The sequence below is a fragment of the Anolis sagrei genome, chromosome 2 (assembly GCF_037176765.1).
Source record: "Anolis sagrei isolate rAnoSag1 chromosome 2, rAnoSag1.mat, whole genome shotgun sequence".
NCBI lineage: Eukaryota > Metazoa > Chordata > Lepidosauria > Squamata > Dactyloidae > Anolis > Anolis sagrei.
Window position 1 is genome coordinate 207,042,099 of NC_090022.1, and position 117,122 is coordinate 207,159,220.

The 117,122-nt window shown below is 40.9% G+C and overlaps 2 protein-coding genes across 5 annotated transcripts; one reads left to right on the forward strand and one right to left on the reverse strand.

The window, feature by feature from the left end:
* Positions 1-18,214: 18,214 nt before the first annotated feature.
* On the forward strand, positions 18,215-83,870 carry KIAA1958 (KIAA1958 ortholog). 2 transcript variants are annotated; one of them, XM_060762491.2, is made up of 5 exons: positions 18,215-18,666; positions 37,202-37,313; positions 42,831-44,019; positions 76,092-76,264; positions 81,442-83,870. In XM_060762491.2, the coding sequence occupies exons 3-5, from the start codon at positions 42,855-42,857 to the stop codon at positions 82,246-82,248; spliced, it is 2,145 nt and encodes a 714-aa protein (XP_060618474.2). In that variant the 5' UTR covers positions 18,215-18,666; positions 37,202-37,313; positions 42,831-42,854; the 3' UTR covers positions 82,249-83,870. The 2 variants fall into 2 exon arrangements, with proteins under 2 accessions (XP_060618474.2, XP_060618473.2); XM_060762490.2 differs by lacking the exons at positions 76,092-76,264; positions 81,442-83,870 and adding an exon at positions 65,402-70,401.
* An 11,480-nt stretch (positions 83,871-95,350) lies between these two features.
* On the reverse strand, positions 95,351-108,943 carry INIP (INTS3 and NABP interacting protein). Of its 3 annotated transcripts, none has more exons than XM_060762488.2 (6): positions 108,778-108,940; positions 105,934-106,018; positions 100,064-100,166; positions 96,542-96,601; positions 95,936-96,026; positions 95,351-95,598 (listed from the first exon to the last, which is right to left on the reverse strand). In XM_060762488.2, exons 2-6 carry the CDS (start codon positions 105,956-105,958, stop codon positions 95,503-95,505), a joined length of 375 nt encoding a protein of 124 aa, XP_060618471.1. In that variant the 5' UTR covers positions 105,959-106,018; positions 108,778-108,940; the 3' UTR covers positions 95,351-95,502. The 3 variants fall into 3 exon arrangements, with proteins under 3 accessions (XP_060618471.1, XP_060618472.1, XP_067320461.1); XM_067464360.1 differs by having other exon boundaries at positions 95,503-95,598; positions 96,519-96,601; positions 108,778-108,943; XM_060762489.2 differs by lacking the exon at positions 96,542-96,601 and having other exon boundaries at positions 108,778-108,939.
* Positions 108,944-117,122: the final 8,179 nt, after the last annotated feature.

The following is a 117,122-nucleotide window of genomic DNA, read 5'->3' on the forward strand; positions in this document are numbered from 1 at the left end:
TATTTTTTGTTGGTCATGAAGGGTCTGTGTGTCAAGTTTGGTCCAGATCTATTGTCATTTGGGCTCACAGTGCTCTCTGGATATAGGTGAACTACAACTCCCCCAAATCAAAGTCGATCCCCCCCCCCCCCCGCAAACTCCTTCGGTATTTTCTGTTATTCATGGGGGTTTTGTGTACCAAACTTGGTCCTGATCCATCATTGGTGGCGGTCACAGTGGTCTCTGGAAGTGGGAGTCAATAGGAAATCTGCTGCAAACATACTTGCCCGCATACATACATATAGGTAAAGTAAAGGTAAAGGTTTTCCCCGACATTAAATCCAGTTGTGTCCAACTCTGGGGGTTGGTGTTCTTCTCCATTTCCAAGCCAAAGGGCCAGCGTTGTCTGTAGACACCTCTAAGATAATTGGCCGGCATGACTACCTTCCCACCGGAGCGGTACCTATTGATCTACTCACATTTGCATGTTTTCGAACTGTTAGGTTGGCAGGAGCTGGGGCTAACAGTGGGAGCTTACCCCGCTCCCTGGATCTGAACCTGCGACCTTTTAGCCAACAAGCTCAGCAGTGGTTTAACCTACTGTGTCACTGGGGCTCCATACATATGTATATTATATATTACTAGCTGTACCCGCCACACATTGCTGTGGCCAACCTTCTCACCATCTTTCTTTCTTTTCCCTCCCTCCCTCCCTCCCTCCCTTTTTTCCTTTCCTTCTCTCCTTCCTTTCTTCCTTCTCTACCTCTTTCCTTCCTTCCTCTCCCTTTTTCTTTCTCTCCTTTCTTCCTTCTCTACCTATTCTTGGACTGAAACTCCCAGCAGTCCTCCTGATTGATCTATCTACTTACTATCTATCGCTATCCAATCTATTTATCTTATCTATCTGGAGCATTGCTGGGAGTTGCAATCCAGGAATAGGAAATAGGAAATATGTATGGACTGGGATGCTCTCAAAGAAATCCAAGGAGAAAACTTGCAGCTTGGAAGCAGTGCATTTGGATCTTCCTCCTCTCCTAAAGGGCCTGGTCTAGGGGATGCTGGGAGCTGTCATTTTTGCACATGTGCTGTATCATCATTTAGCTTTTTTTGGGGAGAGAAGGGAGGGTTAAATCCTTTCCACTATATTTTGGGAAGGGTTTATGAGTGATAGTCACTCGTTGGTCTGTTAGGGGTGTAGTGTTCAAATTTTGTGCCAGTTCGTCCAGTGCTTTTTGAGTTATATTAATACCACAAGCGAACATTACATTTTTATTTATATAGACTAGCCGTCCCCTGCCACGCGTTGCTGTGGTCAAGTCTGTGTATATGTGTGTTTGCACATATGTGTGTGGTTTTGTGCATGTGTTGTAATGAATTTTTTTCTGTTGGCTTTTTAAGTCTCTTCTGCTTTGTTTTTCAGTGTTTTTATGAGTGATAGCCACTCGTAGGCCTGTATTGTTTCCAAATTTGGTGTCAATTTGTCCAGTGGTTTTTGAGTTATGTTAATCCCACAAACAAACATTACATTTTTATTTATATCGATTATATAGATAATTTCTATATAATATCTATATATTATATAGATAGGTGTCTCATTTGTACCCAGAATAAACTATAACAGATTGTTATTTTTATTCTGGTTCAGTGCTCATAGTTTGGTGTCCTGAAAATTAGGACTAATGTAGAGATTAATGCCATTTTAGAACAAGTTTCCAAGCTCTGGCTCAGATTCCACATGGCATTAAACATATGTACTTTCCAGGATTCAAACTCAGAAGGGTTCAGAAGAGCATCTAAATCCTTTTTTTTTTCTATGCTGGTTTTAAGCTTCCAGATTTACCTACTCAGCTGCTTTTAGCCACATACAATAAATATATGCAATGGGACAATAAATCTACTGTTACTCTTCTACATTTTGTGAGAAGGTATAGAGATAATTCACCGTTATGCCAAGCAAAACAGCACATAGCAACCAAGGTTAACTTCGGAAATACAGATTTACTGCAGGCTGAAGACTATTTTTGTGTCAAAAAATTGCAAGCAGAACAAAATTCTTCATTGACTTTGTCATATCAGTGAGATCACTAGTAACCCAACCTAAACTGTGCTGCTTTGCTCTTTAATTTATATGTGCAGTGTGACTACCATGGGGGATATCTCCTGAAATAATGGATCATAGTGAACCTTATATTTTGGCCATATTTGGGCTAGAAGCACTGGAGGACTTAGCCCCTTCTGCACTGCCATATAATTGAGATTATCAAAGTAGATAATCCACATTATCTGCTTTGAACTGGATTATATGTGTCTACACTGCCTTATGTTTAAAAGCAATGCTTTTGGGTTTGCAAAGATTAGCCGTTTACAAGGAATGTTGCCCGGGGGACGCCTGACTGTATTTACTTCGTGTTTGAGGAGGCTCTTTCAGTGTCCCTCTTAAGCAACCGTGAAGCCAACAGGAAATTGAAAATAACCTGGGAAGGTCACGAGCTTGAACATTGTTTCCATCCTAAATATCTCGGTGTCACCTTAGATTGAACACTAGCATATAGGAAACACTGCTTGAACACAAGCGCAAAGAAGCTGCACGCAATAACATCCTGCGGAAACTTACTGGCAGCACATGGGGTGCAGACCCAAAATTAATAAGAACATCAGCCCTAGCCTTGTCTTATGCAACTGTCGAGTATGCCTGCCCATGCAAAACAGGTGAACATAGCATTGAACGAAACATGCAGAATAATCACAGGATGTCTTAAACCTACACCTGTTGATAAACTCTACAAGCTAGCTTGTATTGTGTCCCCCCCCCCCCCGATGTGCGATGGGAAGTTGCTGCTAACTGTGACAGAAATAAGGTTGAACACTGTGAAAACCACCCACTACATGGCTACCAGCCTCCTCCCAGTAGACTCAAATCAAGGAAAAGCTTTATGAGAACTACCACTCCGCTTGGCATCCCCTCAGCAACAACAAGGGTATCCCTCTGGGCAGCTAAACCAGTAAATCCCAACTGGATGCCCCCCCCCCGTGAGGGTCTTCCTCCAGGGACAAACCAAGAATGGGCAACTTGGAAGTCCCTGAACAGACTCAGAAGTGGAGTTGGCAGATCAAAAGACAACCTGGCAAAATGGCACTACTTAAAAAAATCCCCCACCTTGTGTGACTGCGGAGCAGATCAGACAACTCTACATCTGTATGCTTGCCCCCTATGCTCTGCCTCGTGTACAGAGGAAGAATTGTTGGAGGCCACAGACAATGCCATTGCTGTTGCCCGTTTTTGGTCAAAAGATATTTAGCTGCTGGCGCTCGTTAACTTTTATCAGTTTTATACTAATTTATGCAATGCTTTTAATACGAAATAAATAAACATATATAAATAAACTTTTAATACGAAATAAATAAACACTGACATATAATCCAGGCCAAAGCAAATAATCTGGGATTTTATATGGCAGTGTAGATGGGGGCTTAGGGGCTCACAAACATTTCTGCAGAAGGATATTGTTTTGGAACATTGGTACATGAAACCATGGATATTGAATCTATGTATAACAGGGTCATACAGTATTTGTTTACCACCCTCTCTTTAAAGGTGACATACAAGAAAATCAACTTAAAAAGTGAGAAGAAAGTGATTTTAAAGGGTAAAAACATTTAAAATGAGATAATTTTTCCTTTGGGAATATCCCAACAGCATGATTTTTCCCATCTTGAGAGATATTTGAAATGTGTATCTGTGTGCATGTGTGTGAAACTAACAATGCGATTTCATGTCAGAGGGGGCTTGGATATGTCATTAATAGCAACCAGCAACCAATCTTCCTCCTCTTTATTTCAATCATGGATTGAACCCACTCTCCATAACTTTATTGTCTCATTCAGCTGCATGACGCAGTGGTGCAATTGATTCAATCCTTGTGCCGACTGAACTGTTGACTTGATTCCTGAAGGTCAGTGGTTCGAATCCACGGAAAAGGGTGAGTTCCCGTCTGTCTGTTAGCCCCAGCTTCTCATGCAGTGACATGAGCGAAACCTCCCACACAATGGTAATACATCCGGCGTCCCCTGGGCAACATCCTTGCAGACAGCCAATTTTCTCACACCAGAAGCAACTTGCAGTATATTCTCAATTTGCTTCTGACACAATAAAAAAGCTGCATGCTTAGACTTGGCCTGTTTTTACTCCACTTGCTATTTCCATTCATGACATGTTGGTCACTAAAATCTGATTCAAGGACTTGTTTCCTTCCCCGCTTTTCTTACAGCTGTGTACTTCAACCCGGTGACTAATTCACCCGAAGCGTTAGTGGATTAGATGGTGAGGAGCATTTCAATTAGCGAGGGACCTCTTCTATTGATTAATCTTTGAATTAAGGACACATTCAGAGGGTGTTCTAATTTATAACAGCATCGTGGAATGACCATCTTTAATAGCTGTTTCTTTTAATAACAACTGGCTAGTTTCATTTATAAATAGGCTTTTTTTATACAACACAGTATCTCAAAGATACCTATGGTAAAGATTTTGGTAACCCGTATTACATAAATGCAATTGGCCTGGTAAAATTAGATAGCTAACAATGCAACGTATGTAAGTCATGGGAGGGTTTCATCCCATGCCCTTGTTCCCTAGCTACAATTTGCACTATTGCATTCCCTTTTCTTGTTTACAGCCTGGCCATGTCTTATGATAGTTGGCACCATAAGTTTTGGGCATTGTTCTGAGTGTTCTGAGTTTAAAATTGTTGTTTTATATGCTATATGTTTTACTTTATTGTATTGTATTGTGTGTTTATCTTAGGGTGGTACCTATTGATCTACTCACATTTGCATGTTTTCAAGCTGCTAGGTTGGCAGGAGCTGGGCTAACAGTGGGAGTTCACCCCGCTCCCCGGGTTCAAACTGTCGACCTTTCAGTCAACAAGTTCAGCAGCTCAATGGTTTAACCTGCTGCACCACCAGGGCCCCCTCATGTATATGATAATCATGTATATTTGCACACTGATTCAGGTCCTGGAACCAAACCCCAATGGATTTCAAGACCCCACTATAATCTTTCCGTTTGGATTTTTGGTAAGGATTATTACCAGGCAATTTATGTGAAGCACTCTGAACACATAAAGCACATTATTTTGGCTGATCATTGTTTTCATTATCAGGAGATCCCTCATGATAAAGTCAATAATGATGAGAAAGTTCTCTGAAAACGCATGCCTTTTTATTACAGATCTTCTTCTATAGTGTACAGCCCCAGGACAATATTTGAAAGTACATTCTTTCATTCACTATTACATCATAGTGGGCAATGCCTCCCATTCTTCTTGTGAAATAAAAGAAAACTTGACTCAAAGAGTCTTTGCAACAGGCAAGAAGGTCCATGACAGAAATGCAGCAAGGATACTAGGCTTTGTATTTATTTTCTCCCTTGGTTTTTATCTTACACAGACAGGTTATAAATGTGCATTTGTGAAAGCTGACAGTTTATGTACAAATAAAGCTGCGAAGTAGTTCTGTTTAAAGGGATTATCTGAGCTCCAAACAGAAGCAGCGTTCCCATGAATAAGCCTTTTGTAAGTTATGCATGTGATGTTTATGTCCTCTCAACATTGCATGTTTGCCAAAATGAATAGCAGTGACCTTTTTTTTGTGCGCAGCAATGTATGTTTAGACTCCCACTGTAGCTTTTTTGTGGTTGTATTTCCCCTGTTGGAGTCCAGCAATTTCCATGAAACCCACAAGACAAAATGCAGCCTTGGTTTTTTTGCATTTCGCCTTCAGCTGGATTGAACTGGCTCCCCTCTTTCCTGCTTAATGTTAAATCTGATTATAATAGAAAACAGCACGTACCAATGTGAATTTATATTAGGGTCAGTACGGAGGTGCAGAGAAAAGAAGAAAGGACCTATCGGAAGTACTGGTATTACTCCTAGAAACCTTCTGAGTGGGTTGTTTTGTTTGCCCCTATCCATTGTGTCGCTAGTAACCTTGCAGTTTCTATACTATCAGTTTGGGCCTGATATGAATCCTTGAAATAGATCTCGCCGTGCAGGAAACAGAGACAAAGAAAGAGAGTTGCAACTGAAAAATTAATCCTTCGTGGGCCAAATATTAACACCATGGTTGAGGAGATAAGGGAGGGACAAGGTGTCTAAATGCCTTGCATGGCCCAAATTGGAATATAGTCACACGTAAAAGCAGACAGGACACAACAGAGTTGTTGCCAAATGGGATCGAAACAGCAGGACTGATCTAGAATCGAAATGCAAGTTGAAATGGGCGAGAACCTGTCCTGGGAATATTTGCAATACAAAGATAGGTAAGTGCTCATACCTTTTAGTGACTATGACAATGATCATTTTAAAGTACTTGATTAAGTCATTGGTGGCTTTGATTTTCCAATCTGATTTGCAAATATTCTAACAAATCCAAACCAGGGTGATCATGAAAAAAAGTGTTCCAAATACAAATTGGGAATACAAATTAGTACTTTCATAGATCTGACATTTCATCAAGGCTAAATGAAACTCTGCCATACCTGTAATGAAAGACAAAAATTTTACAGTAAAATGTTGGATCTGCACCTTTGTCACACATGTTTCTCGAATTGCTATTTCTGTTATTTCCCATTTTGAAAATTCATCTTCTCCCCGGTGGCAAAGCAGGTTAAGCCACTGAGCTGTTGAACTTGCTGACTGAAAGGTTGGCGGTTTGAATCCGGGGAGAAGAGTGAGTTCCTGTTGTTAGCCCCAGCTTCTGCCAACCTAGCAGTTAAAAACATGCAAATGTAAGTAGATCAATAGGTACCGCTTCTGTGGGGAGGTAACGGCACTCCATGCAGTCATGCTGGTAACATGACCTTGGAGGTATCTACGGATGATGCCAGCTCTTTGGCTTAGAAATGGAGATAAGCACCACCCCCTAGAGTCGGACATGAGTAAACTTCATGTCAGGGGGAACCTTTTACCTTTATCTTTATACCTTTAGGGGGTGCACATGGATATCCATGTTTTTTGGAAATTAAACACTCACAGCAACATTTTTTCCTCATACAATAAATCGCATGGGCCCAAATTCTTCTATACAATTAGGATGTCATAAGGAAGAGGGTGCAGGCTTGTTTTCTGCTGCCCTGCAGACTAGGACACAGAGCAATGGGTTCAAATTATGAGAAAGGAGATTCAACCTGAACATTAGGAATAACTGCCTAACTGTGAGAGCTGTTGAGCAATGGAACTCTCTGCCTCTGAGTGCGGTGGAGGCTCCTTCTTTGGAAGCTTTTAAACAGAGGCTGGATAGCCATCTGAAGGGGGAGTTTTGTATTTTTCCTGCATGGCAGGGGGTTGGATTAGATGGCGCATGTGGTCTCATCCAACTCTATAATTCTAAGAACTATTATTATCCTTTTATACAATGGATATCCTTTTATGGATATCTATATGTGGAGTTTGTTTCCAAAAGGTACCAAATCCAAAATAATTAAATAATGTGTTATAGGTGACAGTATATTGTTGGTGAGGAATAGAATATTATGAACAGATCAAAACAATCCAAATAAATCAAATCACTTTGGTGTAAAATTGGTTCAGATAGAGTTGGTAATTAATAATAATAATAATAATAATAATAATAATAATTTATTTATATTCTGCTCTATCTCCCCGAGAGGATTCAGGGCAGATTACAGATCACTTATACGGCAAACATTCAATGGCGTTATACAATTAACAAGGACAGGCAATATATAAACAAAGGTATAGGCTTTCCCCATCTTTTTCCATCTCCAGCATCTGGAAGCTGTGCTTGACTCCAGTAATGGGATGGTACTGTTTTCAATCTGCTAGGTGAGCAGAAGCTGGGCTGACAGTAGGAGCTCACCCCAACCCAGGCTTGAACTGCCAACTTATTGATTGGCAAGATTTCCTACAGCTGGTGGTTTAACCCATTGTGCTAAAGCTCGGCCTTTTGGAAAGAAGCTCCACATGTGTGTGTGTATGTGTGTCTGTCTCTGTCTACGCACATAGAGAGAGAGATTCATACACACACTGAGAAATACTAAAGCCTGATCTTCTATTTTATAGGGCCAGGTTGGCACAAAGTACCTTTATTCTTGTTCTCACTGAAAGAAAACAAGTTTTCGTAATGCCTTAAAAAAAAAAAGAAAGAAACCATGAGCCAGGGAATTGCTCAATAAACTCTGAAATTAATTTGTTAGTCATATTTATTTCTCACAACGGTATACAAAAGCCCAGTGTTTGATTTAGTGCTTGTGAAATTTGTCATTTTTTTTCACTCTGCATAATTGCATGATTCATTGATTTCTCATCTGAGCGCCTTTTCATCTTTTGCTGCCGAAAGGGAAAAAATAACTTTCAAAGTTATTTAGCACAAAGTAATCACATAATAAAGGGTCTAGCATAATGAGAACATATTCAGCCAAACAATTAATATTCAAACCCCTCCTCCACTTTAAATAATGGGTAGAGCTCTGCAGGAGTCCATTGCTAACACTAGGTGTCACTGCCAACTCATTCCAATTACTTTCCATGGGGCTAGTCATTTTGAAACCTCTAGAGAGCAATTGCTATATTGATTTATTAGGGGGAAAACACTTCAACTGAAGTGGCCAACCAAATTAACCCTTTGGGTTGAAGTATAAGGAAAATAATTATAATAAAAATCAATTCCCATCTAACTAACTCTCTGATTGTGCAATAACATGCTTGGTGTATGGGATTAACACACTCAAAATGATAACTTTTTAAATCGGAAAGTATCATGATTTTATTCAAAAACTAGAAGGGAAATATGAACAGAATAGCCAAAGGGGGTTTTCACCTGAATGCACATGTATGGATCGACACACGTACACACACTCTTACACACGTATACATATGTCAAATGCCTTTGAAAGGTCAGTGAATGCCATGTACTATTGTGCAGTGAAGATTATGTCCACTGTTCCTCTGGAGGGGCGAAAGCCGTTCTGGGATTCTGGGAGGGTGTCTTCTGAGACAGATAGAACGATTCTTGCAAGGATTTTCCCAGCAGAGGTTAGAAGGGAGATACCTCGATAGTTTCCCCAGTCTGTTCTTTCCACTTTTTTGAAAAGGGTGGTGATGGTGGCATCCTTGAAGTCTGCTGGGATTTTCTCTGTCACCCACAATTTTTTAATGAACTGGTGGAGTTGTTGTGTCAGCTCAGGTTCAACCCCTTTAAAGATTTCAGCAGGGATCCCATCAGGTCCGCTGGCTTTGTTATTTTTTTGTTGGCTGATAGCATTGCTGACTTCCTCTGAACTTGGCAGTGCTGCAAGCTAATCCCTGGTTTGTTGTTGCAGGATTTGTGAAATAACCTCTTTGGCGACGTTGGAGCTTCATTACAGGAGGTTGTGATAGTGCTCTTTCCATTGTAGTTCAATTGATTTTTTTGTCCTTCAGAAGTTTGGTTCCATCTGATGAGTGTAGAGGGTGTATGCCATTATTTTTTGGTCCATAGATGACCTTTGTGGCTTTAAACAATCACTGAGCATCACAGATATCTACAAAGTGTTGGATTTAGAACTGGGAAGCCCTGGCTCTTGAGCGCTCTAACGAGAGGTCAACTGTGACCAGTAGTGCTGTAGAATTTGAAGAGCCATGACTGAAGGGTGAAAGGGAGAAACGTGCCAAGAGGGAGGTGCATCAAGCCAACCCTGACCGGGACTGCCTGCTGTCTGGAAACCGATGTCCTTACTATGGAAAAACATGCGGGTCAAGAATAGGGCTGCACAGTCATCTATGTATCCACCACCAAGACACTGCACTTAGAAGGCCATCATACTCAGACAACAAGGGATTGCCTAAGTAAGTACATAGAGGAATGCCTAGTTTGTTTTGCAACTGAGTGATACTTTATAAACGGATTATGACCTGACAGTATGATAAATTCTTTTGATCTATGCCCCTAAAAGAGGTGGCAGATTTTCTTTTATACCGGTAATATCGCCATACTAAAGTTACAAAGCATTTTGACACTTGAAGGAGCTGGGGGTGGTGACGGCCGACAGGGAGCTCTGGCGTGGGCTGGTCCATGAGGTCACGAAGAGTCGGAGACGACTGAACGAATGAACAACATTTTGACACTACAAAGTATAAGTTGCCTGTCAATTTATGGCAACCTCATGGACTTTATAGGGTTTTCTTACACAAAGCAGATTTATACCTTTCTCTATATCATTCAGTTCTGGGGGGGGGGGGGGGGGGAGGGGGGGGAGGGGTGCAATAAAATTAGTTTGACCAATTTAATCAACATAGAACCATTATGCTGATTAAAAATGACTGGAAAAAACAATAATCAATAAACAATAATCAAATGATTGCAAAAACAAGAACTGCGAGAAGTAAATGAAACAAACAAAACAATGTAACAATGTAACTACTTAAGTCAACTTTAAAATATAATGTGTGTGCAGCTCTGGTATGGTCAGGACTCAATAGTATTAATTTGAAATAGGCTATGTTTCCAGCTGATGCTGAAATGACATTTTCACAGGGAATCCGCTCTGTACCTGAGGTACCTTCTCTCATGATTTCCCACAGTGTGTGATGCAGGGTGCATCTACATGTCGAATTGATGCAGTTTGACTCCACTTGAATTGCCATGGCTCAATGCTAGGAAATCATGGAAATTGTGTTTGGTGAGGCACCGACACTCTTTGGCAAAGAAAGCTAAACACCCCAGTGGCGGAATGGGTTAAACCCTTGTGCCAGCAGGACTGAAGACCAACAGGTCTGAGGTTCAAATCTGGGGGGGGGGGGGGGGGGGGGACATGGATGAGCTCCCTCTGTCAGCTCCAGCTCCCCATTGCAGGGACATGAGAGAAGCCTCCCACAAGGATGGTTAAACACCAAAACATTCGGGCGTCCCCTGGGCAACATCTTTGCAGATGGCCAATTCTCTCACACGAGAAGCAACTTGCAGTTTCTCAAGTCACTCCTGACATGGAAAAAAAACCGCTGTAAAACTGAAGCTAACATTATCCCATAGCACTGAGCCAAGACAGTTAAAGCGGTGTCAAACTGCACTCATTCTGAAGTTTAGATGCAATTACCTGGAACTGGACACTTTGCTTCAACTCTCTCTTTTCCTTCAATTAATGAGAAATGAGCTAAAATTAATATCGATGTCACCGATGCTCATGACCACTGAAAAAAACATTGCAAAACAACAGCACAAAAGCATTCCTGATGTGATTATATATTTGAATGCGTCACAGTTTGTGTGTGTGAGAGGGGGGGAGAGGATGCTTTACTGATGCAAGTATGTGCATTGGTAACACAATGGTACAAAAAAAAAAAAAAAAAACCACGATGCAGATTCAATGAAGGGGGGAAAGCTGGGGCAAACATTGCAAGAATGCATAATGCTACAGTTGCCGAAATACAACGCCAGCAGAATGATAAGAACCTGAGGGTTTGCCCCAGAGTTCTTATAGTATTGGTTGCCATTGTGTTTTCATGTGGCAGCAAATTATTGCTTTTGTATCCCCCTCCCCGCAAAAAAATCTGTTTCATTCTTGTAGATTAGCATTATGATGAGAAAGGCCTTTATATGGGGATTTGTTTTGTTTTGCTTTAAGTCTTCCAAATGCTCCACATATAATATATAGGCTCCGTCATAATTCACACTCACAGTTATATTCGTGAATTCAGGTTTAGTCAACCTAGCACAACAACAGAAACACACAAAAAATCCTAAAGTGTGGCATGAAAAATAGACTTTGGTTAAGTGAACAAGGGAGAATGATTGATCAAATCAATGACAAATTAACAAAGCCATTTCTTCAAAAGTCTTGAATATTAAAAGAAGTCACACAATTGCATTGTTGTTGTTGTTGTTGTTGTTGTTATTCACTACTACTATTATATTTTACTTGTACATAACAACACAGCAACACATGCACATTAAGTCCAAGAGTTTGGGGGATTCATTTCGGAATATCGCGCTCTTCCCAAGGGCCTGGGATATTAGAGATATTATTATTGGGTTGCTGTGAGTTTTCCAGGGCCATGTTTCAGAAGCATTCTCTCCTGAAGTTTCACCCACATCTATGGCAGGCATCCTCAGAGGTTGTGAGGCCTGTTGGAAACTAAGCAAGTGAGGTTTATATATCTGTGGAATGTCCAGGGTGGGATTAAGAATTGTTGTCTGTTGGAGGCAAGTGTGAATGTTGCAGTTGGTCACCTTGATTAGCATTGAATGGCCTTGATGCTTCAAAGCCTGGCAGGTTGGATTCTATCCTAACACTGGCCCTTTTTACACTGCCATATAATCCAGTTCAAAGCAGATAATCTGGATTTTATATGGCAGTGTCAAAGGGTCCTGGAACGAAAAACCCCAGCACTTCAGGACAGTTGATTTCCCCTTATACGAGAATGAACAAAATGGACAGTGTCCTTTGATTTCATGGAAAGAAAATGAGAACCTTGAAACATTTCCAATCACAAAACAGTTAATAAAGTGCTAAGAAAATGACATAATTGTAATTACATAATGGTATTTATCCCAAAATACTAATCACATAGGAACATCCAGTAATATCAAAAGGGCGTTAATAACATCTCTCCTAGAGAAAGAACAGCTTAATTTGTCACAATCTGCTTGATGCATGGGTTGGCCCTTAAATAAGATTCTGAAAAAACACAAAGCCATTTTGTGACAATACTGTTGTCGGCATACATGTGTGTGAGCCTTCAAACACATGGATTTCATTGGGTTTTCTTAAGAGATGAACACTTAGAAGCAGTTTTGCCAGTTCCTTTCTCAGAAATGTAGCCTATAGTATAGCCATAGGCAAACTTCAGCCCTCCAGGTGTTTTGGACTTCAACTCCCACAATTCCTAACAGCCTCAGGCCCTTTCCTTTTCCTCCTCACGTCGAGGAGCCTGTTGTCCATGGACACCTTCCTGATCGAATTTTCTGGTGTACCTTTTACCTCCTAGCCAAGGCAGTACTTATTTATCTACTCACATTGCTAGGTAAGCAGAAGCTAGGGCTGATGGCGGGAGCTCACCCCACTCCGCGGCTTGAACTACCAACCTACAGGTTGGCAGCTGGCGGTTTAACCCACTGTGGTATTTGCTGAGTCTGCATCCATGGATTTAACCACCCAATGCTTAAAATAATTCCAGCTGAACCTAAACGAAAGGGAGTAGCAGACTCAACATCTGAAAAGTCAACAGTGGCCCATCCCTGGTGTAAGGCCAGGTACATTTGGGTTTTCAGGCTGTTACAATCAATCTTTTTGTACTTGCTAATAAATCAGCACTTTAAACAAAATCCTTAAAATTAAATCAATGACACATTATAACATGGAGGGAGGCCCACATACCCATCTATTTTGTGATGGTGTGTTGTATGTTTTTGATGGTATTTTATGGTGATGTTTTGACTTTGGATTAGCAGTTCAACCAGAGTGTTAGTAGTTTGAAGCTGTGAGTTGGGGGTGAGTTCCTGCCTGTCAGCCCTAGCTTCTGCCTATCTAGCAGTTCGAAAGCATGTGATGTGAGTAGATCAATAGGTACCGCCTTAGCGGGAAGGTAAAAGGGTGCCCCATGCAGACATGCCAGCAACACAATTGGAAAAGTCTATCAACAACAGGCTCCTCGACATGTGAAAATGGAACAAAAGTACCTCCCCATGGCAAGAGTTGAGCACCACCTCCAGATGCTGGAAATGGAAGGGTGCCTTCACCTTTGTCTGTGTATGTGTATCGTTATTTACTTTATACTTCTGAGACAGAATACTGCTGTTTTATCTACAGCAATTGCTGTATTTTATTGTTTTTACTGGGCATACTGTAAATTTATGATTTTGTGTTGTTTACCGTCTAGTCATATGTTTTCCTTTGCACTTGCTGTATTTTGCATGTCTCACCTTGAGTGTTTTGTGAGCCATCCCAAGTCCCACTGGGAGATGGTGCCAGGATATAAATAAAAAGTATTATTATTATTATTATTATTACTGGGTAAAAGGCATTGAATGTTTGCCTTATACGTGTAAAACTGTAATCTGCTCTGAGTCCCTCTGGGGAGATAAAGTGGAATATAAATAAAGTGTATTATTATTATTATTATTATTATTATTATTATTATTTGAAACACAACAAAATGAGTCCACAGCAGACACTCTGCTGGCTGTTGTATTGGATCACACGTCGGACATTTCCCAAGTGTCTAGGACTGTGTGATGTTTTGGCGAATATTAATAATAATAATAATAATTATTATTATTATTATTATTATCTGGGTGTGGACTCAGATAACCCAGTTCAAAGCAAATATTGTGGGATTTTCTGCCTTTACATTCTGGAATACAGGGCTGTGTGGAAGCCCCCCCCCCCCCCCCCCCCCGGGGCCTCACAAAACTATAAATCCCAGGATCCAATTCCACTGAGCCTTGACAGTTCAAGTGGGGCCAAACTGCTTTAATTCTACAATGTAGATGCGTCCAGTGATCCCTCTGCAACCTCCAGTGGTACCAGCAAGCAGCAGTACTGCTTCAGAATCAGTATTTCCTTCTCCTCCACAACCAAAAATAAATCAGATCTCTCCCTCCCTCTTTTCTACTTCCCAAAGAGTAATAATAACAATAAGAGCCTCCCAATTCTCTCCCCACCCCCTTTAATAAGGGAGATCTCATTCCTTGGCTGCTTGGCTGGGCGACTCCTTTGTGCACAGAGGAAGGGATCCAAATTTAGACTTTTTCAACGAAGCATAAAGTACAAGCTGGGCCAAAAATCACAAAGGCATCTAATGGTTTAATAACTTTTTGAATTTCATATATACAGTATATACAGTATACACACACACATACTGTATATGATGGTATTTTGTTGTAAATTAAAATAAATAAAAGGGTTATTAAATATTATACCCCTTTGTGACTTTTGGCCCACCCTGCTTTAAACTATCCAGAATAAAGCAGATTTGTAATGCTCTGGGGGTGCATTGAAACTGTAGAATTAATGTAGTTTGACACTACTTTCACAGTCATTGCTCAGTGCTATGAAATCTAAGGCCCCATCTACACTGCCATGTAAAATCCAGATTATCTGCTTTGAACTGGATTATATGGCAGTGTAGACTAATATAATCCAGTTCAAATCAAATAATGTGGATCATCGGATTTGATAATCTGGATTTTATGGGAATGTAGACAGGGTCTGAGCTTCTTGTAGTTTTGCAAGGTTTTTAGCTTTTCCAGCCAAAGAATGCTGGTCCCTCGCCAAATTACAACTCCCAGGATTCCCTAGCACTGAGCCATGATGGTTAAAGTGTTATCAAACTGCATTAATTCTACAGTGTAGTTGCATCCTGAGGCATCTGCCTTTGAATCCACATCCATAATACATTGATGGTGTGCATCTTACTAGTTAATCCCATTTGATATATTGTCAAACTGTGAGTAAAGCCCAATGATTCAATGGTTGAGATTATTGAATCAATGGGATGTAGGCATACAATTTAAGCATATATATATATATATACACACACACACACACACACACATATACACACACATAGCCCCCCAGTGGTGCAGTGGGTTAAAGTGCTGAGCTGCTGAACTTGCTGACCAAAAGGTCACAGCTTCAAATCCAGGGAGCCGCGTGAGCTCCTGCTCTTAGCCCCAGCTTCTGCCAACCTAGCAGTTCAAAGACATGCAAATGTGAGTAAATCAATAGGCACTGCTCTGGCAGGAAGGTAATGGCGTGCCATGCAGTCATGCTGGCCACATGACCTTGGAGGTGTCTGTGGTTAGGGTTAGGGTTCTAACCCGGCTCTTTGGTTTAGAAATGGAGGTGAGCACCAACCCCCAGGGTTGGACATGACTAGACTTAATGTCAGGGAAAATCTTTACCTTTTACACATACATACATACATCACACATATTAGAATGAATCCAATGAAATATTCACCCAGGACACTACTAATATTTTGGGGCAGGTGTTTAGCCTTTCAATACTTTAGACCTCTGCACAATTCAAAGAAAAGTATTTATAGGGTGTCCCTGGTTTAAAATGAGAGGTCAACTGAGGGTAAGGATTCAGGTTTTTGTGTGTGGAAGGAATGAGGAGCCTCTCCTCTGAAACTTCTTCACCAAAGCTCAGTCTGACTTTAAGAAAATGGTGTAGTATAAACATCTCTAAAAATGGAATGCACCTTACAATCTCAGGTGTATATTATGTATTTTTGTTATTATTATTAACCTACTGCTGAGCAACCTACCTGGTAGATCAGCCAATTCTTTGTAAAGTTTTTACGAGGTGACAGTTTCCCCCACATGACCTTGGCTGTTGCCAAGTTTCTCTCTGAGGTAGCCAGGATTGGACAACTTCCTGTATTAGACTCAGGTTGAAACTTGCCTTGTATATACTTGCAGCGTTTTTACCCTTGTTCATATGCATCAAGCATTGCATTTGTTCTTTATTTTCTTTTTCTTTCTTTTTTAATTTTTATTTTTTGTAAAACCAATCAATAGGTTTATAATACAGCAGACATACAATATTAATTTCCCCCCATTAATCTCGTTATGCCAACTGTAAATTTCACTCTTTCACACTCGTTCTGCTTTTAAGTGGTCTTATCAGTTTATGAATCTGTTGTGCACTTTTTACTACTGAGCAAACTGGGTCTTTGGATCGTAAAAAAAAGATTGATCGATTCTATTTTTGTTGGTGGTACTGAAATTAGGGTGTGTCTGGGGACCCTCCCACTCAGCCATATAACCCAAGGCAGAAAATCCCACAATATCTGCTTTGAACTGGGTTATCTGAGTTCACAATGCCATATATTCCAGTTCAAAGCTCCACTGGTTGCTGGCCCGTTTCTGAACTAAATACAAAGTGCTGGTCATTACTTATAAAGCCCTGAGCCTTTCTCAAACTGGAGTTGGGACCCTGGAGGGGAGGTCGCGAAGGGGTGTCAGAGGGGTCTCCAGAGACCATCAGAAAACATAGTATTTTCTGTTGGTCATGGGGGTTCTGTTTGGGAAGTTTGGTCCAATTCTATTGTTGGTGGGGTTCAGAATGCTCTTTGATTGTAGGTGAACTATAAATCCCAGCAACTACAGTTCCCAAATATCAAGGTCTATTTTCCCCCCAGTGTTCACATTTGGGCATATTGACTATTCATGCCAAGTTTGGTCCAGATCCTTCATTGTTTGAGTCCACAGTGCTCTCTAGATGTAGGTGAACTACAACTCCAAAACTCAAAGTCAATACCCACCAAACCCTTCCAATATTTTCTGTCGGTCATGGAAGTTCTGTGTACCAAGGCTGGTTCAATTCCATTGTTGGTGGAATTCAGAATGTTTTTTGATTGTAGGTTAACTCTAAATCCCAGCAACTACAACTCCCAAATGACACAATCAATCCCTCCCCCCAAACCCCACCAGTATTCAAATTTGGGTGTATCGGATATTTGTGCCAAATTTGGTCCAGTGAATGAAAATGCATCCTCCGTATCAGATATTTACAATTCATAACAGTAGCAAAATGACAGTTATGAAGTAGCAACAAAAATAATGTTATGGTTGGGATGGGGTCACCACAACATGAGGAACTGTATTAAGGGTCCGTGGCATTAGGAAGGTTGAGAATCACTGCCCTAAATGGTTCGGGTTCCGGCTATTTGTCTAACCACATCTCCCTATACAGACCATCCCATGCACTGTGATCGACAGAGGAGGCTCTCCTCTCAGTCCCACCACTGTTACAAGCTCGGTTGGTGGGAACGAGAGAGGAGGCCTTCTCCGTGATTGCTCCCTGTCTCTGGAACTCCTTCCCTAAAGAAATAAAAATGGCCTCGCCTTTCTTTCCTTTAAGAAATGTCGAACATGACTAGACTTAATGTCAGGGGAAAACTTTCACCCTTTACCTTTTACCTGCCAAACAATCTGGGAGAAGGAAATAATCTGGGATCAGATCTTGGGATATAGTGCAGTGTAGATCCAGTCTATGCTGAAGGGGGCAAGATCCTGCCTGATGTTGGATGCTAAGCAGAGTCAGCCCTGGTGAGCCCTTGGATAGGAGACTGCTACAGAATCCCAAGTGGTGTAGATTACATTTTAGAGCCTCCTCTGAGCCTGCCTTGCCTGGAGAAAATCCTGCATGCAGTTCATGGGGTGGCCATACATGGGCAGGGGAGGTGGAGGCACACTCACACTCAATCAGATGTGTGTGTGGCTTCCTGTGCTGGATGGATGGCCAGGGTTTGGGTTTCCGGTGGCTGATGCTCTGCTCTCTTTCTCTTTCCCTGTGCTTGCCTCTCTCTGTCTCTCTATCACAGAGCCTTTAATATAATCTCAACCAGGGAAGGAGCAGGAGGGGGGAGCTTTCCAGCCCAGACACACACACACAGAGACATTGTTATTCAAGGAGGAGCAACACACACAGAAAGAGGGAGCCTCCAGGGCCAGGGGGTGCCTGACACTTTCCCTTTCCTCCTAGACACAACAACAGCACACTCCTCCTGGAGTAGCCTAAACAATCCCAGGCTCATCACCATCATCCCCTCGCCATCTAATATTACGCAGAGAGCACGGGCTCCTCCTCCTCCTCCTCCTCCTCCTCCCATCCCATAACACACACATTCAGACACACACACACACAGGGCGCCTGGCATTCCTATGGAAGGACACGTGCAGGTAGGTGGGCAGTGGACACGTTTGGGGGGCTTTTGTGGGTCAGATTTGGGGGGCAATGGGAGGGCATGTCGCTTCGGAAGGCAAGGGAGGAGGGGAGGAAGTAATGCGCTCTCTTATTTCCCCCTTGGCCTCATAAGATCTTGGATATTTGAGTGTCAAAGCCTCATCACACTAGAGAAAAAGAAATCTACTCAAAATCCGGTTTCTGACTCCTGCAAAATTCTGGGGTTTGTAGTTTAGGGAGGCTGTTAAAGGTTCCTCCCTAAACTACAAACCCCAGAATTTTGCAGGAGGAAGAAACCGGATTTTAAGTGGATTTTTTTTTCTCTCTAGTGTGATGAGCAACCCCTCTTTTATATTGGAAGAGGATGGGGAGAGAAGAGAGCAGAGGATCAAGCAGGTTGATGGGTCTATTATTGAATGGCAGGAGGCTACAGAGCGCCTCTGTGCCTCTCTCCAAAGGCAATGGGTTGCAAAGAAGATGCCAGAGATCTCAAACCCACACTTAAACATTGGGGAAGGCGGACTCCTTTGCGTCTATGCCTCTCTCCAAAGGCAATGGGGTTGCAAGGAAGATGCCAGAGACCCCAAACCCACACTTAAACATTGGGGAAGGGTGACTCCTTTGAGGCTTTGATGGATCTGAGTGGATCCCTTCTGCGTTAAGTTTATTAGAGCATGAAAAAAGGCAGCAAGCGCTGGATGGAGGCAAAGGGAAGGAGAGGCATCTTTGTATTGTCGAAAGCTTTCATGGCCAGAATCACTGGGTTGTTGTAGGGTTTTTTTGGGCTATATGGTCATGTTCTAGAGGCATCCTCTCCTGATGTTTCGCCTGCATCTATGGCAAGCATCCTCATTACCTCTGAGGATGCTTGCCATAGATGCACGCAAAATGTCAGGAGGGAATGCCTCTAGAACATGGCCATATAGCCTGAAAAACCCTACAACAACCCAGAGGCATCTTTGTTGTGATGGAGGAAAGAAAGGTGTGAGTTGGAAAAGGATAAAGTGATGGGCAACAATCCAGGGATCTATAGGGCAAGGAGGGAAGTCATAGCAAGGGCATCTAGGGTTGGAAAACAACTCTATCTGGAGGGCAGTGCATTGGATGCCTTTGGAGAGGTCTGGGGGTGTTTCTTGGAGAGTTGTTTGCCATTTGTAGGTGCCAATGTGGGGCATTGTTGCTCTGGCTCCAGATAGGTGGCACCAGCATCATTGTACAATTGTACTTAATGGGATTTGATTTCTGTTTGGATTTAATATGAAGGAGACTCACCGAAAGTACAAATGAAAATAATAATGATAATAATAATAAAAAACTTTATTTGTACCCCGCTACCATCTCCCCAAGCGACTCGGTGCGGCTTACATGAGGCCGAGCCCACAATACAACAATAAACAATAGCAACAGTAATACAAAACAATAAATAAACTCATAAGCAGAAAATAAGCAATAAACATTAACAATAACACGATGCATTTAAAAACCTATGGCTGGGCCAAATGTAATAATTTTTTTTTTAAAAAAAATAATGCTGGGCATGACAAGGTGACATAACTAGGATAGAAATTTTGGAGAGGGATAAAGTGTGCAGACAAACTTCGATCACTAGTAAAGTGCGTTTAGGGACATATTGCTGGGAAAAGATGATATTACAGTGGGGCCTTGAAATCTATTGGGATTTGGTTTCAGGACCTGAATCAGTGTGCAAATATACATGATTATCATATACATGAGGGTCCCTGATTAAACCGCTGAGCTGCTGAACTTGCTGACCGAAAGGTCACAGGTTCAAATATGGGGAAGCAGCGTCAGGTCCTGCTGTTAGCCCCAGTTTCTGCCAACCTAGCAGTTCGAGAACATGCAAATGTGAGTAGATCAGTAGGTACCGCTTCGGCAGTCATGCTGGCCACGTGACCTTGGAGGTGTCTATGGACAATGCTGGCACTTCAGCTTAGAAATGGAGATGAGCACCAACCCCCAGAGTCAGACACGACTGGACTTAATGTCAAAGGAAAACCTTGACCTTTAATATGAAGCGCCTCTCTGCCCTGGGTCTGATTCCCAGCTATAGGGTCACCCTGTCCATCTGCTAGGGACTGGACAGGATCAGTACTATTCTAAAGAGAGTATAAGCACGTGTTAGGAGGTCACACATCTGTATTTGCAGTTGAAAGACTCTGAGGAGACACACAGAGAGAACTTTTACCTTCACTATTTACTATTACTTTTTAAACTATTATTATTAGCTTGTCTCCTGCATATGCTATCAGCTGGAGACCCCTCCCCTCAGCATCAATTGCCTCGCTGGGCCAGAGTGAAGGCCGGGGGGGGGGGGGGCAGGGGACAGTTCCATCTTGTCTCCTTGCTATTCTAATAATATAATATAATATAATATAATATAATATAATATATTGTATATACATTTAATATTTATGATATTATAATGTAATGAATAATAATAATATATTGATAATTATATGATAATAATATGGTATGGTTCCACCTTGTCTCCTGTGCTATTCCAATAATATAAGATAATATATTGTATGTACATTTAATATTTATGATATTATAATGTAATGCAATATAATACTAATACTAATATGATATTGTAATTATATACTTATATTACATGTAATATTACTAATAATATTACAGTATAATTGGTATAGTACAATATAGCAGTGTTTAATGCTGATATTGTACTATGCTAATAGTATAGTGTATTGCATGTATATATACCTTGTAAGCCGCTCTGAGTCCCCTTCGGGGTGAGAAGGGCGGCATATAAATGTCGTAAATAAATAAATATTACTTCCAGTATGGCTGCTGGCATTTCATAGAATCATAGAGTTGGAAGAGACCTTGTGGGCCATCCAGTCCAACCCCCTGCCAAGAAGCAGGAAAATTGCATTCAAAGCACCTCCGACAGATGGCCATCCAGTCTCTGTTTAAAAGCCTCCAAAGAAGGAGCCTCCACCACAGACTTACAAAATTGTGTTGTTGAAGGCTTTCATGGCTGGAATCACTGGGTTGCTATGAGTTTTCCGGGCTGTATGGCTGTATTCCAGAAGCATTCTCTCCTGACGTTTCACCCACATCTATGAAAGGCAGCCATCCTCAGAGGTTGTGAGGTCTTTGGAAACGAGGCAAGTGGGGTTTATATATCTGTGGAATGTCCAAGGTGGGAGAAAGAACTCTTGTCTGTGGGAGGCAAACTTGAATGTTTAAATTAGCCACCTTGATTAGCATTGAATGTCCTTGCAGCTACTTCCTGCCTGGGAATTCTTTGTTGGGAGGTATTAACTGGCCCTGATTGTTTCCTGTCTGGAATTCCTCTTTTTTTGAGTGTTGCTCTTTATTTACTGACCTAATTTTAGAGTTTTTTAAAAATAGTAGTACCCAGATTTTGTTCATTTTCATGGTTTTCTCCTTTCTATTGAAAGGAAGCAGCCAGTCTTTGAAGCTGCATGGCCATTCCGTGGTAATCTAGGTCATCAATTGCAACATTCATACTTGCCTCTAACAGACGAGAGTTCTTTCTCCCACCCTGGACATTCCACAGATATATAAACCCCACTTGTCTAGTTTCCAACAGACCTCACAACCTCTGAGGATGCCTGCCAAAGATGTGGGCAAAACGTCAGGAGAGAATGCTTCTGGAACATGACCATACAACCAGGAAAACTCACAGCAACGCAATGATTCCAGCCATGAAAAAGCCTTTGACAACACCATTTTGTAACAGTTTGGAAGTTTTTCCTCCTGCGAGAGCATGGGATCCTTTCACCTAGTTAATTCCCTTTGTTTACATTTTGTAACAATGGAAGAATGAGAAGGAAGAGAAAAAGGAGGGACCTGCACACAAGGGCTTACATCTGGGAGCATATCCGTGCACCATTCTCTGCAGACCTATATATTCTGGCAAATATATAATTATCCATTTCTACACTGCCATATAATGCAGATTTTCAAAACAAATAATCCACTGTATCTGCTTTGAACTGGATTAGATTAGTATACACTGCCATATACTCCAATCTCGATTTTATATGGCAGTGTAGAAGGAACCTATGTCTCTTCTAAGAGAGAGAAAGTGGTATATAAATAAATATAACAGTAATAATAATAATGTGTTGTTGAAGGCTTTCGTGGCCGGAATCACTGGGTTGCTGTGAGCTTGCTAGGCTGTATGGCCATGTTCCAGAAGCATTCTCTTCTGATGTTTTACCCACATCTATGGCAGACATCCTTGTAGGTTGTGAGGTCTGCTGGAAGCTAGACAAGCGAGGTTTATATATCTGTGGAATATCCAGGGTGGGAGAAAGAACTCTTCTCTGCTTGAGGCAAGTGTGAATGTTGCAATTGGCCACATTGATTAGCACTGAATGGCTTTGCAGCTTCAAAGCCTGGCTGCTTCCTGCCTGTGGGAATCCTTTGTTGGGAGGTGTTAGCTGGCCCTGATCAGATCTGGGATCAGATCCTGTGATATAGAAGGGGCCCTAGTCTCCAGAGCCACCTTTCAACATTCAAATCCATCTTCCAGCTATAGGAGGAAACAATATTTGCCGTTGCCTTTCAATGCTAAATACCAATGCATCTTCTAGTTTGGAAAAAATGTGAGATCCAAGAGAACTCAAGCTTGCTGAAGTATCAGTTAAAAGAGGCTTGACTTCAAAAGCAGCACATTTATCTCCGGATACTGTCTCCATTTTCCCATTCTCTTTTTACTCTACCACTATCAAAACTTTCATAATATTGTAGTCTAAAAAGTAACAATTGCTGAATGTGTGTGATAGTCCACTCAGGTTCTCATGTCTTTTCCTGCAGTCATCCCCATAATTTCGTATTTTTTGGAGTCTGCTTATTCCAATCACATTCACTAACAACTAAGTCATTTTTCTTTTTTCCACACTTCCAGCAGCACTCACCATTCACTTATCTTTCGTGAAACAGTGGAGATTTTGGGTTGCTGTGAGTTTTCCGGGCTGTATAGCCATGTTCCAGAAGCATTTTCTTCTGAAGTTTCACCCATATCTATGGCGGGCATCCTCAGAGGTTGTGAGCTCTGTTGGAAACTAGGCAAGTGGGGATTATATATCTGTGGAATGTCCAAGGTGGGAAAAGGAACTCTTGTCTGCTTGAGGCAAGTGTGAATGTTGTAATTAGCCATCTTGATTAGCATTGAATGGCCTTGTAGCTTCAAAGCCTGGATGCTTCCTGTCTGGGGGAATCCTTTGTTGGGAGGTGTTATCTGTCTCTGATTTTTTCATGTCTGAAATTCCCCTGCTTTTTGAGTGTTGCTCTTTATTTACTGTCCTGATTCTAGAGTCTTTTTAAATACCATTGGCCAAATTTTGTTAATTTTCACAGTTTCCTCCTTTCTGTTGAAATTGTGCACATTTCAGTGGCTTCTCTGTGTAGTCTGACATGGTGGTTGTGAGAGTGGTCCAGCATTTCTGTGTTCTCAAATAATATACTGTGTCCAGGTTGGTTCATCAAGTGCTCTGATATGGCTGCCTTCTCTGGTTGAATTAGTGATTCTGGCCATGAAAGCCTTTGACAACACAATGGAAATGTTTACATGATAATCAATCAATCATAGGCTAAGACATGTGTGCAGGGCTCCCTGTCCAAAGGATTGGATTGTATGTATCAAAAATAAAGGGGCTGTCTTTTCCATGTGTATATATATATAGATATGTTGAGGACCCCACATTAGTTTTTTTGTAGGAAAAAAGTGGAAAATTGGTTCTTTTAGCACAGTGTTTCTCAACCTTCCTAATGCCGTGACCCCTTAATACAGTTCCTCATGTTGTGGTGACCCTCAACCATAAAATTATTTTCATTGCTAATTCACAACTGTGATTTTGCTGTTGCTATTATTCGTAATGTAAATATCTGATATGCAGGATGTATTTTCATTCACTGGACCAAAATTGGCACACATACCCGATACGCCCAAATGGGAGTCATAGTTGTTGGGATTTATAGTTCACCTACAATCAAAGAACATTGTGACCTCCACCATCAATGCAATTGAACCAAACTTGGCACACAGAAGTACCATAACCAACAGAAAATACCAGAAGGGTTTGGTGGGCGTTGACTTTGAATTTGGGAGTTGTAGTTCACCTACATCCAGAGAGCACTGTGAACTCAAACAGTGATGGATCTGGACTGAACTTGGCACAGATACTCAATACTTGGCATTTGGCAATTGTAGTTGCTGGGATGTATAGTTCACCTAAAATCAAAGTGCATTGTAAACACCACCAATGAGAGAATTGGACCAAAATTCTCACGCAGAATCCCCATAATGAACAGAAAATACTGTATTTTCTGATGATTTTTGGTGACCCCTCTGGCACCGCCTCGTGACCCCCCAAGGGTCCTGCCCCTTAGGTTGAGAAACACTGTTTTAGCACATTTGAAACTCACAGGTTTATGGTGGCATACATTTTTGAGCAAGATTTAGTAGCTCGGTTATTTAACCTACTGCGCCACCGGGGAGTGGTGTGAGCTCCCACTGTTTGCCCCAGCTTCTGCCAACCTAGCAGTTCGAAAACATACAAATGTGAGTAGATCAATAGGTACCGCTTCTGTGGGAAGGTAATGGCGCCCCATGAAGTCATGCCGGCCACATGTCCTTGGAGGGGACTAAGGATAATGCTGGTTCATCAGCTTAGAATTGGAAATGAGCACCAGCCCCCAGAGTTGGACGCGACTGGACATAATGTCAGGGGAAAACCTTTACCTTTACCTACATTTTTGAGGACTAAAGCTTCTGACAAAGTGAGCTATTGTCCATGGAAGTTTATGGACCACAATAAATACCTATGGAAGTTGCCATAAAACTTTGTTGTTCTTACCAGCTTTTATCATTACATTGAAGTTATTCCAGTAAATAGAAAAGGAGGAAGAATGAGAAGATGAGATGCCATCTTTCCACGCACATTTATTCTCATTTTAAATATTCAGCATAGTTATGAATGTTTTAATATGTGTCATTAAAAAAAAACCCTGAAAAAAGATGCCTCTTAATTACAACTTGGCACTAGTTGTGTTGATCCTCTTAGATGAAAACCCAGGATCCCATTTAATGTGCTTGTTTATGGGCTTTAAGCATGCTGTGTTGTACATATTTTACAGTGTTGTATTAAACTCGTAGACCCTTTTGAAGTATAATATAAAATAAGATAGCTTTCTGGATTGATTGGTTAGCCCAGATGCTTACGTCGTACTTGTGGCAGAGAGCCAAGATTTTGAAAAGTAGGCATGCAATAGGAATCATAGGAGGGAAAATGCTAAGCTTGGTTATGTTTTTCTGTCTTGTAAACACAGTGGCTAAAATGTTGGATTAAAACTCGAGAAGGAGCCTCCAGTGGTACAGTGGGTTAAACCACTGAACTGCTGAGCTTGTTGACTGAAAGGTTGTTGAGCTTGTTGACTGAATCTGGAGAGCAGTGTGAGCTTCTGCTGTCAGCCCAGCTTCTGCCAACCTAGCAGTTCGAAAACATGCAAATGTGAGTAGATCAATAGGTACTACTCTGGCAGGAAGGTAACGGCACTCCATGCAGTCATGCTGGCCACATGACCTTGGAGGTGTCTATGGACAATGCCGGCTCTTTGGCTTAGAAATGGAGATGAGCACCAATCCTCGGAGTGGGACACAACTGGACTTAATGTCAGGGGAAACCTTTACCTTGACCAGAAGCATTCTCTCCTGACATTTCACCCATATCTATGGTAGGCATCCTCAGAGGTTGTGAGACCTCACAACCTCTGAGGGTACCTACCGTAGATGTGGGTGAAACCTCAGGAGGGAATGATTCTGGAACATGACCATACAGCCTGGAAAACTCACAGCAACCCATCCTCTGAGGTTCACATGAAAGTCTTGGGGGCTTATTGTCTCTTAGCCAAACACAGTTGTGGGCATAAAATGGGTTGATGGGGTGGTTTACATCTTAAGAATATAAGAATATTATGAATATTATGAACGGGATAGGTTCAGAATGTTTGTTCTTAAGCTGAATTTGTAGGTAAGTCAGAGCAGGTACATTTCTTAAGTATGACTTTAGCCATATATATGCTTTGGATAGCACAGTGAAGGTTGTTTTTTGCAGTCTGTACCTCTGTTCAGATTTCACTTCACTTTCTGTCCCTGTGATAAATGGATTTTGAAAGATTTGCCTTGTTGTGGAAACAAGGACTGGTGCTAAAGCTTCAGGGGAGATACCTTGTCCCCATAATAACTCTTCCAGGAGTGAATTTCCTTTCTTGGGGAGAGATTTCTTTCACTTCCTGTTGTCTCACCCCCATTCTTAACTTTGAGTTAATTTGTAGTTCAGTCAGATGTTTGTAACTCAGATACTGCCTGTACATTGAAATACATATCAGAAAAACATATTTCTCTTTCCCTTCTTTCATTCTGCATAGGTAAAAGTAAAGGTTTCTCCTTGATATAGTATAATATAGTATAGTATTAACAGTGTGATATACTGGTGGTATATTATATGTATTGTGGTATAATAATATAAAAAGGTAAAGGTTTCTCCCTTACATCAAGTCTAGTTGAGTCTGACTCTGGGAGGTCAGACGCCATTTCTAAGCCAAAGAGTTGTCCATAGACACCTCCAAGGTCATATGGCTGGCATGACTGCATGGAGCACCATGACTTTCCCGCTGAAGCGGTAACTATTGATCTACACACATCTGCATGTTTTCAAACTAACTGCTAGGTTGGCAGAACTTGGGGCTAACAACGGGAGCTCACCTCATCTCTTAGACTTCAACTGCCGACCTTCCAGTCAGCAAGTTCTGCAGCTTAGCGGTTTAACCCGCTGTGCTACTGCGGCCCCAATCATTCTGCATACACCTGAAGATATCCACTATTTCTTGTAGCTGAGTTCATCATACCATATTATCAGAGAAGTCTGAGCAGTTCTCCTGGTACTAATAATATCTTGAAGTAAAGATATATTTGAAAGATAGAAGTCTTCTAATATCACTAATTTCAAACTTGGTCATGTTACAACGTATCTATAATAGTGAGGTCCATTTCCTACAAGATTAACAGCTACAGGATAGAAAAGATACATATTTTATTAGATCAATTAATCAATCTCAAAATGTGCTGAATTTAGACTTACACTGAATTCTTCATCAGGCAAAGAGAACGCTGCTGGCATCAAAGTCTGGCATTTTTCTCTTATATAATATACTTTATTTAATATCCTCCCCAAGGGGACTCAAGAGTGGATTACAGAATACATATATGGCAAATGTTCAGTGCCATTATATAATTAACAACAAAGACAGAGGTAAAGGCTTCTCCCTTTTCATCTCCAGCATCTGGAGGCTGTGCTCAATTTCCGGCCATGGGGAGGTGCTCTTGTTCCATTTTCCATGCCGAGGAGCCTGTTGTCTGTGGATGCCTTCCTGATCGAATTGTCGGCATGTTTGCATGGGCGCCTTTTACCTCCCTGTAAAGCGGTACCTATTGATCTACTCACATTATTGTTTTCAAACTGCTAGGTTTGAAGGACCGAGCTGTGGCACAGCTAGTTAGTAGCCAGCTGCATTAAATCACCACTGATTGAGAGGTCATGAATTCGAAGCCAGCCCAGATTGGAGTAAGCTCCTGACCATTAATAGTCTAGCTTGCTGTTGACCTATGCAGTCCAAAAGGCAGTTGGATCTGTCAAGTAGGAAATTTAGGTACTGTTTTATGCGGGGAGGCTAATTTAACTAATTTACAATGCCATAAAACCTTCCAGCGGTGTGCAAAAGAATGAGGAAGTACTCCATCAAAGGACCTGGTGTCACAAATGGACAGTGAAGTCGCAGCTCCCCCTGTGGCCAGAACCGAGCATACCCTCATGAAGTCAGAAAAGCTGGAATGTTAAATTGCCTCTGTGTCTGTCTATATATGTTGTGTATTTAAATGGCATTGAACGTTTGCCATGTATGTGTCCATTGTAATCCGCCCTGAGTCTCCTGTGGGGTGAGAGAAGGGCGGAATATAAATACTGTAAATAGATAAATCAATAGTTTGGCAGGAGCTAGGGCAACAGCAGGAGCTCACCCCAACCCATGGCTTTGAACTGCCAACCTTCCGCTCGGCAAGATTTTCTGTACTTGGCGGTTTAACTTGCTGTTCTACCATGGCCCGAACGGTATATCTCAGTTTCTGGATTCTTTCTCTGTTTAAAAAGACTCAATTCAAGCACAGCTAAAAAATGAGATTATATGACTCCTGTATTATTGGGAAGATTATATTCCTGGACGTCATATAGATATACAAAATGATGGATAATAGCAAACTCTATTGAAATAAAGGATGTCGTAAAGTTACACTGGAAGACTTAGAAAATGCCCAGTGGGGACTTATTTTGTTGAGCACAGATAAATTAATCTACCTCTCCCATGGATACTCTACTTCATTCCTAGTGGGAAGTACAAATTTAATGTAAATGTAAATAAATAAATCAACATGGTATATTACACATTAATTCCCACCTAAAATGTTCCAAGGATTGAGGCTGAGACACATTCTTTGTACCAGTTCAGAACATTTGCTAAATGTATTTCCAAATACAGTTTGTCACCTTCTCAATATGATGTATCCGGCAATGGTTTTAAATGGGACTGGGAGAATGATTTGACTTTGTTATTATTTCATATCTGGTTCTGATCAAATGTATTTTCTTAAGATTTGCTTTAAAATTCTTCTTGATGTTACTTTAATTGGATTCTTCAAAGGAAGGCGGCACTGAATTTTAATTGAGTAGAATGTGGAAAAGTTATAGTAATGTGTGATGCCTTGGTTTGTGTGTGGGTGTGGTCATGTGCATTAGTTACATAGTAAGTCTAAGGCAGGATTCAGTCTTTCTGAGTTGTTGCATGCATGTTGCGTAATTTGGATTTTTCTCAGTAGGAAGTTGTAGTGAATTGTAGCTTGCTTCCAGACAAATCCGTGTATCATAAATCCAAAATCCCGAGTTAGACCATGACGTTATTAATTTTAAAAAATGCTACAAAAGAGTATACATTTGTTTTAAGTCAATGTTTCCCAACCTTCCTAGTGCCAAGACCCCTTAATATAGTTCCTTATGTTGTGGTGCCCCCCAACCATAAAATTATTTTCATTGCTACTTCACAACTGTGATTTTGTTTTTGCTATGAATCATAATGTAAATATCTGATATGCAGGGTGTATTTTCATTCACTGGACCAAATTTGGCACAAATACCTGATATGCCCAGATGGGGTAGAGGGGGGATTGATTTTGTCATTTTGGAGTTGCAGTTGCTGGGATTTATAGTTCACCTACAATCAAAGAGCATTCTGAACTCCACCATCGATGGAGTTGAACCAAACTTGGCACACATGACCAACAGAAAATACTGGAAGGGTCTGGTGGGCATTGACTTTGAGTTTTGGAATTGTAGTTCACCTGTATCCAGAGAGCACTGTGGACTCAAACAATGATAGATCTGGACCAAACTTGTAACACATACTCAATATGCCCAAATGTGAACACTGGTGGAGTTTGGGGAAAATAGACCTTGACATATGGAAGTTGTAGTTGCTGCGATTTATAGTTCACATGCAATCAGAGAGTATTCGGAACCCCACCAATGATAGAATTGGCCTAAACTTCCCACACAGAATCCCCATGACCAACAGAAAATAATGTGTTTTCTGATTTTTTTTGTGACCCCTCAAACACCCCCTCTCGACCCCCCCCCCGGGTCCCGACCCCCAGGTTGAGAAACGCTGGTTTAAGTGCTCCTGAATTCTTCTCCTGAATTCTTCTTAAGTGCTCCTGATCTACTCACATTTGTATGTTTTCGAACTGCTAGGTTGTCAGAAGCTGTAAATAGATGTAAACATTTATCACTGTCACAGCTCTTTCCAGTTTACATTTCAGTTCTCATTAGCAACGTTTAATTACAGCCCAGCAAGCAGGCAGTTAATGATTTAGTCATTGCAGGCCTTAATCTTTTAGAATGGTGTCTCCAAAATTATTAACTCTTATTCATCCATCTTTCATTCAATTCCATTCACACCCAAACAAATCAAATCCACACTTTATCAAAGCTGCACATTATATTTCTTGTATCACCATCCCTTTCACACCTCCTTACAGAGCTGAAATATCAAGGAAAATGTGCCAGCCTTCTGCAAAGGAATTTTGCCGACATAGTGCTAAATTATGGGGTCCTTTTCAGCCACAGTTAAGCCTTTGGAAGCAGCGTTTTGTTGAAATCAGTGGAACTTTGGTTGAATTGTATCTGATGTTTTTCCTCTTTAGTGGAAGAATAAACGGGCCTTCTCTTTCCATTAAATACCTTTGAAGATGCCTAAAGATATTGCCCTAAATCCCGAAGCAGAAAATGAACTTGAGACAATCATTGTTTTTATCAAAATTCTGACCTTTGTTCTCAACTATTGGTATTTGTGGGTTAAAAAAAGCAATTGGCAGTCCTGAGCAAAGTCTTTTGTAAGACAGAAATTATAGTGTATCAGTGTTCTCGTATGTTTCCTTGGTAACAAATACACCACACAGATTCCATAATGAGGTTCTTAGTCTGCAGGCGACTATGTGTGTATTTCCTTGCTCAGCAACTGCCTCTTGAAATGAATATGAGGTCTTGTTTATACGACTGTTCAAACACACACTCTCAAAAACAAATTACCACTGAAATATGAAAATCTTCCACCTATGGGAATATACCTATTTCTTTATATACAGAGCGAGATATACATAAAAGCATCAGTGTAAATAATGTAAAATATTTATTCTGCTGGAGAGATCTTGTGTCAAAATGTATAAGATGTGTTGCTCTTTTCATCTTCATCTGTGTGTCCGAAGTATGCCGCATGATAAACTTATACATTCATTGGAATGGGTTGTTGTAGGTTTTTCGAGCTGTATGGCCATGTTCTAGAAGCATTCTCTCCTGACATTTTGCCTCCATCTATGGCAGGCATACTCAGAGGTTGTGAGGTCTGTTGGATTACTTGTTATAAGCTCTGCAATCTGATCTAATGCATGTTCACTCAGGAGCAAGATCTAGTGAGTTCAGTGGGGAATTGTTGATGTTGTGTGCCTTTAAATATGACCCATGGTGACTCTAAGGATAATCAGTCACTGGAATTTCTTGGCAAGATTTGTTTATAAGAGGTTTGCCATTGCCTTCCTCTGAGGCTGAGAGAGTGTTGCTTGCCCACGGTCATTTGCTGTGTCTCATGGCTGAGCAGAGATTTGAAACCTGGTTTTCAGAGTAATGCACACCTCAATAAAAATGTTGAATCAATGACTGGTGGTGCAAAAAACCCCAAACACTTCCATGCTAGGAATTAATATGAAATACACTTGAAAGTAAAATGTATCACTTTTGTAATGTCATTATATAACTCTATGGTGCAGCTGGTGGTGCAGCGGGTTAAAATGCTGAGCTGCTGTACTTGATGATCAAAAGGTTGGCTTTTTGAATCTGAGTAGGGTGAGCTCCCACTGTTAGCCCCAGCTTCTGCCAGCCTAGCAGTTTGAAACCATGTAAATGTGAGTAGATGAATAGGTACTGCTTCTGCAGGAAGGTAACAATGCTTCATGTAGTCATGCTGACCACATGACCTTGGAGGTGTCTATGGACAATGCCGGCTCTTCGGCTTAGAAATGGAGATGAGCACCTCCACCCAGAGTCGGACACGACTAGACTTAATGTCAAGGGAATCCTTTACCTTTTATGGTGCAGCTGCCTTTGGAATTTTGTGGATTGTTTTGGTTAGCCAATCTCAAAAATGGTATTATAGGACTAGATAGGGAATTGAAATTATAACAATGTTAAAACATCTTCACAACTGGGTTTGGGGACTTTTTAGTTGTGGGAGGGAAGAATCCTAATCAATTTAAAGAGTTATGTATGGCATGATTTTTTCTTTCTTGTCAGGAGCGACTTGAGCAACTGGTTTTTATTGTATCAAGTAGCTTCTGGTGTGAGAGAACTGGCTGCCTGCAAGGACGTTGCCCAGAGGACACCTGGATGTTTTGATGTTTTACCATCCTTATGGGAGGCTTCTCTCATGTCCCCATATGGGGTGCCGGAGCTGACAGAGGGAGCTCATCTGCGCTCTCCCTGTATTTGAACCTGTCTCCTGAAGTGACTTGAGAAACTGCAACTTGCTTCTTGTGTGAGAGAACTGGCTGTTTGCAAGGACGTTGCCCAGGGGATGCCCTGATGTTTTGATGTTTTACCATCCTTATGGGAGGCTTCTCTCATGTCCCTGCATGGGGTGACAGAGGGAGCTCATCTGTGCTTTCCCTGGATTTGAATCTCCGACCTGTCAGTCTTCAGCCCTGCTGGCTAAAGGGTTTAACCCATTGCACCACAGATGGAAAGGAGCAAGGTCAGGTTTCATACCTACTGTAGCTGAATGCTAAATGTGGGGTTTCTTGTAGTCCCAAGGAAGGCCAAAACAAATCCCCTCTGAACAAATTTTGCCAAGAAAACCCTATGATAGGGTCACTATGAGCCCAAAATAACTTAAGGGCACACAACAATAAGAAAGGGAAAGAGGGTGATAAAAAGTGAGAAATGAAATGGAGAATTAAAAGAAACAGGATGTATACAGAGCTAAAGTACTTGTCTACATTTGCCACTAGACTTCAAGATTAGTGTGAAGTCGGCGAGAAGATGCTCGTGGAATCCACATGACATCTAGGGTCTCCCAACCACAAATGTGGGATCAAATTGGTCATTGTGGTGTTGCACAGCGTTAGGAAAAATCAGGGAATTCTCTGGATCTTCCCTGAAGTTTTGGAACAGGCCCTCACTTTGGGGTAGTATCAACACTTGGGATAGATTGAATTCAAATTTGCCCAGGTGTCCACATGGAACAATGCTGCCATCCTATCTCCTTGTGCTTTGCGACATGGACAAAAGGAAGAGCACTTACTATTTTGTTTTTGTGGCTGCCATAAAACACAAAAGCTCTATGGAGAGCCTGGTTGTTCCCCACACCTTGGTTCATTGGCACCATCTTTTTCCCCAGCTTTATCCAAGTTGTGACACCTTTGTTGACATCACAAAAGGTGCCCAGCAACAGCCAGGACCTCATTGGATCTCCGTGGCTGCTGCTACAGTCACATAAAAGTCAGAGGTAAGAATGGCTGTCCTGCAAGGTTAAATGTGATTCGGCCCAACTGGACAGACACGACCTCATATTATTGTTTGATAATGCATGCAGACCAGCAGAAGATTAGTCCTTTGTATATTAAAAAAAGAGCAACACAAGTATAAGAAATGTGAAACTTAAATTTTACTCTTGTGCAGCAGAGTTCATGAAACAAACAACAGTAAAATGGTAAAAACAATATAGTCCCAAGATAAAGAATAGTAAATGAAATTCAAGACACAAGGTAAAATATAAGATTTGAAGGTACAAAATCCATGGAACAAGGCAGCATGAAAATCAGATCAGGAGCCTGGCATAACTTGGTATATAAAACAGGACCATCCGAAATTCCAACATTGATGAGACCGATTCTTTCCCTTGTATCAATATAAAGCTTTTCATGACCCCAGAACCGAAAGGAAAGCATTTCTCGTGCCCTTTATAAACAGGGTTTCTTCTCTCTTTCCCTGAAAACAAATTGACCTTTGATACCCTTGAGAACTCTGTTTATAAAATAGTTTCTATCTTCACTCTCATTAAATTCTGCACCTGACAATTCGTCTTCTGAAGACAGTTTCTCAGAGGAAGACTGTTGAAGGCATCTCCCAGGAATGTGACCTTGTTCATCTTCATGACACACCTCAGGCCTCTCTTCTGGGCTTAACTCGGGCCCAGGCAAACCCTCATCCCCATTGTCAACAGAAAGGAAAGCCCTTCATCCCCATTCTCGTCATGAGCCATCACAGCCTGAACTACAACATAACCCCTATATCCTCGTGGTGCATTTAATACATGCCCTCCAGCTGTTACAGTTTGGCAGGGGCAGACCTAATTGATCCTTCCTTATCCCATTTTGCCCAGCTACTCTTCAGATGCTCCAGTTTCTCAGTCCTCCTCCCAATTTTTCCTTTCATCCTCAGTTTACTTCAGTTGGTACAAGCTGAATTCGAAATTCAAGTACTGTACAGTCACACATTCACACATGTATACACACACTCTCTCTCACACACAGATCCTGCCAAGATCTTTAAGCTACAGTTGGAACTGTTTTGAATGATCATTAACATAACACTCCAGTTTCTGTTACAGAAACCAGGAGGGCATTGCCTTGTCATGTAACATTCAAGTGTTGCTCCATTCTCTTCTTAATTACTCACTCAAACTGTGATAATGCGTAGTAAATCCTGAAAGCTAATGCAACAATGTCATTTCCTCGATATGTATAATTCTACGGTAGCGTCTCATAGGCCAAATTGCAGAAATGTTGTTGTGTTTTACAGTACCAATGAAACAGTTTATTTGTCTTTGGACTGGGTTTTTGGGGGAGGTGCAAGGAAAAACAACAGATTAATTTCCATATAGCTTGATTCATTATAGCAGTATTCTGGAAAATATTTGTTTTGGTGGCACACTCTATTACCTTTACATTTTCCAGACATTTAAACGAGACAACCGAGAAAGCAGTAGCAGATAAACAATGCTAACATATAATTGCATTATTGTCAAGGAAATTTAATTCACTCTTCGGCTTTGGGTTTGGACAGATGAGTTGCATTCAGTTTGAGATAGGCTAATACGTGCGGTGAGGTTTCAAGTAAGCTGTTACAGAATGAAATGGATTTTTAAAAAAACATTGGGTATATATTATTTATTGTATCTGATGCAAATGTCCAGAAGACATCTGATATCACTACCATCTGCATGCAACTAGATATACCGTATCTTAGTAGCAGAAGCTGAATGGATGCTATTTAAGTTTCTCCACAAAGGCAGGTAATCATATTCCTGTTGCTTTAGTATATTTGTCCATTAAAAATGGGTTCTCTGGGATGCAATTCAGCACAAAAATATAATTAATTAAAATAAATTAAAACTGGTGTTTCTCTTAAGGAAGGTGTACTAAATATGCCACCCCAGTGTAAAGTTGTAAAAAGATCTGGGAGTGTGTTGTCGAAGCTTTCATGGCTGGAATCACTGGGTTGCTGTGAGTTTTCCGAGCTTTATGGTCATGTTCCAGAAGCATTTTCTCCTGAAGTTTCACCCACATCTATGGAAGGCATCTTTAGAAGTTGAGGGGTGTGTTGGAAAGTAGGCAAGTGAGATGCATTATTGAAGGCAAGTGAGGTTTATATATCTGTGGAAGGTCCAGGATGGGAAAAAGAATGCTTGTCTGCTTTAGGCAAGTGTGAATGTTGCAATTAGCCACCTTGATTAGCATTGAATGGCCTTGCAGCTTCAAAGCCTGGCTGATTGCTGCCTGGGGGAATCCTTTGTTTGGAAATGTTGGCTGGCCCTGATTTTTTCTTGTCTGGAATTCCACTACTTTTTGAGTGTTGCTCTTTATTTACTGTCCTGATTTTGGAGTTTTAAAAAAAATACTGGTAGCCAGATTTTGTTCATTTTCATGGTTTCCTCCTTTCTGTTGAAATTGTCCACATGCTTGTGGATTTCAATGGCTTCTCTGTATAGTCTGACATGATGGTTGTTACAGCAGTCAGGAGAGAATGCTTCTGGAACATGGCCATACAGCCCAGAAAAATCACAGTGACCCAGATCTGGGAGTTCTTCTTAATTTGGCACTGCTGAAAATCACCCAGATTTCTATTATTTGAAGCATCTTTTATCAGCTTTGGCTAATCACTCCAAGTGCAGCCTTATCGAGGGTGCAACTGCACTGCATAATTAGTGTAGGATTTGCAGTTCTCATGAGAGAATGCTTCTGGAACATGGCCATACAGCCTGGAAAACTAACAGCAACCCAGTTTAAGATTTGTCTGTTTTTAAAAACATTGTGTTTGAAATATTATGGAACAGAGAAGATACCAATGACCAAGAAGGACAGATGCAGAAACAAGTTTTATTTGTTTAAAACCAAGGATATTGCAAATAATCCAGTATAAAAAGTTTATAATCCCAAATGGAATTCAAGTTTCAGTGGAACCCAAAGAATATCCCAACATGCAAGGCCATGGCTTTAATTTCCTTGCTCATGTAAACAACGGCTGCTGATTTTGTGCACTGACACTTTAGTGACCCGCCACTGAAATAATTCATCATTCCGACTGTGCATAAAAGACGAGGCTTTGTTTTACTGAGCCATGTAATAAGCAATGGTTTGAAAGCCCATGTTTTAGGTATTTGATGGCCTAATTCTACTTTTTCCTACAGTAATGTAGGAAAAAGCAAATACATTGATGTGGTAAGAGAAAGAGCTCTTTTCCCCAGCCAGCAATATGAATCTTGTATGTTAACTCTTGATTCCAGGCGAAAAACACTAAACCTGATGACATATTAATTATTTTCTCACTGGAGTATCTCTTTCTTCTATACTTTCTTTTTTAGATGGATAAATGGATGGTTTTGCGGTTAAGGTTGTGGTTTATACCTGAAGAAATCCGAGTCGAAACCCGAGTCCAATTGTCCAGCCTGTGTTAGACTTCCTAGGTGTGCTCTGGTAAGTTTGTTTTCTGCTACAGACTAGAAACAACAACAATATATACCTTATTTTTGACAATCACAACTGCATTTGTAATTCATGATCAAAGACTGGAAGCATGGGCACTGGAGGTGCTAAAATAGTGAGTGAAAGAAGACTGTCTTATGGTTATAGTTACTGTATTTCATTGTATAATAGTATCCACCGCATAATATTTACACTCTCATTTCGAGGGTCCCAAAATCCGCCTCCCCCCCCCCTTTCATCATATAATTGTTGCAGGTACAAGAATAAGCACAGAGTTCTCTCTCCACTCTTTCTTCCTCAAATAAAATTTAAACCAGTGGTTCCCAACCTTTGGTCCTCCAGGTGTTTTGGACTTCAGTCCCCACAATTCCTAACAGCTGGTCAGATGGCTGGTATTTCTGGGAGTTGAAGTCCAAAACAACTGGAGAACTAAAGGTTGGGAACCACTGATTTAAACCATCGGAGAGGTCTCTCCCTTCTTTGTCTCAGAGGTAAGACAGCTTTTTTTTTAAAAACCAAACAAACCAGAAAATGGAAAATTTTATTTCATTGCATAATAGTTGCACCTCCTTTTTCCCAATGAAAAAGGGCTTAAAGTGTGACTATAATGCAATGAGATATGATAGTTCCTTCACTCTTTCAGAAATTGAGACTGAATCTACACTGCCATATAATCCAGTTTCTGAATCCAGAAATATTGTATGTCCTCCTATATAGGGCAGGTTTTGGGTCCATAATTCTAGATTTTGATATAACCTGTGGATAAGTTGAGGGTTATTCTTCAGAGAAGGGAAAATGCTAGTGCCATCTTAGGGGGGCAGACACCCCTGCTTATTATTTATTATTTATTGATTTATTTATTAACTTTATTTGTACCCCGCTAGCATCTCCCGGAGGACTCGATGCTTACCACTGCCAATTCTCTTCCCAGGTATTCAAAGAGGCTAGAAGCAGAACCATGGTGGAAATTGGTCTTTCTTTTGACATCTCCTTGGACAGAATAAGCATTTCCTTGTTGCGATTCTAGTCAGAAAAGAAGATAGTTCATTTTATTGATAACAGTTTAGGTACAATAGTCACAGTAACCCATGGATAAGTTGACCCAGGTGTTTTGCGTTGATTTTTTGACTAACATTTCTAGATTTTTTCTATGAGTAAATAAAGTAAATAAATGCCTACTGAGATCCGTTTAGCACTTCGCTCACAGGGATATTGACAACTTGTTTGGCTCATGAACTAGATAGCACAAGATACTGCTTTATACATTTCTTCATGTTAAAGAACAGAGCCAACTCCTTCTGAGGCTAGGTCTCCACAGCTCTATATCCCAGGATCTGGTCGCAAGGCTCTTCTACATTGCCAAAAATCTCGGGAGAAACTGGGTTATTTTAAAAGATGGGTTCAAACCCAACACCTTGAAAGCTAAGCTCTGGATATCATGCCAACAGAAACACAGAAAAAGATTACAGATATGAAGAAAGGGGTGACTGAAGTACCCTAATGGTGCTAGATCTTGTTTGGTAAAGCAAGCTAAACAAGGTCAGCCCTGGTTATTAGTTAGATGTGAGACAGCCAACAAATACATGGGTTCTGTAACTCTATTTCGAAAGAAGGAACCGGCAAAACTGCTTCTGGACATTCCTTACTTAAAAACACCCTATGAAATTAATAACAACAACAACTACTACAACGACAATCTGTATGGGAAAACCGAAACTGAAATCCAGTCTCTGACTAAAACTGCCCAAATTTTTAGCACTGATATCAACATGGAGTTTGGTTTGGACAAATGTTCTATGGTAGCACTGAAGAAGGGAAAAATCATTGAAAACGAGGGCATAAATATGCCCAATGGTCAAGAAATAAAGTGTCACCAGCCAGAGGCTTATAAATATCTGGGCATACTACAGCTGAACATCAAACATGAACTTGTGAAAACTGTGGTCAGCAAAGAATACATTCAAAAGGTCAGAATTTTTTTCAAAACAAGCTCAATGGAGGCAATACCACCAAGGCCATAAACACCTGAGCCATACCTGTCATAAGATATACTGCTGGCATCATAAACTGGACGCAGGTGAAACTGGACAATTTGGACAGAAAAGCAAGAAAACTCATGACCATTCATTTTTCACTGCGCCCTCACCATGATGTTGACCACTTCTATCTACCTAGAAAGTCTGGTGGCAGAGGACTTTTACAAGTAAAACAAACAGTTGAAGAAGAAAAACACACCCTGGCAGAATATGTAAAGGAAAGCAAAGAACCTGCATTGATTGAAGTCAATAATCGGAAACTTCTCAAAGCACAGCAGAAAAAGAATCAGTACAAGAAAACTGCACTACAAGCCTGAGCTGACAGCAGGCATAATAAAGCATTGCATGGGCAGTTCCTTGACAAAATTGAAGGAAAAGTTGACAGGGAGAAGACCTGGTTCTAGCTCACGAATGGAACACTGAAGAAGGAGACAGATGGCCTGATTTTTGCAGCCCAGGAGCAAGCCATCAGAACCAATGCAATTAAGGCCAGGATTGAAAAATCAGTGGATGACCCAAAATGCAGACTGTGCAAGGAAGCTGATGAAACCATGGATCATCTCCTCAGCTGCTGCAAGAAAATTGCACAGACGGACTACAAACAAAGACACAACTCTGTGGCCCAAATGATTAATTGGAACTTATGCCACAAGTACCACCCGCCAGTAGTAAAGAACTGGTGGGATCATAAACCTGCAAAGGTAGTGGAAAATGAACACACAAAAATAATATGGGACTTTCGAATCCAGACTGACAAAGTTTTGGAACACAATAACCAGACATCACGATTGTGGAAAAGAAAAAAGTTTGGTTATTCATGTTGCCATTCCAGGTGACAGTCGCATTGAGGAAAAATAACAGTAAAAACTCAGCCGTTATCAAGACCTCAACATTGAACTGCAAAGGCTCTGGCATAAACCAGTATAGGTGGTCCTAGTGGTCATTGGCACACTGGGTGCCGTGCCAAAAGATCTCAGCCGGCATTTGGAAACAATAAATATTGACAAAATCACGATCTGCCAACTGCAAAAGGCCACCTTACTCAGATCTGCGTGCATTATTTGAAAATATATCATACCGTCCTAAATGCTTAGGAAGTGTTCAACTTGTGATTTTGTATTCAAAATCCAGCATATATATCTCGTTTGCTTTGTTATACTGTGTTTTTGTGCCAGTAAAATAATAATCTTTTATTTATATCCTGCCACCATCTCCCAGAGGGACTTGGGGTGGCTTACAGAACACTCAAGGTGTGACATGCAAAATACAACAACTGCAAAACAAAACATAAACGATAAACAGTCAACACAATATCATAAATTCACAGTACCCCCTGGTAAAAAGAATAAAATACAGCAATTGCTGTAGATAAAACAGCAGTATTCATAGCATTTGAAAACCATTTTCTTCCACAAGCATCTGTACTGAACAGATAATATGTAATTCATTATATGCCCATGATAAAGGAGACATGTGCATAATTATTTGTATGTCTAGTAACCTAGCAAAGCCCCTTGCAACCTTTCGCTAATTATTTGAGTGTGCACTTCCTTAGTGAATGACTGTTTTTGTTGGCTCGAGTGTTGATGAGCCAAAACGGTGGTTAATCAGGCAAGCAACAACACCTAATTAATAGTTCTCATCTGCCTTAAAATAACTGTGTGTTTCATTTTAAATTAGGATCAGATGCAAATATTTAAAAATGTAGCACAACATACCAACCTGGGTATGCAGTGCTTTAAAAACTCAGTGCCAGGTTAAGCCAAATTTAGTCTCAAGAAATATCAAATTCTGGAGCATCAATAAAAGTGGTGTAAAGTTGCATCAATTCTGCAGTGTAGATGTACCTCGTGATATTTTTTCTAAGAGTAAAGGACATTGACAGAATGGATGGGAAGCAAATTGACAAAGCATCTGCATTTGTGTTTGTTCGGTGTCCAATGTTGAGCTAATCGTTCTATTTTGTGAAAAAAGGTCTGTTCTTGCCTCTGATGGCAATCTGCTCGCAGTCTGTTTAGCATCTGTTAAGATGGCAATAGAAGCAGCCGAAACCAAGCCATCTGATACTTGGCGTAACAACTCCCACCCACCCCACCCCCTCCATTGCAAAGTCCTTGCCAAGGGTTGGAGAATTATGGTAGTTGACTAGAAGGAATGTGGCACCACTACGCTGGGACTGAAGCAAATGGAAAACAAATTCCTTTATTAAAGTCCTGTAAGCAAGGAAGAAAAATTGTTCACTGTTTATTAGATCACCTGCTGGTGATGCCTCGTTGCTGCAGTCGTTTCTCCTGATAAGAGGATCAGGATTAATCTCCTGTTCAGGGAATGCCATTGCACTGTCGAAGTAACTTGAAAACAATTTTTTTATTCCCACTCCTCCAAATCACCTGCCGTTACTGCTGCGTATTTCGAGCATAAATATAGGCAAAGCTAATTTTCCAACTGTTCCTACTGTGTATGAACTAATAAATAAAAACTGAGCTTGAACAGTCGTAAATTCTCAAAGGAGAGAAGAACATTAAATAAAATGTAGTGAGGAGACTTGGCAAATGGAGGAAGGGTGAAGCTTCAAGCAGTGATGATAGATGAGGTGCATACATGCTCAAACCATAGAGGATTGCAGAGGAATCTGGGGAGAGCATTGGGTTCAAACCCACATATAGTGGCTAGCTATAGGTTTCTGATAGCAGTAGCATGCCTCTCAATGCCAGAGGATAATAGTGTACTTATACTTTGGAGGATTCCCAAGAGCATTCTGATGCACCAATGTGAGAATTGAATGCTGGTATAATTTATTGTTGAAGGCTGCCGGTCCAATTCCGAGCACAATTCAGAGTGCTGGTTTTGACCTATAAAGCCCTATACAGCTCCAGCCCAGCTTACCAGTCCAAACATATCCCCCTCTACATTCCACCTCGAAGTTTCAGATCTTCTGGGAAAGCCCTGCTCTCGGCCCCACCTTTGGCGCAAACACTTTTGGTGGGGACGAGGGACAGGACCTTCTCGGTGATGGCCCCCTCGCCTGTGGAACTCGCTCCCCAGCGAAATCAGGTCAACAACATCCCTCCTTGCTTTCAAGAGGAAATTGAAAATGTGGTTATGGAACCAGGCCTTTGGGTAGCTGGCAGATAATTTACAATGGTAATGAAGGTAATATTATGGAAAGCGGACAATGGACAGGCTTCCGATTGTGTTGTGCTCGCTGAATTTGCTTCTATATAAGGTTAGACAGCCAGTATTATTGCACTTTTTATTAATGTACTTTTTATTTTAAAACTAATTTTAAAATTAATTTACTGTGTTCTTATATGTAATTACTGTATGTATTATTTATATATAATAACATCGAATTGTGCCGGATGTAAGCCGCAGAAGTTAAAACTGAAAATGTGGATGGATTATTATAAAATGTCAATTTGTGTTTTGCAGATTTTGGTCCCGGTATGACCTTCTCTCTTCTCTCTTCCAGGAACAAAGGTGCTGAGGCTGTACCATGGAGGACTGCCTTCACACTTCTTCTGAAAACCTCTCCAAACTGGTCAGTTGGGCTCACAGCCATGGCACCATCTGCAGCCTCATCCCGAATCTGAAGCACCTTCTCTCGGAGGGTTCCCATGGCAACCTGACAGCCATGTGGGGCTGCAGTGCAGGCCATGCCTACCATTGGCCTCTGACGGCAACGTGTAGGGCTGGCTCTCAAGAAAGAGTTTGCTTCCAAGACAGCAGGAGCTTCAATTCGGACAGCCCCAGTATTATAGGTGTTGCTTCAGACACTCAAACCAGCCCTGTGGAGAGATATTCTGGGCGGGCTGGAAAAACAAAGCTGGACTGCAACCGAACTAGAGACTCCTGCGATTTCTCCTATTGCAGTGAACCTTCTGAACTTGATGAAGCAGTCGAGGAATATGAAGATGAAGCCACTCTTTTTGACATGGTTTGTGAGTCCTCGGTGACAGACGAAGACAGCGATTTTGAAACTCACCCTCAAAGATCTCAGACACGTTCCCGCAAAAGACCAGGCCCAGGTCCCTCTTCCTCATTCCATCCAGGTTCCCGCTCCCAGGCAATCGGCACAGATAGCAACGATGTGCTGGTCAAGAAAATCAAACAAGAACTCCCTGAGGATTATTACATTGTGGCTAATGCAGAAATTACTGGTGGCATTGATGGGCCTGCATTGTCTTTGACACAGATGTCAAAACCAAAAGCTCACCCAGGAGCCCCCTACCCCATGGCATCTAAGCCCACCCCTCAAGCAACAGTGCCACTCAGTGCTGAACTTGAGTTGCAAAGTGTCTCTGCTTCTTCGCCCATCATGTCAAGGGCAACTGCTCAGAAGCCTCCCAAGGGGCCTCTGGCATCGCCCAGCAGAGGAGCTGGCAACACGGCGGCAGTCAACCCGCAGGTAGCCCTCCAGATGCCCGCCAGCACTTCCAATGCTGGCAAACCCATAAGCATTCCCTTATCAGCCTTGCAGCTCCCTGGGCAAGAAGAGCAAGCGGCCCCAGAAGAGCTCTCCCAGCCCATGCCAAATCAAGATCCCAGCGATGTAGCATTATCGCCTTCTGTTAGTATAGAGCCGGAGGTTAGCTCTAGCCAGCAGCAGTCGAGCACAGCTCCCGTCATGCCCACCGAGGCCATGGCACAGACAATACCAGGTATCGACACTTGAGATACTTCTCACAATGTGTTTGCTTTGGAAGTCTGTAATCTATTTAATGGATGTTCTGAAGGTTCATGTTTTAATGCAATGCATACTGACAAGTTGCTGGTGCGGGTCTGGGTGTAGATCGCTCTAAAAATAAGTGTGCAAGAAAGTATTAGGCTAACTGGAAAGAATCCAGGCTGGTGAATACGAAGGGAATTCATTAAGAAGTTACTTAGAGTGTTTGTTTACAGTAGAATTTGCTATGACACAAAAGGTACTCATTTATAGTGCAGCCACATTTGGAATCTGGTTATTGTGCCTCAAACAGAATATGGCTGAATTGAAAAGATGCATCAAAGGGCAATTGAACTAGTAAAAACGATAGAGCAGCATTTCTCAACCCTGTGGGGTTCATGAGGGGGTTTCAGAGGGTTCACCAAAGACCACAAGAAAACATATATTTCTGATGGTCTTAGGAATCCCTTTGGCAGAGAACGGTTTCTGATGGTCTTAGGAACCCCTTTGGCCTATCCTTCTCTTCCTTTTTGGAAACAAATGGCGAACCCTCCCACCCAAAGCCCTCCTCCTCTGTGATTGGCCAGCCTATTAGCCCTTTTTGGTACAGATCCATCATTGTTTGAGTGTACAGTGCTCTCTGAATGTAAGTGAACTACAACTCCAAAACTCAAGGTCAATGCCTTCCAAACCGTTCTAGTATTTTCTCTTGGTCATCGGAGTCTGTGTGCTAAGATTGGCTCAATTCCATCCTTGGTGGAGTTCAGAATGCTCTTTGATTGTAGGTTAACTATAAATCCCAGAAACTCCCAAATGACAAAACCAATCCCCCCCTCAACCCCACTATTCGAGCATATCGTATTAAAAAACTCCAAAATCAGGAAGTAAATAAAATGCAACGCTAAAAAAAACCAAACATGTCGGTCCTTTCCAATGTATGGTGACACTTAGACAAACTATCCGGAGGTTTTCTTGGCAAGATTTGTTACAGGGGGTTTATCCCGCTGAGGCTGAGAGGATGTGACTTGACCAAGGTCACCCAGTTGGTTTCCATGGCTTTGAACCTTGCTTTCTGGAGTCCAACCATGAAAGCACTATTCCATGCTGGCTGCACCAAAAATAGTATGACAGGAAAGCTAAGCCTATATGATTTTGCCAGGGAGAAAAAGCAGAATACAGTGGGCCCTGGGTGTCTTCTGGGGTTTGGTTCCCGGATGTGATGTGGATGCCAAAATCTGGATGTTCAAATATACAATGGCATAGTAAAATGGAATGCCTTATATAATATAGCGAAATAAGTGCCATTTTTTAAAAATCCCTGGATACAGAGGGCAACCATAAATGGAAATGTGAGTGAATGAGTAGGAACCGATGTCAGAATACACAGAAAAGAACAAAAGTGTGAGATTGAGATAAGTGAGAATGTGGGGGTGTTTTGATCCTAGCTTAAAATCTTTACCACTTTGCATTACTTCTGTGACATGATATTTCATGTCAGGAGTGACTTGAGAAACTGCAAGTTGCTTCTTGTGTGAGGGAATTGGCCATCTGCAAGGATGTTGCCTAGGGGACGCCTGGATGTTTTACCATCCTGTGGGAGCTTCTCTCATGTCCCCACGTGAGAAGCTGGGGCTGACAGATGGGAGCTCACCCCGCTCCCTGGATTCGAACCACCAACCTTTTGGTCAGCAGTCCTGCCAGCTCAAGGGTTTAACCCATTGCACCACTCTGACATGATACCATAGCATTGGCAATTAATGTGGGATCAAACCATATTAATTCAGTATAGATGCACCTAAAGTGCAATCCAGCAACATTGCTGAATGATGGCTGTAACTGACATTGCCCCTCTAAATCTAGGGAAAAAAGTGAACAAACCCATAGCAATCAAAGGAAGAAGTAATGTTGAAATCACTAGAACTTATATAAGTGGTGACTTACATGTCCTAACTATTTTATCAGATCTACTACTAGGCACCAGCATTGGATTTAGTACATGAGTCTTGTGCTATTGTACTTCTTCCATGTATTTATGTGGTGTTGTTAAGGAATTTGTTGTTAGGGATCAGTAGAAACTTCCAAGCTCTGGAGTTTGTTTGAGGAGGGAGTCTATCTGTAGCAAACCTCTCCCCACTTCCTGACTGATTTCCTAGAAAGCAATTTTAAATTTTTTAGTGGCTACAATACACCATAATATATTCTGCTAGCTGTACCAGCCACACATTGCTGTGGCCAACCTCCCCTCTCCTTTTCCCTTCTCCTTTCTTTCTCTCCTTCCTTCCCTCCCTCTTTCCTTCTTTCCCTTTTTTCCTTCCTTCCTTCTCTTCCTCTTCCCCCCTTTTTTCCCTTCCTCTTTCTCCTGATCTATCTATCTATCTATCTATCTATCTATCTATCTATCTATCTATCTATCTATCTATCTATCTATCTAATCTATCTGGAGGATTGCTGGGAGTTGCAGTTCAGGAATAGGAAATTGGAAATATGCAGGGATTGGGATGCTCTCAAAGAAATCCAAGGAAAAGAAAGCTTGCACCTTGGAAGCAGTGCATTTGGATCATTCTCCTTTCCTAAAGGGCCTGGTCTAGGGGATGCTGGGAGCTGCAGTCCAGAAGAGAGTGTGGATATGCTATTGTGTGTTTTGTTTGCAAGAGTGAGTTGTTTTTACAAATAGCGTCTTTTTGCTTTTTTTTTTTTGCTTTTTAAGTCCCTTCTGTTGTGTTTTTCAGTGTTTTTATGAGTGATGGTCACTCGTTGGCCTGATCGGTGTATTGTGTCTAAATTTCGTGTCAATTCATCCAGTGCTTTTTGAGTTATGATAATTCCACAAATAAACATTAAATTTTTATTTATATAGATTGTTATTTTTGATGGGGCGAGGAAGAGAATGTCATGAAGTGGAAATCGGTTTTTGCTTCATTAATGTTGGAAGAAAATGTGGTTTAGGAAATCTGTCAAGTATATAAAATAATCTTTTTCAAAAGCGTTTTTTATTTGTAATCATCGCATCTTGGTGTATGATCCCTGTACTGTAGAAATGCAGTCAGGTTGAACAATGTGGGGACTTTATAGACACCGGTGCTTTACCGAATGACAAAAGAGAACGTTCACTTAAGGCTATTTGTTTTTGGATGCCTCTGAGGCTCAGATTTTGAACAAAAAGTGATTCATTGTGAACGGTGAGTGGTTTTATATGAACTTTGGAATCTTTTAATCGCAAAAGGAGGTTTATTCATACATCCAAGAAGCTTGGCTTGCCAGACTCCATTATAAACCTTTTAATGCTGAAAATAAAATCGTACAATTCACCAGTTTTATAACCTTAGTTATCTCAGTAGCTATGCAGTAAAAAGTCTATTAAACTTCAACACAGATTCGGATTTTCTTCTTTGTAATCCTTTCAAATACAGAATGCTTCCCAAAACTCCCGGGAAGGCTCAGACCTCTTTATGTTCTGTGCAAATGTTAACCACAGACATGTGTTGATATCAGTGGAAGAGGCAAGATGGAGCCAATATCTACACTGCTTCTTTTTGTGCTTTGAGAGTGGATTATGAAGGAGTCATGCACACGCAAAGCACTTATTGTGAATACTAATCTATATAAATTAAAATGTAATGTTCGTTTGTGGGATTAACATAACTCAAAAACCACTGGATGAATGAACACCAAATTTGGACACAGTACACCTATCAGGCCAATGAGTGACCATCACTCATAAAAACACAAAAAACACAGTGGAAGAGACTTAAAAAGCTAAAAAAAAAGTACATTACAACGCATGTGCAAAACCACATATATACATACATACACACATAAAACACAGACTGGGCCACAGCAACACATGGCAGGGGACGGCTAGTATAAATTAAAATATAACGTTCATTTGTGGGATTAACATAACTCGAAAACCACTGAATTAATTGACACAAAATTTGGACACTATACCCCTAACAGACCAACAAGTAACCATCACTCATAACACCCCCTCCCCCCCAAAAAAAAACACAGCGGAAAGGACTTAAAATCCCAAAAAGCTAAATGTTGAAAAGCCAAATGACAATACAGAAAAGGGAAAGGAAGAGGGAGGGAAGGAAGGGGAGAAAGAAAGAAAGAAAGAAAGAAAGAAAGAGGAAGGGAAAGAAAGAAGGAAGCATGGAAGCAAAAAGTGAAGGAAGGAAGGAAAGAGGTAGAGAAGGAAGGAAGGAGAGAAAAAGGAAAGGAAAGAAAAAGGGGGAAGGAAGGAAAGAGGCAGAGAAGGAATTAAGGAGAGAAGGAAAGAAGACAGGGGAAGGAAGGAAGGAAAGAGGGAGGGAAAGACAGAGAGGAGGTTGTCCACAACAACACGTGGGTACAGCTAGTAATAATAATATAATAATTTTACTTTTATACTCCACCCCCATCTCCCCGTTAGGACTCGGGGCGGCTTACATGGGGCCAAACCCAACAATACAGTTAAAACATAACACATTAGAATGCATAATAACAAAGTAATAACAAAAAAAACCCAATATTAAAACAAGATAAAAACAACATTAAGCAATATATAAAACGGACATCAGAGCCAACAACCAATAGCAAAATTCAGTGTCTCGTCATGGGTGGGCAGACTGGTGCAATAACAGTAAAGGATAGAAGTAGTGACTAAAGTGTATATATCATATAGCAGCAATAAGATTAAGAACGATTAGTCATTAAAGGTTTAGATACAACAATAGTAAAGTGCAAGGACAAGATTTGTGGGTCCTAACTGGGGCCAGCTATCCAGAGAATTGCCTAGACAAAAGCATTACGTGATTTCTTCCATTCCAAGATGCACATTTTTCCCGTATCAACATCTGTAAAAATTGGGTATGTCTTGCAATTGCAGGTGCTTTTCTTATACAGGCAGCCCCCAAGTTACAAACAAGATAGGTTCTGTAGGTTTGTTCTTAAGTTGAATTTGTATGTAAGTTGGAATAGGAACATATTTTAAGTGTAATTCCAGCCATAGATATATATCATTTTAGCTTTGGATAGCACAGGGAAGGGTTTACTCATGTGGTGTTTGCTTTGCTGTCCATTCTCCCATTCAGAAGATTTTATCGCACTTTATTTCCCTGTGAAGATAACTCTTTCAGGAGTGGATTTCCTTTCCTAGAGATAAATTTCTCTCACGTCCTGTTGTCTTACCCCTGTTCTTAACAATAAGTCATTTGTAAATTGGATGTTTGTAACTCAGGAGCTACTTATATAGAAATCTTTTTATTCTGTTGGTGGTACTGAAATTAATGTGTGTCTTACTACTGATTATTTTTTTCTTTGTCAGGAGTGACTTGAGAAACTGCAAGTCGCTTCTAGTGTGAGAGAATTGGCTATCTGCAAGGATGTTGCCCATGGGACGCCCAGGTGTTTTACCATCCTTCTCTCAGGTCACCGCATGAGAAGCTGGAGCTGACAGAAGGGAGCTTACCCCGATCCCCGGATTTGAACCGCTGACCTTTCGGTCAGCAATCCTGCCAGCTCAAGGGTTTGACCCATTGCGCCACCAGGGGTTACTGCTGATGTCTTAGAATCGAAGAACTACAGGGAGACCTCAGCAAGATGGCAATGTGAGAAAACAGCCCCCTTGTTAGCTCCGGAGGAGAGTATTTTACCAACCATGGCTTCACCGGCTGTTGTTACCTTCACCTGACAGCCAATTCGACTGTTTCAAAGTTTGTTCTGAGCTGAATCCATGACCTGTGCCTGAATATCCTACTTTGAGCAAATGACCAAAAAGGAGCCCCTGGTGGCACAGTGGGTTAAACCATTGTGCCGGCAGGACTGCTGACCAACAGGCCAGCAGCTCGAATCCAGGGAGAGTGGATTGAGCCCCCTCTGTCAGCTTCAGCTCTCCATGCGGGGATATGAGAGAAGCCTCCCACAAGGATGGTAAAACATCAAACATTTGGATGTCCCCTGGGCAACGTTCTTGCAGACGGCTATTCTCTCACACCAGAAGCAACTTGCAGTTTCTCAAGGCACTTCTCACACACACACACACACACACAAGTGTATGACTGATAAAATGACTTGGAAGCATTTTTATGTGAGATATCCAGAGAGAAAGAAATAGAGGACGTGCAACTTGCTAAAATTACCTTTTTGGGGGATACAACCACAAAAAGTACAAGAGTTTTGTCTTCTGTATCTTCGAGTGACTAGTCCATCTGTTCATAGCGGGGAAAGTGCAATCACTGATTACATGTGAGAAGAATATGTGCTATCTTTCTTGTGCATCTTATATACATTGGAGAGTTCTTTCTTTGTAAAAGAGTACATTATCTGTCCTTCGGATCCATTTAGGTTATAAATCTTAACAAATGATGTGTTTTGGAAAGCCCTGCAGAAGAAATAGAATCTGAATCCTTCTGAATATAACTCTATTTGTGTACAAAAATAGCAGTGGCTTAGGTTGTTGCTGGGTGATCCATCATGCAGGAGAAAGTTATGAAATTTTTATATAAGATTGTCTCAGAACTCTTTAAAAAAATCACTTTTGCCGATACGGCAGTGCCGTTATGATTTTACACAGCAGCATCTATGGCTCCTGGCTAAATCCGTTTGTGGAGATAGCCTCTGGGGTAATATCCAGAGGGAAGTAATCAATTGAGCAATTAAGCCACTGTTAAGGGTTAGTCCACTGTGCACTCTGCCTCTCTTGCTAGAAATAAAGAGTTCAGAGGCCTTTCGCAATTCATTCAACGTCATAGTCAGCCCAGTTTTGCTGCTGAGCTAAATATAGCAAGATAGACCAATTTGAGTAGGGGAAAAAGTGCCCAGAAACCATGGCCAGCTTGTCCAATAGTCAGGAATTCTGGGAGCTGAAGTCCAAAACACCTGGTGGACCAAAGATTGGACACCACTGTCTAAGCTAGAGCTTTCCACTGTGTGTTGGGGCACAAAAGTGTTTCATCTGTAGTCCACAGGTATGTTGCATGAAAAACGCCCCCTCGCCCCCACAAGCAAAGGCTGCCTGGCCGGAAGACACATCAAAGCTCTCCCAACAGATGACCATCCAACCGCAGTTCAAAAACCTCCAGAGAAGGAGACACTACTGGATTCTCAGGCAGTCAATACTTTACTGAGTTTGAAGGGATCCCCAAAAGACATCTAGTCCAACCCCCATCAGCCAGGCAGGAATGCACAATCAAAACCCTCCCAACCTCCATTTAAAACTATCCAGAGAGGTTTCATTACTATAGTAATGGAGTGCTAGTGCTGTTCAAGGACAGCTACTGTTATAACTTGGAATTTGCACAAATTGTTGATTGAGTTGCAGTCATTACGACTAATATGGATATGTTTCTAATTAAGAAAAGAAACTCTGTTGACAATGGCATTTGTGATGAATCCCATGGAGCAGCTATAGAGGAAACTACATAATAATCGACTGTAGTACATAAGAAATGTCAAGGGAAAAATTCCAAACTTCATTTATATCAGTGGTTCTCAACCTGTGGGCCACGGCCCAGCAGTGGGCTGCGGGAACGAAAATTCAGTCTGCAAACCTCCTTCCTCTTTATTTTATTTTATTTTATTTTAATTTAATTTATTTTAATTTCTACTCTTTTCTGCAGAACTGACTAGCCCAGCCCCTTTTGGTACTAATGTTGGAGAGTGGTCCCTGGTCAGAGTGGCCCCTGGTAAAAAAAAAAAAAAAAAAGGCTGGGAACCACTGATTTATACAGTAAAGATGATATGAACCTATATATTATATTACTTACTTAGGCGATCTCTCGTTGTCCGAGTAGGATAGTCTTCCAAGATCAGTGTACTGGTGGTGAGTCTTGTTATAATACATATATATTGTGTAAAACTCTTATAATGGTTTGGTTTAACCTCCGGTTTGCCAGTAAAACTGAATTACCGTGTCACAAAAAGATGCATGTCTAAAAATCATGTCATCAACATGGAAAGTTTGGAAAGCTCTGGTCTAAGCTTTCTCAGCCCTCTTATATTTATCAGCAGTATTTGACTATATGGTTTCTCAGCTCACATTCTCCAGTTAACAGCTGGCAGGACTCAACCATGTGCTTTCCCCAGATTGCCTGTGAGTCCATTCTATATGTTACTTGTTTAACAAACAGTTCTAAATATCATTATTTACTGGGAATCTTTGTACTAGGAAATGCTACAATCTAGATCAGTGGTTCTCAGCCTTTTTTTGACCAGGGACCCGGGACCACTCTCCCAACATTGGTACCAAAAGGATTACAAATCAGTTTTTGGTCAACTTTAGATTCGATTTGGTTATTTGGGGTGATTCAGAAAACAGACTACAGAGACTCTATTAGACTTTCCAAAACAGAGCGATGTTTTGGATTTTGGACTAGTGATTCTAAGAAAGATGTCCTGTGTTATCTGCACAGCAAAACTACTTCAAATCCTATTTGTAACTGAATTGATAAGCAATGTACCTACATGCCAAATACATGAAATTTGTGAGTAAACCAACTATGTTACTTTTAAAGGAGTCTACTTATTTTTGTCTCTTGAGAGCATGATTTAAAGGCAAATATATTTTAAGGGAGAGTAGATTTTTTGGACAACTAAAAAGAATACTTCTGAAACTGCTCCCTCTCCTCCACCCCCCTCTCTCTCTATGTGTGCGCATTGTGTGTTTGTGCACTGGCATATTTTTGTTGCTAACAGAACAAAGAAATATCTAAGTTAATTAGTCTAACAGCTGATAAACCTGACTGTCTTGCATGATTGCCATTTTACCAAGAGGTTATGGTATTGTTTTTCAAAAGATTATTACTTTTAATAGGGTCATGCCTTTCCAAAGATCATAAAATCTCCAAAAGGTTATGGAGACTTCCATTTTCCAAAACATAGGTGCCCTGGGCCACATGCAGCCCATGGGTTGTAGTTGGGAAAGCCTGTTATATACAGTAGTTTATGAACAATTTTTCCCTCTTCAAAAAGATACGTTAGACACATCTAAACTCCTTTTTAAATTCCAGAATGATTCTGTGTGTTCTTTAAAGTATTTGGGCTGGGAAGTCTTTGAAACAGAGATGCCTTCAAGCAGACAATTGCCCTCTCTCAAGGCGAACATATAGCCACCTTCACATTGCCCAAAATGTATAACTGCAAGCATTCAAATGATTAATGAAAAGTTAGCCCACTGTTCTATTTCCAGACCTGTGCTTTATGTTTTTTGTTTCTTTTGTAAGGAACAGAAAGCCAGAAATGTTTTAAGTGCATGAATAATAGATTCCCTGGCAATTCATAAAAGATAGATACATGCTGTTAGAAGCAAGTATCTCAGGGAGCTTCCACAAAGGAAAAACTCCTGCTGCTATCAGTCAGAAGACACAGGGTGGTTATCCAGACTTTCCCTCTTCTAAAATGTATCTATTTTTGATTATGTACATAGAATTGTTCTGTGATTATAAATACAATGAGACCATTATTACCAAAAACAAACAAAAGCAACAGACTACAATCAGTATCCAAACAGTGTACATCACAAGGGCTTTCAAAATATCATACATTTCAATGATGGAGCAGGTCTAGAATTTAAATGGGATATATATGTCATAAATCAATTGCACAGAATGTCAAAAAAAGTTCTTCAACTATTTCTCCTCTGGCAAGACAAAATCAAGGCAAAAATCGAATGTCAAGTTTTACAATAAATCTTTCCTGAAATCATGATACGGGAAATTGTGAAGTCTTGGCACTGCCTTCTCCTCTCCTCTCCTCTGCTTTAGTTCCCCCTGTTTATAGGCCTTCCCAATAGTGTAAATAACTTCATTTGTATTAGTTTTTGGGTGGAGCTTGAAATCCCCCCCAGAGGCCAGTCCTAATTGTCTATTCCATTTTCTTGTACAGAGCTCTTTGCTGGACTCCTTTTTTCTGCAGCAGAGATACAGAGATGGTCTGGTAGGCCCAGTCAATTCAAACAGGCATTCTTAGCACCTTCATTTAGCAGGGTTTTAAAAAATAACAACAGTTCAAAGGACAACAGAAGCTTTTGGCCAGCCTAAGCTTCACAGGAGAGAAGATTAAGATTGTTTGTAAGCAACACTTTATAATCCATTGTTTTGCATCAGAGGCAACAGATTCCAGAAAGATGACTGCAACCAGCAAAGGCTCCTTTTGTAATCTATTGTTTTAAGTTACCTTATGATAGTCCTGGATGGAGTTAACCCTTTATTCATCTTTTGTCAGTAAACTCATTTGGTTATCTTTTCACCTTGCCTCAAAGTGCCTCTCTTTGCTAAAGGTCTTAATCTTAACATAAGTATCAGATAGCCCCCGAGTAAAGCCAGACAATACAGTTTTCCCAAAGGCTCAGGCATGCCATCACAGAAATGGTGAGGAAGGGTAACAAATGAAAGATGTTCTCCTCACTTGGGTAACTCTCAAACTTCTGGCAACTAGCAAACATTGCATCTGAGTATTACTTACCTAAGTAAACTTGATGGAATCTATGGGGTTGCCATAGATCAGTGATTCCCAACCTTTTTTTGACCAGGTACCACTTGACCAGGGACCACCTTGACCAGGGATCACTCTCTAACATTAGTACCAAAAGGGTTACAAAATAATTTTTGGTCAACTTTAGATTTGGTTTGGTTATTTGGGGTGCTGATTCAGAAAACTGCATTGGATAGAATCCATCAGCTCTAGTTTCTGAAACAGAACATAGGCCATCCAGTAGTTGCCATCTGCTCACCCACAGAAAACCATATTTAATAAGCCATGCCACTATAAGAGGGTTTCACAACACCAATTGCTCTCGTTGCATCAATGTAGTGACAGTGACGCTGTGGATCATATTTTAGTTCTTGAGGACCACTGGGGGTCCAAGGCCCACAGGTTGGGAACCACTGACATAGATGAAGAAATGACCTGAAAATGTGTGTGCTTCTTCAGCTTGCTTGTCAACTTATAATGGCCCCATTAATTTCATAGCGTTTTCATAGACAGAGAATACTTAGATGAGGTTTTACCAGTTTTTCTGTAATAAAGCCAACAGCCCTTGGTATTTGATTCCGGCCTCCCATCCAAGTACTAACAAGGTTAACCCTGCTTAACTTTCAACATCTGGTGCCTTTAGGGCACTTCGTAGGTAAAGGTAAAGGTTTCCCCTCGACATTAAGTCTAGTCATGTCCAACTCTGGGGGGTGGTGCTCGTCTCCATTTCTAAGTCGAAGAGCCGACGTTGTCCATAGACACCTACAAAGGTCATGTGGCCAGCATGACTGCATGGAGCACTGTTACCTTCCAGCAGAAGTGGTACCTATTAATCTACTCACGTTTGCATGTTTTCAAACCGCTAGGTTGGCAAAAGCTAGGGCTAACAGCGGGAGCTCACCTCACTCCCTGGATTTGAACTGCAGACCTTTCAGTCAGCAATTTCAGCAGTTCAATGGTTTAACCCGCTGCACTACCAGGGGCTCCTAGAGCACTTTGTACATACACACATATACAAGGCTCTTCTTGTCCAAAACTGAGATTTATGATGAGGTAGGTGAGCACATATCTGCCCTATTTTCCAACCACGGCACGCCTCAATATGCTGTTTGCATAGCTGTTGCTTCTTTCTAAAGCAGAGGTGGAAACTTTGTGGCACTTCCGATAATGTTGGCTCACCACTCCCAGGAATGGTGACAAAGACTGCTGGGAATTGTAGTCCAGTAACACCTTGAGTGACAACACTATTCCCATTCTGTTTCAAAGACTTAAGAATCTGACAACCAAATCAAATATATTTTGAAAGAGGGGGCTAATTATTTAAAATTTGACAAGGTGATCACATTTGGAAACAAAGCGATATGCTAGCTATGTTTATTCAAAGGTGAGAATGCCGCAGTAATGAAAATCCTTAGGAAGTATGTATGGTTTTCTAAGCTCTGTGAAAATCGAACAACAATCGGTGACTTCACATGTTTTACATTTACATCTCTTGTAAATATCCTGTGGATATTACAGATAAATCAGACCAGGGCACTGGATTCACCACCTTTTAGTAATATATTAATTAAAACTATTTGAGGAAACTATTTGAGGCTAGGGGCTGTATTGTGCTTCTTACCAGCAGTATATCAGCTGTGTAGTGTCAAATTCTAAAGAAAACCACAGAGTGTGATTTACTGTATTAATTAGCAGTCTTGTGGCTTTATGCTGCTAAGCCTGAAATTACAATCACATTCTCCAGTTGATTTAAGAATATTCTTTGGTTCAGACTGCCGTGCAGCTTATTCTGATGAAGGCAATAAAATATTTATTGCCTTTTCCCTTTCATCCCTTTGTCTCTCTCTGTTGACTTAGAAGGCTTTTATGCAAAAGCTGTGATGTCACCTTTAGAGCTGAATGATAGCGGCATGTCCCCTCAAGGGACAGAAAACTTAACATATTTCATATATTTCCTCTCAAGAAGGGCTTGGGAGCAAGGACAGATAGGTTCCCTTTTTCCTACAGCCTACGGATCAGCCACAAGCAACCCTCCAGATGCTTTTTTTGTGTAAGGAGTGACTTGAGAAAGTGCAAGTAGCTTCTGGTGTGAGAGAATTGGCCGTCTGCAAGGACATTGCCCAGGGGATGCCCGGATATTTTGATGTTTTCTCATCCTTGTGGGAGGCTTCTCTCATGTCCCCGAATGGGGAGCTGGAGCTGACAGAGGGAGCTCATCCATGCTCTCCCCAGATTCGAACATCTGACCTGTTGGTCTTCAGTCTTGCTGGCACAAGGTAGGTCTGAAGCCATTGTGCCACCGGGGGCTCCTCCTCCAGATGCTGCTGGACTGCAACTCCCATCAACCATAGCCAGCAAAAACTAATAAGATTGAGGGATGATGGGAGGTACAGTACAAGAACAGCACATTCCTCATCCTTATCTCACCCAAACCCTTGCAGCTGAGTTGAGAAAATACTGGAGTTGATAACATGAGAAATATGGAAATATAAAGTGCACTGTGTTTTTATATATGAATTTATTTGTATGTGCCAATTTTCCCTCCTACAGTTATATAAAAGGATGGAGCCTCACATCTGTCTCAGGAGGCGGCTTTGGAAAGGAGGGGAAGTGGGTTCTTTTCCTATCTATATACAGTAAATAAAATGTAATGTTAGTTTGTGGGATTAACATAACTCAAAAACCACTAGACGAATTGACACCAAATTTGGACACAATATACCTATCAGGCCAACGAGTAACCATCACTTATAAAAACACTGAAAAACACAGCAGAAGGGACTTAAAAAGCAAAAAAAAAAAAAAAAAAAGCAAAAAGACGCTACAGCACATGCACAAAAATGACTCCCCGTCAAAAAAACCCCGCACAATAGCATATCCACACTCTCTTCTGGACTATAGCTCCCAGCATCCCCTAGACCAGGCCCTTTAGGAGAGGAGGCATATCCAAATACACTGCTTCTAAGCTGCAAGTTTTCTTTTCCTAGGATTTCTTTGAGAGCATCCCAATCCCTGCATATTTCCAATTTTCTATTCCCGGACTGCAACTCCCAGCAATCCTCCAGATAGATAGATTAGATAGAGATAGATAAGTGGGTAGGTAGATCGATCAGGAGGACTGCTGGGAGTTGCAGTCCAAGAATAGGTAGAGAAGGGAAAAAAGGGGAGAAAGGGGAAGGGAAAGAAAAGGGGAGGAGGGGAAGAGAAGGAAGGAAGTAAGGAAGGAAGGAAGGAAGGAAGGAAGGAGAGAAAGAAAGAAGGAGAGAAAGAGGGAGGGAAAGTTGGCCACAGCAATGTGTGGCGGGTACAGCTAGTCTCAAAATATTTTCTCTCTTTCTGCTTTTTTCTTGTTGGGTGTTGGGGAGGTGGCGTTGGAGGGACTGGGTATAACACAGAGGTAAAAAAATAAATATGTGCCCTGCCTATAGATATTTTGAAACGACAAAAGCATTGTTTATTGCATAGCATTTAACAAGAACAAGCAAAGCGCGGGGGGGGGGGGGGGGGGAGGGGGGACGGACGACAAAAAACAGAGGATGTGGGGATTTGTTGTAAACTAACATCATGCAAGCTTTGACCTTGACTGTGCCTCCTAAATAGAGTTCCCTATGCTGCTTTTCTAGTTCCTATGTGCTATGAAAGATAGTTTACAACAATTTCAAATTGCATCTTAAAATATGATCATAATACAACAAAATACAGTGAAATACTGTACACTAAAGAAAACTGATGCAGCCACTGAGAAAATTCTCTTTTGATTCTTGATGGGACACAGTGAGGAACTTTTCATAGAATCATAGAGTTGGATGAGACCTCATGGACCATCCAGTCCAACCCCCGGTCAAGAAGCAGGAAAATCACAAAGCACCCCCAACAGATGGCCATCCAGCCTCTGTTTAAAAGCCTCCAAAAAAGGAGCCTCCACTGCACTCCGGGACAGAGAGCTCCACTGCTTTTTTTCCCCCATGTCAGTAGTGACTTGAGAAACTTCAAGTTGTTTCTGGTGTGAGAGAATTGGCTGTCTGCAAGGATGTTGCCCAGGGGACACCCGGATGTGTTACCATCCTGTGGGAGGCTCCTCTCATGTCTACACATGAGAAGCTGGAGTTGACAGGCGGGAACTCACCCTTCTCCCCGGATTCGAATCACCGACCTTTTGGTGAGCAGTCCTGCTAGCACAAGGGTTTAACCCATTGTGTCACTGGGGGCTCCACTGCTGAATAGCTCTCACAGTTAGGAAGTTCTTACTAATGTTCAGGTGGAATCTCCTTTCCTGTAGTCTGAAGCCATTGTTCCATTGCGTCCTAGTCTCCAGGGCAGCAGAAAGCAAGCATGCTCCCTCATACCCAATAACTTCCCCTCACATATTTATACATGGCCATCATGTCTCCTCTCAGCCTTCTCTTCTTCAGGCTAAACATGCCCATTGCCAAGCTCTTTGAGCCGCTCCTCATAGGGCTTGTTCTCCAGACCCTTGATCCTTCTGATCTTACTTTCTATTTACACCCAGAAAGAGATTGTGTGTACCTTTTTTGCAGAATTAGCTTAACGCGTTGGTATGGCTGCACATCCATTGAGATCTGCTACAGTCTTGGCCACCTCTCTTTTTCACTTTTTTCTTTTCAAATGAAAAATGGCATGTCAGAGTAAGTAATTATTCTTTTGTAAATATAAATACCTTAAAAATTGGCCTTCTAGACAGACCCACTTATGCTACTGATTCTTAAACAGTGCTTAACCATTATATGCATGCAACTCATAGTACATTAGGGCTATTGTGGTCAGAGATATTGAGGGTTTTATTATTACTAGAAGAAGCTCTTTAATTCTTGAGGGTTTCAGTTACACCACTGAAGGCATGTCACTCACCTTTGCCCACCAAAAACAAACAGCATGACCCACGTGACTTGTATTTAAACAAGACCTTCTCTAAAAATGTAATGGCTCATTGGTGTGTTTGGCATTACTGTCTAAGCAGGAGCATTGGGGAGGAAATGACAGGTTGTCAGTCAAAATACTAATAACATAAAAAGCTATCAAATAATTGCTGGATGTCCATGAAATCAACTGAAGGATAGCAGAGATGTTTATGCATAACAAAGGCATATTTCAACATAATATTTAATTATGTTGATTTAAAGCAGTATTTCTCAACCTGGGGGTTGGGACCCCTTGGGAGAGGTCACGAGGAGGTATAAGAGGGATTGATAAAGACCATCAGAAAACACAGTATTTTCTGTTGATCATTTAGGTTCTGTGTGGGAAGTTTGGCCCAATTCTTTCATTGGTGGGATTCAGAATGCTTTTCAGTTGGAGGTGAACTATTAATCCCAGCAACTACAACTCCCAAATGTCAATAACTATTTCCCCAAACTCCACCAGTTTTCACATTTGCACATATTGAATATCTGTGCCAAGTTTGGTCCAGATCCATCATTGTTTGAGTCCACAGTGCTCTCTGGATGTAGGTGAACTACAACTCCAAAACTCAACGTCAATGAGTTTCCAGTATTTTCTGTTTGTCATGGGAATGCTGTCTGCCAAGTTTGGTTCAATTCTATCATTGGTGGAGTTCAGAATGTTCTTTGATTGTAGATGAACTATAAATCCCAGCAACTACAACTCACAAATGACAAAAACACCCCCCCCCCCCCCAACTCATCAGTATTCAAATTTGGGTGTATCGGGTATTTGTGCCCAATTTTATCCAGTGAATAAAAATACATCCTGGATATCACATCAGATATTTACATTATGATTCATAACAGTTGCAAAATTACAGTTATGAAGTAGCAATGAAAATAATATTGTGGTTGGGGGTCACCACAACATGAGGAACTGTATTAAGGGGTCGTGGCATTGAGAAACACTGATTTAAACAATGTCCTGTCCTGCTTGTTCTCTATAGGTAGGAGGGCAAATCCTGACTGACTTGAGGGTGATGTTCTCATGTTCTCAGTGATGTTTGCAGGGAGCATTTTTGGGTGTTAGGAAAAGAACTTCTAGGAGAATCGAGATCAAGGAAAACAAAACCGCAGACAAACCAAACATAATCCTCTAAAATGAGAAGCAGGAGGGGTGAGAGAAAAAAGAAATATCAAAGTGGATATGATGTCCTGGGGAAACCTTCCACTTTGAAACAGAAAACCCAAAATATCTCAAATAATGTTTGATGTGAGAGCAGTGACATGAAGGTCCAATCAAAAGGAAAAAAAAGCCCTGGAAATGTCATATAATCTCTTGGTACTTTCTGCCAGTTGAAATAGCTCCATAGCCACCAACCTAGTGGGTATTTTCTTTCTGTATTGCTTGAAATTCTACCAATATCTGATTATTTATTCTTAAAATGTACACACATATTACTTCTAGCTGCAAAAGTAACTTGTGATTAGGTTGTTGTAGGTTTTTCGGGTTCCATGGCCATGTTCTAGAAGCATTCTCTCCTGACATTTTGCCTGCATCTGTGGCAAGCATTCTCAGAGGCACCTCACAACCTCTGAGGATGCCTGCCACAGATGCAGGCGAAATGCCAGGAGAGAATGCTTCTAGAACATGGCCATACAACCCGAAAATCCTACAACAACCCAGTGATTCCGGCCATGAAAGCCTTCGACAATACATTAATTTGTGATTGAAAGAACTGAACTGAGACCAATAGATAACACTTTGCTCAGAACACTCATGGCAGATTTTATAGCCCAAAGGTAAGTGTTCAACAGACTGGGGAAAACAGACTGTGTATATTCACCATATGTTTGCATAAATCAGCATTCTGAAGTTTGTGGCACTAGAGATATTGCTGAACTGCATATTCCAGCATTTCTCACCATCGGAAAGGCTTGTTGGAGTTAATGGGACGCAGACGCCAACAACATTTGAAGGGTCACATACTTTGCGGTGCACTGGCATAAATGAGTCTTCTAAACTAAAGTTTTAGGGAGCTTGAAAGAGAACCACTTACACAAAGATGGTGACAATAGTGGCAGAAGAAATACAAGTAAAATAATCCAATGCGTATTGATTCAGAAGTAAGCCCCAACAACTACAGTGGCATTTTCTTCTAGTTAGTGGAGACAGCAGGGGTGGGTAGAGTGCTGCCAACCTGATGTTGTTGGAATGAAACCTCCATCAGCTTTGGTCATTGTACTTGGCAATGAGGAATGTTGAGAGCTGCAATCTAGCCATACTCTGCAATCCTTTTGGAGCCTTAATGTGGCAAGATGAGCATCACTAGTTAAAGGTAAAGGTAAAGGTTTCCCCCTCGACATTAAGTCTAGTCATGTCTGACTCTGGAGATGGAGCTCTCAATTTCTAAGCCAAAGAGCCAGTGTTGTCCATAGACACTTCAAAGGTCATGTGGCCAGCTTGACTACATGGAGTGCCATTACCTTCTCGCAGAAGTGTTAATTATTGATCTACTCATATTTGCATGTTTTCAAATTGCTAGGTTGGCAGAATCTGGGCCTAACAACAGGAGCTCACTCCGCTCCCTGGATTCGAACCACTGACCTTTCGGTCAGTAAGTTCAGCAGCTCAGCAGTTTAACTTGCAGTGCCACCGGAGACTCCAGCATCACTAGTTAGTTACTCTAATTATGATGGGGCTGGGGGAAGGGGAAGAGAATGAAAAGTTTGGATAATTCTAATCTGTATTATTGTCTGTGTAGATTCTGAGTGAAGTCCAATTATTTCTTCCAGCTTGATTAAGTTTTGTTGTTTCCATCTTATGGTTGGTTCACTGAAGAGCACTCAGTAGGTTTTGTTGGCTGAGTGGGGAATTGAACACTGGTCTCCAGAGTTGTAGTTCAATGTATGAACCACTACGTTACACTGGCCTTCAGACTAAGGAGGTATATTAATTGAATGGGATCTCTTCAGTCCCCATGATTTAATCGCTGAATAATATAGTCTAGAGCAGAGTGTCTGCTCGCAGATATTTATGTGACCCTGGGTATAGTAGTGGTTCACAACCTTTTTTTTTAAACCAGGGACCACTTGAATAGGGACCACTTTGAACAGGGACCACTCTCTAATATTAGTACCAAAAATGTTACGAATCACTTTTTGGTCCACTTTAGTGGTCCACGAACCACAGGTTGGGAACCACTGGTATAAAGGGATATAAAACGTACATAAAATTCAAACATTTGTTGATAACAAATCAGCATTTGCAAGACTTGCTAAACAGGCTGATTTTCCTTTTTATGAAGTACAGCTGAAGCATTTTCATCAGAGTCCACTGTAAACACTGCAGAACAGATTCATGTAAATGTCTAAAGCAGCTGCTAAGTGTCCATAAAATTTTTACTGTTGCCAATTTGTTCAGGACCCTAACATTGAGCTAACATTGAGCTAAGAGAACCCACAATTTAAGAAGCAGCAATCTAGAAAACTGCAACAAAAGTTTTAGCGCTTGTTTTCTTTATTCTAGGCAGCTTTTCCTATGGAAACGTGCAAAAGGTTGTAGCTGTGTAGCACAATCCTTCTGCACAGCTCCAACTCAATGCATGGTTCCTTGGAAGTAAGTCACGTGTTTATCTGGGAGTAAGTTCTATTGTGGTTCAATGAAGCTATTTTCTCATTTAAGCGTGTGTAGAAGTACATCTTGTCTGTCATGAAATTGTGACGTAACATTACATAAACTAGGCAGTGCTCCCAAAAATAGCAAGGGAAGATTTTGAAATCTGGAATGCTTTCAGAAGAAGCCTGATAATATGGAATGGAGACATGTATCCTTTGAAGTAAGATCCAAGGCTGGGTATGTAGCAGAAGTATTAAATGGGCAAAAGACCATAAATATTTCAATTTATGCCAGTAGATTCAGGCTGCAATCTTAAAATAATTACTTTGACAGCAAGACCAAATGAGCACAGTAAGACTTCTGAGTAAATATAGTCCTTTGGTCAGTGGTTTTGATGAATATTTCAGAAATTATAAAGTCGTCTAAAAGCAAACCTAAATAGAATTCATTCATCAGCAACATCTTCTCTATGTTTGAAAGAGAGGCAAACTCATTCAGTAATTCTGCAACTGAAGATAAAATGCCCTATTATAATATAGGGAGGCTGTTTTGCATTGAAAAATAGAATAATGAATCTCCTGGAGCTGTTTACCTGCAGCCTTTGAGAGTAATTAATTTGCATGGGCTAACTATTTTAGAAAGCACGTACTCCTTGTCAAAACAATCCGCATTGAAGGTGATGCCTTGTCAAAACGGCTGACATGAAAATTGCATGCCTGTCAGCATTTCACAATGAGCAGAAAGTTAAGTACAAAGAAAGAAAAGCATCCCCACAATTATGTTTTCTCTGGTTTTCATGGCATTTCATAGATTGCAAACACATACCCTCTTTCTCTTGACATTGCTTGAACGAGGGAAATGTGTGCAAAGAGCGAAGAGCTTGGTACAGTGGACCTTCCTGTTTTGTAGTGTTGTCTTCATGGGAGTTGATAAGCACTGTACATCCTTTAAGAACATACTAAGACTCCCTCAGAGCAAAGTTAAGGAAGGCCTGTGATTGGCATGTGGTGATTTCTTAGAATGTCAACACTTGAGGCTGATAAAGCACAATTATGACAGGATAAGACACCTTTGGATGGCACTTACTACACTTACGATTCAGTAGCAAAATTATAGTTGTGAAGTAGCAATGAAAATAATTTGCTCAATGGGGGAAAGATCATGGTGTAGGTCAGTGAGTGAGTTTATTTATTTCGCGTCAGAACCATTGCATAAATAAGTACAAAACTGATAAAATAGAGGGAGCACAAGTGGCTAAATAATTTTAGACCAAAAACGGGCAACTGTGTAGCTTTAAACAATTTTTCCTCTGTGCATGAGGCAGGGCATTGTGGGCAAGGATACAGATGCAGAGTTGTTTGTTCTGCAAAAGGTGGAGAATTCTTCTAGGTAATGCAATTTTGCCAGGTTGTATTTTGATCTGCCCACTCCACTTCTGAGTGGGTGAGTGAAGAGACCAAAAGATTGCCTAGGGCAGTGAGGAAAGAAAAAGAGTAGGGCCAGGAAGGGCTGATTTCTAAATCACTGCAAAGCTGAATGCTTTTGCTAGTATGTAAAATCTTAAAGATAACACCTTATTTATTTATATGTTCTACTGCATATATTATTTGTTGACAGGCAGAAAACTATGCACAATAAACCATTTGCTTAGGTCACTAAGCATGATGTTTCTTTTAATATACAGCCTTTCTGCAGTGATACACATACTGCAGTGATACACATACATTTTTCTATGTATTTTGAATTGACATTTGGAAATTTTCAGGCACCCTGTGTTTTGTAGTGCCACCCAACTGTGTTCCTAGAGAATTGTCAGCTTTTTTGTTAATGGTAGCAAACTGTGCAAAGCTCTGTAGCTATTTGAAACATTTTGCTTGGTAATTTGGAACATGCTGGTGTGTATTATATCCAAACAGGCAACTTATTTACCATGTTGAAAGACACGTTTTATTAAAAGCATTTTGGTGTATTAAATGTGGCTTTGTTTTTTTGTAGTTTTAATTGGAACCAGCACAGCCTCTGATTTCACAAATGAAATGGTTCATAATGGTGCTACTTTTCTTAATCAGGCCTCTGCACACAACAGTGGAGTCAATATTTTCATTTTCTGCCTTTTCCCAAAATACAGAACTCCTCAAATCTCAGATTTCCCCCTGTACAAATCTCCATGTGCTAAAATGTGTGCCAGTGCCCTGAAGAACATATATTGCCTAGTTTTTCATATCCATAATAACATCATTTGTGAAACTGAAGTTGGCTGTTCAGACTTGGCAGGTATGTAAAAACAATACCTTTGTGATCTTTGCGATTATTTCTTTCCTTGTTTTTAAAGGAAAATTTCCCTTTGGGAAAATAATATATTTCATAAACTGATTCTTTCTCATCTCTTCTTTTGCCTGTCCCAGACCAAGATGAGCGAGCGGCAGAACTGAGCAGAGAGCAAAATGAAAAAACTATTCGCAGTACCCAGACAGCACTCCGTAACTTCAGGGAGTTCCTCATTGCTAAGTATCCTTCAGAAACCCGGGAGATCTACGTAATTCCTTGTAAAGAGCTGGATGCATACCTAGCATCATTCTTTGTTGATGCCCGACAGAAGGATGGTTCAGAATATGAGCCAAATAGTTTGGCCAACTACCAGTGCGGGTTGGAAAGGTATCTCAAGGAGCACAGATATGGATACAGTATTACCAGGGACAAGGAATTCAAGAGGTCTCAAGAAGCACTTAAGCAGAAACAGATGGAGCTGAGATGCAAAGGGAAAGGCAACAAGCCACACAAGTCGATGAAACTTACCTTTGCAGATGAGCTTATCCTACGCAAAAGAGGCTTGCTGAGCCGATACAACCCTGAAGGGCTGCTAAATCTTGTTTGGCTTAATAACACCAAGGCGTTTGGCCATTGTACAGGCTTCCATGGGTCGACCCTCAAATGGGGGGACATACGGCTTCGGGTGACAGAGACTGGATTGGAATATTTGGAATGGATGGGTCAAGACTGTGGAGATGGGAGTTCCAAAACCAAGAGAGCTGGCACCGACTCCAGGGTGTATGCCACACATCATGCCCCACAGACCTGCCCTGTCCAAGACTACAAAGAGTATGCGCAACGACGCCCCCCTGCCATGCGGTATGAGGATGCCCCATTCTATTTGTCCATTAAGCCAGTGGTGAATCTAGCCGCCCTTCATTGGTACAATTGTCAAGCCCTTGGTAAGAACAAGTTGGCCAAGATGGTCAAGACTATGTGTGAAAAGGGCAACATCCCTGGTAGGAAGACCAACTTCAGTGTGTACCAGAGTTGTAGCACACTTTCTGAAGCTCAAAGCAACCAGTTGGTACTGATCTGCAACAACCTAAGCCAGCAGGCGGCTCAGTCAATGGCGAGCCATTCCAGCTCCGGCAACTTCATAGTAACAGCCTCTTATGACTCTTCTTCAGACACAGCTTGAAAAGAACACTTTCTGATTGAAGCATTGGGCCGGTGCCCATGTGTCAACTGTGACTCTGTTTCACCCTCCTGACTCATTTTCCCCCCAATGTCAATTCACTTTATTAAAACAAATAATATATATATTCTTTTTACAAATATGTGAATAGAAATAGTTTAGTATAATCTCTATAGTATTTATAATACTACTATTTAAAAAAATGAAACATACTTATGGGGTGCTAATGTAATGGGAAATTTTCTAACTGGAAATAGTTTTCAGACATATAAGGGAAGCATCACAGTTTTTACACACAGTCCACATTACAAACATGAACCAGAGTAAAATTGCCCCATATACTCATGTATAAGTCTAGAAAATCAATCCAAAGCCTAGATAAACTTATCCACAGGTCAACATGATTACTGTAGCTTGGATCTCATCACATTGATCAGGTTCTGCAGGGCGATTCACAGGACAGTGGAACAATTCCGATGCCCTGCCTTGCCCGCAGAGCCGCTTCTCCATCACGCGTGAGAAAGCGTCGCCATGTGGCTTTCTCCTGCATTGCACCCTTGTTCCTAACAGAACATAGGAAGCCACCTGTGTTCTGGGCACAGCGTTGTAGGATACTTGAGCCCCAGTTGATTGACAGAGCTTCTCTGGAAGTGAGCATATGTCATGAGATGGCCGGTGTGGCACTCCATGGATTAACTGGTGCTGAAAAGATTGGCTGCAGTACAAGGTTCCTGAATGCCACCCACTTACACAAATCTGTTAGCAACAACAGGCAGCATTTCACAAAAAGCAAAATCAGTCTGTTTTGCAAGCCTTGCAAATGCTGTTTTATTATCAGTAAATGTTTGGTTTGTACACCTATTTTATATACCTATACTGGGCTCATGAAAAAAATTCTTGGGCCGAAAGGGGCCATGAGTGGAAAAAGTGTAAGACGCCTTGATCTAGAACAGTGTTTCTCAACCTGGAGGTCGGAACCTCTGGGGCGGGTCATGAGGGGGGTTTCAGAGGGGTCACCAAAGACTATCAGAAAACACATATTTCTGATGGTCTTAGGAACCCCTTTGGCAGAGAAGGCTGAAGATCTCTCTGCCTGTCTTCCTTTTTGGAAACAGATGGTGAATCCTCCCACCAAAAGCCCTTCTCCTGCTGTGTTTGGCCGGACTCTAAACCAAGGGGAAGGCTGCTTCTGAGAATCCAAGTGGGAAGGTGAGAGCAGGTATGCCTGGTGCATTGCAGCATGGTGCGCATGCGCAGGTGAGGGAGAGAGCACTAGGATTGATGGAGGCTCACGCCAGAGAGTACCTTCAAAGAAGAGGGGAAAGCACCAATTCTATCATTGGTGAGATTCAGAATGCTCTTTGATTGTAGGTGAACTATATATCCCAGCATCTATAACTCCCAAATGACCAAATCGATCCACCCAACCCCACCAGTATTCAAATTTGGGTGTATTGTGTATTTGTGCCAATTTTGGTCCAGTGAATGAAAATACATCCTGCATATCAGATATTTACATTACGATGCATAACAGTAGCAAAATTACAGTAATGAAGTTGCAACAACAATAATTTTATAGTTGGGGTCACCACAACATGAAAAACTGTATTAAGGGGTCCCAACATTAGGAAAGTTGAGAAACACTGATCTAGGAGGAGTTTCACACATACTGCTCTATGCTTCCCACAAAACATGATGTATTGTGAACTATATACTTTAAGGTGAGTGCTTAGAGTGTTTCACTACAGTGATCACAGAATGACATTTCACTTGCTTTTTCAGGAACATGGTAATGGAATAGATATGAAACTGACTTAAATTTCCAGTGCAGGCATATTCACGAAGGCAGCAAAGTTAATACATAAACAATGACCACTGGGAACAAGTTTTGCATGACCTCCATGACAGTGGGTGGAAAAAGGTGCACTGTGAACCACCTATTCATTGACATTGAGGCAGGAATCAATGGCACCTGACTGTGTCCAAAGTGTGTCATCCCTTGTTACTCGAACATAGCTTTGATATAGAGTGTAAATTCCCCCACAGTGTTCTTATGCCTTTAGAAAGAGTGTTATTGATTTAAGATAACTCCTGTATTTATGGGGGAAGGGCACATTATTTATATGTCCTTGCATAAAATATGTTTGTGTTTAGTCAGACTGAGCAGAAGGAGAAAAAAGTGAGGTGATGTTTACTTAATGTTTTGCTTCTTGTCATGGGAAAAAGAAATGTGGATTGATCAACACAATGAGAAAAAGTGTGGTCTTTTAAAAAGAAGTATAACACTTATTAATATGCAAAAATATTGAGGCAAAAAGGAATCTGATCTGGAGTATAGCTGTGGGTGGGGATAAGGGAATTGCCCCATGCATAAGAACAGTGCTTTTCCAAATGGAACATTCCTTTAATCTCCACACTTCTAGCATTGTGGTAATTTAAAATGCCACTTGAGCGTACACACTCAAAGCAAGGAAGAAGTCATAGTTATCCAGGGAATGAAGGCAGAGCAAATAGGAGAGTTGTGGGCATGAATTATTTTCAGTATTTAAATATGTGCAATGCTTGAAATGTGGGGATGGAAGGAATATTTCATTTTGGAGGTGTAGTATTCTTATGTGGAGGGACAATGTCCTTTCTTTGTCATTTCAGTGCTCCATCCCTGAAACTAATCCCAGCATTTCCAAATTGAGCACTAGCATTTTAGCACTTTCCATTTTGTCATTTATTGGTTTTTTTAAAAAAAAAATGCTGTCATAGACTGCACTAAACTATAGCTGCTGTATCAATCAGCCCGATTCAAAAACTGATTTCAGTTAATTGAAGATTGCCTAACACCACATTGCAATATCACCAGACTTTATATTCCTTTAGTAAAATATCTTCCAAAAAACACAAACAAGTTAGAGTATAGTGTAATCCTGGACTACAGTTTTGTTTAAAACAAGGTTCCCCTTCCTCTGTTTTAAACATATAGTGCAATATTCCCATAGTCTGTTAATCATGTTGTTGGGGAATTTAATTGAATTATATTCCAAAAAGTCATACAAGCAGAGCATACCTTGTGTTGTTGAAGGCTTTCATGGCTGGAATCACTGGGTTGCTGTGAGTTTTCTGGGCTGTATGGCCATGTTCCAGAGGCATTCTCTGCTGATGTTTCACCCATGCCTATAGCAGGCATCCTCAGAAGTTGTGCAGTCTGTTGGAAACTAGGCAAGTGAGGTTTATATGTCTGTGAAATGTCCAGGATGGGAGAAAGAACGCTTGTCTGCTTGAGCCAAGTGCGAATCTTGCAATTGGCCACCTTGATTAGCACTGAGTGGCCTTGCAGCTTCAAAGCCTGGCATATCCCTTATTTAGAACTCCAAAATCCTCCCAAAATCCAAAATTTAAATACATCTTTGCTTTCTGATGGTTCAATATATGCAAACATTGTTTCATGCACAAAATTATCCTTAAACAATATATATAAAATGTATGCCAGTGGTTCCCAACCTGTGGTCTGTGTCAGTAGAAAAAGGAAAAACAAGGAGGCGATAGGACCTCTTCGAGGAGAAGATGGGGCAATGCTGACAGGGGATAGGGAAAAGGCAGAACTACTTAATGCCTTCTTTGCCTCGGTCTGCTCACAAAAAGAGAGTCTTCAACCTCAGCAGGATGGAGTGGATGAGGGATTGGAGGACATCCAACCCCAAATTGGGAAAGAAGTCGTCCAGGAATACCTGGCCGCTCTTAATGAGTTCAAGTCCCCAGGACCAGATCAACTACACCCAAGAGTATTGAAGGAACTAGCGGAAGTCATTTCGGAACCATTGGCAACCATCTTTGAGAGTTCTTGGAGAACGGGAGAAGTTCCAGCAGATTGGAGGAGGGCCAATGTGGTCCCAATCTTCAAGAAGGGAAAAAAGGACGACCCAAACAACTACCGTCCGGTCAGCCTCACGTCGATACCGGGCAAGATTCTGGAAAAGATTGTTAAGGAAGTGGTCTGCAAACACTTAGAAACAAATGCAGTCATCGCTAATAGTCAACATGGATTTATCAAAAACAAGTCATGCCAGACTAATCTGATCTCTTTCTTCGATAGAGCTACAAGCTGGGTAGATGCGGGGAATGCCGTGGATGTAGCGTACCTGGATTTCAGTAAGGCCTTCGACAAGGTCCCCCATGACCTTCTGGCAAGGAAACTAGTCCAATGTGGGCTAGGCAAAACTACGGTGAGGTGGATCTGTAATTGGTTAAGTGGACGAACACAGAGAGTGCTCACTAATGCTTCCTCTTCATCTTGGAAAGAAGTGACGAGCGGAGTGCCGCAGGGTTCCGTCCTGGGCCCGGTCCTGTTCAACATCTTTATTAATGACTTAGATGAAGGGCTAGAAGGCATGATCATCAAGTTTGCAGACGACACCAAATTGGGAGGGATAGCCAATAGTCCAGAGGACAGGAGCAGAATTCAAAACGATCTTGACAGATTAGAGAGATGGGCCAAAACTAACAAAATGAAGTTCAACAGTGACAAATGCAAGATACTCCACTTTGGTAGAAAAAATGAGATGCAAAGATACAGAATGGGGGACGCCTGGCTCGAGAGCAGTACGTGTGAAAAAGATCTTGGAGTCCTCGTGGACAACAAGTTAAACATGAGCCAACAATGTGATGTGGCGGCAAAAAAAGCCAATGGGATTTTGGCCTGCATCAATAGGAGCATAGTGTCTAGATCTAAGGAAGTAATGCTACCCCTCTATTCTGCTTTGGTTAGACCACATCTGGAATATTGTGTCCAATTCTGGGCACCACAATTCAAGAGAGATATTGACAAGCTGGAAAGTGTCCAGAGGAGGGCGACTAAAATGATCAAGGGTCTGGAGAACAAGCCCTATGAGGAGCGGCTTAGGGAACTGGGCATGTTTAGCCTGAAGAAGAGAAGGCTGAGAGGAGATATGATAGCCATGTATAAATATGTGAGAGGAAGCCACAGGGAGGAGGGAGCTAGCTTGTTTTCTGCTTCCTTGGAGACTAGGACACGGAACAATGGCTTCAAACTACAAGAAAGGAGATTCCATCTGAACATTAGGAAGAACTTCCTGACTGTGAGAGCCGTTCAGCAGTGGAACTCTCTGCCCCGGAGTGTGGTGGAGGCTCCTTCCTTGGAAGCTTTTAAACAGAGGCTGGATGGCCATCTGTCAGGGGTGATTTGAATGCAATATTCCTGCTTCTTGGCAGGGGGTTGGACTGGATGGCCCATGAGGTCTCTTCCAACTCTTTGATTCTATGATTCTATGATTCTATGATTCTAAGCCAGCTGACAAGCAAGCTGTTGTAAACCTCAGACACACTTAGATGTGATTCCAAGTCTTGGATCCCCACCAAAACGGTGACCCGAGCAAAGGGAGCTGGCATCAGGCAAGCAAGGAATGCCTCCAAAATGGGAAGATCCTTTGATGATGTGTAATGGAAGGAGATGCTGAGGATTGTTCAGTGCTGTCCTTATTGCCAATGCCTTCCCGAGCCTCTTCCCAGTGAGCTGTGTTGAAAGAGAATGGTTGGGGTTGAAAGTTGGGGCTCGGAAGATAAGAGAGAAGAGGTACTTTATTCCATTTGATGGAGTTGTACAGTCCCACAACAATGCTTTGCTTCTCTCTTCACCCCCCCCCCCCCCCCCCAGAAAAAAATCTTCCAAGTACAGAAGTGTTGTGCACTTGCAAGTGATATGTTTAATTCTACCTACTTGACAAGTTGGTATTCTAGCAGTTCAAGACAGTTGAGATATGAACCTCATATTTAGGGATGCCACTCTGCCAACCCCCTATTTTTTATCCTTTAACACTGAAAGAAGAGGAAGCTGGAGGAGTGCCATTTAACATAGGGGCAGGCAACATTTATGAGCCAGTGCAGAGTAGTCGTTTGGGGTGTTGGACTAGGACTCTGGAAATTTATTGAAATCTGTTACTACATTCCAAGTAGCTTCCAGAATTTTGCAGTAGGAATCGGCTTGTGGAATTTCATTTCTGTTCAGGACTTGCCAATCAATTCTCAACCTAGGATATATATTTTTTCATGTCAGGAGCAACTTGAGAAACTGCAAGTTGCTTCTGGTGTAATAAAATTGGTCATCTGCAAGGACGTTGCCCAGGAGACACCGAGATGTTTTATCATCCTGTGGGAGGCTTCTCTCATGTCCCCACATGAGAAGCTGGAGCTGACAGATGGGAGCTCCCCTGATTTAAACTGCTGACCTTTTGGTCAGCAGGCTTGCTGGCACAAGGGTGGACATGAGTGCTGTGTTTTCTTTGGGATTCCCAACATCCTTTGTTAGTAGCTAGGCTGATAATTAGGAACCCTGATGCCAGATTTCATCAACTTTATGACCAGCATTGTCTACTCCCAGGGAACTGGAACAACCCCTGATAAGATAGGATTTGGCCATCTCTGTGTTTCTTACTTTTCCCCTATTCTAACTAAAGCAACTTTTTAAAAAGTATGACATTTCAATAAGGCAACAATATTTTGCTTATAAAGAAGATTTTTTTGTTGTGCCAAATTTTTTGAAAAATAATTTCTATGCATTGTGTAATTCAGTGATGTTCCTGTTTGATATGCATGTTTTCTAGATGCATTTGTGATGTTTGTAGTATTGTTGACTATTGCTGCTATAAACATTTATTGTCATTAAATGGGGTTGGGGTGAGACATGGGATTGTTGACTGTGCAACTGTTCATGTCTATGTGTGACATTACTACTTGGGTCTTTGCTTTTGAAATCATTTATTTTGAGTCCCTACTCATGCCTTCTGTAGAAGGAAAATGATATGTTGAGGTGGACTGTTTGTATGTTACATTTTTGAAATGTGCTGTTCTACGCATCCGGTTCAGAAATCCAGATAATGAATTTGATAATGTAATATTTTGAGTTTGACTTTTTATTGTAGTTCACTTCTACTCAGGAGTATGTCCCATTTATTTCAATGGGATGTTTTCCAAGTAAGTGGGCATAGAAGTGCAGCCTTAAAGAACCCCAACAACAAAACTCTTGGGATTTATAAACTTTGGTAGGTCATAATAGTTCTCGTTATACAAATGAGAAAGCTTATTTATTTATCGTGTCAGAAGTGAGTTGAGGGTACAGTTAAAATGCATTTTAAAATATAAACAAAGTTAAAAAATCTTGGCATTATGCTAAACGTCCTTTGACCAGAAGCTGACCACTTGGCCACTTTTCTTCTGGTGTCACTGCGAGAAGGTCCTCCATTGTGTATGTGGCAGGGCTCAGACCATATTGTAGTAGGTAGTCTGTGGCTTGCTCTTCTCCACACTCACATGTCATGGACTCCATATTGTAGCCCCATTTCTTAAAATTAGTTCTGCATCTCATGGTGCCAGAGCGCAGCCTGTTCAGTGCCTTTCAGGTCTTTCAATCTTTTGTGATCCCAGGAAGGAATTTCTCATCCTATCTCAGCCACTGATTAAGGTGCTGGGTTTCAATCTGCCACTTTTGGATTCTTGCTTGCTGAGGTTTTTCCTGTGAGTATCTCTATCTTAGGAAGCTATTTTTTGATTATAAGCCATTGGAAATCTGGCTGATATCTGAACAGAGGATGGGCTGGAGATGTTACTGCCTTGGTCCTGACAAAGCTGAAACTGAGATATATTAATTGAGTGAGGTTTCACAGGGATAGCTGTATTACACCATTAGACAGGGATCCAATGCTGTCATTCTGCTGTTCCCCCATAGCAGTGGAACCAGGAGAAGAGTGGGTCTCCTGTCCACTATGGGAGCATTGGAAGCACAACATAGCAGTGTATTGTCAAAGGGTTTCATGGCCAGAATCACTGGGTTGTTGTAGGTTTTTTGGACTGTATGTCCATGTTCTAGAAGCATTCTCTCCTGACGTTTCACCTGCATCTATGGCAGGCATCCTCAGAGGTTGTGAGGACCCACAACCTCTGAGAATGCCTGCCATAGATGCAGGTGAAACGTCAGGAGAGAATGCTTCTAGAACATGGCCATACAGCCCGAAAAACCTACAACAACACAACATAGCAGTTTTTGGTGATAGTGGGGAAGAAATTCCTGTTACACTTGTGGGTATCTGATGCTGGGTTTGAGCCTTGAAGTCCAATCATAAACTTCTCAGCAGCATATATAAGCCTGAGGAATTGGCCTAAATCCTCCTGTGACAATTGGGAGGCAGCCCTACCAGTGAAACAACACTTACACTACACTCAGCTCCCTGCTACTCTAGTGACTGCTGTACTGTGGCAGCAAACTCCAATCCGGTTGTTGGTTCCTGTGTTCTTAAGAGTTTTTAATCCACTTTGGGTTTTACTCCAAACTTTAATGGCAGTATTGAAGACCCTGGAGTTATTTAGAAATAGGGTTCAGCACCTTGGGCAGCTCCATTAAAGTCTAAAGTAAAAATAGGAGTAGATTTAGTACTCCCAGTGAAGAAGGAAACCACCAGCTACTGCTGACAAGCTCTGGCTATTATACAAAACACTTGTGTGTTTCTTTGCATGCACATGAGAGGAGTAAACTTCTCTAGTTCTCCCAATTTGTATTGGGGTGTGTTTGAGTATTAAGAAGATAATGTTTTTTTCAGAACCAATATTTTTATAAGAGGAAGGAACAAAGGTCCATGGACTTTAGAAATGCCCATTTATTTCAGAGATATCTGTACATTAAAGAAAAAAATGTGCACTTTATTTGAGTCCATAGTACTCTGTGGATGTAGGTGGACTACAACTCCAAAACTCAAGGTCAATGCTCACCAAACCCTTCCAGTATTTTCTTTTGATCATGAGAGTACTGTGTTCAGTTCCATTGTTGGTGGAGTTCAGAATGCTAGTAGCTGAACTATAAATCCCAGGAACTACAACTCCCAAATGACAAAATTAATTGCCCTTCCCAACCCCACCAGTATTCACATTTGGGCGTATCGGGTATTTGCGCCCAGTTTGGTCCAGTGAATGAAAACAAATCCTGCATATCAGATATTTATATTTATATTATAATTTATAACAGTAGCAAAATTACAGTTGTAAAGTAGCAACAAAAATAATTTTATGATTGTGGGTCCCCACAACATGAGGAACTGTGTTAAGGGGTCACAACATTAGGAAGGTTGAGAAACATTGATATAGATGTTCTTGTAGAATAGGACAAATCTACTTGGAGATGAAAAAATTATGCATCGTCGAGAATAAATACCCTTCTGCTTCCTATTGTAATATATTTTTCCATTTTCTGGCTTCTGCAGACAAGAGTCTCTCTCACAGCTTTCCTTGATGCAAAGGTCATACATGTTATTTTACGCATAATATTTATTGTGCTTAATATTTTTCATCTTGCCACAGAGACAATTTAAATCAAGCTCTGCTGAAATACCTTTCCTCAGGCAATGCCTTCAATAATAAATGTGTATTAAAGAGCTGCAGTGAAATTTCTGTTTTGGTTCAACGTGGGGGCTGCATTCCTTCAAAAGAGATGGAATTCTCCCCCTTGATTTATTACCGACTTCATTAAGATTTGGATCACAGCCTCCAGCTGCAAATATACCTTGCAGTATTTGTGACAACCGTTCCAATTAAGATACATTAATGAAGTTGGACAAATTAATCTCATTGCTGCATTTTCCCCGCTTGCTTTTCAGCTTATTCGACCAAGCTCAACAAATTCCCCATCTTTAATTTTGATGACAATTTGAAGTATCTTTGTATCAGTGCCGTGAGCCCAAATACGACTAAGGCAACCCGGTACGCTCTGAATGTGTGGCGGTATTGGTGCATGACCAAAGGCCTGAAAGACTACATGGACATTACAAAGGTGAGTGAGTGGCTTTGGCTATGGTATTTGAATTGAGATTTGGTGCAGCAAAGCTATAAAATCACTCGAGAAAACCTGGATCAAGTCAGTTTTGAAATGGGGACTTGCAGGAAGGCAGTGAGAAGACACAGAGGCGAGATGCTCCTACCCCATTACCTAAAATAGAGAAAGAAAGGCACCCTTCCCTCCTTCTTTGCTTTCTTTTTTGGCCAAAGCAGAGATCATCAGCAATGTGGGGGAACCATTTTAGGCACCTTGTGGTGGCCATTTTAAGTAAGGATCAAGGGACTAAACTTCCCTGCAAAAATGGAGTGGGACATTTTGAATTAAACATTGTCACTGCTGGGGAAAATGGAAGGAAAAAGGAAGAGGGGGTGATCAAGGGCAATATGGATTGATGGTATCCTTGAAGTGACTGGCTTGACTTTGAATTAGCTGGGGGTGGCGACCATCAACAGGGAGCTCTGGCATGGGCTGGTCCAGGAGGTCACGAAGAGTCAGAAGCAACTGAACAAATAAACAACAACAACAACAATTGTAACTGCATTCTCTCTGAAAAGAACCGAAGGCACTCGATTCCATTTTGAATTCGCTCCGGCTGAATTCAAAATGGCCCCCACAGTCTTTCTATACAGATAACCTTATGAACTTAATCCCTTCCTGAAAATATTCATTATTGCTTTGCTTCATCTTAGTCTTGCATTCCAGGACTGGAAACACCTATGACCACCACACCACACAAGAGTCCAAAAATATAAGCAAACAGTTTATTGTAAAACATATAAAAAGCAGGAATAAGAAAAGAAGATATATAATCTAAAAAGAGTTAGCAACACATGATAACCAAACAATAATCCAAATGCCTCAAAAAGTTCCAGAGGTGACAAAGTCCAGGAACAGCCAGAAATCACAGGTACAGCATAAGTCCACAAGCAAGAAGGTAAAGCTACTGTAGTAAAAATTTGAACAGAAGTACATGAACAGGAGCACAGAAAACTTCCAGGATATTAAAATCCAAAACCAAACCTTGACGTGAACCAAGAACAAGAGAACTCAGGCTTAGCTTCTCACTCTAACACAGCATTACCTGAACTGAGCTTGAGGTAAACAACTTGTTGTTTAATAGGCACCCATAAAGCATTACGTCTCCTGTGAATTTTCTCCCCAACTTTCCTATGTAATTCTCAGACTGGTGTAATCTATTTTCAGCTCTGATTTGTAAACAAAGACTTTTGTTGATCTCCGTACCTACAGGTGGTTTCTCCTGGGAATCCTCCTTATCACTTAGTTCTTCACTCGATTCCTTATCTGCTGTTGCTACTTCTGACTCCTCAGACTGGCCTTAAGGCCCTGCACTTCCTGAGCCAGTTTTCTCACAGAGAGAAACATCATTTCCCAGACCGGAATTTCCCAGACTTGAGAACCCATCACTTTGTGCCACAGGAAAGCCCACAATCCTCTCTAAACCATCTGTTAAACCATCAGCCTCTGGTTGATCTACAACACTCAGGTGCTCAAAATGGTTTCCTTGCATTGCTCCTGAACTCCACTCAGGTATAAAAAGAAGGCAAAGATGGATGGAAGACTGCCTTTCTTTCTGCAGTATTCTTTAGTCTTAGGCATAATAAATAATATTACACAAGGGAGGGGGAATGGGATGGAAGCTTCTCGCTTCTGCCTCTTCTCACTGCCATTTCCTAATAGAAATAGGTTGCTTCTTTGTTGCTCTTCTTTCCCCACTTGTTTTGTCACACTGCATTATTATTCTTTTTTTGGTCATTTTTTCCTTTCCTTATCTGTAATTGTATCAATGTGGGCATTTTAAGACCAGCAATGCAATTTACACGGCATTGCAATCAAATAAATAGACCTTCCTCTAACTCTTCCTAGGTAGTTGGTCAGATTTGCAGTGTTAGGGGCATAGGAACCCCTTAAAAGTGGGGAAACCACAAGCCTCCTTTGTGAATATGGCCGACGGATGGGGGGCTTCTTTCCATACACACTGAAGACCGAATTACAGAAGCATAGAAATAAAAAAAAATAGAATTCATAGTATGTTCCTAAGAGCATAACCATGTCCTGTGATTAAGTGGACATGCCAGCCACTCAAACATCTGACCACAATTTTCTCCTTCAGCCTCCCCCCCCCCCCCCCCCACTCCCAAGATACAGAATTGACCCCAGATTGCTAGTCATGTTTGTGTGGGATCCAGTTCTGGTTCCATTATTGTTTCAGAAATAAGACTTTGAAGAGAGCTAGCATTAAAGATCGTGTTGGCTTGATCGTCTCTCAAACAAAGCACATCCCTACTGTATGATCGGTTGGTCTCAGCTAGGCAATTGCAATCTAACCCACAGGTGAATTATGCTAATAGTGCCTTTTTGAGTAAGAGAGAGAGAGGTGAAGATAAATGTCAAAAGAAAGAGAATGATCTATAGAGGAACAGGAGCAAATAAGCAAGGATGCAGAGGAAGAGCAAGAATAAAAATAAGCATAAAAAGTGATTAAAATGTAAATAATGTGAAAAAATGGGTCACCAGATGATATTAAAAGTCTTGAGTCCTAAAAGACTGACACACATTTACACTCTCAGAAAACATGCATATTGCAGAACAGTGTTTCTCAACCTTCGTAATGCCGCGACCCCTTAATACAGTTCCTCGTCATTACTTTATTTTCATTGCTACTTCATAACTGTCATTTTGCTACTGTTAGGAATTGTAATGCAGATGTCTGATATGCAGGATGTTATTTCATTCACTGAACCAAATTTGGCACAAATACCCGATACACTCAAATTTGAATACTGGTGGGATTGTAAGGGAGGTATTAGATTTTGTCATTCTGGAGTTGTAATTGCTGGGATTTATAGTTAATCTACAATCAAAGAGCCTGTGAACTCCACCAATGATGGAATTGAACCAAACTTGGCACACAGAACTACAACCAATAGAAAATACTGTAAAGGTTTGGTGGGCATTGACCTTGAGTGTTGGAGTTGTAGTTCATCTATATCCAGAGAACACTATAGACTCAAACAATGATGGATCTGGACCAAAGGTGGCATGAATACTCAATATGCCCAAATGTGAACACTAGTGGAGTTTGGGGAAAACAAACCTTAACATTTAGGTGTTGTAGTTACTGTGATTTATAGTTCACCTGCAATCAAAGAGCCCTTTGAACTCCACCAACGACAGAATTGGGCCAAACTTTCCACACAGAACCACCATGCCTTGAAGGACTCACTGGCGCGAACCTCCTTCCAACCTTGCACACTCTCCCTTGCCCGCACATGATCACTATGTGGCCATGCGCCAAGTACATTTGCTCTTCCCTCCCCGCTTGGAGTCTCAGAAACAGCCCTCCCCTTGGCTACGAGGCTGGCCAATCACAGCGGAATATGGCTTTTGGTGGGAGGATTCACCATCTGTTTCCAAAAAAAAAAAAGAGGTCAGGTGGAGAGATCTTCAGCCTAAGACCATGAAAAATATATGTTTTCTGGTGGTCTTTGGTGACCTCTCTGAAACCCCCTTGCGACTCCCCACGGGTCCCAACCCCCAGGTTGAGAAACACTGCACTAACTGGTATTGAGAAATACACTGTCTCTGATAGTGGAGATAATAGATAGGCATCATAACTGGTTCCCACTGACAAGACCAATCTTGCTTACCAATAGTGGTCCTACAAATTTATTTATTTATTTACATTATTTTTATCCAGCCCATATCAGCCCATAGGCGACTCAAGGTGGTCTACTTTCCAGGACATGCACATGGAGCTCGAGAGGCACAAATTCCAAATACAGCCACATTTTCCTAACATAAATAATGCTTTTTATCTTCAAGAAAAAATGTTTTCACTCCAAGGTTACAGAGCAATGATTCCCAAACTTTGTGAAGGAATGGGCAACCAAAAGGTATCCCTACTTACAGAGGAGAAACATATAGTTTCTATCGAAGTGTTAAGTAAGAAGTAAACCTACTGATTTCTGGAATCAGTAATCGGTGCTTATTTTGTATTATATGAAATTACACTTTATTCAGTTATTATCTAGTCTCAACTTTAGCAGATTAGGCCACTTGTATTTAGACTCTACTCCAATTCTCCCCACATTCCTTCGTCCCTTTTATCATGCTATTTCTAGCTGCAGGCTTGTGTATCCATGTAGCTTAATAAAGTCTGATGCACAGATAAGGAATAAGATAGGTGAAATTAATCTTGTGACAAGAGGATGCAAGGATAAGGTTCTTTGCAGTTTTCTCATCTCTCAGCATCAAAGGCAATATTATTCATTCCTGCCTTCTGTTTTTTTCCCCGGCACCTCATTATAACCAGCTTAAAGCTTTCCTTTTAATTATGAGATTTATTGAAGCTGTAAGCAGATCTGAGTAGAAAAGGAGGAAGTTTGTGGTACAACAGGAAAAAACTTAAGGAGGTTTTTTTGTGTGTTTTTCTAATAACTGAAAAAAATGAAGCATAATTTTCAGGGCCAAATGAGTTGTAAAGTTAAATGCACCTGTATTTCATTTGTAGGGATGTTTTTAATTTAAAGTTTTTAATATTCTTTCAAATACACTCTTAACAATCCAACAATGCACCCATTCCTCTCCCAACGTTATTCTCCATCTCCTTTTTTTGCCAGTGACCCAGCGTGTTTTATATTTTCTTTATTAAAACATTTTTATCCTGCATTCTGTCTGAACTCAACTTGACCTATTTAAAGCAATGTAAACAATGTACCTGGCCACATCATGAGGAGACAGCAAAGCCTAGAGAAGACAATTATGCTGGGGAAAGTAGAAGGTAAAAGGAAGAGAGGCCAACCAAGGGCAAGATGGATGGATGGCATCCTTGAAGTGACTGGACTGACCTTGAAGGAGCTGGGGGTGGTGACGGCCGACAGGGAGCTCTGGCGTGGGCTGGTCCATGAGGTCATGAAGAGTCGGAGACGACTGAATGAATGAACAACAACAACAAAACAATGTACCATATATAATCGAATATAAGCTGAGTTTTTCAGCCCCTTTTGTAGGCTGAAAAAGCTTCCCTCGGCTTATACTCAAGTCAAAGTTATTTATCATTTTACTCTGTTATTATTATTATAATTACATTTCTTATTTTACTCGGTGTATTATTATTACATTTACATTTACATTATTTACTCTATTCCCAGATTCCAGCGGTGAAGTTGAATGAACTCCTTGAGGATTTCTACGTCACTGTGAAGAAAACAGATGGCGCAGATTTCCTGGCGACGTCTCTTCATGCCATCCGCCGGGGGTTAGACCGGATTCTGAAGAATGCTGGCATAGGGTTTTCCATCACAAGTGGGAGCTTCAGTTCTTCTACCAAGAAGCTCAAGGAGAAGTTGAGGGTCCTCAGCAAAGCCGGGATGTCGGGTGCTCGTTCCCGTAACATCGTTTATTTCTCCTTTTCTGACGAAGAAGAGATGTGGAGGACCGGGTGCTTGGGCGATGGAAGTCCCATGGCCTTACTGTCCACGGTGGTGAAATATAACAGCCAGTACTTGAATATGAGAACCTTGCAGGAGCATGCTGACCTAATGTACGGTGACATTGAACTACTGAAGGATGCACAGAACCGGCCCTTTTTTGCCAGGTCTGACAACGTGAAACGAGAGAAAAGGATGGGCTTGAACCGAGTGTACTATGGGCAGATATACCACGAACACTCCAAAGGACACAGGTTCTGCCCTTATTGCCTCCTCTACAAATATATGTACCTCCACCGGCCTCCTTCTCAAATGGAGGCCAAGTCTCCCTTTTATTTGACTGCTCGGAAGGAGACGGTAAATATGGGCAATGTGTGGTATGAAGAGCAAAGGATGGGGCTGCGCTCATTGAGGGGCATAGTTCCAAAACTGGCTAAAAAAGTCAAACTCGACAACTGTGAAAACTTTACTTTTGTCTCATTCACTCAGGTTTCCAGAAAGTTTGGCTCACTGAATTCTTATCAGTAAGGGCCAAGGGAAACATGATACTAAAATAGAAACAGAACAAAGGCACACTTTTAAACAATAATGTCTTTCCATTTTACATTTTTATAATGTATGTGTGCCAGTACTATCGAAAGTGGACAGGTAGAGTTTTCCTCTTTTTTGCTCTCCAGTTTGCATTGAGCCACTACATTGAGCCAGTTTGCATTGTCACCAATTGAGCCACTACACCAAATTCAGCAGTTAAAGTGGAATGAAACTGCTGTAATTAAATAGTATGAATCCTTTTCAAGTTCATTTTGGCTAGGGTTGACAACAGCTGTTTACAACACAAAATATAGGTAGAGAGGTGCAGAGTATCTGGATCAGGCTACCTTGTTTTCCTTGCATCAAGGATTATGGCTTTGCATACACACACACAAGGGATATCTGGAAAGTAAGGTTACAATTAAAAAAATACAAAGAATGAATATATTTTAATAAAACTTACATGGATAATAGCATAGGTATAACATTATTTTTCCACTTTTTTCATATCAGGAGCGACTTGAGAAATTGCAACTCGCTTCTGGTGTGAGGGAATTGGCTGTCTGCAAGGACGTTGCCCAAGAGATGCCTGGATGTTTTGATGTTTTATCATCCTTGTGGAAGGTTTCTCTCATGTCCCCACATGGGGAGCCGGAGCTAACAGAGGGAGCTCATCTGCACTCTCTCCGAATTTGAACCTCTGACCTGTTGGTTTTCAGTCCTGCTGGCACAAGGGTTTAACCCATTACTTCACGGGGGGCTCCACATAATCACCATTCAATTTTTCCATAATCAGTATTTCCATAATCACTATTCCGTTCAATACATTTTGTCATCCATGGGACAAGTTTTTTGATGTCTGTGTCATAGAAGTCTTCCGCCACCTTTTTCAGCCAATTTGTCACTTCGGTTTTCATTTCATTGTCATCTGAAAAGTGTTTTCCACCCAGGTGTTTCTTTAGTTTAGTGAACAGATGATAGTCACTGGGTGCGTGATCGGGGCTGTGAGAGGGGTGGCTTAAAACATCCCAACAAAATGAAGTCAACAACTCTTGTGTTGCATGAGTGGTGTGTAGACGCGCATGAAGGAGACAGACAGAAGGGAAATGGAATGAGGACGCTCATCTCTAACCTTCACCACATCTTCTAACATCTCTAACCTTCACCAGTTGATGAGCTAATGACAACTGGCACTGCTCGTTTGCTTCCACTGGCTTCCTACTACACGACAGTGATACCAACTTCCCCCGTGAAAATTCCCTGCAAGAGCTACGTGCCTTATAACCTTACTTTTCAGATAATCCTTGTATATGGAAGACCCATATTGCATTTTACAGCAGTTACAGTGTCTTGATAACAGTTGCAATTAAAACATTCCTCCATAGCGCTCCCATCAAAAGCTGGAATAGTGTAGTAGAAAAAACAACTACTGCACTTTCTACAAAATAGAACTAGGCTGTCATGAAATTTGCAACTCTGAAACATATGTCTTTATAATGAGGTGGTTTAAATAATTAAATTCTAATATCTCTCAAAGCAGAAGTGCCATTGTTTCCTTTTGTGGTTAATTTTTGAAAGCACTGATCATATTTGTATCTATGGTTTAGTGTGTCACAAAACACACATATCCTGCTAGTTACTACTACAGATAATTATGTCAGTTACTAATATAAGCAGGAGCTGAATAGCTATTTGAATCTGTTCAGTTTCAAAAATTGCGGCAAAATTGGGGGGTGGGTGGGTCCTATATCCAATAAGGTAAGACCCCTTTAAAGGCAATACACCTGAGGCCAAAGAGGAATGTGAAAGGAAGAAAGAGGTAGTGGTACATTTTAAAAGCAACTGCAAAAGTGCAATAGGGTTTGTCGTCGTAGTTTGTCTTAGGAAGGCCCTGCTGTTGGAAAAGGACACCCCCCCCCCCCCCCACACACTTGTGTTTCAGAGGGCTTTGGGTGGAACAGACTTGGGGAACCTGGGAACTGCATGACACAGGAGACCTTTGTAAGCCGCATCAATCCTTCAGGAGATGCTAGCGGGGTACAAATAAAGTTCAATAATAATAATAATAATAATAATAATAATAATAATAGCGAGAAAAATCTGATTGTCCAAATGGATTTTTGGTCATGTGATTTTGGATACAAGGCTCAATTTATAAATCATACCACTTAAATGTGGCTTGTTTCTTTTTAAATACATGGCTCTGAAAACCTCATCAAATGAATGTATATTGTTTAGTTTACTGCTTCTTTAACTATAGGTCCTGAGACCAAAGTCCCCTTATCTCAATGTTGGGGTCACAGAAACTTTGGCAACAAAGGTTTCTGAAGGTCACTCATTTACACAAATCTGTAGGCAACAATGTGCAGTCTTTACAATGGATTATGCAGAAAATGCTGCCGCTGTACTCCACAAAAAGGAAAATCAGCCTGTTTAGCAAGTTTTGCACATTCTGGTTTATTATAAGTAAAATGCTTGGTTTTTATACCTATTTTATGCACCTATATGGGTCCTGCAGTGACGCAGTGGGTAAAACTGCTAAACTGCTAAATTTGCTGGCCAGAAGGTCAGCAGTTCGAATCCGCGGGACGGGGTAAGTTCCTGTTGTTAGCCCCAGCTTCTGCCAACCTAGCAGTTCAAAAACATGCAAATGTGAGTAGATCAATAGGTACTGCTTCAGCGGGAAGGTAATGGCGCTCCATGCAGTCATGCCAACCAAATGACCTTGGAGGCGGCTACGGACAGCACTGGCTCTTCAGCTTAGAAAAGGAGATGAGCACCCACTCCCCAGAGTGGGACTCGACTAGACTTAATGTCAAGGGAAACCTTTCCTTTACTTTATATACCTGTATACTTGGGGGTAACACAAAAAGTTCTGAGGTGGAAAGGGGTTATGAGTAGAAAAGTTAAGCCCTGATTTAATTGTTGAAACCTATTAAGTCCCGGTTGTTTAAATTATCATACTCTTCAAACTCTCTTCCAGTCTCAGTATAAAGCTACAAACCCATTGTGTCACGTGCAAGCAAGGAAACATATGGTCTCAATTTCCCTTTCAGATGTAACCCATATTCTGGAATTCAATATCCTTTGTTTTCTTCTGTATGTTTGTGTGCTGTTGCCTTTCTGTCTGATCTACAGCATATATTTCATGGGACATCAATGTACTTTTACTAAAAAATGACTCCATAAATTAAAGATGTCAGAACTCTACGCCAATACTTACAATTGTTCAAAGGACAAATAAGAGTACTTTGTGTTTTTTAAAGGCATACCACATCTCCAGTGAGATGTCCCTCCTGATTATATTTCTTTGTCAAACCTTAAAATTCATGATGAACCCATTCACTGATCTAAAGAAGATAAAGTCTTAATCTGGAGATCTGAGAAAGTTGGACTCAGCACTCCCTCTCCTCTTTAAATAAGGCTGTTTCCAAAAAGATGTGCAAAAGCAAGGGGTGTTTACTTTTGTTTTGCTCTCACAAATGGCTCGAGAGCACTACGTGTGAAAAAGGTCTTGGAGTCCTCGTGGACAAGTTAAACATGGGCCAACAATGTGATGCGGCGGCAAAAAAGCCAATGGTATTTTGACCTGCACCAATAAGAGTCTAGTGTCTAGATTCAAGGAAGTGATGCTACCCCTGCATTCTGTGTATATAAGATCCAGCAGATTTAATCCTATGTTTTGCAGTATGCTGGCAAAACACGTTTATGTCACCATCTGTTCTTTTTTTGCCACAGAATTACTATGCATAGTATTGACTTTTGTATCTGATTCCACCCAAAAGAGTGATACGTATTGAACAATTGATAGAAGCAGAGTCTCCTGTGGACTAACCATCATCTTCTGTGAGCCACTTCAGTCCCGCTCCCACTGTACATTGCAGGAGAATTACATGTTATATGGAGCTCATCTTGATCTGACAGTTAATGATTGTGAAATATTGTAGCTGATTTACATGCAAAGGAGTACCTGCTTCCCTTTCGCTTTGATTTCCTTCGGGTATTGCCTCTCCTCTTCTCCACCATGATCATTTTTCAATTCTTTAACCTGTGCTAGACTACAAAGGGATTACATACACAATTACATACCTGCATGTAAACAAGATGTATTGCATAGTTCAACAACAACAACAACAAAAAGCCTGCGTTAGCTGCTAAATAATAAATTACTATCCAGCTTGGAAAAAAATCTGACAGCGATCCAAACAATGTTGGCATCATTCGTCATAAAAACCCATTTCCCTGTTTTGAAAAGCCGACGTATTTATGGTGAGACTGTAGGATGCAGTTTGTAATTCGCTGTTAATAATTATTTACAGTGGCTTTTGTTTTGTTTTGTTTTTTGCCTGGTTTGGCAGACAAATGGGGAGATTTCACAATTTACTCTAGTCTGTGTGCATTAGGCAAACCCAGGAGTATATTAACTTTGGTTGCCTGGAATCAATTTGACAGCCAATAGATCATGGGAAGAAAAAACAGTGTCAGAAAGGGAAGGAAGGAGAAAAGGGCTCAATTTTGCCAACAACTTAAAAACCAAATAAAGAAATATCATGGTACCCACTGGAGCATTAATGTTTCCTTCTTTCTGAAGATTTTATTATCAGGCTTCAGTGAATTTGGCACCTACTTTAACTCTTTGACAAGGAAAATATTTTGTATACTGGGCAATACAGTCATGAAAATCCTTTTCTCTCCACTATACATATTTTAGTTTCTGATACCTTTATCACACCAACCTAGTGTCCCACAGTAACTATATTGTTGAAGAAAACAGAAATATACTGGTATTTGGGGGAAAATCACTATCACGCTACTCTGCAACTATATTGCTATTATTATTATTTGAAACACAAAAAGATTAGTACACAGCAAACAAGGTCACTCTGCTGGCTGTTGCATTGGCTCACACGTCTGACACTTCCCAAGTGTCTAGGACTGTGTGATGTATTGGCGAATAATGTGTGCAGATCCCAGTAAGGCGGCCTTCTGCAGCTGGCAGATGGTAATTTTGTCAGTGCCGCTTGTTTTTAAGTGCAATCCAAGGTCTTTAGGCACTGCACCCAGTGTGCTGATCACTACTGGGACCACCTTGACTGGCTTGTGCCAGAGTCTTTGCAGTTCGATCATTAAATCCTCATATCATGTCAGATTTTCCAGTTGTTTCTCTTCAATCCTGCTATCACCTGGGATTGCAACATTGACAACCCATACTTGGTTTTTTAACATGATCGTGAGGTTGTTGTTGTTGTTGTTGTTGTTGTTGTTATTATTATTATTATTATTATTATTATCCCAATTTATCTCTCCAAAAAAGAGAATCCAAGTGGCTATGGTGCTGCTATGCTGCTTCATGGTCGTACAGTCAGACTTCCACACTGGATTGTAATTGGATTGATAAGCAAAGTACCTGTATGCTGAATACATGAAGTTTGTGAGTAAACCAACAAGGTTATCTATCAAGAAGTCTGCTTATTTTTGTCTCTTGAGAGAATGATTTAAAGGCAAATATATTTCAAGGGAGAGTATATGTTTTTGGGCAACTAAAATAACACTTCTGGAGATCTGCTATACATATTTTGTGCATTGGCACAATCTTTGTTCCTAACAGTTCAAAGAGATAACCAGGTATATCATTCTAACAACTTCTGAAACTCTGCTCTGCTCTCTCTCTGTGTGTGAATGAATGCTGGTGAATGCCATTTTCCCAAAAGGTTATGACCAGGTTTGCTAGGGTAGACCCTCTTTCACTCAGACTCAGCCCTCCTCTGAACCAAACTCACCCCCACCCCCCCGAAACAAAATCCTGGCTATGGGCCTGGTTATGACTTTAACAGGTCATTCTTTTAACAAGACATTATGGCACAATTTTTCAAAAGGTTATGACTTCTAACAAGATCATCCCATTCCAAAGATCATACAAAAGGTTCTGGAGATTTCCCTTTTCCAAAACTACAAATCGTCTTAGAATAGGAAAATACAGCACAGCCCCCATATCCTGAATGGATAGTTTTTTTGGGCTTTGCGTGGATACATGAAATGGTGGGCAGTTGCAAACCTCATTGAAATGGATAGCCTGTGACCCAAAAATATTATAGTGTCACCGGAGAACATATTTAGTTGGATGTGCATAAATCAAACCACAGATTGTGGTCCTGTGGGTACGTATAATGTGAAGGATAAAAGTACTTTTTTATTTAAGATGTATATTTGATCAGGCAAGTGCTAACTGTCAGAGAATTCCCTTTCTAGGCAAGACAGACGTGGATGCTTTAGTGATGAAATAAATGACAAGGTGAATTCTACATGCCATGTTGTGCAGCTCCCAAAGGCATGGGAAGCCAAAGCCCAAATGTTTGATCATGCTTTCTTTGGCAAAGTACCAAATACCTTGCTCACTCTCCCATAAATTTTGAATCAGGGGCTATTTGATTTAACTTGCACTGTCTCTTCCTAGTTTAAACATCTTAAGCAGTTCCATGGATGTGTCTCCCCGCTGAGTTAGGGAAGACTTGTTCATAGGACTGCAACCTCAGAAATGCAAACATATAAGAGTTTTTCAATACGTCTGACTTTACTAAGCAGCGAGGCTTTTCTGAGCAGCTTTATTTGATCAGCTTCTTTGCTAACTGTAAAGACATGGGAGATATAACAGGTTGAATATGTACAGATCGAAGGGACAAGTAGACAACATGGCAAACAATCCATTTTTTAAAAGTTCTTTTATTTCATCCTGCTGTGAGTCCTCCTCAATCAAAATAATACAATTTAATGAAGGGAAATGCATCAAGTGCAGGGTTTCTCAACTTGGGGGTTGGGACTCCTGGAGGAGTCCCAAGAGGGTTTCATAGAGGGATTGCCTAAGACCACCAGAAAACATATTTTTGATGGTCTTAGGAACCCCTTTGGTAGAGAAAGCTGAAGATCTCTCCACCTCTCCTTCTCCTTGTTTTTGGAAACAGACAGTGAATCCTCCCACCAAAAGACCTCTTGCTGAGATTGGCTGGCCTCTCAGCCAAGAGGAGGGCTGTTTCTGAGACTCCAATCAGGGAGGTGAGAGCAGGCATGCTCAGTGTATGGCAGCATGGTGCGCATGTATGGGCGAGGAAGAGCATGTGAGGCTGGAGGGAAGCTTGCATCAGCAAGTCCCTTCAAGGCATGGAGGTTCTGTGTGGGAAATTTGGCTCAATTCTATCATTGGTGGGGTTCAGAATGCTATGTGATTGTTGGTAAGCTATGGAGCCCCTGGTGGCGCAGTGGGTTAAAGCGCTGAGCTGCTGAGCTTGTTGACTGAAAGGTTGCAGTTTCGATTCCGGGGAGCGCTGTGAGCTTCCACTGTCAGCCCTAGCTTCTGCCAACCTAGCAGTTCGAAAACATGCAAATGTGAGTAGATCAATAGGTACCACTCTGTCAGGAAGGTAACGGTGCTCCATGCAGTCATGCCGGCCACATGACCTTGGAGGTGTCTATGGACAATGCCGGCTCTTTGGCTTAGAAATGGAGACAAGCACCACATCCCAGAGTTGGGCATGACTGGATTTAATGTCAGGGGACAACCTTTACCTTTTAAACTATGAATCCCAGCAACTAAAACTCCCAAATGACAAAATAAATCCCCCCCCCCAGCCCTGCCAAATTTGGTCCAGTGAATGAAAATACATCCTGCTTATCAGATATTTACATTACGATTCATAACAATAGTAAAATTATAGTTGTGAAGTAGCAACGAAAACTATGTTATGGTTGGGAGTCACCACAACATTAGAAGCTGTATTGAGTGTTCGTGGCATTAGTAAGGTTGAGAAACACTGATCTAGTGTTTATCAGTCCATCTGTCTGTCCATCCATTATCTGTCTAAAACTGAACATGGCGATGAATTCAGACCGAGCTTAATAAAATCAACATCTGTACAAAATTCCCCGTTTTTTTTCCTAAGATGTATGCTAATTTGAAAAACACGGACAAACTATTGTTTGTATGTGCATAAAGCACAAACCAGTTATCATTAAATGAGTCTAATTAGGTGTGTGTGTCCATAGAGGAAGAAGGTCGAAATTGGGGAGACAAGTCCCCAACAGTAATAGAAACCTTACTGGGGGCTTTCTATAATAAGCAGTACCTATGAGTTAATGTAGTGGACTGTTAAGGAACTATCATTCCTATCAGTTACTAGGTCACAAGAGAATCTAGAAGGAGAATGCTGTCACTTTATTAACTGCATTACAAATTGCTTTCAAGGACTGTCACCCACACATTTTCAACCCGTTATGAACCTGTCAAATGTACTGACTTGTGGCATGAAATATTTCCCCAGCATAGCGTATAAGTATAATCATATCTCTTTCTTAAATTACATCATTCATTTGTTCTGATAACTAAATCTTAATTGTTATATCCTTATATGGTAATCAGTATTCTTGTTCAAAGTATTGTCAAAGGCTTTCATGGCCGGAATCACTCGGTTGCTATGAGTTTTCTGGGCTGTATGTCCATGTTCCAGGAGCATTCTCTCCTGATGTTTCACCCACATCTATGGCTGGCATCCTCAGAAGTTGTGAGGTCTGTTGAAAACTAGGCAAGTGAGGTTTATATATCTATGGAGTATCGAGAGTGGAATAAATAACTCTTGTCTGTTTGAGACAAGTGTGAATGTTGCAATTGGCCACCTTGATTAGCATTTAATGGCCTTGCAACTTGCCTGGAAAATCTTTTTTTGGGAGGTGTTAGCTTGCCCTGATTGTTTCCTGTCTGGAATTCCCTGACTTTTTTTTAGTGTTGCTCTTTGTTTACTGTCCTGTTTTAGAGTTTTTAAATACTGATAGCCAGATTTTGTTTATATTCATAGCTTCCTCCTTTCTGTTGAAATTGTCCACATGCTTGTGGATTTCAGTGGCTTCTCTGTGCAGTCTGACATGGCGGTTGTTAACAGGAATCAATCAAGGCAAGCTAAAACCTCTCAACAAAGGATTCCCACAGGCAGCAACAGCCAGGCTTTGAAGCTGCAAGGCCATTCAATGCCAATCAAGGTTGCCAATTGCAACATGCACACTTGTCTCAAGCCGACAAGAGTTCTTTCTCCCACCCTGGACCTTCCACAGATATATAAACTCCCCTTGTCTAGTTTCCAACTGACCTCACAAACTCTGAGGGTGCCTGCCATAAATGTGGGTGAAACATCAGGAGAGAATGCTCCTGGAACATGGCCACACAGCCTGGAAAACTCACAGCAACCCAGTATCCTTGTTAAGATACAAGTTAGACAATCATGTGATACATATAGTAGTATGTAAAAGTTACATTAAAGCAGGCATTCTTTTTTTCTTCTTCAGAATGGTCCTTCTGTTTTCTTTTATTTTGTTGTTGTTCATTCGTTCAGTCGTCTCCGACTCTTCGTGACCTCATGGACCAGTCCACGCCAGAGCTCCCTGTTGGCCGTCACCACCCCCAGCTCCTTCAAGGTCAGTCCAGTCACTTCAAGGATGCCATCCATCCATTTTGTCCTTGGTCGGCCCCTCTTCCTTTTGCCTTCCACTTTCCCCAGCATGATTGTCTTCACTAGACTTTGCTGTCTCCTCATGATGTGGCCAAAGTACTTCAACTTTGTCTCTAGTATCCTTCCCTCCAATGAGCAGTCGGGCTTTATTTCCTGGAGGATGGACTGGTTGGATCTTCTCGCAGTCCAAGGCACTTTTATAGCTACATGATAAGCAGTCGCTCAACCAACATAGTTTCTTTTTTCCAAAACAGGACTCACTGCAGTGTAGTAAGGTCCTTGTATTCATGGGAAAACATTTCTGGACCAATCCTGTAGATACGGTCAATTCTCACACACCAGAAGCGACTTAGTTTCTCAAGTCGCACCTGACACGAAAAAAGTATCCTATGAAATTCCCTTGTTTGGTTGACTAGATGTCATAAACCTTTTTCTCTTTCTGTCAAATATTAGAAAATGTGGTTATTTTCCCCCACAAGACTCCCTCTTGTGGCAAATCATTTAAGAGCTCCACTAATGAATAATTAGATCAGTTTCACCAATTTACAAAATCAACCATGAATGTGAAATTATTTTGATGCCCTACGCAGGAAGTAGCCAACTGTCATATCATGTTGCATTAGCAATGCTCAGAGATAATCTATTAAAAGAACTGTGATTTATTTGTAACATGTCTTCGCTTCCAGAATGCACCTCTGCTGCAAATATGTGCATTTGGCGGGGAGGGGGGGTTGGTTGTAAATGAAAAATGTAATTCTTTATCTGACAAAACTGGCCCAGCCTGACTTGGCCATGGTGGTCCATGCCACAGTTACATCCAGAATGGACTACTGTAATTCACTCTACGCGGGGCTGGCTTTGAAGATGGTTCAGAACCTGCAGTTAGTGCAAAGGCCATCTGCCAGATTACTAACTGGGGCTAGCTATAGGAAACATACTATGCCCCTAATAAAACAACACCACTGGCTTCCGACAAGTTTCCAGGCTCAATTGAAGGTGCAGGTTATTATCTACAAAGCCCTTTACGCTTCGGGTCCAACCTATCTTCGAGACTGCATCTCTTTCTATGAACCAGCACGGGCTTTGAGATCGGCAAGGGAGGCCTTTCTTTTGATCCCGCCACAGTCTCAAGCGTGGTTCGTGGGGATGAGAGAAAGGGCCTTCTCTATGGTGGCTCCCTGGCTCTGGAATACCCTTTCAAAAGAATTAGGTTAGCCCCCACCCTTGAATCTTTTCAATCCAGCCTAAAAATACAGATTTCTAAGCATGCTTTTGGCCTTGAGTAGGCTGAAATGGGCCCACATGAGGTTGACACTCTGGCACTTTAGTTGTGAATTGATGGCAGCTAGTTTTAACTACAGATGGTCTGCGTTTTTATAATTGTCTTATTTTATTTTATATGTGTTGATAGTGGTTGTTTTATCATTTTTATGTGATATTGTTTTATACTCAGGTAGCGTTTATGTTATGCTGCACTTTGGAGTACCTTGTAAGCTGCCCTGAGTCCCTTTTGGGAAATGGCGGAGGGATATAAATAAAGTTTGTTGTTGTTGTTGTTGTTATTATTATTATTATTACTATTACACAGGGAATGCTGTTCAAGCAACAGGAGTTTTAAGTGGAAATTAGAGTTCTTTGCCCACTAAACATATTCCTTTATCTTCTTGCAAATTCTTATGCTGAAAACACTTTTTTCTTGAGACTTTTAATTCTTTCACTAAATGTTAAGATCATCCGCCAGAGAAATATCTTTGCTGCTAGCTTAGTTTTCTTTTTACATGAAAACTATTATGGTTTACACGAAAAGTGCAACAAATATACACCTTACAAGGGCTTCAGTGTTGTGTTACTTTGGCAGCCCTTCCCTCCAGCTATGGCATTCGCATAAGTTAATGTAAGGAAGGAAATTGCAGCAAAACATCTTCCAGAAGTCAGAAGCCCTCCTTCAACACAGAGGAGGAGAATGTATCAAGGTAAAGATCTATAATTAAAGCCTAGCAAGACTGCACATTTTTAATAGCCTGGAGAGGTCCCACGTTATAAGTGTTGACACAACCTGTCATCTAGTTCAAATTGTGATTAAGGAACTTTCCCCACTTTCCAGCTCCAATAAAAGCAGCCCATGGTCATGTCCAGTGCCCTATATTTTGGGAGCTGAAACTCATCAAGAGAAAGCAACATTGAAATAGATGAGAGGGGGGCAAATTGTAGCCCTACAGCTGTACCTGCCATAATCTCATCCTACTGGCTAAACTGCATAAGGCTATAGATATCTGCATCCCAACATCTGGAGGGCCACATGCTTTCCAAATAACAGTCTAACTCAATTAAACACGGATTAAATGTAAACCTCCTGATTTTTTTGTTCATTATTCCATTGTAAGAGAAACATACTAAAAACTAGAGGTGTGCAATTCGGCCAAAAGACATACCATTTCAGAGTCCACTGTCGGCTGTCCCCTCATTCTGTTTACCAGGAAGTTACTTGAAGGGGGAAGGGTGTTGCCATTTTTATTCAGCAAAGATTTGGCTACAATGGGAAATTTTAAAGGCTCAATCCTCAGTCATTTTAAGGGCTATCTGCATGAAACATATCTCATTTTTAGACTTCATTTACAACTACAGGCTTGCCAAGTTTCAAAATAATTCACCAATTTCCTGATTTTTAAAGAATTTTCTTAAAGTTTTAAGCATAACATTTTTAAAAATAAGACAAACTGCAAAAGAGGATTTTGGGAATTGTAGTCGCCGCTTTTGTCCATTCTCAGCCAGTCAGAGCATGGACACAACCAGGCTTTTTATTGGCTGGGAAACAGGGAGCGAGAGAAACTTCAAGTCCCATCATGCTTTGAGAGACACTCAGAGACTTTTCAATGACTACTTATGCAAGTGCTGCTGGGAAAGCGAGTTCCCAACAGGGCCCTTTCTGAAGGAGGAGCCTAGGAAACTTTCCAAAAAAGAAATGGAGGGAAGTTGCTTCTGCTGGGAAGAGAGAAAAGACTCAGCATATCCCTGCCTCAACTCCTTCCTCTCCAGGAACCAACAAAATCCAGCTTCCTTAATCCGTTTTTGCTGAGCTTTGTGGCTCCCTCCTCACAGTTCTGCTTTTGGATGTTATACAAAACAGCCTGGCAAATATTACAAATCATTGTTGTTCAAACTGATTCAGGCTCAAGTCTACTTTTGGAGGGCTACAGTTGCCTAACTTATTCAACAAGACACAATGTTTGTACGAGAGAAGTGTTTTCCCCTCTTTTTCTGCTTTCTGTTTTCATCTGTGCGAATGTGCAGTTCAGAGCCAGACAACTGCACAAACTTCTATCTATATATTGCACTTCTCCACTTTTCTTTTTCACTTTTAAATACATCTTTATTTATGAGGGTGGCTGTCCTATCTTACATGCCTGCTGCAAGCATTACCGAGATGACAACACAAAGCAGTGTGAGGCACTAGCAAATGTTAGAAAGGCTATTAAATGGCCTGAAAATAATAGATAATTTAAATCAAAAGAATAAATAAACCAGCATTGAAACAGAAAAGTCAAATACATCATATGCATATCCAACTTTGGGACCAGAAGGAAAGAAAAAAGCAAACTACCTTAGAATTGGATTTCAGTAATTTAATGTCTCCTGAAAACCAAAGTCATTAAAATGAATAGATTAATCTTCATTTTGAGTCCTCTTATTTTCAAACCATTGAAAGTAGCAGCTGCAATATTAGATGAACACCACCTTCCTTCCATTCAAGGATAGTCTGTCATTCTCCATCAAGTCGTGGCAACACTGGAAGAATAAGGTTTCCAAAGGCAGAGTCCTGGGTTATAAAGTATCCTGACGAATGTGCATGAGCATGCTGGAAGAGGAACACAACAGTATGAAAATGGCATGTATTTCGAATCAATGGAGAAGAATCTCCTTACCCCCATCCCCTGCTAAAGTGGCACATGAAAAAATAACCAAATGTAGATGTAATGCTTGCACACTGTCAAAGGTTTCAGCCTTCTGCTTTAATACTCACAATCCATACAGGATTTAAGCTTGAAAGAGTTTGTTTTTGACTTTCCAACCACTTTTGAGTATTTCCTAACATTCTCCCCATGCCTAGTCTTTAGGAATCACTGAAGAACAAAAAACCACAACATATTCACAGCCTGGCTCCATTGCGTCTTCTTTGAATTGGGACAACTCACCTGTAAAGCAGCCTTTTGTTGTGCAGCTATGTGCTGCTGCTCTGCATGATCGCGGAAGTCCTTATTAAGGGAGGATCGAGAGAGAGAGATGCTGCAAGCAATAGGGAAAAAAAGGAAAGTCATAAAAACGCAACTAGCACAGAGTCAAGTAAAAAGTATGCTGTGGCAGGGGTACATGGTTCAGAGTCAGAAAATTCCCCTGTTACTTCTACTTTGTAATAGAAGACTTGAAAATTGAGGGAAATCTGACATGCAAGATGGTGTGTACGAAACTGGTTTAACAGTTCTGTTTAGGAACAACAGTTGGATCCAGACTTGGATCATACTTAGAGCAGACACACTTTAACCCACAAGTACTGTGGCCAGTGGGTCTATTCTAAGTATGACTACACCTAGATCTAACCCACTCCCTCCAGCCATGGCAGATTTAGTCAATATGGGGAAGAAACCCATGCACCAATGGAAACCAAAAGGAAGTCGACCGGAAGACATGCAGTAGAATGAAGCTTGAGCCCCCCAGCACATTTTTTTCAGTTGCTTTCTTTCATCATCAGTACCACCCAATGACTTGTCTAAGTGATACCTGAATAAAACAACAGCACTAACCAGGGGTCCATAGTCTTCATGATGGGGAGCTCATATGTTTGGTAGAGTGGCTGCAGAATTCTGTATGCAGGAAAAGAGTTTCCCATTGAGATCCAGCCGAGACAAGGTCTCTTTTTAGTCAACACGTTGACAAGTTACAGTACCAATCCCACCCCGAGCCCACCAAACCTCCACAACTACTCCACCATGAGCAACAAAACAAGGTCGAGATTAGCGCCTGGAGGAGAAACAGCAGTTATGTACAAGTCACTATGGTTTAGTGTTTTAAATTCAGAGACTTTACTACAAACCATGATTAAGCTCAACATCCGGAAAGGAAGGAGGGCCACAGAGCCAAAATCAAAACAATAAAACTGCAGGTTCCATCTCTTTCTTGTGGAAAGGGGCCTTGAAAGTCACTGGTTGCATGTTTGTTCTGGGAGTCTGGAACAACCCAGATGCAAACCCTCTGGAAGTTGTAGCTTAATTTAAAATCCTTTTAAATTACTCAGAGACCCGAGTCCCTCCAGGGAGATAGGGAGGAATATAAATAAAGTTTTGTTGCTGGTATTATTATTATTATTATTATTATTATTATTTGAAACACAACAAGATGAGTCCACAGCAGACACTCGGCTGGCTATTGTATTGGATCACACGTCAGACACTTCCCAAGTGTCTAGGACTGTGTGATGTATTGGCGAATAATGTGTGCAGATCCCAGTAAGGTGGCCTTTTGCAGCTGGCAGATGGTAATCTTGTCAGTGCCGATTGTGTTTAAGTGCAGGCCAAGGTCTTTGGCACTGAACCCAGTGTGCCGATCACCACTGGGACCACCTTTACTGGTTTGTGCCAGAGTCTATTATTATTATTATTAGTATTAGTATTAGCATTATTATTTTACTTCTACTACTGCTACTACTATTACTAGTATATCTAATATGGATTAGACATTTATTTATTTATTTATATTTACTGTATTTTTATCCCGCTCTATCCCAACCCTGAAGGGGACTCAGGGTTCCAAGCTGGCAATAATTCAATGCTGCATTAAGGCATATAAAGCATATAAAATACATTGTGCATTTAAATACATTTAAATCAGCAGTAAAAATAAAGCGCAAAGTCCAGAAATCATAGTCCATCATAATATATTACTATATTATATATGCTATAATTTATTATATTTACATATATGTGTTATAATAGTATTATGCATTATAATATTATATTAATATATGTTATAATATTATCATTATATTCATTCAAATGCTCCTGAGAACTTCTGAACCTGCAAGTTGCATTTGATAATTTTAAGAATACAACAGATAGTGGAAAAGATGCAGGGCAGAGGATGGCAGGCTATCCGTGCTAAATTGTTAAATTAAATGTGGATGTGGTGCATCAATACTAATATTGTGCTGTGCTAATAATATAATATATTGTATATACATATTATATTGATAATTATATTATAATGTAATACAATATAATTATAATAATATGATCTAATAATGGTATATATTACATGCAATATTACTAATAATATTGTAGTATAGTGGTATAGTACAATATAGTAATATATAATACTAATATTGTGCTATGCTAATAATTATAATATACTGTATGTACATATAATATTGATCATAATATTGTAATACAATATAACACAAATAAAACAATATACTAACGTCATAGTTATATATTTTATATCACATGTAATATTACTAATAATATTACAGTATAGTGGTATAGTACAATATAGTAATATATAATACTAATATTGTGCTATGCTAATAATTATAATATACTATATGTACATATAATATTGATCATAATATTGTAATACAATGTAACACTAATAAAACAATATAATAATATAATAATTATATATTTTATATCACATGTAATATTACTAATAATATTGCAGTATAGTGGTATAGTACAATACGGTAATATATAATACTAATATTGTGTTATGCTAATAATATAACACACTGTATGTACATAAAACTTGTAAGCCGCTCTGAGTCCCGTTCAGGGTGAGAAGGGTGGGATATAAATGTTGTAAATAAATAAATAAATAACAATAAATAAATATTTTTACTATTATTATTATTAACACTGACGGTCAGGAAACAAACTTGAATGCATTCTGTCAGTTGTATTTAGACATACAAGTGAATTCATTCATTGATTTCTTTCTTTTGTTTTTTGACAAGAACCCTTGGAAAAGTGGAGAGCTTACTCTATGTTTCGAAAAAACGTCATTCTTTCTGATCCTCATGCAGCCTATTGCATCCTACTCTTTGCTACAGAAGACAAAAATGGCTTCTCTGCTGGACTCTGCCCTTACAAAAATCTCTAGGTTTAATCGCACCAGAGGGAAAATGTATAACTCCAATGTGTACTACAACTGGCACATAAGCACACTAGCATTCCCCCTCCTTCGCTGGAACCTGGTGATATACAATTTGACCTTTATCATTTTCAGATGGAGGCCGGGAGAAGGGGAGAACCTTTGACAGTGAATTGAATTGAATTTTATTGTTACGGTCACAGACATCATCTAGTTCACAGATGGCTGCAGGGAGAGGAAGGGGCAGGGAATACTGTATATACTCATGTATAAGCTGACCCAAATATAAGCTGAAGCATCTACTTTTACCACAAAAAACTGGGAAAATGCATTGACTTGAGTATAAGCCAAAGGTGGGAAATGCAGCCACTACCGGTAGATTTCAAAATAAAAATAGATACCAATAAAATTACATTAATTGAGGCATCCATAGGTTAAAAGTTTTTGAATATTTACATAAAACTGTAATTTAAGATAAGACTGTCCAACTCTGATTAAATCATTATTCTAACTTTCTTCAATGTAAATGTGCTTGGGTATCCTTCCAATAATAATAGAGTAAAATAATGGAAATGTAATAACAATAATAGAGTAAAATGATAAATGTAATAATAACAATAACAACAAAGTGAAATAAATGTAATAATAATAATAAATAGAGTAAAATAATAATAATAATAAATAGAGTAAAAGAATAAATGTAATAAAAATAATAACCAAGTAAAATAATAAATAACTTTGACTCACATATAAGCTGAGGGGGGCTTTTAAAAAAGGGCTGAAAAAGCCGGCTTATACCTAAATATACACGGCACATCCATTCCCATCTGCTTTATATTTTAATGGCTTACTTAGTTGAATATCCTCAATCAAAAATATCTATCTCCAGTTCTCTAGGTCAAAATAGATTTGGTTTATGAAGGATTTTAAAGTAAGGGCCACCTTTGCTGAACAGTAAGGTCTTCAAAGAAAAGTGGTAGCCATGAAAGCCAGAAGGCACAAATCTTGGGTGCGTTGGTGCTTATGCCTTTTAGGGTGCCTGTTTGGATATAACTTCCAGAGAGAACAAAGTGGGCCCATCAGAAGCACATATTGCTGATACGAGACAGCAAAATGTGGTTTTCCTTTGAGACCTGAGAGCATGACTGAAGGAAAAAAAAGACAGGCCTCCAAAAAGATGGTACCTGGCTCCAGGGTGGTTTGTGGAGGACTGGTTTTGCATGAGCAGCTTTCTCTTCTCCTTGTCGAGTTCAGCCAAGATCGCAACTCTGTTTTTGTTCTGAAACCCTACCAAGAAAAAGAAGACAGAGAGAGTAAAATGTCATTTTTGTGTGCGCAAATATTTTTGAACCAGCCAGTAACCTCCTTGTCTTAAAGCCGCTCCATAAGTGAATTATGATGATGCATATCAATGATGAATATATTAATCTTCAAAGCCAACAAGCACCATCCTTGAAGCCTATTTATAACTTTCCTTTCTTCTTTATTCGCTGATTATGTGAAATACAGCTTTGGAACAATCTCAAACACAGCATTGGTTTAAAAAAAAAACCCCGTTGTAATCTTGAGTTAGATCAGAGTTTAGTCTAATAACTTTTTGAAACCCCCAAATCTCAGATATTGGGAGGGAATTCTAGAAGTTGTCATCCAAAAAAGAAACTTTTCCAAACTCAGTCATTGATCTTATACCAGCATATTTGAGGGTGTTTTTAGCGCTAACCCAAAATGAAAGGCTTAGTCCAGTTATGTTACAGATTTGCTTTGTCCAAATTGATATCCTTCAAATTTGCTGAACTACTTCACCCGTCACCCTAGATAGCATGATCAAATGGGAAGGAATGGAGTTGTTGTCAAACATATTTGGGGACGGGGGCAATGGCGCTAAATTAGGAAAGGCTGATTAAAGGTGTTGTTATATTCTAAAGATGGATTTTCAGTCATCATATAAGGAAACCTATGAATTATTTCTGTCGAATTTGTGATTTTTTTTGCATGTCAGGAACAACTTGAGACACTGCAAGTCACTTCTGGATTGAGAAAATTGGCTGTCTGCAAGGACGTTGCCCAGGGGACGCCCCGATTTCTGAAGTTTTACTATCCTTATGGGAGGCTTCTCTCATGTCCCCGAAGGAGGGAGCTGGAGCTGACAGAGGGAGCTCATCCGCGCTCTTCCCAGATTCGAACCTGCGAACTTCAGTCCTGCAAGCACAAGGGGCTAACCCATTGGGCCATCGGAGGCTCCTAATTTGAGATTAAAACTGTGAAATTTGGAAGATAATACTGGTCAATTAATATACTGTAATAGACTGTAGCAACCAGAACAGTTTAAAAGTAATGACAACTGAATTCCACAGTGTTGCTACTTTCAAACTATTCTTGTTACTCTGAGAAACAGAAAATAAATGGATGCTTTTCAAAACTCACTATCATAGACTTTTTATATTTATATTCCAAAAACAACGATTGATTGACTGGAAAGGTGTGCCAAGTCAAAAAAAAATTTAAGTATACAAACATAAAGCTACTAAATAATCTTTAGATAAAATACATTACAACTGTACTCTTGGTTCGCTTTTGATAACGATAAATAAATATAGACTTGGGGATCCTTTGGAGTAGTTTTGTAAAAAATAATACAGTATAATAACAACAATAACAATAACTTTATTCTTATACCCCTCCACCATCTCCCCAATATTTGCTGTATGATAAATCCAATATTTTCTGTATGATAACTCTTACAAGCTAAGGTCAATATTCAACTAAGTAAATGTGCAGATTGGCAGCAACACTGTTCTCACAAAAACACTATGTTAGGAAACTGCACAAAACAAACCGGATAGGCAAGACAGCTTTAAACCATTGATTCTTAAACTGAGGGTCATGGTCCCAAATTGGGTCACCTTAGCTCAATGTTGGGGTCACAAAAAAATTGGCAGGAGCAAAAATTTTCTGAACATCACCAAATTGTTGTTTTAGACATTGACATGAATCTGTTGCGCAGTGTTTATAGTGGACACTGCAGAAGATGCCTCAGCTGTGCTTCATAAAAAAAGGAAAACTACCTTATTTAGCAAGCCTTGCAAATAATGGCTTGTTATCAGTAAAAAAAAAAATTCGAAATCAAGTTACTTTCCTAGTTGTAAGATAAATGTTCATAAAACTAGAGCACAGTTCAATGATCAGATATCTACAGAGGGAAGAGAAAAAACACTACCATTGTACTTCCTCCGCCCTTACTCTATTCAGACCTTGAAAAGTTACTTTGCTTGAGGGTAACATGCAGAATTAGCCAATTGCATGGCTAATGAACATTGATCATGCTGACAGGGGTTCATGGAGGTTGTTCTCTTGAACCTCTAAATTCTGAATTGTCACAGTTTCTTGGCTACACTACTTGGATGGAAACTGGTAACACTATGTAACACAATTTTTGTTCCTGTGTTATAAATGTCATTTCCTAATTGGTTCTAACATAAAAACATGGAAACCGTTTATTTAATTAAAAAAACTTTGTTTTGGGGGGACATCCCGCAGCACATCTTGCTATAGTTTTCAATGAATATCTTATAGAGTCTCAACATAGTTTGTGGCAGCCACAAAAATGAAGTTTCTGGAGCATATCAACTACTTTCAAAGTAAAGACCACAAAATTAAACAGGAAATAATACCTTCAAGCCAGGAACAGATTTTTTTTTCAAATTATGTTTCATAGTCTGGATAAGATAACCTTATAATTCTAGAAGGGTATGAGATGTTTAAATGTGTGGTTTAACTATTCTATTTTAGCTAATCGAACATACATAGTGAATTGTGCCACATGAAAATATTCAGAAGACAAAACATTTGTAGTACATCCATTTGTTTCTTCTGGCATGCTGTCTCCTTCATTTATGTTATGCTAATTTAAAATAAAAGAGGCTTTGTAGAATGTTGTTGCTCTTCATGGAGAGTAGGTCTGTCTGGAAAGGCCTTCAGACACAATTTAATTGAGCACTGAAATCTCTGATCCTAATACAAGGCTGCAAAATTCACAACGTCCCTTCATTTATATATGCACATTTATATTGGACTTAATATCAAGTATATTGGGCTCCTCCAAATATGTAATCATAGTTATTAGAGGCAAGTAAAATATTCATTCTTGAATAATTCAAGAGATATTTAATAAGCAGCATGAATTTTCCTTAATTGTTACTGAACATTTTGGAGATCGCATCAGAATGTAAATTGCCACTAAAAGTGACTGAAAATTCATTCGATTGTTGACTGCGATTGCAGTTGGAATTTATTTATTTAGCAGTTTTGTATACCGATCTTCTCACCTCCATCGAGGGACTCAGGCCAGTTTCTAACAAACAATATTACAAACAATCATTAAAACATCATAATCCAAATTACACTAAAACATTAAAATAGCTAAGTACAGTGGTCAGTCGTCATCCTAAAATCATTGTTTGTCATCATCCATCCATATCACAGAATCTTGACTCATTCGTTGAATGCCCGTTTCCATAGCCAAGTTTTCACCTGTTTTCTGAACGTCAAGATAGACGGGGCTGTTCTAGTCTCCAGTGGAAGGGAGTTCCAGAGTCGAGGGGCCACCACCGAAAAGGCCCTGTCCCTCGTCCCCACCAGACGCACTTGTGAGGCCGGTGGGACCGAGAGCAGGGCCCCTCCAGACGATCTTAGCAATCTTGATGGCTCATAGAGGAGAATACGTTCGGACAGGTAAACTGGGCCGGAGTCATTTAGGGCTTTATAGGTTAACACCAGCACTTTGAATTGTGCTCGGAAGCTAACTGGCAGCCAGTGGAGCTGGCGCAACAGAGGAGTAGTGTGCTCCCTGTACCCCGCTCCTATTAGTAATCTGGCTGCCACATGTTGGACTAGTTGAAGCTTCCGGGCAGTCTTCAGAGTCAACCCCATGTAGAGAGCGTTGCAGTAATCTAAATGGGATGTAACCAAAGCATGGACCACCGTGGCCAAGTCAGACTTCCCAAGGTACGGGCGCAGCTGGCGCACAAGTTTTAATTGTGCAAAAGCTCCCCTGACCACCGCTGAAACCTGGGGCTCCAGGCTCAGCGATGAGTCCAGGATCACTCCCAAGCTGTGAACCTGCGCCTTCAGGGGGAGTGTGACCCCGTTAAGCACAGGCTGTAACCCCATACCCTGTTCGGCCTTTCGACTGACCAGGAGTACCTCTGTCTTGTCTGGATTTAGTTTCAATCTGTTGTCCCTCATCCAGTCCGTTACAGCGGCCAAGCACCAGTTCAGGACTTGAACAGCCTCCTTAGTAGCAGGTGGGAAGGAGTAACAGAGTTGGACATCATCTGTGTACAGATGACACCGCACCCCGAAACTCCGGATGATCTATCCCAACGGCTTCATGTAAATGTTAAATAACATAGGGGACAGTACTGAACCCTGCGGGACTCCACAGTACAATGGCTGTGGGGTCGAGCAGGAGTCCCCTAGCAACACCTTCTGGGATCAACCCTCGAGGAAGGACTGGAGCCACTGCAAAGCAGTACCCCCAAGGCCCATTCCCGCGAGGCGTCCCAGAAGGATACCGTGGTCGACGGTATCGAAGGCCGATGAGAGGTCCAGCAGAACTAACAGGGACACACACACCCTGTCCAGTTCCCAGCGAAGATCATCCACTAAGGCAGCCAAGGCTGTCTTGGTACCATGCATAATAGGGTGGTAATTGTTTGTGGTCACACTGCCTAGAAATTCTCTGTTCTATTTCTCAAAGCGGGCCAATCTCTGCATGGATAAATGTGATCCATAACGGTGTACTCCAGCTAGATAGGGCAGATACCTACCAACAGTTGAGAACCTACAGACCAGGAAATTATTCAGGGAAGGAGAGCCCTCCTGAAATCTCTTGTGGCTCCTGGGAGGTACGTGGACACTTCCAGGCCAAGTTTACTTACTTATTTATTTATTTATTTATTTACTGCGCTTACCCCAAGGGTTCCTACAATTGTTTGAGGAGCAGTACTTGGCCAAGTGCCATGTTGCCTCCAAGGCAATCTTTGGAGACTCCAATGGGCTCAGAAGGGAAGTGTGGCCTTTTCCAATACAAAAGTTCCCATGTTAGGATATATTTCATATATAATGCTGAATATAAAGTAGGGAAATTATTTGCAGAAAGCAAAGTAGTTTTTCTACTGGTCTAAGATGGAATCCAAGAAAATATGAGATATCGTATGTCATCACATGTGTCACACTTTGAATCCTTTCTTTGATCCAAAAAAGGGGACAAAAAAGTATGATGTGTGATGAAATATGATACAACAGAAGCCAGAGAATCAAAGGCATATTTTTTCATTGTATAATAGTCGCACCCCTCCTCCTTTTGATCCAAAAAAGGGGTTGCGACTATTATGTAATGAAAAAAATCTGCCTTTGATTATTTGATTTCTATTTTAAAACTGCTTTACCTCCAAAACAGGAGGACAGATGATCCAGCCCCAAATAAACAGCTCATTTCTGCTTTTGTTTTGAACTGTTCTATCTTAGAGCCCTTCCACACAGCCATATAACCTAGAATATCAAGGCAGAAAATCCCACAATATCTGCTTTGAACTGGGTTATTTGAGTCCACACTGCCATATATTCCAGTTCAAAGCAGAAAATACGGGATTTTATTCAGCTATGTTAAAGGGGCCTTAGACCTATATCCCAGAATATCAAGGCAGAAAATCCCAAATTATCTGCTTTGAATTGGAATATATGGCACTGGGGACTCAGACAACCCAGTTCAAAGCATAGTGTGGGATTTTCTGTCTTGATATTCCGGGATATGGGTCTGTGTGGAAGGGCTCATAGAGAAACAAGAATGGAAGATCCAAGCTCCAAAGAGCTCAATTTCATGAGAAAGAAGGAAAGGAAGGTGAGAGAACACGAGCCCCAAATGGCTGTGCGATGATTAAGCAAGGAAAGGGTGGAAGTCCATTTTTGACACCAAAAAAGGGGGTGCGATGGTTATGTAGCAGCAACTATTGTGTGGTGAATTACAGTACAGTTGCCAAATGGTAATAGTTACCTTGTCCAGGAGGGTTTGAAGCCATGTTCCCAGTTTCCACTTTAATCTTGTGAAAAAGAGCTATTACTTGCTGTCATATGAAGACCTGTCAATAAAGAAAAAAATGTATCTTTATTTACAAGATTTGATTTTTTTTCACACATGGCTTACATGTATTTCCTATATATATTATACTAGTGTATATTATAGCCACAGTTGTCTGGGTGTTGTTGGGACATCTGCCATGGACTTTCTTCCTTCTCCAGCTTTGAGAAGAGGCCTGTCCCACAATGTCTCAATGGCAACACTCTGGCAAGGCTCTCTTTGTGGCTCTTTCTTTGCTTCCTTTATACACCTCTCTCTCTCTGTTTTCCCTCATACACCTTCCACCTTTTTTCTTTCTCTTCCCTTTTTTATCTCTTCTTACTCCTCTTCCTTTCTTTTTCCCCTCCCCTCATACCTTTCCTTTTTTTCTCTTCCTTCTTTCCCTTCTTTTCCCTTCTCCCCCTTCCTTTTTAAATAGTTAAAACCCCTCAATCATTTTAAGTTGAATAATGAAGGGTTTGGGTTGCTGTGAGTTTTCTGGGCTGCATGGCCATGTTCCAGAAGCATTCTCTCCTGAAGTTTCACCCACATCTATAGCAGGCATAGTCAGAGGTTGTGAGGTTTGTTGGAAACTAGGCAAGTGAGGTTTATATATCTGTAGAACGTTCAGGGTGGGAGAAAGAACACTTTTCTGCTTGAGGCAAGTGTGAATATTGCAACTGGCCAGCTTGATTAGCATTGAATAGCCTTGCAGCTTCAAAGCCTGGTTGCTTCCTGCCTGGGGGAACCCTTTGTTGGGAGGTGTTAGCTGCCCTTGATTGTTTCCTATCTGGAATTCCTATCTGTTTTTTTAGTATTGTTCTTTATTTAATGTCCTGATTTTAGAGTTTTCTTAATATTGGTAGCCAGATTTTATTTATTATCATGGTTTCCTCCTTTCTGTTGAAATGGTCCATGTGTTTGTGGATTTCAATGGCTTCTCTGTGCAGCCTGACATGGTGGTTGCTAGAGTGGTCCAGCATTTCTGTGTTATCCAATAATATGCTGTGTCCAGATTGGTTCATCAGGTGCTCTGCTATGGCTGACTTCTCTGATTGAAGTAATCTGCAGTGCCTTTCATGTTCCTTGATTTGTGTTTGGGCAATGGTGCATTTAGTGGTCCCTGTGTAGACTTTCCACAGCTGCATGGTATACGATAGACTCCTGCAGAGGCGAGAGGATCCCTCTTCTCTTTTGCTGAACGTAGCGTTTGTTGGATTTTCTTAGTAGGTCTGTAGATAGACTGTAGGTTGTGTTAAATGCTAATTAAATGCTAATCAAGCTGGCCAACTGCAACATCGAGGAAGACAAAACCCTCGGCATTCCACATATATATAAACCCCAATTGCCTAGTTTCCAACAGACCTCACAACCTTTGAGGATGCCTGCCATAGATGTGGGCAAATCGTCAGGAGAGAATGCTTTTGGAACATGGCCATACAGTCCGGAAAAATCACAGCAACCCAGTGATTCCAGTCATGAAAGCCTTCAACAACACAATGAAGGGTATGTGTGCCACATTTGGTCCAGATCCATCAAGCCATGTATTAATAATAACAACAATAACAAGACCGGGCTGTGGTGCAGCTAGTTAGTAGCCAGCTGCATTAAATCACTACTGACCGAGAGGTCATGAGTTTGAAGCCAGCCCGAATTGGGGTGAGTGCCTGACTATTAATAGTCTAGCTTGCTGTTGACCTATGCAGTCCGAAAGACAGTTGCATCTGTCAGGTAGGTAATTTAGGTATCTCTTTATGCGGGGAGGCTAATTTAAATAATTTACAGCACCATAAAACCTTCCAGCAATGTGTGTAAAAATGAGGAAGTACTCCATCAAGGACTTGGTGCCACAAGTGGACGGTGAAGCGGCAGCTCCCCCTGTGGTCAGATTCGAGCATATCCTCATGAAGCGGGAAAGCTGGAATGTTAAATGGCCTCTGTGTCTGTCTATATATGTTGTATGCCTAAATGGCATTGAATGTTTGCCATGTATATGTGCATTTGCCATGTATATGTGTATATGTGCCATGTATATGTGTAATCCGCCCTGAGTTCCCTGCGGGATGAGAAGGGCGGAATATAAATACTATAAATAAATAAATAAATAAATAAATAACGTAGCTGTCTTTGTAGTACTAATCAACCAACCAACATACATCTTTTAACTGTATGTATGTTGGCCACATGACCTTGGAGGTGTCTACGGACAATGCCGGCTCTTCGACTTAGAAATGGAGATGAGCACCATCCTCCAGAGTCAGACACGACTCAATGTCAAGAGACACAATTTACCTTTACCTATATAGTTATATATGGTGCTATGGTACTTTAAATTAAAAACAAAACAAATATGTAACTTTAAATGCTTAAAAGAAGTGTATGCTTCCAAGTAGACAAGTCTCATTGTTTAAACTTTCATTTGGAGGCCACCTTCCTCTCTCCCAGAGTGGGATCTAGAAATAATCAAAACACCTGAATAATACAATAGTAAATCCATTAAAACCAATACTTGGAGGAAGCAACACAATCAGTTCAAAAACATACACAGTTCAAAAAGGTAAACAAAGCATCCCACTCAAAGCTTCTCTCCTTAGGCATAAAAAGCCCCCTTTCACACACACAAAACCTTTGTCTGCCATCAATTTGAGATTGGTACCTAAACAGTTGATTTACTGCATAATTTTAATGATAATTCACAAATTCTCAGAAGTTGTTTTCAATCAGCTGCAACTTCTCTCGCTATTTGCCTTGAATAAGGTATTGATTCCCCCCTATGCATACCTGACAGTGGTGCATCCCTGCTCATCCCCGTCTCTTGTTGCTCCCCCCGCGCCTCTGCCCAAATGGACTCTCCCACAGGCTCTGCGTTTGTTTGGAATCTTCCCTCCCCGAGCTGATTTCCCAATGAGATCGCGCCGCTCGCCCCGCTGTTGCGTCATCCCCGCGCGCCGCATGCATAGCCTCAAAATCCATAGACGTACAAAAGTTTAGACCGTCCTTGCACGTGCGTGTGCAGTTTCCGGGTTTAGTTTACAAAACCCTAACTAACCTTTTAGTCTTCCAGGAATTTTGGACTCCAGCCCCCAGGATCTAACTGGCAGGGGCTTCTGAGAATTGAAGTACAAAAGACCTAGAGCTCCAAAGGCTTGGGGGAGCCATACAAGTGGGATCACATGAGTTGGAAGAGACCTGGTGGGCTATCCAATCCAACCTTCTGCCAAGAAGCAGGAAAATCGCATTTAGAGCACCCCCGACAGATGGTCATCCAGTCTTCTTTAAAGCCTCCAAAGAAGGAGACTCCAACACCTACCGGGGCAGAGACTTCCAGTGCTGAACAGCTCTCACAGTCAGGAAGTTCTTCCTAATGTTCAGATGGAATCTCCTTTCTTGTCGTTTGAAGCCATTGTTCCATTGCATCCTAGTCTCCAGGACAGCAGAAAACAAGCTTGCTCCCTCCTCCCTATGACCTCCTCTCACATATTTATACATGGCTATCATGTCTTCTCTCTACCTTCTCTTCTTCAGGCTAAACATGCCCAGCTCTTTAAGCTGCTCCTCATAGGGAGTGGCATAATCAACTGCAGCAGGGATTCCCAAGGCAATAGTAGTCACACTGTAGAATTAATGCAGGTTGGCACCGCTTTTAAATTAAAATGGCCCAATCCTATGAGATCCTGGGATTTGAAGTTTAGTGAAGCATCAGCAATCTTTGGCAGAGAAGGTCAGAAACTTTCAATTCCCACGGCTTTGCCATATGGAGCCCTAGGATTTGTAGTTAAGTTGTGTTGGAGGGCAGGAAAAGAGATTTAAAGATGGGCTCAAAGCCAACCTTAAAAACTGTGGCATAGATACTGAGAACTGGGAAGCCCTGGCCCTTGAGCGCTCTGGAGGTCAGCTGTGACCAGCAGTGCTGTAGAATTTGAAGAGGCAGGAATGGAGCGTGAGAGAGAGAAACGTGCCAAGAGGAAGACGCGTCAAGCCAACCCCGACCGGGACCACCTTCCACCTGGAAACCGATACCCTCACTGTGGGAGAACATGCAGGTCAAGAATAGGACTCCACAGTCACCTACGGACCCACCGCCAGGACACCAAACTTGGAGGACAATCTTACTCAGACAATGAGGGATTGTCTAAGTAAGTAAGTAAAATAAAAAGTAGTTAAGTTTTCCTATTCCAGTATCACCACTGCCCCCAAAGTCGATGCAAAGAGATGTGTATGCTTTAAAAATTAATATATTTTGTGTGCTTTGTTGCCCCCCTCTCCAATTTACTCTAATCTACAGCTTTCCAATCATTTCATGTTTTTCAGATTTACTAGCAAACTGGAGGTTAAATCTACCCCCTTATAAGGGACACTGACAAATAGATGACTTGCAATAACGAAATGTGTGAGGCACACATCTCATGAAAACCTTCCATTTATATATTTAAGAATATATGATTCATTGCTTATTTCATACAGACTCAGGTTTCTTGTTAGGTTTGTGTGACACCCCTACACACAGCATAGGACACATAATGTGCTACATGACACACAGTTTGGAAAGTTCTGCTCTATACAAATACATTGTAAGGCAATTTCTCTCCACAATTTTTTTCTACACAAATATATGTAATTGCAATTCAGTGTAATTACAAACACAGCATATTATTTGAGTACACAGAAATTCTGGACCGCTCTACCAACCACCATGTCAGACTACACAGAAAAGCCATTGAAATCCACATGAAGCATGAGGACAATTTCAAGAGAAAAGAGGAAATCATGAAAATGAACTAAATCTGGCTACCAGTATTAAAAAAAACTCCAAAATCAGAACAGTAAATAAAGAACAACACTCAAAAACAGGGGGATTCCAGACAGAAAACAATCAGGGCCAGCTAACACCTCTTTAAAAGGATACCCCAGGCAGGAAGCAGCCAGGCTTTGAAACTGAAAGGTAATTCAATGCTAATCATGGTGGGCAAATGCAACATTCATACTTGCCTCAAGCAGACAAGAATTCTTTCTTCCACCCTGGACATTCCACAGATATATAAACCCCACTTGCCTAGTTTCCAACAGACCTTACATCCTTTGAGGATGCCTGCCATAGATCTGGGCCAAATGGCAGGAGAGAATGCTTCTGGAACGCTGCCATACAACCCGGAAAACTCACAGCAACTCAGTGATTCTGGTCATGAAAGCCTTCGACAACAAATCTGAAAGTACATTTCTATGTTTGCTTGGTTTCTAAAGAAAACCACCAGAAAGACACTTGGGAAATTGCAACCCTGTACATATCTGCCAGGGAATATAGCTCACTGAATTTGGTGCACTTTACAGTTGGCCTTCTGTATCCTCAGATTTCTTATCCATGGATTCTTCCATCCTCAGCTTGAAAATATTTTTTAATCAAAAAAGCAAACATTTGTTTTGTAATTTTATGTAAGGGATACCATTATACTATCCCACTGTAAATTTGAACAGCCATATCCAAGATCCTTCCTGGAACCAAACTCCATTATACCTTGGAGAAAAGTTGGATAGGGTTATGCTATCCAAGAGAAAGCACAAGGGAGAATTTGTCCCTTTCTTCCTCACTATTATTCCTCTCCAAATGTTCCATGAACAAAAAAGGGAACGATTTTGAGCACAAAAAGGGGGAGTGTAGCATTCAGCTTATGGTACACTTATGCAAAGAAATATTATTTACATGGAAACACAAACAGTAGGAACCAGCCCACCCCACAACTCCCCCAATCAAATCAATTTTCTGAAAGGTAATTCTTAACTCCGGCATCCATATGACTGGTGTTTAAACTTTTTGGGATCTGTTGAAAACACTGACTTCAACACATCTTGCTCAATAACAGTTTCCTGTGTTTTGTATAATGTTGCATCAGTGGTAAACTTTAGTGCCTACTAGTGTTGTTGAACAATGCACCCCACCCTAGAGATGTATAGCTTGCCAAGGACTCCTAAACAAAACAAGATAAAGTAAAATTTCCCTTTTCTACATTGTCTTTGTGACCTCTGTGATAAACCAGCAGCAAACCTCCCTCAAAAGCTTGTTTATCTGATAAGAATTTATAGATATGCACTGGTTCGTTTCAGAACATGTACTGACCAAATCTACAGTAGCAAATTTTGCAAAGGCAACAGCTTCTCAACCTTCTAATAGACTGTATCCTTCTTTACAGCTTCTACATCCACTGTATCCTTCCATAAAGCCTCTGCTCATATCCTTATCTTTTATTCTCTATCCTATTTATCTAGAGTAAAGGCTCATTTATCCAACCTTTGCTCATCCAACGTTCTGTATTATCCAACGCAGTCTGCCTCCTGCCTGAATCCACAGCTGTTTCAATACATTGTGATGTTTTCGTGCTAAATTCGTAAGTACAGTAATTACTACATAACGGTACCGTGTATTGAACTGCTTTTTCTGTTGATTTGTTGTAAAACCTGATGTTTTGGTGCTTAATTTGTAAAATCATAATGTAATTTGATGTTTAATAGGCTTTTCCTTAATCCCTCCTTATTATCCAAAATTTTCGCTTATCCAACATTCTGCCAGCCCATTTATGTTGGATAAGCGAGACTCTACTGCATATGACAAAATGTACTAAAAATATGATTTCTGCCAGAGACTGCCACAGAGTCATTGCATTCCTGGATACTTGGGTTGGGTTAATCTCTTGGAAAAAGTTGAAAATCAAAGACTCATCTTGTCTGGGTATGCACAGCTCAGCAGGACGTTTCCCTTCTCAATCTGGTATCGCTGGGCCAGTACTTATCCACTGATGGTCTCAATTGAGCTTAGAGTTGGCTGACATTTATTTGACACCCAAAGCTTGATTAATTACAGAAGATCACCCTTTTTGTTCTGAAAGCCTGCACCCTTGCTTTTCCCATGAGGTTCCCTCATCACCAGAGACTCACAATATACACCCAATTCTAGACACTTTGTTTCAGGGACCCATACACTAGATTACCCAAAGCTGGACTATTATGCTAGCCAGAAAACCCCCTAAGCTCTCCAAATATGGACATAAACTTCCTGGGCCTGCCTCCTGCCATAAGAGCCACCCCCTCTCAACAGCTGATTGGCCCTCCTTGGGGCCAGTCCTCCTCCATCCCCTCCCCTCAGTCATTGAAACCCCGCTTGGAGGTGTCAACGTCATCACAGTACCAGCGAATCAAGGCGCTGCTTCATGACAGCCCCTCTGCTAGCCAATCAGGAAAAAGAGGGGACAGAGGGAGAAGACTTGAGTAGCTGTCCACTGTATAAAAACCCATGTCTCTGAATTTCATTTTATGCTTGTATTTTTGACACTAGCCACACTTGCATCTTTTCTGGCCAGATCCCAATTAAACCTTTCTGGTTGTCTCCACCTGGTGAGTCTGTTCTTTAATCTGAAACTTTGTTATCATAAATGCTTGCCAGGCAGGACCCTCCTTTAACTGTGGCCCATACTCTAAATTCGACCTCACTAGGAGTCTTGAAAGAATTGTGCACAAACAGCAACTTAGTTCTAGATATCTTTTTTCAATTTTTCATTTTCCACATATGCATATTTTTTCTTTTGTTGTAACATGACCTGATTTTCAATCAGCTTGTTTTGCAAAGCAATACAATGTGGCTTATAAAAATACCAAGATAAAAGCTGGCATTAAAAATGCAGTTAATAGAAGAAAGTGCAATTTAACTAAACAAGGAAGAAATCACTGTGACCATTTAATTTCATGTAAATAAAAAGGATTTTGTTCCTGACTCTGGCCCCTAAGATCACTGAATAAGCTGTGTCGAATGAATGTGCCCCTTGGCAGCTTCCCTCCGTTGGCATCGTACCCGGTTATTCCACTGTGTGGTGCTGCAAATTGTCTTTTATAAAAACTGATTATCTGTGATCCCACACAAAATGGGTTCCAGGTAGACCATATCACATTTCCTTGTTTGTGATGCGTTCTGCCGTTCTGATACAATGGATGGGAGGAAGAGACATTTCCAGGAAAGTGGCCAGAGGTGAGAAAGAAACGAACAGCTAACCATGGCTTCCTGCTGCTTTTCTTTTCCTGCCTGAAGTGATATTGCCATGAGTGTTTCAGTTCTTTTTATCCTCTATTACCTCATCACCTGGACAGAAGAGAAAAGTTGGTAAAGAAGACTCTGAATTAGTTGCTAAGTAAGATTGTTTAGCAAGCCTCGCATCTGCTTATTCAAACTGATCCCCCTTTTTAGTAACTCATCTGTACTTGGGGAAAGTTGCAGTAGATGCTAAATGTGAAGACTTTATTTATTTTTTTTATTTGCTTATTTGTTTATTTACAGTACTTATATTCCAACTTTGTCAATCTGAAGGGAACTCAGGGAGGATCACAGAACACCTATATGACAAACATTCAATGTCAGTTATACAATGACAAGACAGACAACAGATATATATATATATATATATATATATATATATATATATATAATATATATATGCTTTTTCTCATCATTTGGTACCATTGGAGGCTGTGTTCAGTTCTGGCCACAGGAGGGTGCTGTTGCTCCATCTCCTTGCCAAAGAGCTTTCTTTGTTTGTAAACTCTCCTTCAAAATGCTGTGCTTAAAATACCTCTCTGCTTAATGCAGTTCCTATTCCTTTATTCACACTGCTGTTTTTTATCTGCTAGGTGGGCAGGGAGCTAGGCTGAAGGTCAGGAGCTCACCCTGACCTGGATTTGAACTGTCAACCTTTTGGTTGGCAAGATTTACTGTAGCTGTAGCTGGAGATTAATCTGCTGTGCTAAAGCTGGCCCTTAAGAGCAGAGTTTCCTAAATTATGGGACATGACGCCAAATGGGGTCCTGAAAAATTGGGCAACAGTAAAAGATTTTAATGTCAAAGTGGCTTTTTAAGACATGTACATGAATCTATTGTGCAATGTTTACAGTGGGCTCTACAGAAGATGCTTCAGCTATGCTTCATAAAAAGGGAAATCAGTTTGTTTAGCAAGCCTGCTAATGATTTGTTATCAGTAAATGTTTGATTTCTATACATATTTTAATATGACTATATAACGGAGGTCACTCAGGCCAAATGGGGTCACAAGTAGAAAAAATAAGAAGCCCTGATCTAGAGAGCTACATATGTCTCATCCCGAATGTAAATAGAAACCCATGCTCTTTCATTGAGCTGTGGCTTCTTCCTTGAGTCTTCAGACTTACCTTAATTTGGAATGAGACTTTCCAAGGCTTCCGGCATTTCCCGAAGCGTCCGAAGCTTGAACAGCTGCTTGTAGATCTTCTTTTCTGTTACCCATGGCTGCAAAGGGGTTGGGATGGGAGTAATGCAAAGCAAATTTTCAAACTAGGTTCACAAACAGGTGCATTGCTTGGTCAAAAGATCTTGTGTTGCTTCTTAGAGTTGGGAGACCCAAACACCTGGAGGGCTACAGGTTGTTCAGACCTGTCTTAAACCAACATGCTTACTGGGAGTAATGTGGTGGGCACTGGACAACAACTCTGGCGATCATGATTTGAATCTCTCTCAGCCATAGAAACCCACTAGGTGGCCTTGGGCAAATCACAATCTCAGAGGAATACAAAGGCAGAAACTATCAGGAAAAAAAAACTTTTGCCAGGATTGGTTTGTCTTAGGGTTGCCATAAGTCAGACATGACATGAAAACATATGACAACAATCCCTCAAAGAATTGCCCAAACTCTTAACACATGCAGATTTGTTCTGTTCTGAGCAAGCCATGAGAGTTAAAATGGAATCATAGGACTGTAACAGTAATGTGAAAAGGCCCCAGGACAAATGCTGTTTCTGTGCCTATCCCATTGCTTCTTTGATGTTTATCCTCCTCATCTTGTACATTTATCTGTTCAACCAACTGTTCAAACCATCAATCTTGTTTGTTACAGTATGGTCCTTGTATCTCTATGGTATAAGTTTACCATGGAAACAAGAAACCACGGATAATGGAGAACCCTACTGAAATGACTAACTTCTGCTGGATGTTACTATAGAGTTGTCCTGGGGGAACCTAATAAATTCCTAGAGAAGTATTCTCTTTTATAATTTGCTGGGTCATCAAATCCAGCTCTATGCTAACTTTCAGTGACCATATAATCACCTGGAGAACCTAGAAAATTCCTGAAGAGAGCATATTTTATCAGAGGTTAGTAGGGGTAACAGTGTATTTGTTCCGGTATTACTTGTGGCCAAGAGTCCTTGCAAAAATACACAATGCAGACAACACATCAGACAACACAATGCAAACACCCCCTTTTCCTGGGAAGGAAACAGGACAAGCTTTCTTAGGCCCCTTCTATATTGCCATAATCCAAATTATCAAAGCAGATAATCCACATTATCTGCTTTGAACTGGATTATATGAGTCTACCCTGTCATATAATCCAGTTCAAAGATAATCGGGACTTTATATGGCAGTGTAGAAGGGCCTTAGTTATTTGGAAAATGTCTCCCAGGTGGGGGGATACAGAGTTTTTGACAACCATTTTTAAAACCTTGAGTTTTTGGGGCTGGGGGAGTATGTTCTATGCTCTCAGGATGGTCCCTGCTAAATTAGGACAGATGGGGTGTAGGGTGCCCAAATTTGATATAGGTCTGTTTGCTCAAAAACCCTTCTTCACCTTTTCCCAGCCATTGCGAGTGGTTCTAGTCAAGACCTGCTAACATCACAACAATGAAACAGGCCTTAAGTTTTTCTCCCATACCTTACCCTTGTGTGTCCATACTAGTCGCTCACCGTATCCCCCATTAACTCCTCTGCCTTCCCCAGAAGGGAATATACTAGGAGGATCCCAGCTTCACTTTTCCTCCTCAAGGGATCGTATGTGGCCAGCAAAGACGCCTGCAGAAAGGTCTTCTTCTGATCCTCTGTGAAGATCTTCCGAAATAACTAAGGTCAAGAAATGGTTCTGTTACTTACATTGTGTGCAAGGAGTATCATTCAAGCCCTTCCTTTCATTTCCTTTTTTTCTATTTCCTTTATTTTGCACTTTTGCAGATCTTATTACACTTTGGATGTTCCAGAAACAATGGCCTTGTTGGTGCTGGCCTCATTTGTAGAGAAAGGAAAAATATTGGGACAGAGAAGTCCTTTTCTGTTACTAACCCCTTCT

Bases quoted from the DNA above. Each gene is read 5' to 3' on its own strand.
- KIAA1958 (XM_060762490.2), top strand. From the start codon at position 42,855: ATGGAGGACTGCCTTCACACTTCTTCTGAAAACCTCTCCAAACTGGTC. The intron at 44,020-65,401 runs GTATCGACACTT...TGCCTGTCCCAG, and splicing joins CATGGCACAGACAATACCAG to ACCAAGATGAGCGAGCGGCA.
- INIP (XM_060762488.2), bottom strand. From the start codon at position 105,958: ATGGCTTCAAACCCTCCTGGACAAG. The intron at 100,167-105,933 runs GTAACTATTACC...TTTTCTTGGTAG, and splicing joins TTCAAACCCTCCTGGACAAG to GGTTTCAGAACAAAAACAGA. The intron at 96,602-100,063 runs GTACCATCTTTT...TCCTGCATACAG, and splicing joins ACAAACCACCCTGGAGCCAG to AATTCTGCAGCCACTCTACC.